This window comes from Myodes glareolus, chromosome 24, assembly GCF_982192425.1.
Source record: "Myodes glareolus chromosome 24, mMyoGla1.1, whole genome shotgun sequence".
Lineage (NCBI taxonomy): Eukaryota > Metazoa > Chordata > Mammalia > Rodentia > Cricetidae > Myodes > Myodes glareolus.
This window is the reverse complement of record NC_142049.1, coordinates 16,598,821-16,716,818: the sequence shown is the minus strand read 5'-3', so window position 1 is coordinate 16,716,818 and position 117,998 is coordinate 16,598,821. Positions and strand designations below refer to the sequence as shown.

The following is a 117,998-nucleotide window of genomic DNA, read 5'->3' as shown; positions in this document are numbered from 1 at the left end:
AGAAACAGAAGACAGAGAGGGCAAGACTCCCCTTCGGTCCAAGGCACTTAGCAAGCTGCTGTGACATGCTTTGTGGCATCCCTCTTCACACTCATGTGCCTCTAGTCATTGTGTTTGCTGAGTTAGTGTTCATAAAAAGTTCTGGTTTGCAACGGGAGCAGATTTGGCAGTAGGACACATGCTAAGTGTGCACAAGGGTAGTCAGACTCTCTTTGGACCACGAATGCCCAAAAACTGACACAGACTTCTTATTAAGTATGAACGCTTGGCCTTAGTTTAGGTTTGTTTCTAAGCAGCTAAATAACTTAAATTGACCCGTTTATATTAATCCACATTCTGTCGCTTGTTTTACCTCTTCAGTTCTGTACGCCTGACTTTCTCTGCATCTCACTGGCGAATCCCGCCTCTTTTCTTCCCAGAGTTCCTATCTCTGCCCGGATGTCCTGCCTATCCTCTCCTGCCTAGCTTCGGGCCCTTCAGCTCTTTATTAAACCAATCAGAAGGTGCCGTGGCAGAGACACATCTTCACAATGTACAAAAAGATTATCTCACAACACACAAGGCCCTGGGTTCCGTTCCCACCACACACACAAAGCACTAAATAGGGTGCTGTGTGCAGAGATTTCAAATCACCACATTTGGGTTTTTGTTTGTGTTTGTTGAGACCGTGTCTCATTATATAACCTTAGCTGGCCTGGAACTTGATCTATCGGCCTCTGCCCCCTGAGTGCTGGGCCATGTGCCACCATGCCTGGGCTATATTTGTTCTACAGCCCGCTACAGTTTATCCATATAGCCTAAGACAGCCTGCCTTTTCCCGATAGCCTTAATGCGAGCAGGAAGACCAGAAGAGGACTCCCCACCCCCACAGTGACTTTTATTGGGAATACAAGGTAAAGGGAGATCATGTGACACTTGGGTAGGGGGAGAAGATCGAAAAGAGCTCTGCGAGGTTGGAAAGATAGCTCAGTGGTTAAGAGCACTGGCCGCTCTTTCAGGGGACTCAGGTTCGATTTCCAGAACCTCACATCCATCTATGACCCTATTTTTACTGTATTCTGTGTTCTTTTCTAGTTCCCACAGGCATCAAGCATCACACATGGCACACAAACATGCAGGCTGAACACTCGTACACATAAAATACTAAAAAAGGAAGAACACAGGAAGAACACAGGTGCACAGGAAGTGTTGAGGAAGTGGCCAGAGACATGAAGAGGACAGCAAGCGCTGTCAAAGGCCTGGCAGAGGCTGGGGGCCTGCATCTGCAGCAGAAATGACTACAATTTACTTCCTTGTTTCAACAGGACTTGGAGGGCTTATAAGTATATACGTCATACACCAAAGATAGAGGATACAAACTAAACTGGGCGGTGGTGGCACACGCCTTTAGTCCCAGCACTCGGGAGGCAGGGGCAGGTGGATCTCTGTGAGTTCGAGGCCAGCCTGGTCTACAGAGCGAGTTCCAGGATAGGCTCCATAGCTACAGTCCTCTCCTGGGGCAGTCCTACCTGGGATTACGGGCATTTGCCACCACACCTGGCTTTTTGGGGGGTTTTGCTGTCGTTTTGAGACAAGGTTCTCATTCTGTGGCCCAAGAACTATGTCACTCAGGGGGCCTCAAATTTGTGGCAATCCTACTGCCTCTGCTTCTTGAATGCTGGGAGTATAAGTATGAGTCACCATACTTGGTGGATTTTCTTTCTTTTTTTTTTTTTTTTTAACTGAACTTTGATGAGATGCGAGGATCCTACCAAGGCCTCTTGAATGCTGAGCAAGCATTATGCTACTGTTGATCCCTGGCTTTTGTTGGATTAGTTTTGTTTTTCCCATGTGTAGAGCTTATTTCCTGTGAAATGGTATCTTACTCAATAACAGATGCTGCGGAGAAGTGGGTCTGGCCCCGGGCAGGCCTTAACCTGGCCCTGGTGCCAGGGTCACTGTTAGTCCCTGTGCTGACAGAATTTCCTGGTTCCTCTGGGCAAAATGAGTCAGGCTTACGCTGAGCTAGGACTGACCTCCACGATCATTCCCCTTAGTCTCTCTCGTGCGTATTCTCTAAAGAGGAGTTGGGATGTGTAGCAGGCCTTGCTGGACTGCCAGCCCCCAAACACAGAGACTTATTTTTAATTACGAATGCTCAGCCTTAGGTTAGGCTTGTTTATAGCTAGCTTTAAAAAAAAATAACCTAAGGGGCTGGAGAGATGGCTCAGTGGTTAAGAGTACTGACTGCTCTTCCAGAGGTCCCGGGTTCAATTCCCAGCACCCACATGGCAGCTCACAACTGTCTGAAGATCCAGTTGCAAGGGGATCTGACACCTTCACACCAATGCACATAAGATAAAGTTAAATAAACCATAAAAATAAAAATTAAAAAATAAATAAATTAACCCATTTCTATTCATCTGTGTGCTGCTCCAAGGCTTGTTTACCTCGTCTATGTATTGTTCTTCCTGCTTTCCTGCTTTCTCCATGTCTGTCTGTCTGGCCCCCAGCTGACTGGCCCCTGACTCTAGCTGGCCCCCCTTTCTCTCTGTCCACCAGACCCTCCTATGCCTCCTCTGCCTAGCTATTGGTCATCCAGCTTCTTATTAAGCCAATCAGATGCCTTAGCAGGCAAGGTAAAACAGCAACACATCTTTACATAGTTGAACAAAGGCAGCCCAAACAAAGGCAACACATCTTTACATAGTTAAATGCAGCCTGAACAAATGTAACACATCTTTAATTATTTATTTAATTTAATTATTTAGTTAAAAATATTCTGTTCCACAGAGGGGATGTACTCTGCCAGCTACTGCAGGAAGGCAGGCAGATGCGACAGTTAGTTACAGACTTGAAGACAAGCTACCACCCCTGACAGTGGTAACAGAAGCAAGGACCCTGTCTCATGATGTGTTTACTAACTGGGGTGTCATATGCTCCTGGGGTTGCTCCTGGGGTGAGCTGGAGAATGGCAGAGGGGGCACGGCAGTACCCACCTAGCTGTCAAGAGGATCACTCAGAGTTAAGAGCTGCCATCCTGCCACCTCGACCATGCCTCCTAGAGCCAAAACATGCCTACAATGTGTAAATTGTTGTAAGGAGGCACTGGTGGCTACTGGGTTTTCTCGGGTCACAGTCTGCCTGTATGGTCTCATTCTCCAGCTTCAGTGTATGATAGACATTCTCTTAAGCCCCTTTGAAACAGGGAAGTAAACAAAAAAATAAACAACAGAAAACAAACAAAAAGGGAAAAAATGTGCTGGTAGAAGCTACAGTCTAAAAGAATTGAACCAATGTCATTTTTTTGATTCTGCAATATCTTATATAATGTCATCATCGGAAGAATTTGTCGATGAGTTTTTAGGGTAAATTTGTTCTGTTTTTACAACCTCCTGGGAGTCTGTAATTATTTCAAAATAAAGTAGTTAACAGAAGGGCTGGGGATGTAGCTCAGTGGTGGAGGCTTGCCTAAAGTGCCCAAGATCCTCAGTACATAGATATACAGTAAAAAGAACAATGATATGTATAATTGTACTATATATATTTTATAGGAACACATAAGAATAAAAGCAGGGGCCCCGGGCGGTGGTGGTGGTGCACGCCTTTAATCCCAGCCCTTGGGAAACAGAGGCAGACAGATCTCTGTGAGTCCAAGGCCAGCCTGGTCTATGTGAATTCCAGGACAGCCAGGGCTGTTACAGAGAAACCCTGTCTCAAAAGAAAAAAAAAAAAGAGTAAAAGCATAGCCTGAGGTGACTGTGCACATCTGGTCTACACAGAGAGTCTGAGGCCAGTCAAAGCTATACAGTGAGATCCTTTCTCAAAAAGAAACAAAAAAGAAAGAGAATAAGAAAAGCATGCATGCATGCATTCTGGTTGGTTTTCTGTCTGTTTGACACAAGCTACAGTCCTCAGAGAGGAGGAACCCTCAACTGAGAAATAAGGCCTCCATAGACCAGGCTGTTGGCAAGCCTGTAGGGCATTTTCTTAATTAGTGATTGATTCGAGAGGGCCCAGCCCATTGTGGGTGGGGCCACCCCTGGGCTAGTGGTCCTGGGTTCCAGAAGAAAACAGACTGAGCAAGCCAGTGGAGAAAGCCAGTAAGCAGCCCTTTCCCAGGGCCTCTGCATCAGCTCCTGCCTCTAAGTTCTTGCCCTGGTTGAGTTCCTGTCCTGGTTTCTTCCTTCAATGGTGGACTAAGATGTGGAAGCATAAACCAAGTAAATCCTTTCCTCTCCAACTTGATTTTGGTTGTGGTGTTTTCATCATAGTGATAGTAACTAAACAAGACAGCTTATTAAACCCCTTAGAAAGGGAGCCTGTGGGGGAGGGGAGGAGGAAAGAGAATGAAAGATGAACACAGCTATCTAATCAAGGAGTGTTTGCAGTCAAACACTGATGGGGGTTACGGGCAGTGAACTGAAACGATATTAGCTCCAACCACCTCCTGCACCTGAGGTCCTGTAGTAGAAAGGCTGGGCATTGACAGGACGTTGGGGACGGATGGATCCATAACGGTAAAGACCTGGCCCTTGCTAAAGGAGCCTCTTCCAATGATGTGAAATAGTTTCCTTTTCCCCAACAAAAGGGAGGTCGGACGAGAAGCCGGAGAGACAACGACCGAGAGCAAAGAAGATGTGGAGGAAGGTTTAGGGCGCATTCTCTTGTGGATCCCTGCTTAATGAAGGAACCAAGAGGACCGACCACAAAGAAATCAGCTGAGTCCACAGGCCTGGAAGGGCCCAGGTCCTGGTGTTTTTCCAAGCAGCTGGTGCTCACTGGACACTCAGGAAACTGAAAGTACTGACTCTTTTGCATAGCCTCCAGGGCCGTGATGACCTTTCACGGACCTCTAATTTAGCTGTGCTTGCAGAATGCTTTCCGTAGGTAGGCTTCCCTTACCGGAATTGGTGATAACAGAAAGGGTGGGAAGATTTCCAAAGCTATTTCCCTAAGTGCACTCACTCCCTGAACTAGAAATACAGTATATTTTATTTTCCTGCTAAATTGCCCGCTCGTGAGGAGGAAGCAAAAGGAAATAATTGAAGAAGTGTCTAAAGGTTTAATGAGAAGGATGCCCATCTCAACTTGTTCCATAGTAGAGACTTGGTTAAAAATTTATGTCGCAGCCTTGTGGGGTCGATTGCACCTTTAACCTCTGGAGGCAGGGGGATCCCAAGGAGCTCCAGGCCAGCAGGACCTATGTAGCAGACCCTGTCTCAAAACAAACAAAAATGTGTGTGTGCATGCCTGCACGCGTGTGCTCAGTTGGTAGAGTTTTTGCCTATCAGGCATGAAGCCTTGTTTTCCCATGACTCAATTGTACCGATCTTCTGCCATTACTTATCCCAGGGATTAGATTGAGGGGGGGTTCAGAAATTCAAGGTCGTTTCCCATTTTCACCTCCAAAATTCAGACTAGGACCCCAGTCTCTGGGTGGTATTACTTTACACCGTCTTCAACTTCCCTGCCATAAACAGGTAATGCGTTTTGTTGATGAGTCAAAATAACCACTGTGTTCTTTTTCTGTTGGAGCTCTTTCTGAGAAGGCAGAGGGACCATGCACTTGGGACTCATCTAGCCCCGGAAGTGTTGGCCCTTGGCCTACTAGCGTCTCCAGCCTCCTAACCAGCCAGCTCTGGCCAGCTCAGCCACTTAGGTGCCCAGAACTGGTTGTTTCAGGAACCGCCCAGAAAGCTGCTGTCCGTTCGGGAAGACTGGGGAATCTGGTTGCGGGGGCTGGGGGAGGGACGGGCCAAGGTCAATTGATAACCGCTGTTTTTATTTAAACTCCTATCTCTCCCAACTCTGCGGGGTCGCAGGTTTACGGGTGGAGCCCTGAGAGGCGGCTTTGCACTCCTCTCTTTCCGTAGCCTCCACTGTAAACAATACTACCATTATTGAGGGTTGACCAAGTGCCAGGTGTGTGCTTCTCACCACGACGCTGAGGTTCCTGTTGGTTTCATGCCCACTTTGCAGGCGAATTCAGGCTCTGAGAGATTAAGACACTTGCCCTAGCTAACACAGCCAGTTAAGTGTTAGCGAATCTGGGTTCCAATTCTAGAGACAGGAGCAGATTCCTGCTAGGGAGACCGTCAGGGAGGCCGAGCACGCCAAGGTCAGAGAGGGTGCAACCCAGTGGACTTGGGTCTATTTATGTGGGCAGCACAGCCATGGTGGGGGGCCCTGGCCCAACGTGGGTAGCATCGTGCCCAGAACTGCTGGATCAGGCTAGGGGATCACCGAGCAGCGGCTGCGGAGCCAAGGAGGGCGCCTCCGGACAATTCCCGAAAACGCGAGCGGCAGGGTGGGGCGGGGCTTGGAGGCCGCCCAGCATTTCCGGGGACACCGTGCAGGACGCTGAGTGTTCACGGTACCCTCCGGGTCCCCGGGGACGGCGGCCGGACGGTCAGGCAGTGGGAGTGTGTCTGTGGAACTTCGGGGCCGCGCGGAAGTAGCCTTGTCGTGGGAGGTAACTCCTTCCAGGTAGGGGACCCGGAGAGATGGGAACCGAGGTCTGGGGGCGCGGGGGTGGGGGGTGACAGGACAAGCCCAGGCCGTCGTTGTCGCCCCCCACCTTCCTCCCGCCCCTCTCTCCCAAGAGGGCGCCACCTGCACGCTCTGATGGGCACCAGCCGGGGCCAGTGGGGGAGCCTGTTGCCATGGCAGCGCAGGAGGTCGGGCCCACGTTCCCATGGTCACCGGGGGCCTCTGCGCGAATCCTTTAACAGTGTCTTTTAACACCGCCCCCTACTCCTGGGCCGAGAGGAAAATCACTAGGAAAAAGGCCTTGGGCTCCTCCTCTGAACGTTTGTGGTTGTGACCTCTGAGTTAGGGCCTTTGTCATGGCTTCTTTCTTCTCTCTGAACAACAAGGTGGATTAAGGGCCAGCAGAGGGAGGAAGTTGGGGTCCTGGGAATGAGGCCTTGACCTCTCCTTAGCTGTTCTAGTCTCCACAAAGACTCAGGAGTCCTGGGTCACATCGGGAAGGTCATCAAACCTCTGTTCACAGTCCCTCACCTGTCCTGTGAAAATGTTATTTAAGAATCACAGGAAGGGCTGGTGAGAGGGCTTGGCAAGATAGGCGTTTGCTGCCAGATCTAAGGACCTGAGTTCTGTTTCCAGGACACAAACGGTAGAAAGCGAGCACATTGTCCTCTGACCTCCACCGCTGCAGCTTGGCTTATGCTGTGGCCATCACATAAGCAAACACACATTAAGTAAGTGGTGGCAAATTTAAAGAAAAAAAAAGAATTGGGGTTCATCGTTAGGGTCACCTGCAGTTAAAACTGGATGTCGTGGAACTGGAGGAGAGTTAGAAATCCCCCTTTCTTTTCCCTTCATTTTCACCGGGGAAGCTGGACCCAGAGATACTCAGTTGTCCCACAGGCAACTCAGTGGGTTGGTGGAAAGGTCAGGATTTGAACTCAGTCTCTTGATTCCTAGGCTGTGGCTGAGAGTGATTCCCCCCCCCCCCCCCCCGAAGTTCATAGAAATAGAAGTTGTATCTTTCTTGCACTTGAGGCCTTGAGCTCTTAATGACAGGTGACCTAAAGATGGACGGGGTGTGTGTGGCAGAATGACTTATAGGGTAAAGGGGCCTGCCCTCAAGCCTGATGATCTGAGGCTGACCCCGAGTCTCACGTGGTAGAAGGAGAGAATGACCTCCTGAAAGTGTCCTCTGACCTCTGCTTACATAATACACACGCTCCCTCCCTCCCTCCCTCCCGTATGTGTAAATAGATGTCTTTTAAGAAATGATAGCGATGGGGCCAGCGTAGCTTGGTGGTAGACCACAATGTTGAGCAGCCTGTGTGAGGCCCTAGATTTAATCTGCAGGACCCAAAGGATAGGATGGGGACAACAAACAAGGGCTGGGTATGGCGGTGCACACTTCTGCCAGCACTGGACAGGCGGAGGCAGGAAGATTGAGAGTTTGAGATTATCCTCAGACACAGAAGTTGGAGGCCAGCCTGGGATACGCGAGGTCCTGTCTCCAACCAAAAGCAAACAAACAAGTGGGAAAACCCGCAGAGTCCCAGAGTCCAAGACCTGTGCACCAGGAAGCCGCTCAGCTCTGCCTGGGGCCAGCCAAACCCTCCCATTTCCTGACATCTTCATGTCATCTGCAATGTTCCCATCATGGTTTTATTGTCTGTCTTATTACATACATTGTAAATCACTATATTCATTTTGGTATCATGTAAACCAGGCTGGCCTTGACCTCTCTACGGCACCAAAGATGGCCTTAAACGTCTGGCTCTCCGGCCTTCATTTCTTGAGTGCTAGATTACAGGCGTGTATACCATGACTTGTTTCATGCAGTCCCTGGAATCCAGCCTGGGCTTTGTGCAGGTGAAGCAAGCGTTTTACCAACTGAGCTACCCCCTCAGGCCCTGGGACCCTCAGTTCAATGTAGTATCTGACAGGAGCCAAACATTCAATCACCCTCCAGCACGGCATCTCTGGTGAAGCCAACAAAGCTGCGGAGAAGGGGAGCAAGAAAACCCTGGGCTGCCCTAAGGCAGGGAAACGGAGCCATGCCAGCCCCCTTTGGGGAGGTGCCTTTTCTTAGTCACATTCTTTGAAAAAGAAGAAGAGAAAAGCAGGTACAAAAGGCTCTGGGAAGAACCAGGATGAATCACTTGGAAATGATCTGAGACAGTCACTGAGAGCAGAAAGCTCATTTGTTCACTTAGTCTACGTTTACTGGGTGCCTGCTGGTTCCAAGCTCTGCCCCGGGGCTGGACATTTAAAACCCTGAGTTGGGCAGGTCTGCTGTCTGCACTCCAGGAGCTTGTGGAAGGGATGGGAACAGAGGGATGAGGTGTGTGAATGAGTGCTTTACTGCCGCCTAATGAGCGCCTTAATGGAGGTCTGAGCTCCGGGCAGAAGGAGCCCCAGGAGCAACTCCGGAAATCAGTTGAAAACAGCGGGATCTAGTCTGTGCTGCCTGGGAATCCTTCTGGAGTTCCGCTAAGCTGGCCCTGGCTCCTACTTTTGCCAAAGTCAAAGGGATGCGTGATTGAAAGTGTCTAAAGACATGGAGTCCAGGATGGGGAGACTCTGCAGAGAAGCATTTGACGAATCGTGACGAATTATGAAGTCCTTGCCTGCAGCAACTCTGTTCATTTCATCAGTCTGAGCCATGCTTAGAAGGCAGCCAGAGAATAAGAAACAGTGTTGGATGAATGAAAAACAAGGGGCAGGGAAGGAGCGATGGGAGAGGGAGGGAGGGACAAAAGACAGCTGCTTATATCGTCAGAAGTGGAGATGGCTTGCAAGTTGAGACAAAACCAGGCTGAAATTTTGTTCCTAGGTACAATGCCCACGTGAGTTCTGCAGCCCACAGATCCCTTGGCCCCAAGTCTTCACCTGGCACACGCGTAGCCCTAGCATGCCCCTGAACCTCTGCAGCTCACTATCCTTGTAGTGGGAATATGGTACAATAACTCTGCTTTCCCTCTACTGTGAGGATTAAAAATTAATAAATGTGAAAAGATCAGCATAATGTCTCACTTACAGCCAGTGCTAAGGGAAATATTACCCGTATAACTGTCAAGCTTGATTTAGGTGGGGAGAGTTTGCCAAATACTTCATGTGGAGGTTACATAGCTATTCCAAATGAAAGATGATTTTTTTTTTACCAGATAAAGGCTTATTTTGTAAGTTCCCTGTTTCTGCAGATGAAAACACTTTAAAGAAATGGTTATAGCTGGGTGTGGTGATACACACCTGTAATTCCAGCACTTACGAGGCTGAGGCTGGAGGGGTATGTTTGTGGTCTGTCTCGGTCCAGCTCAAAGTCAGTCTGGACTTTATAGTAAGACGCTGTCTCAAAACCAAGCCAGGCGGTGCTGGCATACTCCTGTAATCCCAGCAGAGGAAGATAGATCTCTGTGAGTTCGAGGCCAGCTTGGTCTACAAAGCAAGTTCCAGGACGACCAGAGCTATTTCACAGAGAAAGCCTGTCTTGAAACAAAACTGAACTAAACACAAACAAAAAACAAAAACTCAAATCAACAATAACAGAAGGAAAAAAAAAAAAGACAATGTTCTTCAACTTGCCCTAGAGTAGGGCATATGAGCACACGCTAGGCCGGTGTTCTAACAACTAAGCTGCATCTCCCCAGACATTGACAAGAATTTTTTGTTCCTTCGACTGTGCTCAAGCCCCAGAGATCTGGGGTGTCTCACTCACAGTCCATATCTGGCAATAAGAATCCCTGGGATTTTCTGATACTGCAAGGAGTCTATCTCATCCCATCTCTCTATGAATGTGTCACTGTACCATTTCTCTCACCCCACCCCACCCCCAACCCCTGCCCAGACAGGGTTTCTCTGTGTAACACAGGCTGCCCTGGAACTCACTCTAGACCAGGCTGGCCTCAAACACAAGAGATTCGCCTGCCTCTGTCTTCCAGGTGCTGGCATTAAAGGCATGCCCCACCACGACCCAGCCTGATACCATTTCTTTAGGATGGCAAATTTGCAGACTGCCATGGTAGAACATTCCTTGGAATGGCCACCTTGTCAAGACACTGTAGGAGTTGTAGATTGGTGGCAAAACTCATCTTCTATCTCCACTCTTGTCCCTGCTTTCTCTCTCGGTTCAGTATGACAGCCAAGAGCAAGACTGTGTGGGAGAAGTGTCAGCCAGGGTGATTTAAGATGAGAGAAACAGGAGCTAAACTGCTCCTCCTCTGGCCAGGCAGTCTCTGGGGTGGAAACTCGGTTCCCTGAGGATAGAAGTACAGCCTTCAAAAGGCTGTAGCTAGGGGTCTTGGGGCTCAGAGTCAATTTACAAGGGAAGGAACTTGATGGCAAATTGGGAGATAGGTTTTTAAGATCTTTTAAACCTAGCAGGGCCTTAGTGGTGTATGTCTTTAATCCCAGCACTTGGGAGGCAGAGGCAGGCGGATCTCTATGAGTTCGAGGCCAGCCTGGCCTACAGAGTGAGTTCCAGGGCAGCCTGTGCTACAAAGAGAAATCCTGTCTCCAAAAACTAAAACAAAAAGTTTAAATTTTTATTCTTTTGAGACATGGTCTTTCTAAATAGCCCTGGCTGGCCTTGAACTCAATCTGTGACTTAGGTTAGCCTTTGAACTTACAGTGATCCTCCTGTCTCAGCCTCTCAAGGATTACAAGTATGAGCCTGCACCTGGCCTCTTGACTTGAGATCTTGAGAAGAGAGCAAGGTTTCATAAGCTGGACTGGAAGCTGAGCCTCTACTACTTGGCCCTTAGCCTTCTGACCCCATTCTTGCCTGGCCCAGAATGCCTGCCTTCCACCTGTGAGTGGCGGGCACTGGACAATCACTACTTCAGGGTTCAGCTAGGCTAGGCCCCCTGACTGGACAGGCCTCTAGGCAGGGACAGTACAGGAGCTCAGGAGTGACACTGTCAATTTCATGTTTCACCCTGCCTGGGCAGGGACAGGCTGAGCCTTGCTGGTTGCACCACAGCCCTGTCAGGGCGGGGGGATCCCCTCCCAGGGAGTGGCCAGTTCAGGCCCTAACAGGCCCAGTGGAGGCGGTGCTATGTGGTGGGCTGCTTGCCACAGTAGGCACACCCTGGGCTTGGGGCTGGGCAGGCTGGTTCCTTCTGCCCAGGAGAGTTGCAGCCTCAGCATCGTGTTTGCAAGAGGCAGCGGAACCCAAGGGAGCACAGGGAAGGGGCTTCTAAGACGCCATGCTTTGTTGAGGCCATGGGGCAACCTTCAGATAGAGAAGCAATAATAGTCTGGGACATAGGGCATTCACTCCGTGCCAGGCTGCGGGTGGCTTTATGGGTGCTATCTCATCATGTTCCCTAATCATGTCATAAAGTACTGTAGTATTTCCACCACAGGAGAAGCAGCTCACAGCTAGAGAGACTGTGGTCCTCTTAAGGCCTGCACATAATGGGTCATGATGAATTCTACTCTACTTTATGCTCAACCGCTGAACTCCACCACTTAAAGGGGTGTGTGGGGGTGGGGAGCGCAGCTAGGGGCTGTAGAAGGAAGCTGGTCTGGGGAAGAAGTGAGGCTATTTGATTGCATTGGTTGCCAGACCCTGTTGGAAGCTGTCTGAGAGAGCTGAAGGCAGTGCTAGTGCCCACCCCGGGTGGATGCCCTCTGCACTAGAGGGTGCTGCCTGTTCCAGGGAAGTGCCCAGCTCCCAGGACCTGGCAGCCATTGGACAATTTAAAAGCACACACGGACTGGGTTAGCTGCTGTGACTTTCCTATCCAAATGTATCGCTGCTGCAGCTGAGTTGCTGCCGGGCCCCTGGGGAGGAGACACGGCCTCGTGCCTAACCAGGGCAGGGTGGGGAACCGCAGCTGCAGGTTGGCATAAGAGGAGAGCTTGGGGCTACGAGGGGATGGTGGCAAGGAGCCAGGTCCTGGGGAGCTGGGCCACAGCCAGTTCACGTCTGAGAGACCTTGCTAGGCAGCCTGCCAGTCAGCACCCAGGGGTGGGGGAAGGGGGAGGGAGGAGCCTGAATGCTGCCCAAGGAGGGGTGGGTGGGACCTTTGGGTTCAAGCTCCACTGAGCTTGGCAGGAGGGCCCTCCCCCGCATGAACGCAAACAAAGCTACAAGTTCGGAGTGGAACTGAGGGAGCACAGAGCCCTGCTCCCCTGGGTGGGAGTCAGAGGGGGCAGGCCTGGCAAGAGCCCTTTGGCATTATGTTTCATGCATACCCAAGGACATCTTCCTCCTGCACCTGGGCAGAGGCTGTACCAGAGGGCGAATGTTTGTGATAGGCTGACTTGAGGGGGCAGAGAAGCCAGGCCCCGGGCAGATGTGTGTGTTTGTTTTTTCTGTTTTCATCCTTCCTTCCCTTTTTTTCTTCTTGCTTCTCCTCGGTCTCTCCTATTGTTCTGTCAGTTTGTCCTTCTCCCATTTGATTCTCCAGTCATGGTCCATTTCCCTACTCTCCCCTCTCCTCTTCTCCCTGTGTTTGCAGGTATAAAATATAAGCGTCGAGCAGGGCATGGGGGCACACTCCCACTCCCAGCACTGGGAAGGGAGAGGCAGGAGATCGAGAGTGCAAGGCCAGTGTGGGCTACAGAGGAAGTCTTAGGCCACCCTGGGCTATGTATGTGAGCCGCTCTCTAAAAGCAAAGAGCTTAAATATAGCGAAATGCATAGATCCTAAGATCATAGAGCGCAGTACATTTTAACATGTGTACAAACTTGAAAATCCAACATCAGATCAAGATACTGAATCTGTCTGTCATCTCTGAGGTTTCTTCACCTGCCTAGGAGGCATGTGCCCACTGGACTCGGACATCCCTCAGCGCAAGGCAAGTCTGTCTGGGCAGCAGCTGCTGCTGCTTCTCCCACCTCCTTTCGGTTTTCGAGACAGGGTTTCGCTGTGTAGCCCTGGCTGCCCTGGAGCTCGCTCTGTAGACCAGGCTGGCTTCAAACTCAGAGATCCTCCTGCCTCTGCCCCCCAGTGCTGGGATCAAGGGCATGCACCACCACCTCCTGGCTTTTCTGGCTTTCTTTATAGTGTAGTCTTATGAACATTTGACTTCTCATCTTTGCATTGGTGAGTGTGTGTGTGGCATGGGGGCGGGGAGCAGACAGACAGACAGGATGGTAGGAAGAATGAAGGTGGACAGAGGGCCAGACTTAACAACTTGGGGATGACTTCATCTTGCAGGCTGGGGCACGGAGGAAGCATTGCTTTTTTTTTCTTGCTCTGTTTTTTGGTACTCTCTTTCCAAGCTGCACCCCCCCCCCCCGAGTTCTTTGTAAACACTGACGCCTGGCTAAAAAACACTTGCCTACATCCAAGTGTGGCAGAGAGGAGCAGGAGACATATCGTTGGCTTGGGAACCACTCTTTAGCCTACAGGAAGTTAATTCAAAGGCAGTTTTTCTCTGTCAGTCACCCTTCTGTTCCGGTCTGGGAGAGCACACTAACGGAAAACAGCGGAGCCCACCAGGAGCAAGGTACCACATACATGGATTGGAGGGTGCTTTCCCAGGCCAAGAGTTGGGGACCCTCATGGAGACAGCGCTGTGTGGTTCTTACTGGAGCGTCTTGCTAGGTGTGGGGGGAGGGGACAGAAGACTTCTGTCACTGTTCTCTAGGGGCTTGCTGCCCAGTTGGCATTAGACATACTTTCAAAGCATGTGAGCAGGAAATAATTAACAGCCATGAGAGGCCGCATCAGCCCCTGCCTCCTCAGGGATGAGTACAGCCATCAGACAAGCCCTTTGTTGCCAAGACACAAGAGCAGACCAATCCCCTACAGCTTTAGGAGCTACTGATGCCCGGATTTGGACTCTCAATAAATGCTAATTGAGGAGGTAGCCATCGATCAGACGCTGCTCTGGAGTTGGGTGGGAAGCAGAAGGAAATGCTGTAGCTAGCAAACATCGATTTTTGACAAGGGTTTGGTGTGCATGTATATGCATGTGCAAGGATCTGTAAGTTACTTCTCAGGAGCTTTCCACTTTTTTTTTTTTTTTTTTTTTTTTTTTTTTTTTTTTTGAGACAGGGTCTCTTACTTGGCCTGGAACTTGCCAAGTAAGTTAGGCTGGCCAACAGTGAGCTTCTGCCACAGCAGTGTTGGGATTACCAATGTATTTTTGCTCTCTCTCTCTCTCTCTCTCTCTCTCTCTCTCTCTGTTTTCACATAGTTCTGAGATCAAACTCAGGTCTTCATGCTTGCAGAAGTATTTTATTTATTTTTCTGTGCATTGGTGTTTTGCCTGAATGTATGTCAGTGTGAGGGTGTCAGAAGCCCTGGTACTTGAGTTACAGACAGTTGTGAGCTGTCTCACGTGCGTGCTGGGAACTGAACTCTGGGTCCTTTGGGAGAGCAGCTGGTGCTCCTAACCACAGAGCCATCTCTCCAGCCCTGCATGACAAGCATTTTAAGCATTTTATCTACTTAACTGTCTCCTCAGCCCTAGTCCAGGTTTTTAAAAAAAATTTTTATGTAATATTATTATGAATATGGTGAAAAATATGGGCAGAGCTATGTAGGGAGGAAGACATAGAGTCAATTGCTCAGTCTGCAAAGAACACTCAGGAGGCAGAGGCAGGTGGATCTCTGTGCATTTGAGGTCAGCCTGGTCTACAGGGCAAATTCCAGGGCAGGCTCCAAAACTACAGAGAAACCCGGACTAGAAAAACAAATAAGAATATTGGTCACTCAACTCTCGTGGAAGTTTCTTCTGGCATGCTGCTGGACACTGTTTTGACATGTCTTAATTTTTTTCCCCTAAATGAAGAACTAAAAGACTGGTACAAGACGTTCACACATATTTACATAGTTTGACCAAATTATGGCAGCTATGCTCATACCTACACACACACACACACACAGTGTGTGTGTGTTTTTGCACATGTGTGTTTGAAAGATAGTTTCTGACGTCATAGTGCATCATCTCTGAAAACAACAAATTGTATCTTCCAAACCTGGGACTTTATCATACCCAAGAAATACCATGCTCTTATGTAAGAAAACGAACATTAAAGTAGCTATTAAATAATATGTTTTCAACCTAGCACAGGACTTTAAAATTATTGTTAATATAAAATGCATATTCAAAGTGTCCTAGTTGCTCTAACACATTTTCCCCCTCTAAAATACAAGCAAGGTTCACATATCTTTTGTCTTTTAACTGTAAGCCTTCCCTATTTTAACTAGTTTTTTTTTTTTATCTTTTCACCTTCACAAGAATGACCTTTTTGATGAGCCCAAGCTAGTCAGTCTTTTATGTTCAATGTCTTTTATGCTGGATGTATCTGCTTTCCTCCTCATTGTTAGATGTGGGTTAAACCCCACTGGGTTGAGACTGTGACTCTCTCATGGCACTGGATGGGAGGGGCAATTACATCACATTCCTATGGCAGATGATGTTTGACCCCATGGCTAAGATGGTGACCACCACCTCTTTGGCAGAGACACATTTTCCTTTGGACTCTAAGACACCCATGGGACAGGTTCTCAGACATTGTTTCCTCACAGTCTTTACACCCAGCCATGATCTTTGCTCGATTTTGCTGATCTTCCATTTCTACGCTGCCCAGCCGGCACTTTTCCATAAAGAAGTTTCCTTCTCTTCCCTTCTCTTTCCCTTTCTCTCTGAGTCACACTCCGGACTAATGGGTTGTATTTTAATTTGATGCATCAGAAGCCATTACATGACCAAAGTGGTCATCAAACTGTCTCCCGTATCCTTTAGGCATAGCCTCATTACTTGTCGATTTCTTTCCTTTCAGACCAACATAATGTCCTCTCTGCCTTGTGCAGTCTCTTTCACCCTCCAAGGAGCCCGCTTTCCTTTCCCGGGGGAGTGGTGTGCAGAAACCAAGATCTGGAGGCAACGTCTGCACACCCATTATTTTTATCAGTGACTTGATTAAAGGTCTATGGAATACTTAGCCAAATTACAATGACTCAAAACTTGGAAGATGATATGAATATGAAATGGGATGATAGTAGAATCGATATTCAAAATGACCCGTGGGATGAAATTGGGGCCAGAACCAACAGATTTAAGAGTGATAAATTTGAAGTCGTGTGTTCAGCTGAAAAAGTTTATTACATAATTTCAGGTTTGGAGCACTCTTTACTAGGTAGGAACTGGTCCTGAGGATTGTTCCAGGTTGTTAGTTAATACGGGCGAGTAGCAGTCTGTGACTCCTGCCCCGTTCATTCACTCGGTCATTCCTTAAATCAATATTTATTGAAGGCCCGCCTACCATGCACGTACGTAGGCACTGTTCCAGGTGCTCGGGAGGTTTTGAGCCGAAGAAAGCTGTGCCTAACTTCTTTCATTTCATTTATTTACTTAAAGTATTCTTTTTTGGTTTTGTTTTGTCTTTTTTTTTTTTTTTTTTTTTTTGAGACAGAGCCTCATGTAGCACTCACTGGTTGGTGTCCAACTTGTTTTGTATCTGAGGTTGCCCTCGAATTCCTGGTCCTCCTGTTCCACCTGCCAAGTGCTAGACTTTAAGGCATGTACCACCATTTCCAGATGACTTTAAAAAATTATTTTTAAGATAGGCCTGTGGCCCATTCCTTTAAATCCTGCACTAGGGAGGCAGAGGCAGGTGCATCCCCATATTTTACAGAGTCTGTTCCAGGACAGCCAGGGCTACATAGAGAAACCCTGCCCCCCCCCCCCCAAAAATAGTTTTTACATGTATCTGTTTTGTGTGTCTTCAGTCACGCAGGTCAGAGGACACAGCTTGTGGATGTGCATCCTCTCCTTCTACCATGTGGATTCTGGGATCGAATTTAGGCCATCAAGTTTGGCAGCAAGTGTCTACCCACTGAACTACAGCCCCTGACCTTCATTTTTAAGGCCTCTGGCTACCATGTTGCGAAGAGATTGTAGGAGTAAGGGAAGAAGCAGTTGGAGGACCCTTTGTGTAGCCAGGAGAGCAAAAATACCCCAGGGTGGGATGTAGGGAAGCAGTAAGCTTCAGATTTTGGGTTTGCTAGTGGGTTTGGACATGAGGAGTAAGAGACAAGACATGAAACTATAAAAGGATCTCAGGGTGTGGCAATGGTACAGAAATTGTGAGACATTAAGAAGTCTGATTGTAAGAAAGGAGACCTGGGACCACCAAGCGTTTGTCTACCCTGGCTGCTCTCTATTTGTGGGAGGGGGTGGGGAAGCCTGGGAGGTGGGGATGGGAGGACAAAGATGTTGCTTTGAGATTGCTGATATTGTTAGCGGGTGCAGAGTAGTTATTCGACAACCCAATTCTGGGTGAAATGGTCTCATTGCCACAAGAACAATGGACACAGATTTTCAAGTTTTTAATTCTATCCATGCACCCAGAAAAAGCTGGAACGGGTTCCCCAAACCTTGCTCTCTCTGTTGATTTCCCTTCCCATCCCCCACCGCCTTATTTCCCTTTCTCCCTGTCCACTGAAGATTAACCAAATTGACCTCAGGTCTGGGTACCTGCTGGTGAATACCTCTGGTGTCTTACTCCATCCTTAGGGAATCCTCTTCTATGCTCAGCCACGTGCTGGTTGTGGGGGAAGGTCTAGTCTCCTTGGCTAGACCTTCATGCAGTCCATGAAATCCTATTATCCCACTTGAACTAATTCTGCGCCGCCCCGGGCTTCGTGTGGACAGAATTCTAAGCATGGACAACCCAGCAGAATATCTAGATTCTAGACCACGCATAGACCTCCTGCAGAAAAGAGACTGGAAAACCACCAGTCCCAGTGTATGCACAGATCCTGGAACAAGGGGGTGGGGATGGGTAGGCGGCGAGTGGGGCAGGGTCCCGGGAGCCGGAAAGAGGGCGGGTCTGAGTGGCCCCGAGAGACTTGCGCACCCCACATCTCCGAGCTTCGGGTTCCCAGGCTCTGCCCCTCCCCGTGTGTCCCAAGCCGGGTGAACCGATCCAGCCCCCCTCGTACTCCAGCGCCCAGGAAGGAGGAAGGGGGAAGAGCTGGGTGAGAACCAGCTAGGAGGCCGGCCTACCCTCTGACTTCCTGCTCCGCGCCCTCCTCCCTGCGGCGGGGCGCGGGACTCCCACTCGGCTGCACTCTAGGCAGAGGAGCCTGCGGTGAGGCCGCCCACATGACCGTCTTCTCTGCTGCCCCCCAGGTCCGGAGGCGAGGCGGAGGAAGGACTCTGGGGGACCGACCGGGGCGGGGCTGCAGTCCGCGACTCCAGTTAAGCAACCTGAGCCCTAGCCGAAGGACGCCGCTGGCTGCTGTGCTCCGAGTTCCGCGCGCCGCGATGGGCCGGGCGAGCTGCTCCGCCGCCCTGCTGCGCGCGCTGCTGGTGCTGCTGGTGCTGCCGCTGCTGCGGACGACACGGGCGCTTGGCCCCCGGATCAGTGTGCCGCTGGGTGAGTGCTGTGGGGCGCAGCCGAGGGAGGGGAGCGCGGGTGGCCACGACAAAGGAGCGGTTCAGTTCCAGTAAGACCCCTTCCCTTTTCAAAATGCTGTGGTCAAAGCGAGAGGGAAGGGAAGCTAGGGAGTCGAGAGCCCCTTTCTTCCATTTTCTGTGGACCTGGAGAGGGCCACTCTCTCTCACCGTTGCTGCTGCTGGTCTCCTAGGAGGGGGTACACTCAGCACTGTCTGGGGGCCTCAGGTGCTGGCCATCCTGCCTACTCATGTACTTGTCTTTGATGCTGATCAGAGCCAACCAGGGAGCCACCCACGACACGGGGCTGAGAGGACTGCTGCTGGCCGCTCTCTAAACTCAGGCAGAAGCCTGGTGCCTGGAGCGGGGCGGGTGGGTGCCAGGTCTTTTCTCCCTGCCATTTCTGATTGACCGACCTGGAGGGTACCCACACACACACACCTGGACTTGGAAACTTACATTCCGAAGACCCTGCAGGACCCTAACTAGAGGGACCTGAGAGTATTATTATCCTGGTTGACCGGATTCCTTTCCTGTCGCTTTTTATTAGTCTCTGACTGCCTGTGTTTTCACCCCTCCTCTCTCTGTCCCTGTCTCTGTCTCTCTTTCTCTCTCTCTTCCCCTTGGTCTGATTGTCCCTGACCCTTCTCCTGGGGCCCTCAAGTTTTGGAAATTTAGAGACTTGAGTCTTTTTTGTTTTGTTTTTGTTTTTTCGAGACTTTGAGACAGCGTTTCTCTGTGTAGCCCTGACTGTCCTGGAATTCACTCTGTAGACCAGGCTGGCCTCGAACTTGCAGAGATCCACCTGCCTCTGCCACCACCTTCTCCTGGCTGGACTTGGGTCTAAAGCCCATCAAGTAACCCCTATTGCCTGTACTCCAGTTTCCTCCTCTGCAAAGGTGGCTCAGGCGACCTTGCAAAGCCATCTTGGGAAATTAATGAAAGTTGGTGCATTGTGGGCATCAGGCACATAGGCGCCAACAGATACTGTTTGGTCAGACCCCTCTAACTTGCAAGCAGTCACGTGTGAGTTAGGACAGAATGTGCGTAAATTAGAGGTTACACACTAGAACTCCACCAGACTTCCTTCTCTTTATTGCATCCCCACCCCTGAAAGCATCCCATTTGCAAAAGTGTAGAACCAACTCTTCAATTATAAGGCCCCTAACAGGATCTGAATCTCTTATCGGAAACATTACTGGTGCTCCAAGTTCAAATTCTGCCTTGGCCATTTAGTTCCCATGTGACCTTGAGTAAACAGTTTCTCTGCCTTGATTTCCTCATCTGTAAAATAGGGATATTAGCACCTTGCTCAAGGCTCAACCCATTACTTGTTGCAAAGTCCTTAGGATAGGGCTTGGTACAGAAACCTCTCTGCCGGTGTTTGCTGTCATTCTTGTTATGCTAAACTTGGACCAGTCCTGCTTGGAGCTGGGCGGTTCTCCATGGGGTGGAGATGGTTCCAGAGTTTTAGTTCCACTGCAGCCCCTTGGGAGTTCTGTTCTTGGGGCGAGGAAGGACTGAAATCGGAATTTAGGATCGCTGCTCTGCTACTTTTAAATATTTAGTTTGTGTGGGAGTGTGCAGGCACACGCAACACATGTGGGAGGTCAGCAAGGTCAGAGGGTAGCTGGCAAAGTTCTCCTGCAGCCATGTGGATCTCAGCTGTTGAACTCAGGTCATCAGGCTTGGTGGAGAATGCCTTTTCCGGATGAACTGTCTTGCTATACCACTCTGACCCTTTTTTCCTTCTGAACTAGGCATGGGACCCGTCTTGCTTTAGTCAAGTTACCTCTGAGCCATGCCCGTTGCTGGTTCTGTCCTTCTGTGTCTCCCTAGACCAGCGGTTCTCAACCTTCCTAATACCGTGATGCTTTAGTACAGTTCCCTCCTGGTGACCCCAACCATAAAATGATTATCATTGCCTCATCACAACTGTAATTTTGCTACTGTTATCAATCATAAGATCTGCGTTTTCTGATGGTCTTAGGTGACCCCTGTGAAAGGGTCTTTCAACCCCCAAAGGGGTCAAGATCCACATATTGAGAACCATTGCCCTAGACCCTTAGACCCTCTCAGCTTTAGGAAAAAATGCAGGGCCTACAAGGTGGGGGTAATTGCCCTGGGAGAACTCTTTGGGCCACACCAAACAGAGCGGGTCTTATGTCTCAGGAAGTGGTGGGAAGACCTGAAAGAGGAAGAGGCCCTACTTCCTGGGAGAACATCAGCCCTTGGTTAACTCCACAGTTCCAGGACCTGGCCAGCTTCCATGATTTTTTGGGCTGCCACAGGTGGGCAAGGGATGTCTTGTGCACTGTACAGAGATTCAGCTGAGGGGTTGAAAGGGCCTGCAGACCAAGAACTGTGTTTTGTGGGCTAATTCTGTCAGGTTAGTGGGACCATTTCTAATCCTCATCACGACCTGCAGTGTTTCAGCAATGGCCAGCCTCCTGAACACTGGGTGTCTCTCCACATTTGACTGAGCTGCCATGCTACCACAGTGCTCCACCTTCCTGGGCCTCCACAGTACCCTTCGTCCCTGCTTCCACTCCCTCTTCTCCCATGTATAGGCAGGTTCTGTGGCTAGAGTCCCAAATGGGGAATGCCCTGGTGACCGAACAGGCTCACCCTTTGAGTCTGCCCTGAGACAGTTTCCTGTCTCATCCCTGGGGGCTCGTTAGATGTTCCTGGCAGTGTGCCCATTCTTGGCAGGCTCGTGGTGACCATGGGGTGCCTGGCCTGGAGCCCTTCAGCCTTCCGAGACAGACTTCCCAGGGATTGCACAGAATGGAGACCATACCCCTTTTGCCGCCACCTGAACTGAATTCACATCCAAGCCCTCCCACCCTCCAAGGACCTGAGGCTTAGGGATAGTGGGCTCTGTCTGTGATCAAAAAGTCCCTTGAAGTGGGAAGTCCAGTTCACTCTGCATCTAGGGTTTCTCATGAGACCTCTCATTCCTATTGACAGTTCTTGGGAGTCCTCAGGATGGAGGGGTCCTTGTGACCTCACCTGATGGTCAGTAGAGGGAAGGAAGACTGGGACATTTTGAGTGGGTGTGGGGGAGCATTCCTGCAGACTCCTGAAACCAGCTGGAAGCCTGTGAAACCTGCACTTCTAAGAAGAGCACAAAATTGGAGTTCTTTTGCCCTGCAAACTTCAGGGCCGTAATGTGGGGACAAGAGCAGGAATTAGGCCTTGCAGCCTGGCCCGTTTAAAAAAACAAAACAAAGCTGCTGCCACGGCCTACTGAAGTCAGGCAGAGTCCCTTTATTTGGGCAAAGCAAAAGGGCTATTAATGTCCCCCAGCCCCAGAAGCATCCCGCTAAAAAGCTCTGGAAACAGTGTATGAACCAGATTGGAATTAAATCTGTAGACCTGCAAAATGCAGTCAACAAAACCCCATTGAATGCAGAGAACAAGGCCCTTGGCACGAACCAGCTGCCCGTCCTCCGGCCTGGAGCAGGCATTCAGAGTCAAGGCTGCCTGAGTGGCCCCTGTGCTGGCCCCCTGCTTTGGTTGCCTCTTGTCTGCTTACTGACCTCCCTCCTTGATGTGACCTCAGCCCGGCATGAGACTCTGAAGCTCTGTCTGTTCCTGAGTCTTCAGAGGCAAGTAGTCGAGAGCCCTAAGGATGGGTGCTGAGAGCCGGGCTGGGAAAACTGGCTACTGCCCTTACCAAGGACACACCATAGGGCAAGCTACGGCCTTCTTAAGCCTGTATCTGTATCCACATGACAGGAAGAATAGCGGGGCCCATCTCCCAGACTCCGGAGAGGATTATTGAAATTATGTATGTAAAGTGCTTGGCACGGGTCCTGACACGCGCAGCCTGCCCAGTGGAAGGCAGCATGCTGCTTTGCTCAAACCTACTGGCCTCACTCCGGGAGGTGCCTGCTGAGCACCGGCAGTGTCCTGGACTCCGGGAGATGCCAGCACAGCTAAACCCTGCTCTGCCCTGGGGAGGAGCTGAAGCAAGGATCCCAGGGTTGGTGGGAGGTCATTCCCATGGGGACCCGCTTAGGTTTGCCCACTTTTGAAAAGTTCCTGGTTCTGTCCTTTTAAAATGTCTTCTGTGTCTCAAGACTCTTCTCTGCTTGAGACCGAATTTCCCCTCGTGATCCTCCCGGCCTGTCCTTCTGCGCTGTGGTCTGTGAAGGCCCATTCAGTTGGTGGTGTGTGTGCCCAGAACACTAGGCTTGCAGAGTGTAGGAGGAGCCCCTTGATGTTCTGTATAACACAGGCATCATCTGATGATGGGGCCTGTTTGAAAGGCTCTGAAAGGTCACGTAACCATTCCTACCTTCCTGTTAGCCCTTTCTTAGAGCCCATCTCCCCGTCCCATCTCCATGGCTGTTTAGGCTGGGTCAGGGCTCAGAAGCCTTAGGTTGAGCCCTCCCTGCTTCCCAGGAGAGAGAGGATCAACAGAACTAATCCTGTGATGTAGTTGGATTTTTTTTTTTTTTGGTCCACCAGCTCACAAATAATGACATGGAGACTTATTATTAATTATGAAAGCTCGGCCTCAGCTTAGGCATGTCCCACTCGCTCTCATAACTTAAATTAACCTATTTATTCTAGTCTACGTTCCGTCGCATAACTCATGCGGCTTTCTCTGCTTCTGACTGGTAACTCTGCCTTCTCCTTCCCAGAATTCTCTCTCTGCCTGGAAGTCCCGCCTATACCTCCTGCCAATAGGCCATTCAACTTTTTATTACACCAATCACAGCAATACATTTTTTGTACAGTGTACAAATATCCTACAACAAGTGGTCCAGGCTGCCCTCTCTCCAATCAGCATCCTAGAAAGCATTCTCTCTCTCTTTTTTTAAATATTTCTTATGGTTTATTTAACTTTTTATTTTATGTACATTGGTATGAAGGTGTCAGATCCCCTGGAACTGGGTCTTCAGACAGTTGTGAACTGCCATGTGGGTGCTGGGAATTGAACCTGGGTCCTCTGGAAGAGCAGTCAGTGCTCTTAACCGCTGAGCCATCTCTTCAGCCCCCAAAGCATTGTCTCTTAAGACTGCATTTTACAGCTGGGCAGTAGTGGTACCTTTAATCCCAGCACTCAGGAGGCAGAGGCAGGCGGATCTCCATCAGTTCGATTCCAGCCTGGTCTACAAGAGGTAGTTCCAGGACAGCTAGGACTGTTAAACAGAGAAACCCTGTCTCAAAAAACCAGGGAAAAAAAATTGCGTTATACAGCCACTTGTCTCCAATTATCCCTTGCTTCTGGCCTCCTGTCCTGGGAAGGTTTGTCTCATGGGGACAGAGTCTTGACAAGGGACCTCTCTTGCTGTTCTGAAGACCACACACCTCTCACTTGCTCATTTGCCCTCTAGGATCTCCCTGGTTCGTGCGTGCCACAGGGATACCTCCAGCCCTCCAGATCACGGCTGATGTTCCAGTCTTGGGAACCTAGAAGGATAGATAGGTAGTGAGGGGACGGGTGCAGCTGAGGATCACAGAGGGGAGCGATTGATCTACGTCAGGTTCTCCCTCCCAAATCTATGGTTCTGCCTCTTCTAGGGCCCATCTGGAAGTCTTTCCTTTAGCCTGGACGGCTAGCAGAGATGCTTTGGGGAGGGGCTTCTGGTAGGTGGAGAGAGAACCCTTATTTCTCATTCATTCCTCGTTCCTCCTTTCTCCTTTTTTTTTTCTTTTGGTTATTTTCAAGACAGGGTTTTTCTGTAGCTTTGAGGCCTGTCCTGGAACTAGCTCTTGTAGACCAGGCTGGCCTCGAACTCACAGAGATCTGCCTGCCTCTGCCTCCCAAGTGCTGGGATTAAAGGTGTGTGCCACCACCGCCAAGCCTAGGGAATTTTGTTTTTGTCCATTGCTAGAGTGGAACCCAGAAGGACAGGGCCTGATGGCTGCCAAGGAAACCCTCTGCCATTGCGCTACACGCCAGCCCTGGCCTCATCTTGCTCATCCTCTGTGAGAGGTACCTACTCACAGAAGAGGAGGAACACCGTCTGCACGCAGTGCCCACTGGGCTAGGCACCTGTGTTGTATTGTTTCACCCATTGTAGAAAAGAATGCTGAACTCCAGCGGAGCCACCTCATCCTGGCAGGGTCATGCCTCACTAAAGACAAGAGACTGTGCCTGAGTCAGTTTCTTCACTGACTCAGGAGCCTCATTCTTTCCTAGAGACCAGCTGCCTCTCGCTTCACCTGCCAGTCACACAAAAGTGGCCGAGTGGTCCAGCTCAGCCCTGTCGTAATTGATCAGCTCTAGTGAGGGCACTCACTCCTCAAAGAGCAAGGGAGCCAGCTGGGGCCCCTGAGGGCACTGTCAAACTAGATAGCAGTGGTCTTGACTGGGAAAACGGGTGCACATGTATCCGAGGTTTGCACACGAGGTAGGATGGTGGGCAAAGCCAGTCTGGGGTTATATTTGCCTTGGCTTCCAAATGACTTGGAAATTTTTAATTAGTAACTGATATTTAAAACTTAGGAAATGTTATATAAAAACCCAGATTTCCGGCTGAAGGGGAGTCTGGCAAGGCAGTGCCCGCTTTCCATTCAACAGTAAGCAACCGGGCCTCAGCAGCCACCTCCTCTTTCGAGGGCCCCCTGCCTCCAGATGGTTACACTCCTACCAATTCTGTCTCCCTTGCCTGGCACCAGGGTGCCAGATGTTGACCACAGAAAGGCTGTCTGGTGTGTGAGAAGGTGAGAGGAAGGGAGGGGAGGGCAGTAGGCAGGAAGGGGAGTGCTGTGTGCTTCACCCATCCTCTTAGTCCTCCTGTGGGCTCTCCACGAGGGAGGAGGGTGACCTGTCCCCAGGCAGTTCCACAGTGATTGGTGATGAAGTCAGGATGCCGGGGAACCTTAGGACTTCCTGACCATCCCCCACATCTCTGTGGCCCGTTTCCTATTTCCTGCAGCATTTTTAGCTGCCACATGTCTCTTTGTGGTCTTTGGGATGCTCTGACTGACCAAGCTGCCCCTGTGCTGGAGGGTCAGACACATCGGGGAGCGGGAGCCTTCGGTACCTCTCTGCTGTCAATCTAGGGCTTCTCTCTGGACAACAGCACCTCAAAACGAGGAACTCTGACCCGCGTTCAGTCAGCAAACATTTGTGACACACCTCCTTGGAGGTCACCTGATCGGGTGATATGTACATGGGGTAGCAGTGTGAAAAAGATTTGCTCTGGATCCTGAAAGTGCTCTTCTGTGTGGTGGGAGAAAACAGACCCAGACACCTCGTCATAAAACAGTGTCGCTTGAGCCTGTGACAGGTGTGACGAGCCTGGCAAACCCTTGTCTGGCTGGAGATTCAGGCAGGCTGTAGAAGGGCTGATAAATTCAGTTTAGTCAGAGGGAGAACTGTATCACAGAGCTGCCTGTGACCAGTGCACCCTTGAACTGCACCGGGCGTCGCTCACGACACGGGTCTTGGGCGATGTTCACCACCTCAGGCTTTGCGAGGTGGTGGTGACTGTTCTTGGAGAGCCTCCTGCTGGAGCGCAGGGCCCCTGGGAGGCTACAGTAACCTGGGGGGGGAGCGGTGGTGGAGTAGTGAGGCCGGGTGGGTCTGAGAGTACTGGAGGGGGCACTGGCAGAATTTGATGGTGCGTGGCATGTGCGCGTGGTTTGTGCCAGCAGAGGAGAGGCAGAGTGAACACAGTGAAGCTGGACGGTAGTGAGACAGCGGAGCTCAAGGCACGGAGTGAGAGGCCTGAGGGGGGCCCAGGAGGGTACCTTTGGAGTAAGTCATTGCTTGTGCTTGTGTGGGGCGCCAGAATCTGTATCACTGAAGTGGTCGGTGCAGACACATGACCCTTCACAGAGTGTACAGGAGAGAAAATCCTTGACAGGCCAGAGAGCAGTGCCGCCAGCACAGGCGAGTGTCTCCCCTCTTCCACATCCTCCACAGGTCAGTCCCACCCGTGGCCTCCTGGAGGGGCTGTGGGACTGAGTCTACATGGACCAGGATGTGTACGGAAGGCATGAATGACCCTTGCGAGTCTTTGGGGCCCAACACTTGAAAACAAGCGTGTGATGGGGTCTAGGGTACCAGTGAGATGCTTCCTGAACCATGAGGGATCTTCCACCAAGTGTTGAGCTGGATGAGGCCAGTTCCCTGGAAGAGGGAGTGGGAGGCGAAGGTGAAAGCGTGGGCCAGAGCTCTCGTAGGGAGTTTGCCCTTGTTTCGAGACAAAAAAGTGGCTTCTGAAAGGGACAGACTGTGTTTGAGGAAGCCAGAAGTCGAGGTTACTCATGCTCAGTGGCTCCTGTTTCTTCAGAACAAACTTAGAGGCATCTGTGGGGAAGAAGGTGGGCAGGAGGGAGAGGCCACAGGAGAGGGAGAGTTAGAGTGGCCAGCCACTGAGCAGGGGGGCACAGGAGCTGACCGTGGTCCTGGGTGACCCTTAGAGGGGGCAAGCAGAGGTCAGGCCCTGAAGGTGTTGACGAGGTACAGGTCCTGTGGCTTTGGCCAACAGGGGTTGGCCAGCTCACAAGAGGGACATTTGGGAGGGAAGCATTCTAGAGTAAACTCACCCCTCGAGCACAAATGTTTGCTCATGCTCTCTCTGGTGTATCATCATCATCATCATTATTATTATTATTATTATTATTATTATTATTACTGGTTTTGTTTTTGAATCAGGGTCTTGCTGTATAACTAAGACTTTCCTTGAACTTCCAGTAAGTTCTTCCTCGGTCTCCCAAATGCTATAAAAGCTTTATTTTTTGTGGGGCAAGAAGGTGGATTGAGTCAGTCTTGTGTAGGCCAGGCTGGGTCCAAACTTGCTTTAGTGCCGAGGATGACTTCGGACTTCTGAGCCTTTATACTTTTACCTCTCAAGTACTTGGATTACTGACCGCCATACCTAGCCAATAAATGGACTCTTGACCACTTCAGCCTAGGGCAGACTTTGGCACATTGTCCTCCAGTCTTCCACAGTGGGTCTGACTCTCTCGCGAACTCTGCCCTGGCCTTAGCCCGTTGATGTCGACCTTGGTCCCGAGCTTACATAGCCTGAGGACTAGGTGGCTGTTTCCTGCCTAGTAACTGGGTGGTGTGGAAGGAGGAAGTACATCCAGGCCAGTTTGCTGCTGACTCTAGCAAGTGGGTTCAAGGTTCTGGTGACTTGGCATGGTGTCCTTGAGAGGTAGCCACTCAGGAGGCCTTTCCCACCCCTGCAGAAGGCTGCTTCCTTGCTCTGACTCTACAGGGAGGCTGGTGTTTTCTGGTCACAGCCTGCTAGGACCTGTAGAGGGCTAAAAGTTAGAGCTAGGTCAGCATCTCCCTGTGGTGGCTCAGGAGCCACAGAGCAGAGAAAAGTGGGGTGCTACTCTGCGTCAGCCCTGCCCAGGGTGGGGCTAAGCCATATTCCTGTCTTAAACCAGAAAGCTCCAAGCCTCTGACTGAGTCACAGGGAAGGGGAGTCTTGGTGAGGCTAGGGACTGAGGAGTTCCCACATCACTTCCTGCTAGAATGAGGTGTGTGACCCTGAAGGTGGCAGCCCTGGAATAACCCCATCCTGTCTTTTTGAGGGATGGGGCACCCTTGGGGAGGATAGGCTTTTGGCAGCCACTGGCTCAAGTTGCCCAGAACCCATGGGGAAGTTCTGTCCTGACTGGGACAGCAACCATAGCCTCTAGTTAAGGGATAAATAAACCCCAGGCAGCGAGACAGGGAGGGTAAGTGGATCACACTCAAAGCCAGGAGACCGTGTGGGACATGTTTTTTGACACAAGAGGTACAACCACACACATAAACACACATACATGCGCGTGCGCGCGCGCACACACACGCACACACACACACACACACACACACACACACACACACACACACTTCCAGTCACCTCTGCACACAGAGTACCAGGAACTCACGCACAAGCCTGGACAGGCCCCAGAGTTCCGTGCACATAGACACACAGACACACAGACATGGGCAGGCTCAGGCAGAGCCTTCCACACAGACATCCACACAGCCACTCTGTCACTCTGGAGGTGGCACTAGACGGGTGGGAGTTGGGGCAGTCACAGCACTTATAACACATATCCCGTTTCTGAGCTGATGTGACCATGAGACCCTTGTGGGTCCCCGCTCAGGCTCAGGTGGAGTGGGCCGGCAGTGTAACCTCACAGGAGGGAGGCCACACCCCCTTGTCCTGCCCTCTGTGGCTTGTTGGGCTGGATTTTCCTGCAGGGCTTTTGGATTTTGTTTTTGAGCCACTCGAGTGTTGATCGTGTGCCAGGCACCATGCCAGCGCAGGGAAAACGTGTGCAAAGTTGTTTTGAGTAAAGCGCTCAGTAAGTGTGGGTTATTATGGACATTATTATTTACATACGTAATCTCGTTTCTTCTCATAACAACTCTGTGAGGCAGAGGGCAATTATTGTTCCCATTTTGCAGATAAGGAAAGTGGGGCTCGGAGAGGTTAAGTGGCTTGCCTTCTGAGCAGTAGAGGCTGGATTGGAACCTGGTCTCTGATGCCAGTATATGCTCTCAATCTGTCCAGTGGGCTAACCAGTGGGGAAGACCTAATGAAATCTGCCCGCAGGAGTGGAAGGATCACTGGCAGCCGGGTTCATCAGCACACCATGGCTCTTAAACTTGAGACACAGGGTGGAAGAGGGGAGAGAGGAGGGCAAGCATGGAGGGCGGTCCCCACGTGAGAAAGCAGGCTGTGCAGGCCCTGTGCTCGCTTCAGGGCTGGTGCCACCTCCCATCCCGTGGTCATTTTGTTCCGTGTGCTTCCAGCAGACATGAGGGGTCGTGGACCGCCGGCACCCAGGCTTCCCTCCAACCTGGCTTGCCTTTGTCTGAGGGACCCTGGGCAGCTTGCCATCCACCGGGCTAAAGTGGAGGGGGCGTTGAGCTGCCACCTGGAGCTTGTGCTTATCTCGGACTCTTGGCATTTCTGTGTCTGGACGGAATCCAAGGGTGGCTTCCCGCTTAGAGCTGTAGGTCCCACCCAGGTGGAAATGCCCTCCGGTGTAGGCAGATAAGCCTTGGCAAGCCAGAGGCAGCCCGTGCTTTCAGAAAACCTTGAGGGGTGCAAGAGATAAAGAAGGGGTGCAGGAACTGTGTGCCTTGATCTCGCTGAGTCGCGTGGGGCTCCTGTGAGCTGCGTTCTCCGTGTTGTCCGAGTTATACACATGAGAAACCACAGCGGAGTGAGCGGCTGTCGTCGGGAAGGGCCTGCTTGGTGCCCCTCAGAGTGTTGTCCTCCTCCCGAGTCACCTGGAGCTGGCCCGGTGGCTGTCTTGCAGAGCAACAGTTTCAGAATCTCTGGGGAAGGCCTAGAGTCCAGATGTTTCAGGGGTTGGGGGGTGGTGGAGCTTTCTCTCGCCTCCCAGTGTGAAGAGCTGAGGGTTGGGCGTCTTGGACGTAAGGAGTTAAGAGTTGGGAGAAGAGGCTCTTGGTAGTTTAAAGAGAGGGCACCTTTGGGTGACTGCCTCTGGTGCCAGTGGCAGAGTTAAGCTCTGACCTCAGGACCTTTCCTCGTGAATTATAGTGCAGCCCCGTGTCTAACTCTGGGTTACAGGAGGGTGCCAGCCACACATATTCCCCTCAAACTCCTAGTCCTCCCTGCCACCACCTTCCATTCCCGGGAGACCTCCTGGAGAGCAGCTATGGGCCCCTCCCTGTCCATCATCCTATTGACTGGAGATGGTAGCCATCCCACGTGTCCCAGCAGGCTTATTGGAAAACCCCGCCTGAGAGCTTCTTCAGCATCTCGTGCCATGGTGAAAGGCTTCTGTCAAAGGACTGGTGTGTCTTCCTGTTCTTGAGTAGTGAGAACCAAGTTACTTCATTTCCCTTTTCCCTGTGGCCACCAGGGGTCTTGGTGCTTAATGCGGAACCCACCCCTAAGAGCTGTGTGAAGACCGTGTGACCTGCTTATGTGACCTCTCTTCCCCTCCTAGCTTAGAGGTCTTCTTCAGCTCGGTTTTTCTCTGCTCCTGATTTTAATGCTTCTCTTTCGCCACTTTCTTGCATTGTGTTTCCTTACCTCTTTCTGGAACCAGGCTGAGGGTATGTAAAAACATTGGACATACAAACACACATGAAGTCATCTCCACGTTGCTTGGCTGGCATGCTGCCCCATGGCTTCCCGGCTCTGGGAGTCTTGTTTGTTTGCATGGTCTCGACCCACTGGTCAGCTGGGACATGCCTGAGGCTGCTCAGGGGCTGCTTTCTGCTTGTCTTTGTGTCCTGTCTTCAGCCGCTTAGAATTTTTTAAATAATTTCTCTCTGAACCCATTAGTCATTCAAAGCATAAACAGCACACTAATGGGTCAGTGGGCGTTGACTTGTTTCATTTTCTCCTCCTAAATTTGTATCTTTTACATTATACAGGTATAGGTTGCTTATTGTAAAGCCCCCAAATAATACATTTAAGGGGAAGAAATACCCGTGGTTCTTCTAGTAATTGCTTTATTCATTCTTCTGTCTGGATTTTTTTTCTCATTTAATATTTTTCCCACAAAGTGAAATAATCTGACCAGAGATATTTTATAACCTTCATTTTTTAGTAATAGATAACTAGTATCTCCTAATTATTACATCTTCTGCAACAATGAATCGGCCCTAAAATTTTCTCAGTGGTACTATATATTTTTATGTATGTATGTAAATGCGTGAGGACTGGCCAGACGGCTCAGGGTAATGGCGCTGCTGTTGCCAAGCTTGACAGTCTGAATTCAATCCCCAGGACTCACATGGTAGAAGAGAGAACCAGTTCCCAGAAATTGCCCTCTGACCTACACACGCATGCATGCGTGCACTCATACACACCCACACCCCTTCACTCCCCCTTTTAAATGTTAATTAAGCAAGAAAGACTTTGCTGTAAGAACCAACACTGTCCTGGCCTCTGCTCTGTGCCCTATTCACAGAGCCACCTCTACCTCTGGGTTGCAGAGAGTTCCCATGCTACCCATGGACACTGGTTTCCCTGGACACTGGCATGAAATGCTCACACCGCCGTCTCTTCCATCTCTAACCCCTTGGCTTGCTGCTGAGAAAATGAGGTTTCTGTCACCCTTGCCCTCCCTTCATGCCCGTCACCTTCCCACCTTTGCTGTTGCTTTTGCCACTTAAAGTAATACACTTGCCCCGGATGTTGTGGTGCACGCTTATCATCCCAGCACACAAGAGGCTGAGGCAGGAGGATCATGATTTTGTACTAGTCTGGGCTTTGTAACAGAGCTACCTCAAAAAGTCAAGCAAGCAAACTCCAATTGGGCTAAGGTTATACCACACGGTGGTGTAGGCTGAGTGTCACCCACAATCAAAATAGCAATACACTTTAACATCTTTTTATTATTTAAAGAATTTTTATGATTTATTTAACTTCATTTTATGTGGATTGGTATGAAAGAGTCAGATCCCCTGGAACTGGAGTTACAGACAGTTGAGCTACCATGTGGGTGCTGGGAATTGAACCCTGGTCCTCTGGAAGAACAGTCAGTGCTCTTAACCACTGAGCCATCTCTCCAGTCCCCTTAAGCATCTTTTTTAAATGTCTGATATAATCCTTGATTTTGTTCTGTCTGTACATACATGCATACGTGCTGTTAGGGATCAAACCCAGACCCTTATACATTAGACGAGCATGTGCCGAGCCACACCCCAAGCCCTAGCATGGCATTGTGACCCTCTTTGCTCCTAGGAGGGACAGCAGAGTCCCATCCACCCCCCACCCCCAGTCATGCAGTCTGTCGCACATTCATGTTTTCGAGCTCTGGACTGAGGACATTCATGCTCTGTCTAGTAACTAAGTCTCCATGGGTGCTGGGGGCTCTGGCTTGAGACAGAGGGGTTCAGTTGTATCCCTGCAGGGTCAGGGAGGGAGAGGGCTGCCCTTGCATTTCCTTTTCTTTGGCCAGATGCTGTCAGAGGGGGGTGTTAAATGTACCAGCTTTCTTCTCTGTTATAGTATTTTATTTTTATGTATGCTTGCACACTGCCATAGCATTCACAGGGGCGTCAGAGGACACCTTATGGGAGTTCCCTCCCTCCTACTACCCTCTGGGTCCCAGGTACTGAACTCAGGGGGTCAGGCTGGTGGCAAGTACCTTTACCCACTGAGCCACCTGCCTGTCCTTTCTTAGGTTCTATTATGTACTCACAACCCATGACTTTATATTATAATTTGCTTTGTAATTTGACCCTTCTCTCTCTTAAAATGGGGTCCCACTTAAGTAAACCCAGATTGGCCTCCAACTTCTAAATCTGCCTCATCCTCCCGTGTGCTGGGATTACAGGCATATACCATCATACCTAACTAGATTATGAATTTCTTTATTTTTTTAATTTATTTACAAAGTATACAGTGTTCTGCCTGCATGTGTGCCTGCTGCAGGCCAGAGGAGAGCACCAGATCTCATTACAGATAGCTGTGAGCCACCATGTGGTTCCTGGGAATTGAACTCAGGACCTCTGGAAGAGCAGCCAGTGTTCTTAACCTCTGAGCCATCTCTCCAGCCCCTAGATTATGAATTTCTTACACAACTTAGTTTGCTTATTTTCTCAAGTTTCTAATATATTGCTTTTTACCAGCTGTATAATATTCCACTGAATGGATTATCATAATTATTTTTGTCTGGTCCCCTATCCTTGGACTCTTTCTCGATGATATGAATGGAGCTATAATTAATGTTCTCCTCCATGTTTCTCAGTGCATTTCTTTCATACATTTGAGTGTGTCAGAAATGCCCTTTGTACCCAACCTATTGTCCCAGCTTCTTGCCAAGAAAACCTGAAAATCTGTCTTAGATTAAATTCGATCTTTCTTGAGATAAATGGAAAAGGCCATTCTCAGGCAATGCCCGTCTTCCTCTCCCTAGGCTCTGAAGAAAGGCCGATTCGGAAATTTGAAGCCGAGAACATCTCCAACTACACAGCCCTTCTGCTGAGCCAAGATGGCAAGACGTTGTACGTGGGGGCCCGAGAGGCCCTCTTTGCGCTTAACAGCAACCTTAGCTTCCTGCCCGGCGGAGAGTACCAAGAGGTGAGGGGGGCAGGTGGATGGAGAGGGGTGGCTGGGGAGCTCAGCCTGCAGATCAGAGGGTGCTTTGGGCAGGAGAGGAGCATGGCACTACAGACCTCCATGCCCTCACACCTTTTTCCCCTTCTTCTTCCTTAGCTGCTATGGCGAGCAGATGCTGACAGGAAGCAGCAGTGCAGCTTCAAGGGCAAGGACCTGAAGGTGAGCCTGAAGTCGGGGAGGGGTCGAGCAGAACTGAGCAGATATTCAGTTATGGGAAGTGCGTAGCATGGAGATAGCCAATCCCAATCCCATCCTTTGTGTGGTCTTGAACAAGTGGATTCATCTCGCTGAGCCTTACAGTTCCCACCTGTAAACTGGGGGTCCAGGGCCCCTGACACATAAGCAGTGCCAAATTACCCTTAGCACCAACAGGGACTGGGTGAGGTGGCAAGCATGTCTGTAAAAGGTTTCCAGTAAAGGAACAAGCCTGGCAGATTCTAGTTTGGTTTTGGCAAAGACATTAGGTGGGGTCCAGCCTAGTACAGGATTCTCCTGAAGGACATCTCGCCATCTTCCCAGAAGCCGCAGGTCCCAAATAGAGCAAGTGATAATCAAGACAGCCTTCAGGTCAAGTCCTGGCTGCCCCTACCCAATCATGCTTCATTCTGCAGTCAGTTAGCAAGTACTTGTTGGCAGCATGGAGATGGAACCCAGCGCCTCCCACACTAGACGAGTGTTCTGGCTGTGAGCTGAGCCTCGGCCCCTCTTCAGAACTTGTAGTGTTAGCTACTAGAGACATTATAAAGAAGTAAAACCATGCCTATAATCCCAGAATTTGGGCAGGAGGATTAGAAGTTCAAGGTCATCCTTGACTATATAGCAGATTGACAGACTGAACTCCAAGACACTATTTCAAAAAGCTAAAAACAAAGGAAGAACCAATGAAAAATCAGTTCGTTTACAAGGTGATCGTGAAAAAAAAAATGGCTGGAGAGATGGCTCAGCAGTAAGAACATGAGCTGCTCTTCCAGAGGCATCCACAATGACAGACAGCCCACAGCCTTCTGTAGCTCCAGGGGACCCAGCACCCTCTTCTGTCCTCCACAGCACCAGGCACAAAAGCGGTCCACACATAGATGTGGGCAAAACACTTGTACACATAAAAGGAAAATAAATAAATCTTTAAAAGAAAGCAGTTTACATGCTGAAAAGACATTTGAGCCTTTAAGATTTAGAGGAAGGTAAGGAGCTTGGCTGAAATACGCAGAGAGTGAGCAGGACTTTGGGTTCTGTCTGAGCAAATCTCTTTGGACACCAGTGGACATCAGGCTAAGCGAAGAAGTGGCATGCTTTGCCTTCGTTTGTGCTGCTTTACAGAACTGGGACTCAAGCCCAGGGTCTCATACAGTTTAGGCAAGTGCCCTACCACGGAGCTACATTCCTGACCCTCTGTTTTTGAAGCAGGTTCTCACTCTGTAGCCTAGACTGGTCTTGGAACCCAGGCTGGTCTTGAACTTGTGATTTTCCTGTCTTGCCTGTATTTTAAAAGCTTTGCATTGAGCTGGGCATGTTTGCACCTGCTTGTAATTCTCGTGAATTGTAAGGCAGAGGATTGCTAATTCCAGGCCAGCCTGGGCTACATGGTGAGACTCTGTCATAAATAAAAATAAGTAGGTCCCGTTATGTACAGGATAGAGTGTTGTATGATGTTTTACTTTTTGAGGGGCCCACTGTCTGGCTCCCAAATAAATCACACACAGAGGTTTGTTTATTCTTAGTCATGAATGCCCAGCCTTAGCTTGACTTGTTTCTTGCCAACTTTTCTTAAATTATCCCAACTACCTTTTGCCTCTGGGCTTTTAACTTTCTCTGTTTCTGTGTGCCTTCCTTTACTTCTTTCTCCATGGCTTGCTGTGTAACCGCTGACATTCTCCTCCCCTTGTTCTTCTGCGCCTCTTAATCCTCTTCTATTTATTCTCTCTGTCTGCCAGCCCCGCCCATCCTTGCTCCTGCCTCGCTATTGGTCGTTCAGCTCTTTATTAGGCAGGCAAAGGATCACAGCTGCACAGAGTTAAACAAATGCAACATAAACAAAAGCAACACACCTGAAAATACTCCCCAACTGTAGAGTGTTCTCTCTGGGGCTGGACGCAGGGAGGACCCTGGGGTTAAGCTATGACAGTGCTTCATCCAAGGTACGATCCATAAAGGGGGTGAGAAGTGGTCAGGTTCTGGAGTTTTGGCTCTTGAATGCTTACCATCCAGAAAGGTGTGAGGTTTGAGAAACACCAAGGCCAGGGCCTCCCTCTGGGAAGATGGAAAGAACCCAGGGAGTCTTGGGAGAGTCGATGTCACCGAGTTGGGAATTCCTGTTAGATACCTTATGGAGGTGGCATTTGTGCCAGGGGTTCAGGGCTAAGCAGTTCTTCCTGCTTTGCCTTCTGTTTCCTCGCGGGATTGGAGAAGAGTCTCAAGAGGGCCCAGATACTCCAAGGGGTGAGCCCCCACCCCAGGGTGCTGGTCACCAGAGAGGAGCATTTGCCTGTCTAGAAACTAACTCAGCTCCAGGATCTTCTGCAGTGCAGACCCTGCGAAAGCTCTGCCAGCCAGCCCGCAGCTGCTGGTTTCTCTGTTCTCTTTCTGTTCCTCTCAGATTCCCAGCAAAGGCCCTGCCCCTAGGCCTGGCCCTGGGACTGGGGAGGAGGCCTCTGCAGTGCCCCCTGGTGGCATATGTGGACCTGACGGTTTTTCTCCTTCCCCACAGCGAGACTGTCAAAACTACATCAAGATCCTTCTGCCACTCAACAGCAGCCACCTGCTCACCTGTGGCACGGCAGCCTTCAGCCCCCTGTGTGCCTACATTGTGAGTTCTGCTACCCTGGGGCTTGGCTGCAGCTGCCTGGGCACAACCTTTCTTTGCAGGGGGGGGGCGGGGAGGAAGGGGTGCCCTCCTCTAGCCCTGACTCCTGGTGAAAGAAGGCTCCTCAGGGCAGGCTTCTAGGCCGCAGTGGGCTCTTGAGACTCCCGAGCCCATCATTCTGGCTGCTGCCCAGCCCCCTACTATGTCTCCCTGCCGAGGCAGGGAGAGGTGCATGCAGCCACCTTGCCCAGAGATCCTGACTTCCGCTCTCTTCTGCCCTCCGGACTTTCCCTTGCTGTGCTTCACGCTCTCACGTCACCTCGCGCACCCTCAGCCTACGCCCTCCCTGTGTTCCTCCTCCTTGCCCTAGCATACGAGCAGAGAGTAGCATTAAGGCTGTGTTTTGGGACACAGGCCTTGGAGTCAGAAGTCCCTGGGTTTGCATTGTCTTGCTCTCCCTGACTCTAGGACTATTTTCCAAGCCTCGTCTCTTTTCTGCTTACTGGGGATTAGTGCCCGCTGCACACATGCCTTCACGTAGAGCGTGGGGTAAGGAGGACGTGTACTTTGGTACCTGCACAGGTCCCTGCTGTGCACTTCCCTGCTGTGCACTTCCTTGTTCCCTGCCTTGAACCACTTATCTACTCCCCCACAGAACATAGCGAGCTTCACGTTAGCACAAGATGAGGCCGGCAGTGTCCTCTTGGAGGATGGCAAGGGCCGTTGTCCCTTTGACCCCAACTTCAAATCCACGGCCCTTGTGGTTGGTAAGTGGTGGTGTAGGCTGGGTGCTTTTGGGGTTTATGGAGTTGGAAGATACACAGGGCAGGAGAACTGAGTCTGGGATGTGTCTAGGCTCTGGGCAGTGTGTGTCCCAGGGCTGAGCTGGTGTCTCCATGCTGTGCTGGTTCCCAGCAGGCGTTGAGTGACCCTGGGCTGCCCTCCCATTTAACTCTTCCAAGTTCCTGCTTCCGCCTAGGCAGGATGGATGGGGCTGTGGTCACTGTGGGCCCTGAGCAGGGCACAGGGGCCTGGGCCAAGGGAGCCATTCCCATGGGAACATTCTCTTGGCAGATGGTGAGCTGTACACTGGAACAGTCAGTAGCTTCCAGGGAAACGACCCAGCCATCTCCCGGAGCCAGAGTTCCCGCCCCACCAAGACTGAGAGCTCCCTCAACTGGTTACAAGGTGGAGTTCTGCCTCAGGCCCCCTGAGCAGTCAGCCCTTGGGAGGGGACATTGTCCCAAAAGTTCCTGGACTAACTGTGTACCCTTCTGGCCTCTGCAGACCCTGCCTTTGTGGCCTCAGCCTACGTTCCTGAGAGCCTGGGCAGCCCAATCGGTGATGACGATAAAATCTACTTCTTCTTCAGTGAGACTGGCCAAGAATTTGAGTTCTTTGAGAACACCATTGTGTCCCGAGTTGCTCGAGTCTGTAAGGTGTGTGGGGGTGGGGAGCGGGTTTGTCCACCTAAAGGACAACCCACATCTGTGTCCCCCGGGGAGCAACAGCTCACCCAGCTACCTGTCTCTTCTTCATCTTCCTCTTCATTTTTTTAGGCAGAGTCTCGCTATATAATTCTGAGTGTCTTGGAACTCAATATGTAGACCAGGGTAGCCTTGAACTTACAGAAATCCACCTCTCTCTGCCTCCCAAGTGCTGGGATTAAAGGAGAACATCACTGTGCCTGTCTGGCCTCCCTCCTTTTAATTGAGAAAATCTCACATTGAAGGTAGTGGTGACAGTGCACACCCAAAATCCTGGCACTTGGGGAGCTGAGAGGTCGGGAATTGCAAGGTTAAGGCCATCCTAGAACACATACCAAGATCCTATCTTAAAAACTTGGGGTTGTTTGTTTTGTTTTTCAAGACAGGGCTTCTTTGTGTAGCCCAAGCTGACCTGGAAATAGCACTGTAGACCAGGCTGGCCTCAAACTCACAGATCCACCTGCCTCTGCCTCCCGAGTGCTGGATTTAAAGGCGTGTGCCACCACTGCCCAGTTATTTATTTATTTGTTTATTTTGAGACAAGGTTTTTCTGTGTAGCCTTGGCTATCCTAGAACTTACTCTGTAGACTGTGCTGGCCTCAAAAAAAAAAAAAAAAAAAAAAAGGTGTGCGCCATCCTGCTTTAAAAACTTTCTTAATAGTAATAGTGCCTCTCTTAGAGAGGGGCTCATGTATCCCAGGCTGGCCTCAAACTCACTGTGTAGCTCAGGATGACCTTGAACTTCTGATCTTCTTGCTTGTGTTTCACACCTGGTTTACCTGTGTTGGGGCTCAGGTTGGGGATTATAAATATTAGGCTGGCACTCTACTAACTGAACTATGTCCCTTTGGAAAAGAAGTCTCTGGCTTTCTCTTGAAAACTGAAAATCCAGGTTTATGGTTCAAACTCTAGTCCTCACTTGTTAAACGGCAGTAATAACACCACTGCCATCAGAGCTGCCGCGTGGGTTAGGTTCTGCCGTGGAAAGCTGGCCAGTGACGGCACACGTCTTTAGTCCCAGCACTTGGGAGGCAGAGGCAGGCAGACCTCTGTGAGTTCGAGGCCAGCCTGGCAATGACCTGCCATCCCTACAAGAAAGGACCACTGTTAACATTAAAGCATTCTTTGCTGATTTGTTAAAGCCGATGTATTTGTATTAGCTTTGTTACAAAGCTGAGTTGTGCTATTTCAAGGTGCTTTAGGCTCCTTATTTGCTCAGTAATCCAATCATGGACTCCTTTCCCTATTGTTTATTTATTCATTTATGTGCTTATTGGGTTGAAGTCCTACTGCGCTCCCTGGCTGGCTGCAGCTCCTAGACTCGGGATCTGCCTGAGTAACTTGAAGCATGCCCAACGATGCTGGCATGCTGGATGGCATTGTGCCCCTGAACTGTCTTCTGTCCCTTCCCCTCGGTCTTTGTTTGCTCATCCTTCACTATAGGGAATGCACTTTTGTGATGGGAAACACACACATCTTCCTACGTTTTCCCAATTTTTAGTTGCATGTCTGTCTTGGCTTTTTTTCTTCATTCCTGTGTCTGTGTCAGCTGCTGCTGAGGAGGGCTGGCAAGGCAACACCATGCCTCCACCTGTGGCCCCGGTCTGTGACTAAGCCAGCGACCCCTCTTCTCCTCCCAGGGCGACGAGGGTGGAGAGCGGGTACTGCAGCAGCGCTGGACCTCCTTCCTCAAGGCTCAGCTCCTGTGCTCCCGGCCCGATGATGGCTTCCCCTTTAACGTGCTACAAGATGTCTTCACTCTGAGCCCCAGCCCCCAGGACTGGCACAAGACTCTTTTCTATGGGGTCTTCACCTCCCAGTGGTGAGTGAGATGCTAGGATTTAGCTGAAGACAGGAGGGTAAAGAATGGCTAGACCCCACTGACCCAGTCTTGAACCCCGATTCCCATCTCGGAATTAATTTGGCTGTTTCTTCGGCAGGCACAGAGGGACCACAGAGGGCTCTGCCATCTGTGTCTTCACCATGAATGATGTGCAGAAGGCCTTTGATGGCCTGTACAAGAAAGTGAACAGAGAGACACAGCAGTGGTATACTGAGACACACCCGGTGCCCACGCCCCGGCCTGGAGCGGTGGGTATCAATAGTTGACTTTGAACTCCTTATCCTCCTGCCTCCGCCTCCTAAGTACTAGGATTGCAAGGAGGATGTCACCATACCCAGCTTTGCGCGATATTGTACAATACTATTACTGTCCCTTTGCTCTGTCAATCAAGTCCTCCTTATCTAATTATCAAGTGACTAGATGACCAGATCATAGGTAACAGTCCTTTCTTACTTGCTTGGAACCTAGTAGACCAGCAGGGTATGAGTGCCAGCAGTTTGCCTGGGAGGTGATGCTGACAAGCAGCGTGAGAGAATGAACAGGTGCAGGTGGCAGGACCACTCTGGGCTGCTGAGTCTGGACCCTTCCCAGATACCACACGGAGTTGTGGAGCTATTCCATCTCAGACGCCGATGCCGATCGGGCTGGAGCTATTGTAGTGTACGCCATTAGTTGCCGGTCACTGGGCATGTTACCTTGTGCACAGAGAAACCCTTGCACAGGGAGAAACAGGACCCGGGCAGTTATGGGACTCAGCTGTGGCTGGCTGTACGGTGATATCAATCAGCCCTAGCTTGAGGATCGCAGGGTCAGACGCTATGCAAGACGAGGAGTCACACTTTTTGAGGCCTGTTTGCAAATTTGGTAAGGGGCAGTAGGCAAGGGGTTTTCTCACAGGTTCAATTTGTCTTTGGACCAGCACTGTGTTCTGGAGCTCAGTGGGTGGGACGGGGCTGGCCACACTGTCCCCTGTGGAGGCGTGCCTCCTCTCTGATTCCTGTTGCTCACGTCCTGCTTCTGCCTTCTTCAGTGCATCACCAACAGTGCCCGGGAACGGAAGATCAGCTCGTCCCTGCAACTCCCAGACCGAGTGCTGAACTTCCTCAAGGACCACTTCTTAATGGACGGGCAGGTCCGCAGCCGCTTACTGCTGCTGCAGCCACAAGCCCGTTACCAGCGTGTGGCTGTGCACCGAGTACCTGGCCTGCACAACACTTACGATGTCCTCTTTCTGGGCACTGGTGAGTTCTTGCAGCCAAGCAGGGTTGAGTGAAGGAGAGGAATCTGTGTGGTGGTTGGTGGATTCTGGGCAGTGGGCTCCTTCAGGGCCTGAACTCTGTCCGTGTTTCCAGGCGACGGCCGCCTGCACAAGGCGGTGACCCTGGGCTCCAGGGTGCACATCATTGAGGAGCTGCAGGTCTTCCCTCAAGGCCAGCCTGTGCAGAACCTGCTCTTGGACAGCCATGGGGTGAGTGGGCTATAGAGTGAGCGTGGCACCGAGCCAACTCTCCCTCCCCTGCCTAAGCCAGATGGAAAGTTAAGGAGCCCTGACTCATGGCCATCAACAGGACGTGGGCAGAACTTGTCAGATGTTCCCTGGGCTGGCTGTAGTGAGGGTCTGAGGCTAGTGTGGCTGAGTGCCGGGACCTCACTCTCCGTGTTTGGCTGTGTAGGGGCTGTTGTATGCTTCCTCCCATTCCGGCGTGGTGCAAGTGCCAGTAGCCAACTGCAGCCTGTACCCAAGCTGCGGAGACTGCCTTCTGGCCCGAGACCCCTACTGTGCCTGGAGCGGCTCTAGCTGCAGACCCGTCAGCCTCTACCAGCCTGATCTGGCCTCCAGGTGAGAGCTCCCAAAGTCCCTGAATGCTCATCGACTCTGAGCACCCCAATCTTCTCTGGGACCCCCTGCAAGGTCCCAATTCTATCCACATCTCCATGTGTTTATTTCTTAGTTTCCTACTTCCCTCAAAGTCAGTATGGGCCGGATAGGCAGTTTTTGCCTTAGCTGCCTGAAAAGGGGAACAGGGTTTGGTAGGAGATAAAACATCTAGTGTGGATTGCCGTGTGCACGGAGCCCGCTAAGGACTACAGTGACCTATTAAACCAGTAAAAAAATGTTAGAGTAACATTTGATTTGAAAAGTCTATTTAGAAAATAGGGATTTGGCTTAATGACACACACCTTTAATCCCAGCATTTGGGAGGCACAGGCAGGAAGATCTGTGAGTTCAAGGCCATCTTGGTCTACATAATGAGACCCTGTCTCAATTAAAAAAAAAGGATGAGGCAGTTGTGATGGGGGGCATGCCTATAATCCTAGTACCTGGTTTTATTGTTGTGTTTTTTGTTTTATTGAGACAGGGTCTCATGTAGCCTAGCCTGGCTTGGAACTCAGTATATAGTTGTGAAGGATCAATAGAAAATAGGGTGGCCGGAACATGGTGGTGCATGTCTATAACCCTAACACTCAGAAGGTAGAGACGAGAAATTCAAGGGCATTCTCTGCAACATAATGAGTTTTCAAGGCCGGAGAAATGGCTCAGCGGTTAAGAGCACTGGGTGCTGTTGTGGAAGACCCAGGTTCCATTTCCAGCACCCATGTCAGGCAGTTCACAGCCAGCTCCCTGTAAGTTCATCTCCAGGGTTGGCATCCAACCGTCTGGTCTCTGGTATGCACACACCTGGCACATGTAGATACACATCCATGAAGGTGATAAATCTTTCTTTTCTTATTGAGAGAGCCGGGATGCGCACAAGGCTGAGCTGCGTCGTGCCTCCGCTGGCGGGATTTTAACACACTGCCCTCGTGTCTGTCTACAAATGTGTAAAACAAACAGTCTAATTGTTTTAATAAACATAGGCTGTCTCATCTCTAGCGTTCTTTTGTTTACAGGAAAAGGGACACAAATTAATGCATGCCTGGAGCATGGAAGCGTCACATTCCCTGTTAGTTTATTCTTGTTTCACAGAGGGTGCCAAATCTGGGGTCTGTTTTAAACTAGTTCAGGAGCTTCAGTATGGGGGATGGCGGTGCCTGCTCTTCCATCAGTTCCATTAGGAGGCAGGTAGAGGCGGAAGTCTGCAGTTCAGAGTCTCTCGTGATTACATAACAAGTTTGAGGCTAGCCTAGACTACATAAGACCCTGTTTCAGCCAGGTGCTATGGCACACGCACTCGGGAGGCAGAGGCAGGCGGATCTCTGAGTTTTGAGGCCAGTCTGGTCTACACATTGAGTTTCAGGACAGCCAGGGCTATATAGAGACACATTGCCTCAAAAGAAGCTCTGTTTCAACTTCCCTATCCTGCCCCAAAAAAAAACAAAAAACAAAAACAACCCAGCTCTTTAAGGAGCTGATAGCCTGGAAGAACATACCCAGAATTCTGTCTTGGCTGCATAGCAGATTGTGGGGAGCTTCTGTAGTGTTGTTGTTGTTTTTCCTTTACGCTTGGTTGAGTTTTTTTCTTTTCCTTTGAGATGGTCTTAGTATAGCTCTGGCTGACCTAGAACTCACTATGTAGACCAGGCTGACCTCAAGCTCACAGATCTGTCTGTCTCTCCTTCCCCAAATGCTGGGATTAAAGATGTGTGCCACACTGCCTGGCTGAGTTTCCTAAGTTCTTAGTGCATGAAAACCCATCTTTCTTTTCGCACGTATAATCTCAACACTAGAGAAAGTAAAGTAGGAGGGTTGGGAGTTGGAGGCTAGTCTGGGCTAGCCTGGGCTACATTGGGGTTTTTTTTTTTGTTTGTTTGTTTGTTTGTTTGTTTTTGCTTTTTAAAGAAAAGAATAAAAGGAAAGTTTTGGGTTTTTTAGACAAAGTCTTGCACTGGGGCTGGGCTATCCTCCTGCCTCAGCCTCTTGGGTTTTTAATGGGGGTGATGTATTTGACACAGGATCTCACCTAGACTGGTCTCCAATTCACTAGTCAAAGGTGATTTTGGATTTCTGTGTCTCCTGTGTCCACCTCCCATGTGTTAGGCACATTATGCTTTTATAGTGGAAGGGGATTGGGACTTTTATTTGTAATAATATGTAGACAGGGGACTGAGAAGATAGCTCAGTCAGTGAAGTACTTGCTTCAAATGCATGAGAACCTGAGTTGACTCCCAGAATACACATGAAATGCCAGGCATGGTGGTAGCAAGAGAGAGAGACAGGCAGATCCCTGGGGCTCACTGAACACCCAATGGATCCTAGTTGGTGAAGTCCAGGCCAATAAGGTGGATGACGTTCCTAAGGATGGTACCAAGGTTGTCTCCAACCTCCACATAAACGTGCACACACATAATTACAAATGGAGATGCCCAGTCAAGCATGGTGGTGAAGACTGCTCAGGGAAGTCTGTTCCCTGCTGCTTTGGACCTGGTGGTCCAGGTCTAGAGGGGGAGGGAACACTGGCCCATGGGGTTCTACCCAAGATTTTCTCATCCCCAGGCCATGGATCCAGGACATTGAGGGAGCCAATGCCAAGGATCTCTGCAATGCTTCCTCAGCCAGGGCCCGGATTTTGGTGCCACCAGGTAAGATGCCCTGGAAAAGGTGGGTCATATTTGCTTGGAAGATGACTCCAGGTATTTATAGATATAGGTTTTTCTTCTAGTCTTACAAAAAGGGGTTCAGGTGGTGAGTTTCGCTCAGTTCCAAGAATCACCCAAGTTAACATCTATCTTAGGGTTTTATTGCTGTGAAGAGGCACACTGATCACAGCAACTCTTAGAAAACATTAAGGATGTTAAAAAATTAAGGAAAACATTTCATTGGGACTGGCTTAGAATTCGGAGATGTAGCCCATTATTGTCATGGCAGGAGACAGACATGGTGCTGGAGAGGTAGCTAAGAGTTCTGCGTCTGGATCGGTGGGCCTGGCTTGGGCTTCTGAAACCTCACAGCCCACCCCCCAGTGACACACTTCCTCCAACAAGGCCACATCCCAATAGTGCCATTGCCTTTGAGTCTACGTACGGGGCCATTTTCATTCAAACCTCTGCACCATTATAGTACCAGAGCACAGCCAGGAGGATGGGACTAAGCCTGGGGTTACTCTAGCCACCGGCTCCTTCTACCCCTGTCTGTTCTGCCCACAGGCAAGCCCTGTAAACAAGTCCAGATCCAGCCGAACACAGTGAACACCCTGGCATGCCCACTCCTCTCCAACCTGGCCACTCGGCTCTGGTTATACAACGGGAACCCTGTCAATGCCTCTGCCTCTTGTCGTGTGTTGCCCACTGGCGACCTGCTCTTGGTGGGCAGCCAGCAGAGGTTGGGGATGTTCCAGTGTTGGTCAGTAGAAGAAGGATTCCGGCAGCTGGTGGCCAGCTACTGCCCAGAGGTAATGGACGATGGAGTGATGGACGAAAGGGACCAGCGTGATGGCGTCCCGGTCATTATCAACACGTCACGAGTGAGCGCGCCCGCTGGCGGCAGGGCCAGCTGGGGTGCAGATAAGTCATACTGGAATGAGTTCCTGGTGATGTGCGTCCTGTTTGGGTCTGCTGTGGTGCTTGTAGTTTTGTTCTTTCTCTACCGAAATCGGGATGGCATGAAGCTTTTCCTGAAGCAGGGCGAATGTGCCACTGTGTCCCCCAAGACTCGCCCTATAGTGCTCCCACCTGAGACCCGACCACTCAATGGTGTGGGCCCTCCTAGCACCCCGCTTGACCACCGAGGCTATCAGGCCCTGTCGGATAGCTCCCCCGGGCCCCGAGTCTTCACTGAGTCTGAGAAGAGGCCACTGAGTATCCAGGACAGCTTTGTGGAGGTGTCGCCCATGTGTCCCCGGCCCCGAGTTCGACTGGGCTCTGAGATCCGAGACTCTGTGGTATGAGAGCTGACTTGAAATGTGGCCACCCTGGCCTCGGGCTGTGAATGTTCAGTGGAGGTCAGCTAGACCTCTGCTTCTCACAGAACACAACCATGGTACCCTGCCTGGGAGGCAGCTGGTATCACAGCCCTGACAGCCCAGCCAGCTGGTTCCAGTGCCTGGCCGAAGATGGATCTGCCTCCAGGGGCCAGAGGGCCTTGTCCGGTGGCAGAACTCTGTTACTTAAACTGAGCCCTTTGTTTTAAAAGACAACCACAAATGTGAAGCCAGAGCAAGAGGAAGAAGACAGAGACGAGGAGGAAAACGACACAACCACCCCAGCCTGCCTGGAGTCTTGGACACTTAGCCAGAGTGGCTGTATGAGATGGAGTTGGGACTCCCTCCCTGACTGGCCTGTCCAACCTTCCGCCTTACTCTGCAGCCTTGGGCTGCCCTTTCTCAGTGCAGAGCAGGGGCCCTGATCCAGCTCCAGCCAACCAAGGACGCATCAGTGGCTGCTGACACCCTACCGCCTCAGGGACCCGAGGGCTAGGCTGGCTCTGCAGCCCTCCTCACCGGACCTGGGCCCAGTCCCAGTTCCTGGACTTACCAGGCCTGTATCAGGCTGTGGCCTCAAGAGAACAAGGGAGTGACCCCAGGGGAGCTGACGAGAGAAGACTGTTGCCTGCTGCCTTTTCCCCAGAGAACCATGACCCCGCCCACCTCGCCAGCCCTGTCTTCCAGTTCCGCCACAGGGACTGTTGAACTCTTATCTTCTCCCACTCCTAGGTCACCCTGCCCTGCCTGTCACAAGGGATACTGCCCATCACAAGGACCCTGAATTTACATGGGTTTTATATTTTTTTAATAAGATGCACTTTACTTTCTTTTTTAAATAAAATCTTGAAGAATTCTAGTTAATTGTGGCCCCGACTCTGGAAGGACTTTGCTTTGTGTGTGTGTGTGTAGACCAGAGGCTGTCCTTAGGTGTCGCCCTTAGGAACTGCACTCCGTTCTTCACACAGGTCTCATTAGCTTGGAGTTCACCATTAGAATAGAGTGGCTGGCCCGCGAGCCCCAAGGGTCCTCATGCTTCTGAGGCAGACACTTGACCAAGTGAGCAATCTCCCCAGCCTGGCTCTGCTTTGCAAAGTTTCGTCTTTCCAGGGTCCCAAGCCTTTTTCTCAAGGCTGCCTGCTGTCACCTGGCACAGGGTGACTCCCTTTTGTCCACATACAGTTCAGGGCACAAGGAAGGCCTATTTTTTTTTTTTTTTTTTTACTCTGGAGTGTTTAAAATGGACTTTTCTTTGGCATGCCAAAGTTCTCACACGAGTGTGTCCAAAGTACGGACATGGTCAGCAGCAGCTCCTACGAGCCCAGTCCGTTGAGTGTCATACAAGGAAGTCAAACGTTTCTAACCCTTTATTACCGATTAGTAAAAACAGTGATGACAACAGCAATGAGAATGGGGAGTGGGCCCTCCCCTGCCAGGGGCCCGACGCTGCAGTGCCCTCTCCAGGCTGGGCCGGCACCGGCCCTGACACACAGGCGTGACCTTGGCCACCTCTCAGCAGTGGAAAGGTCTTGGACAGGATGCTGGTGCTCAGAAGCCATCACAGGACGATCTTAAAGGAGCTGCAGGAGGAAGGAGTGAGTTGGGTTTGGTGCTGGGGATCAAACCCAGGGTCCGACACAGGGCTAAACATATAAACTCTACCACTGAGCTATACCCTAGCCCGTGTTTGGTTCTCTGGTAGAAGATAGTATAGACCTTACTGATCATACCCACTTCTCTCCCATGACTAAACAAGCTCTAGCTGGCCTGGAATTCCCTGTGTACACCAAGCTGGCCTCAAATATGCAGTAGTTCTGCCTTGGCCGCCTGTGTGCTGGGATTATAGACCTGCACTGCCACAGTTTAAGATTCTTGTTTGAGGGGCTGGAGATGTAGCTCAGTAGACTGACTGCTTGCCTAAAATGTTTGAAACTCTGGGTTCAGTCCTTGGCACCACAGAAATGAGGCATCCCAGCACTCAGGAGGAAGAGGAAGGAAGACCAGAAGTTCAGCGTCTAGGTTACGTGTGGAGGTACGCAACTTTAATACTAGCACGAGGAAGGCAGAGGCAGGTGGACTTTAAGATCAGCCTGAGCCACATGAGACCCTGTCTCAAAAAAAAAAAAAAAACTGGAGTGGGCTAGGTCCCTAGTGTGTCCCCTCTGGAAGACCATCCTAAAACATCCCTGTCATACTATCCCAGAGTGAATGGGTACTCAGAACGCAGGGGAGCTCCTGTCACACCTGGCAAAGTCTGGTGAACGGGAAATGACATGCTGGAACTCCGAGAGATTGATGGTCCCATCCCTGTCAATGTCCGACTCTTCCAGGATCTGGAGAGGGGAGGGCTTTAGGCTTCAGCCCCAACCCTTTCCACCCGACACCCCCAGGCCCAGGCCCAGTCAGCTCACATTATCGATGAGCTGCTTCATCTCAGAAGGTTTGAGCCGCGTGTCCTCGCCATCTCCTGTGAGGCAGTTCACAAGCCGACTCAGGTCCTCTCTATCCAGGGTTCCGTCGTCATCAAAGTCTAGGCGGCAGACACAGCAGTAAGGACATGCGCAAGGCGTGTTCTGCTGGCACACACCTGGCCCCCACTTCCTGTGTGGGAAGGAACGGGGTCCTGCCTCCGGTGCTTACCAAAGATGCGGAAGGCATAGTGGGACTTGATGTCTGGGGTTGCTGTGTCACTGAAGACACTCAGGAGGTCTAGGAAGTCCTCGAAGCTCAGGCTGTCTCTGGTCGGGGACGTGGAGAAGACCATGCAGATTCGCTCCTTGAAGGGGTTGGCCTGGGTAAGAAAGCCTTCCATGAATGTCCCAGGGCACTGCCTGGGTGACATACTCAGCCAACTCAGCCGGAAACTTGAGGGAGGGTCGGATAAACTCAGGCTGATCCTCCTGTCTCTACCTCCCAAGTGCTGGATTTCAGGCGTGTGCCACCTTGACTGATTCCCTTCTGGGAACTTGAGGAAGCTGCTGACAGTGGTGTCACTACCTGGTGTTCAGGCTCAAACCTCTGAAGGTCTGACATGGAGGGCTCAGGAGGGACCACTAAGCCAGCCAGGAAAGGGGCAGAGATGTTCCCTGGGAGTCTAACTGAGGTATATCACGGCTGGAGTCGGCAGGAAAAGGAAAGCAAGGCAAAGCAACAAGACAAGCCGCTTATAACTGTAAGTGCACATGTGAGCACATGCCACCATACATGTGTGGAAGTCAAAGGATAACTTTCTATAGTCAATTCTCTTCTACCAAATGTTCCAGAGGTCAGACTTAGGCCCTCAGGCTTACAAGGCAAGTGTTTTTAGCCTCTAAGCTCCTTGGACCAAGTACCCTCCAGCTGGACCACGTTGGTCATTTTGAAATATACTTAATTGAATAATTATTTTGTTACAGAGCCAGGCTCTTTGCATAGAAATTTCATAACAGACAAGTGTTATAGTGCATGCTTTTAATCAAGCACTAAGGAGGCAAAGTCAGGTGAATCTCTTAGGAGTTCAAGGATAGCCTGGTTTACATAGCGAGTTCCACCCAGGCTAGCTAGGACTCCACCAGTGAGACCCTGTCTCAAAATAACAATAACAACAACAGCAACAACCCAATTATAATTATTATTATTCACAGCAAGCTGGGCATGGTGATGCTTGCCTTTAATCCCAGTGCTCAGAAGGCAGGTAAAGGAGGGTTGAAGCAAGTTCAAGGCCAGCCAAGGCTACATAGTAAAACCCCCTATCAGAAAAAAGAAGTGGTGGGTTAGTCCAGTCAGTAAAGTGCTTGTCATGTAAACATAAAGACCTGCATTCAATCCCCAAAACTTCTGTTCTTAAAAAGAGGGAAGTGGGCTGGAGAGATGACTCAGCAGTTAAAAGCCTGTGCTGCTCTTGCAGAGGACCCTAATTCAGTTCCTAGCACCCATGATGGGCAGCTCACGCCCTCTGTACTCTGTGGGGCACTGGCACTTACGTGTGTACATAGCCACATACACAAACAATTACATGTTATCATCAAAATTAACCCAGGGTGTAGTGGCAGGTGCTCCCAACCAATCAGAAAGGCAAGAAGAGTTAAGTAATGTAGCAGACAGGATGGATGAAGTGGGGAGAGGGTAAAGTGGACAGAGGACTGAACCTTGAGCTCTGGAAGGCTGAGAATCTGCTCGAATGATACTCGGACGTGCAGTGACTCCTCCACGCTCCGATGCTCCGGGGGAAGCAACTCACAAAACCGCCTGTGGGCTCTGGCAGAGAGAGGGGAACTTACTAGTGCCTTCAGGCAGCCCGACTCCCTGTGTTTCCTATACTCCCATTCTGCATTTTGAATGCCGCAGAAACCGGGTGTATTAGTAAGTCACATAACCGGGACTTTCAGTCACTGGATAACCTTCAGCCAGAGAGAAGTCAGTCACAAAGTAGCAGAGGCCTGGAGTCCCTTCTTAGGGTGGGTATTAATGGAGGAGAGGCATGGGTGTCTGCGGACACTGGATCAGGCGCTCTCTGTATAGTCTAGAGATATCCGTGCCGTTCCCTTCGGCTGTCAGGCTACAGAATCAGTCGTCCCACAGATATGGGAACGCCCCAGGAATCTCATGTGAGGAGGATGAAGCCTGGTGTCAGCCAAGGAGGAACTGTCTACGGGGATGGGATAACAGAGTTCCAGTGACTTGTCACCTTTCATAAGAGAATGGAGCGGAGGCTGACGGAAAGGCCACATCCTGACCAGACTGCTTAGTGTCACACACCTTATGCCCTAATTTAAATACAAGCCTCACCTCAGCTAGACATGAAGGTTTACTCGGAGGGAGGGGGTTATCACTGGACCTCTGTGTTCCTTTTCCCAGTGTGGGTACATTAGATACATTTCATTCCTGTGCTTTTCAACATTATCCCTTTAAGGTAGTCCACCCAGCCTAGCTGGTTAGAGCTCCTGGAGAACAAGGTCCTGGACCCTAACAATGGCAGTAACGATTTCAAAGATTCCTAAAGAACGGAGAGGTTAGGGAAGGAGCTATAAGTGACCCTAAACAACGGGAAGAAAAGAGCAAAAACAGGATGTCACTTTCATTCCAGGGACCCCCTTCTCTCACCTACCACCTCTTTCCCAGTGGAATTTCATTGAGGAGACCAGGAACCTCCCTAGGTCAAGCGTCCCGGCCATTAAAGCACTTACAATGTGCTTTATAATCAAGTAACCAGAAACCTCTGAACCTGTTTCCTTGTTCTGTAAGCTCCTCCTGAAGATTTAAGCTATGTGGGACTCACTCAGTGGCTCTTGGGCTCAGTAAACGTTAACGGTTACTGTATTAAACAGGTAAAGTTGGGAGAAGGGTGAGCCAGGCTCCTCAAGGCTTCTTGCTTTTGCCAGAGGGCAAAGTCCGCACAGAGCCACAGCTGTTCCAGAAGATAACAGGAAGCTCAGCAGTGAGGAGGCCAGCGGGGCTCAAACAGCCCACCTTTTCCTGGATACACAGAGTGTATGCGTGGTGCAAAGCTGAGATCCGGGCGCGGGCAAGACTTGCACTCTGGGCCTCCGGTTCTATATCCGCTGAACTTGATATCTGTGAAACCCGGCCCCACCCTCGGAGGAGAGGTGTCCAGTCCGTCCCCCGCTAGGAAAGCACCCCCAGAGCCCCCCTCCCTTGGTAATCCCACGGTGGAGGGCAGGGATTGGGCCAGCACTCACAGAAGGATCTCCTGCTTGGTCAGGAACGTCAGGTCCTGAAAGGCAAATCCAGACAAGGGTCAGCAAGCCGCCGGCAAGCCACGGCTGCTCCGCCGCCGGCTCCCGAACCCTACTCCCCGGCGCGGGCCCGCACGCGAGCTCCGCGAGAACTGATGCCCCGCGCACCTGGTACTCGGCCAGCAGCTCCTTGGACAAGCGACTGCCCGAGCCTCCCATCGCCGCGGTGCGCGCACAGCTTCACCAACTCTCCCCGGGACTCCGGCAACTTTCTCACTTCCGTCCTCGGGGCCGCGTCCCCGCCCCGCCCCGTCCCGTCCCCACAGCAACCGCTGCTCGGCCTCCGCCCCCGGGCCCGCCCCTGCGTCCAGTGCCCTGGCACTCTCCGCACGGCTCAGCTGCTCCGCTCCCGGCTCCCCGCGGGCCCAGGAGAGCTGGAGGCAGGGCCCGGGGGAGGAGCCGGACGCGCCGGGGCGGAGCCCAGGCCTCATGGCACCGCCTCCTGGTGGGCGGGGCAGAGCGCGCCGTGCGCACGTGGTGCAGACTGCGCTTGCGTCGGGGCCACTACGTCCCTCGTTGCGTTCCTCCGGATGCTTCTCTGTGCAGAGCGTGGAGATGCGTCCGCCTCGCCTAAAGCAGGTGTTGGAGACCTCTGTCCTGGGTGGAGCGGGTAACCTCTCCGGAGGCCCTCTGCCGAGAGGGACAACTCCAGACTGTCTTACTGGATACGAGCCGCAGCCCCCGCCACCTTGCCGACACTTCGAGAAGTAGCTTACCACCCTGCTGCCTCTTGAAGCTGTTTGATTGTGCAGTTATCGCCCATTCGTGGAACAGTTGACAAGGTAGGCTTCTATTTTACAGAATAGATTCAGTTTCAGTGATGCTTCTGGACTCGGGCTTTTAGAGATCGGTCCTGGCCACAGATCCCTACTGCCTTTATCGTCATAGCTATCCGGCTTCCTTTGACCCCTTCCGCAAAGTTCAAGCTTACTGCTGTAGGAACCAAGATTGGTCTGTTTGCTCCCTTCTCTTAACCGCCAGGACATTCAAACAATTACCAGATGCACGTACGAATGAACAAGCTTACACTGCGTGGAAAAGTGAGGATTCCTAGCTGCCGGGAAGAGAAGGGAAAGGTGGATTCTGTGACAGTTAATGTTGGTGGTCAATTGATTGGATCTAGAATCAAGGAGAAGGCAAAACTGCTGGGCACTCCTGTGAGATTTCCTTGGTCAGATTATTTGAAGTGGGACTGTGCACAGTGCCTTTGGGTGGTAGCCCGTACAAAAGGGAAATGGAAGAAGGAAACTGCTTTTGGCCTGTTTGCCTTCGCTTGCTAATAAGTTCGTCTATCCGGTTACTACCACGACGGAGTTCATTTGCTGACATTAGAACCAGCCTCTTCCAGCTTCCAACCCAGACTAAAGACCCACAGCTCTCCAGGAACCTTCCAGGCCTTCAGCACCGGATTGGGATTGCTGAGACACTCATCCTTGTGGACTGAGCAACTACCATTGTTATCCTGCCCAGACTGTATCCAGTAAAGCCCCGTTTAATATATATTCATCAGTTCTGTTCCTCTAGATCAGTGGGTCTCAGCCTTCCTAATGCTTTAACCCTTGAACACAGTTCCTCGTGTTATAGCCCTCAACTATAAAATTATTTTTGTTGCTACTTCATAACTAATTTTGCTAGTTATGAATCGTAATGGAAATATCTGGGTTTTCCAGTGGTCTTAAGGGACCCCTGTGAAAGGGTCATTTGAGACCCACAGATTGAGAACCACTGCTCTAGAGTAACCTAATACACATTCATCCCCCACCCCAGAAACTATGGTATATAAGCAAAAGACCAATAAAGTTTTTCCCAAACAAAGCTTTATGAGACAAAAAATTAATCTCCCAAAATACCTTTGAGTTCATTTTGAGTTGACCATTCACTACTGGGCTTGGGGCGTGCTCTTGAGTACGGTTTGTATCCCCAATGAGACAACATTGTACAGGTTCATTCTTGATCATACCCACTCATAATTTCTGAGCTTTATTAAGCCTGAGCATATATACCTTAGTTTAAAGTTATTAGAGAAGTTAGACCAGGTGGCACAGATCTGTAAGCTCAGCTACTTAGGAGTCTTGAAGCAGAACGTCCGCGTCAAGTTGACAATAAATAAATACCCCACAGACTTTCCTCCCGGCCAATCTGATGGAGGCATTTCCTCAGCTGAGATTTTGTCTTCCCAGATATGCCGAGGTCTGTGTCAAATCGACAATAAATAAATAAATAAAGCCAGCACAAGCTATAACTCAGTCTAACATGTTTGAGCCCTAGCTTTGATTCCCCCAGTACCACAAAAATAAATAAAAAGGAAAGAAGGAAGCGTTACTTTTTGGTAAGAGAGGAGAGAAGGAAAACAGACTCAGGAATAAACAACAATAGTAATAGTCTTTTATTCATACCATAAACCTGCAAGAGATGGGGTCTCTAGTCTAAGAATCCAGTGTCTGGGTGCTTATGGGGCAGAAAAAGTTGGGCTGGGGGTTGGTTGGAAGGCATCCTCTTTGGGCCTGCAGTTGGCCATTGCCATTGCCAGGAGTAACAAACGAGTCAGGGTGTCGGGTGATCCTAAGTATCTCTCATGGCAGCCATCACTGGGTGCCACAGGGCAAAGACGATAAGAACCTAGAAAAACGACTTTACCCCAGTGCGCACTCGGGAGGCAGAGACAGGCGGATCTCAGCTGTGAGTTCAAGGCCAGGGACAGGCTCCAAAAGCTACAGAGAAACCCTGTCTCAAAAAACCAAAAAAAAAAAAAAAAAAAAAAAAAAAGAAAGAAAGAAAGAAAAGAAAGAAAGAAAGAAAAACGACTTTAGTTCTAGAAACCAAATTACTTTAGTTTTGAAATTCGTTAGTGCACAGCCAAAGTGGTGATGGTTTACAAGAAGGCGTGGTCAGGGCTGACAGTTTTAATTAAGCCTTAGTCCTGGCCCTCTGTAGCCAGACTTCCTCCTCGTGGCTCCCCGTGTTTCAGCCACTGTGCACTCTCCGCTCCTCTTCCGCCCTACAGTAGGTGTCCCTGTGCAAGTCTCCCAGGATCTACATTCAGAGTATCTAGTACTCTCCCAGACATCATGTCTCACATTTGCAATATAGGTTAACTCTAGTTAAGGCTGGCTAAGTCTTTCTCCTCTGCAAACCTCATAGGGAGCTCTGAGACCTATGATCACCTGGACCCGATCAGTAAATGTCTGCCGTGTTTTCCCTGCGCTGCATAGTAAGGTCTTCATCTGCATATACCTGTTACCACTACCTCAATGTGTGATTTCCTTCCACTGTGTACAAACACTTCATGAAAAACAGGCCACGTGATGGCAATGCCAAAAGCAGTCATTTTTCTATGAGGACAGGCCCTTTGTTTTGGTTGTTGATAAGATAGGTTCATGTAATTTATACTGACCTGGAACTGGCAAGGTAACTATAGCTATCCTTATTTTTCTTTTAATTTTCATAGTTTTATCTTAGGTGTGTCTGTGAGTGTATGCACATGTGTCTACACTCACTGCAGGTGCCATGGAGGCCAGAGGATGTTGGTTCTCTTGGAGCTTGAGCTACAGGTAGTTGCAAGGCGTTTGAGCTAGGATTGGAGCGCCAGTCCTTGTGATTGAAGGACAGGCACTCTTTTCTTTTCCTTTTTTAAAGATTCATTCATTTTTATGTGCATTGGAGTTTTGCTTGCATGTCTATGAGGGTGCGAGATTCCCTGGAGTTACGGACAGTTGTGAGCAGTAGGTGCTGGGAATAGAACCCACAAGGTCTCCTGGAAGAGCCAACTCCCTAGCCCCAGTAACAAACACTCTTAATTACAGACAGAGCTGTCTCCAGCCCTTAGCCTTGAATTTTTTATTCTCCTCCTTCCATCTCTGAAGTTCTGGATTTGCCACAGGACAATGTGTACCATTGTGCTCGACTTCTGATTAACTTTTTTAAATTAAAATTATATGTGAATGGGTGTTTTACCTGCATGTACATCTGTGCATCACGTTTGTGCTTGAAGCCCTCAGAGGCCAAAGAGTGTGTCAGATCTCCATGTGGGTGCTGGGAATTGAACCTCTGGAAGAGCAGCAAGTGCTCTGTAAAGTGGAGTCTTTGTGTCCCATCTGCCCGATCCCAGATAAACACATAGTGACTTAATCTATTAATAGATGTGCAGCCAATAGGTCAGGCTTATTACTAGCTAACTCTTACACTTAACCTATATTTCTTATCTGTACTTTGTCATGTGGCATATAACTTGTTACCTCATTTTCTATACATCCTGCTTCTCCAGCGGCTGACTGGCGTCCACCCAACTCCACCCTTCTTCTGTCCAGCATCTTCAGTTTGGCTTTCCTGCCTAGCCTTATTCTGACTTATAGTCAAATCAGCTTTTTATTAATCAATGAGAGTAATCCATATTCACGGCATACAGAAAGATTATCCCACGGCATGATCTTAACCATTGAGCCACCTCTCCAGCCCCCTCAGAGTATTTTAATTCGCATTTCCCTGATGGCTAAAAATATTGAACACTTTTTAAAACATTGGCCATTTGTTGCCAGGCAATGGTGACGCACACCTTTAATCCCAGCATTTGGGAGGCAGAGGCAGGCAGATCTCTGTGAGTTTGAGGCCAGCCTGATCTATAAGAGCTAGTTCCAGATCAGGCACCAAAGCTAAAGAGAAACCTTGTCTCAAAAAAAAAAAAAAAAATATATCGGCCATTTGTATTTTAATTTAGAAAATCTAAAACTAAACTCTGTGCTTATTAAACCTAGGTAGACTTCTGTGCATCATTTTGTTTGTGTCTGTTCTTCTGGTTTGCCAGTGTGAGTGTCTGGACCAGCAAAGATAAGGGAAACCAAACTTAGACTGAAGCTGATCTATCTCTGCCTCCCCACCCCCTTACCTTCCCCTCTCTCTTATGTGTGAGGAACCTGCCTGACTCCATTTTAAAGGCAAGAGCCCTTGTGCTGTATTTTTAAAAATAAGTTCCTATTTACTGTGAAAATTGAGTAGCTCTGTTTCCTGGAACCTGACCTTCCCCAACCTGCGACCTTGATTTGGTTTTTATGAGTACTCTGAACCTCCCTGACCCCTCCTAATCACATGGTGGGTGGTCACATGGTGTTTTTTAAAGTTTTGTGTGTGTGTGTGTGTATGTGTGTGTTTCCTTATTGCCCCATTGTCTCCCTTCTGAAAAACGACTTGTGATTTTACTCCTTAGAAAGGGGCCCAAGAGATGGAATCAGGGCTACTCTCTTTAACCTGACTTAGGAGGCAGTAGCTGGCCAGCTCTTGGGTGCACCCCAATAAAAATAAGCTTGCTTCAAATCCAGTTCAAATTGTGGTAGTGGTCTTATTCTTACTATTGGAATTAACACTGCAGATTCTCTCTGTGTAGGCCGTTTTGGACGTAGAGTTGGTCCTGACCACCTTACAAATACTGGGGTCACAGGTCACCCACTCCTGACTCAGTCTAATTTTTGTTTTTGAGAAAGGATCTCGTGTAGCTCAGGCTAGCCTCGGATTCAATGTGTAGTCAATGCTGAACTTCTGTCTTCACCTCCCAAGTGCTGGGGTCACAGTCAAGTGTTACCACACCCAGATGATTCAGTCCTGGGGATCAAACCCAAGGCTAGGCAAGTAGTTTACCAGCTGAGCTATGTTGTGGGATGTTTATACACTATATGAAAAAGTATTGCTGGGATTGGTGTAATAAAAAGCTGAACAGCCAATAGCTAGGCAGGAGGTATAGGCGGGACTTCCAGGCAAAGAGAGAACTCTGGGAAGTAGAAGGTGGAGTCACCAACCAGACAGGGAGGAAGCAACATGAGCAGTTCGGAGAGATGAAGTAACAAGCCACCTGACAGAATGTGGATTAAAATAAGTGGGTTAATTTAAGTTATAAGAGCTAGTGGGGCAAGCCTAACCTAAGGTCAAGCTTTCATAATTAACATCTCCAAGTTATTTGTGAGCTGGTGGCCCAAAGAATGTAGGAATGTAGCTACATCCCTGGCCCTCAAAAAATACACTATATGTGTATTTTATTACACATGTGGAGACCATAGGACAACCTGTGTGTTAGTCTCCACCTTTATCTCAGGCAGGAGCACTGGAATTACAGCCAGGTAGCACGCCCAACTTTACTTGGCTTCTGGGGATTCAAACTCAGTTCTTCACATTTGCAAGGCAAGTGCTTTACCCACTAAACCAACAAGCAGTTCTCAACCTTCCTAATGCTGCAAGCCCTTTAATACAGTTCCTAGTGTTGTGCTGACCCCCAACCAAAAATTTTATTTCATTGCAACGTCATAACTAATTTTGCTATTGTTATGTAATCGTAATATAAATATATGACATGCAGGATATCTGATATATGACCCCGAAAGAGGTCGCAACCACATAGATGTGGTAAATATGTAGTGTGTATGTGTGTGTGTATACACACCTTCATGAATGTGGAGGCCCTAAGATGCCAAGTGTCTTCCTCGATTGATCTCTATTGAAAAATGTTTTGCTGAGTGGTGGCACATACCTTTAATCTCAGCACTTGAGAGGCAGAAGCAGGTGGATCTCTGTGAGTTCGAGGCCAGCCTGGTCTACAAGAGCTAGTTCCAGGACAGGCCCCAAAGTACTACAGAGAAACCCTGTCTCAAAAAACAAAACAAAACAAAAAAGAAAGAAAAAGAAGAGAAGAATGTTTTTAGTTTTATACTTTACTTACAGGTTTGTGCATGGATGCACGTGCTGCAGTGCACACGTGAAGCCAGGAGAACTTTCAGGAGTCTGTTCTCTGTCTCTGTGCAGGTTCAGGGTGTGGAACTAAAGTCACTGAACTTGGCAACAAGCACCTTTACACAACGAGCCTTCTTGCCAGTTTCTCCACCTTTATTTATCTTAAAGATTTATTTATTATATATACAATGTTCTGTCTGCATGGATGCCTGCAGACCAGAATAGGGCGCCAGATCTCATTACGGATGGTTGTGAACCACCATGTAGTTGCTGGGAATTGAATTCAGTACCTCTGGAAGAGCAGTCCCTGCTCTTAACTGCTGAGCCATCTCTCCAGTCCCCCGTCTTTATTGTTTTGAGAGTTCCTTTTCCCTCTGTGTTTAAATTTATTTTGATTGATTGGCTGATTTTGAGACAGGGTCTCTCTATGTTGCCATGCTATACAGGCTTGTCTCTGAACTCACAGAGATCCTTCTGCCTCTGCATCCTAAGTGCTGAGAATAGAGTGTTTGCCATCATCTCCAGTTCCAAAAACAAAAACAACCAAACAGTGAACACAACTGCTTCTGCTTCTCGAGTACTGAGATTAAAGGAATGTGCCACCATACCTAACTCAAAGTATATTTTATATTATATTTTTTTAAATTATTTATTTATTATGTATATGGTGTTCTGTCTACATATGTGCCTACAGACCAGAAGAGGGCACCGGATCTCATTATAGATGGTTGTTAGCCATCATGTGGTTGCTGGGAATTGAACTCAGGACCTCTGGAGGAACAGCCAGTGCTCTTAACCTCAGAGCCATCTCTCCAGCCCTTTATATTATATTTTTATTACACACACACATATTTTATTTTCAAGACGGGTTCTCTGTGTGTCTCTGGCTCCTCTGGAACTCACTTTGTAGACGAGGCTGTCCTTGAAATCAAAGATCTACCTGCCTGCTGCTGGGTGCACCACTATGCCTGGCTATATTTTTAATTCAGGTTTTATTTGATTTTTCAGGATTTTAAAAACAGTCCAAATAGGGGTCTGGTTCATTTCAGTTCCTTTGCTTCCAAGCTTCTGCTTCTCTACCTTCTGCTTGTCTGTGCTGACCAGGGTGAAATCCTGCAGCATTGAACCTTGAATTTCACGTTATCCCTGTTCACGAGCTGACTGGCTTGGCATCCTTTCGCCTATGCATGGCAAATCCTTGACTTCATCAATTTTCTCAGTTTTACAATTAGAGTAAAAACATGATTCAAAAATAAGCTCTGGCCGGGCTGTAGTGGTGATCCCAGTACTCAGGAGGCAGAGGCAGAGGCAGAAGGATCTATCTGCCAATTTGAGGACAGCCAGAGAAACTCTACACAGAGAAACCCTGTCTCAAAAAAAAAAAAATATATATATATATAAAATAAATATAAAACAATAAATAATAATAACCTCTCAGCTGGGCTGTGGTGGTGCAGCCTTTTTTGTTGCTGTTAAAAAAAAATCAAAAGCAGCCGGGCAGTGGTGCCACACACCTTTAATCCCAGCACTCGGGAGGCAGAGGCAGGCGCATCTCTGTGGGTTCGAGGCCAGCCTGGGCTACAAGAGCTAGTTCCAGGACAGGCGCCAACGCCACAGAGAAACCCTGTCTCAAAAATCCAAACCAAAACAAACAAACAAACAAACAAACAAAAAAAAAACAAGCAACCAAAAAAAACACTCTGGAAGGTCTGTCTCTGTATTCATGTATGTTTCATCTCTGATTGTTTCAGGTAGCTTCATGGCTGCACGACAGGATTCACAGGAAACTTCCTATCTGCTCCCTCCGAACCCTGAGGACTGGGACGAGCAAGGCATCCCTGACTTTGTCTATGGACAGAAAGACCTCGTCGGGGAGGGAATCCAATGGCCGGGGAATGCAAGCCTCACCCTGGACACACTGCCTCGGTCCCGCTTTGACTCTGCCCTCTGTTCTGCGTGGAGGCAGCGAGTGGAGCTGGGCCTCTTTCGATACCGCCTAGAAGATCTGCAGACACAAATCCTCCCTGGTTCCGTGGGCTTTGTAGCTCAGCTGAATATAGAGCGAGGAGTACAGAGGAGGCCACCCCAAAATATCCAAAGCGTGAGGCAGGAGTTTGACCCCAAACAGTTTAACTTCAATAAAATCCGACCTGGAGAAGTCCTTTTCCGTTTGCAACAACGGGAGCCTGATGGCCCAAAGCAAGAGGACATCCTTGTGCTGATCAATGTCAGCCCCCTGGAGTGGGGCCACGTGCTGCTGGTGCCTGAGCCTGCTCTTGGGCTCCCCCAACGCCTGCTGCCTGGGATACTGCGGGCTGGGCTTGAAGCTGTGCTGCTGAGTTTGCACCCAGGCTTCCGGGTCGGCTTCAACAGCCTGGGAGGTTTGGCCTCTGTGAACCATCTCCACCTGCATGGGTACTACCTGGCCCACCCACTGCCTGTGGAGGGCGCCCCAAGCATACCTCTAGACCCAAAGGGCTATATCCATCTGCTGCAGACCCTCCCAGCCCCTGGCTTCCTCTTTTACACTAGTGGGCCAGGGCCTGAGATGGAAGCCTTAATTCGCAGGGTATGCCGGGCCACTGACTATCTGAGTAACCGTGAGATTGCACATAATTTATTTGTGACCCGGGGCGCTCCACCCGGGCCGGCATCGTCTTCCGCAGGCCTCACTGGGCTCCGAGTCATTCTGTGGGCCCGGAAGTCCAGCTTTGGAATCAAGGAAAGCGGGGCTTTCAATGTTGCACTCTGTGAGCTAGCTGGCCACCTACCTGTTAAGACATCCCAGGACTTCGGCAGCTTGACAGAGGCAGCTGCGGTGGCCCTCATTCAGGACTGTCTGCTGCCCCAAGCTCAGGCGGATGAGGTGCAGGCAGCGCTGGTGGCCCTGATGGCCCAGGGAGAGCTGTGATTCTTCAGGAGTTTTTTTCTTTCTTGATTCGAGGCCCTTTCCAAAGGCTGCTTAATCACTGGTATTTGGACATCTCTTGCATGACGGCCTTCCCACTGCTCAGCTCAAGGACTGAGTATGAAGACAACATTGAGTGAATGTAGCCCAGCGAAGGTTCCAGCGGCTTCTCCCCTCCCTTAGACAAGCCCCAGGGGTAACAGGTCTACCGTTAAGGGCCAGGCAGATCACTCCGTGGGGGAAGATCAGAATCCAACCTCCAGAGCCCATATGGTCCAGGTTGCCCTCTGACTTCCACACACACATCCATACATGTACACACACATAAAAGTAAATGTATCTCAAATAAATAAAAATACATGTGCCAGGTGGTGGTGGTACACACCTTCAATCCCAGCCTAGGGTGGGGGCGGGGGCAGCAGAGGCAGGGAGATCTCTGTCAATTTCAGGATCGCCTGACCTACAGATCAAGTTCAGGACAGTCCAGGCTACACAAAGAAACCCTTTTTCAGGTGGAAGGTGTGTAATTAAATCAGGATGTGTGAGAGTTTCACATTCCAGGCTGCTATCTGGGCTTTGTCTTGTGGTGAGAATCACTGGCCTCTGTTCTGGTGGGTTATGGATGCACCCAGCTACCGTTTCCTTATCTGACCTTTGTTCTTGCCCTTTCTCCACCACTGACTAACTTTTTTTTTTCTTAATAAATGGAGTCTGCTCTCTGAAAATCCATCCTAAATTTTCTTCTAGCCCCCATTAACAGGTGACTAGTGAGCTCAAAGGCAGCCTAGATTACATACCAATTCTACCTTAAATTTTTTTTAATGCTGGTCATAGGCCAGAAAGAGAGCTCAGGGGTAAAGGTACTTGGCATCAAGTACAAGGACAGGAGTTTAATCCCTAGGATACACTTCGTTCAAGGAGAACCAACACCTGCAATCTCTGACTTCCCACATGGGCACTGAACAAACCTAACAAGTTTTCTGTTTGGGTTTTTTGTTGTTTTGCTTTTACTTTTGTTTTTGTTTTATTTCGAGACACGGTTTCTCTGTGTAACAGTCCTGGCTGTCCTGGAACTCGCTTTGTAGACCAGGCTGACCTCGAACTCACTGAGATCCACCTGCCTCTGCCTCTCAAGTGCTGAGATTAAAGGCAGGCACCACCACCGCCGGCTCTGTTTGTTTTGAGACAGGGTCTCACTTATGTAGCTTTGACTGGCCACCAATTCACAGAGAATTCACAGAGATCTAACTGCCTCTGCCCCTGCATGCTGGGACGAAAGTGTAGCCTGGCTTAATTTTTTTTTAATATTTATTTATTATGTATACAATATTCTGTCTGTGTGTTATATCTGCACGCCAGAAGAGGGCACCAGACCTCATTACAGATGGTTGTGAGCCACCATGTGGTTGCCAGGAATTTAACTCAGGACCTTTGGAAGAGCAGGCAATGCTCTTAACCACTGAGCCATCTCTCCAGCCCCCTGGCTTAATTTTTTTTAAAGAAGTGCTGGTCCTTGTACTGCTTCCACTTAGCAGGTGAAGAAATGGTTGTTGACACAGTCAACTTTCTTAGGTCAAGCAGCTATTAGCAGAGTCAAGGCCGAAGCACAAAGCACAGGCCTTGACTTGAGAGGCCAGGACTTAACGCTGGTACAATGTAGAGTTGAGTTGGTCTATCTAGTTAGCAGCTTCCATGAGGGTAGTGCTGTCTTGAAAAGTTGACGGCCCTCCTGGGATCTTTCAACAACTAAGTCCCTGAACCCTACCTGTGATTGAGTCAGTCTGGGAAGTTTTTTAAAGCTGAGTTAGGTGTGATGGCACACACCTGTAATCCTAGCATTTGGGAGGCTAGGGCAGGAAACTGCCAGAAAGTCCAGGCCAGCTTGAGGTACAAGCATGACCCCTGTTTAAAAAAAAACAAAGGGGATGGAGAGATGGCTCAGAGATTGAGTGGTGGCTGAGCCAGGCTCAGGAAGCAGCTCTCTGGGACTTGGAAGGTATCCAGGGCTACATGAGGAGATCCCGTCTACAAAACAAAAAACACCCATCCCGGCAAGGTGGCATAATGCCTTTAATCACATCACTGAGGAGGCAGAGTATTTATGAGTTTGAGGTCATCTTGGTTTACATAGTGAGTTCCAGGTTTGCCAGGGCAACATAGGAAAACCCTGTCTCAACAAAACAAAACCATCCACAAATATTAGGACCAACTTCTTTGAGATCCCAACATAGACTGAAAACCCAAAGCTCTCCAAGAATCCTTGAGGCCTCCAGGGCCAGGAGGAGACTACTGAGACGTGCTGTCTTGCAGACTGAACAACAGCTGGATTCTTGGGTTCTCCCAAGTGAGACAACCTCCTATACATATAGAGAGAATATATATAAACAAAGCTGTGTTCCTGTAGAGAACCCTGACTAATATCCTTGCACAAGACTTGAACAAGATCAAATCAAGCCAACCAACATTCCAATGGGGTAAGTCTTTGAAGACACAGTTTTCTTCTCAGGAAATCTAATTTTTGTTTGATTGTCTGTTTTTTTGAGACAGGATTTGTCTACATAGCCCTGGCTGTCCTGGAACTTAACATGTAGACCAAGCTAGGCTTGAACTCTTCATGAGATCTGCCTGCCTCTCCCTCTGAATGCTGGGATTAAATGTAGGTGCTACAAAACCTGGCCTTTTTTTAGGAATTCTAGCTCACACCTAGAACTCACTCTGTAGCTCAGGATGACCTTGAACTTTTGAATCTCCTGCCACCACCTCCCACACACTGGGATCACAAGTGAAAGCCAACATGTCTTTTTTTTTTTTAAACCTTAACCATATGCATGTTATTAGTCCCAAGGGCCTCTTCCATCCTTGTCAAGGAGAGTGCTAACTTTCTCTCCTTTCATACAACACAACCACGTCTGTTTTATGGGAGGCTTTGTGCATGTTAGGGCATCAGTCTATCCAGCTGATCTACATCCCAACCCCAAGTCTTCACTTTAAAATTACATTTATTAATTTACTTTGTGTCTGTGTCTGTCTGTCTAGATCAGCGGGTAAGTTTTGGGAAGTCAGTTTTCTCCTATTCTGAGGACTCTCTAACTCAGGTCATCAACCTTAAATTCCTTAACCTGCTGAGCCATCTTGAAGCCCTGTGCTGTGGGATAACCCCTCTGTATGCTGTGAATATATATATTTTTTTTTAATTTTTTTTATATTTATTTATTTATTATGTATACAATATTCTGTCTGTGTGTATGCCTGAAGGCCAGAAGAGGGCACCAGACCCCATTACAGATGGTTGTGAGCCACCATGTGGTTGCTGGGAATTGAACTCAGGACCTTTGGAAGAGCAGGCAATGCTCTTAACCTCTGAGCCATCTCTCCAGCCCCCTGTGAATATATTTTATTACCATTTGTTAATAAAGAAACTGTTTTTGGCCTATAGCAAGGCAGGATATAGCCAGATGAGAAATCCAAGCAGAGATACAGGGAGAAGAAGGAGAGAGTCAGGCAGATGCCAGCCAGCCACTGGAGCAACAAGATGTACTAGAGAACAGGTAATGCCATGAAACCACGTGACAAAATATAGATTAATAGAAACGGGTTAATTTAAGTTGTAAGAGCTAGTTAGTAATAAGTCTGAGCAATAGGCCAAAGGGTTTCTAATTAAGTATTAAGCCTCTGAATGATTATCTTAAAAGTGACTGTGGAACCGGGTAGGACAGAACAGCCTCCGTTTACACCTCTACCCTTACTTTTTATGCAAATTCCTTGACTTGAATTATGAAGTTATTACTAGATTACATCACTTTTCAGAGTCAGTTACAATCATCTTGAGAAGTACAGAAAAAACCTTGACAAGGGTACATCAATGCCTAAATACATACTTTTCATTCTCTTGTTATAGGTATATAATTTAAAAGATTGTACACTGAGCATATGTACCTTAGAGAATTACATCTAAGTTATGAACTCTCAAAAATGTCATATTCAACATCTTGAATTTTTAAAAATATTTATTTATTATATGTATTCATAATTCTGTCTGCATGTATGCCTACAGGCCAGAAGAGGGCACCAGACCTCATTACAGATGTTTGTGAGCCATCATGTGGTTGCTGGGAATTGAACTCAGGACCTTTGGAAGAGCAGGCAATGCTCTTAACCACTGAGTCATCTCTCCAGCCCCAACATCTTAAATTTAAGGAAGGGTTTGATGATACAAGTTTCAAAATAAATATGTATTTACCTATTTATGACAAAATATTTGTTTAAATTTTAGATCTCAGGGTAATTTTTCCTGCACTTATAATGCTTGCTTATTTACTTACTTGAAACCCTTTTAAGGAGGAACAAGATCAGCAGATTTTTTAAATATAATATCCTTTTTGGGAGTTTCTTATTTGTTTGTTTTTCCAAGATAGGGTTTCTCTGTCTAACAGCTCTGGCTGTTCTGGAACTCACTCTGTGGACCAGGCTGTTCTCAAACTCAAAGATCTGCCTGTCTCTGCCTTCTAAGTGCTGGGATTAAAGGTGCTTGCCACCACTGCCTGGCTAGAATAATACTTTTTTAATCACATAGAATACTGATTTTTAAGAATAAAAGAATGAGAGTCTAGAGGTGGCTCAGGGCTGGAAAGATGGCCCAGCAGTTAAGAGCACTCGTGTCTCTTGTAGAGAACCAGCGTTGGTTCCAAGCACAACTATCAACCATATGTAACGCCATTTCTAGAGGACTGACAACCTCTTCTGGCCTCTAAGGGCATTGCATACATGTGATACACATATATAAATGTGTGCAAAACCCCCATACAAATAAGTAAATTTTTAAAAGAATGAAAGAGGGGGCTGGAGAAATGGATCAGTGGTTAAGAACACTGGCTGCTCTTCCAGAGGACCTTGATACAACTCCCAGCACCCACATGGCAGCTCACAACCATCTATAATTTCAGTTACAGCGGATTCACCACCCTTTCCTGACCTCCCACAGATATACACTCAAGCACATGGACACACACATAAAATAATTTCTTAATAAGAAATGCTGGAGGCTGGGTGGTGGTGGCGCATGCCTTTAATCCCAGCACTCGGGAGGCAGAGACAGGTGGATCTCTGTGAGTTCGAGGCCAGCCTGGACTACAAGAGCTAGTTCAGGACAGGCTCCAAAGCTACAGAGAAACCCTGTCTCAAAAAAAAAAAAAAAAAAAAAAAAACGAAAAAGAAAAAGAAAAAGAAATGCTGGAGAAACGACTCACTAGTTAGGAGCACTTGTTGCACTTCCAGAGGACCCAGGCTCGTTTCCCATCACCCACGCGGTAGCTCACAACCATGTGTAACTCCAGTCTTAAGGGATCTGATGCCTTTTTCTGACTTGCACAGGCACCAGGCAAGAATGCGGTCCATATCCATACATGCAAGCAAAAGTCTCCATTACCACACAACCAATTACTTTGGCAAATTTTCAGTAAGAAGAAAATACTCATATTCATGTAACATCTGGAATGTTTGTCTTTTTTTTTTTTTTAACAAAACACGTTCTCTAGATTTTGCCACACAAAATAATCCAGCCAGGTGGTGATGGCACATGCCTCCCAGCACTTGGGAAGCAGAGGCCGGTGGATCTCTGTGAGTTCGAAGCCAGCCTGGTTTAGAGCGAGTTCCAAGACAGTCAAGACTGGTTCACAGAGAAACCTTATCTCAAAAAAGCACCAAAACCAAACAAATAATCTGAATGACACATTGGGTTGGGATAGGTGGAGGAGGCTAGTGGAAGTCAAAGTGGGGGAATATCGGGTATAGAAAGGCGATAACAACAGAGCAATTGGATGAGGTAACTACTATTTCCTCGTCGTTCAAGTAAAAACTTGTTTATGGTGGTGGGCTCCATGCCAAGGCGCGGGTGTGGAGGTCGAGGACAACTTAGTGTTGCCCTGGTTCTCTTCTCCCACCATGTGGGTTCCAGGGGTCGAACTCAAGTCCGCTGGCCTGTCAGCAAACACTTTAACCCGCTGAACCACCTCTCTGGCCCCATTCTGTAATTCGTTAATGGAACTGTTTCAGTTAACCGGAGTGAAAACTTTGGAAGACTCGTTTCCTAATTGCTTGATGTCTCTATCAAGGGCGGGGACTTTTTTCACAGCACTTTTTTTTTTTTAAGATTTATTTATTGTGTATACATTGTTCTGCCTGCATACCAGGAGAGGGCAACAGATCTCATTACAGATGGTTGTGAGCCACCATGTGGTTGCTGGGAATTGAACTCAGGACCTCTGGAAGAACAGCCAGTGCTCTTAACCTCTGAGCCACCTCTCCATCCCCATAGCACCATTTCTAAAATGCAGAAGAAGCATAAGCAGCTATTTGTCCCAAATACAGACTTGTTTGCCTTGACCATCTGATTCCAGGAAAGGTGGGTGGAGAAGGCGCCCATCGGCGCCAGTGCAGGAGGACTACAAGTCCTATAATGCATTGGAAGAATCCCTCTTGGTTGATCAGGGGCTCCTTCGCACTCTGACCTCCAGCTGCACTCTGACATCCAGCTGCAAAAGCAGACAACCCGGGGCCAAGATGGCTTCGACTGGCACCAGAGTGGGTGTGGTTCCCGGGAAGGCCACGCCCCCAGAACGCTACTCCAATAGGGTCCGCCTTCGTGTCCATAGCGACGGCGGCGGCGGCGGCCGTCGGCTTGCTTAAGGAGGCGCCGCCGCCGCCAGGATCTCGGAGCTAGGAGTTAACCCCGAGGGGGAGCAGGCTCCCCCTCGCGACGGCGGGGACAGACAGTCCTGTGGAACGAAGAGACGGTCCCCGACGTCCAGCAACGCCCAGGAAGAGCCGCAGCGGGCGAGGGTCGGCCATGAGCGACCAGCTGAGTCCAGCCCTGGGCTGCTAGGGGCAGCTCCAGCAGCCCCTGAGCTCTCCTCGAAACCTCGGGTGGGCAGTGTCTGCCGTGGGTTTCCTTTCCTCTATCAGAGCTCAAAGGGTCTCAGCCATTAGATGCCCGACCCTGACGTGTTCACATAGGGAAACTGAATCCTGGCTCAGAGAAAGGGCCGGCCCGAGAACCTTTGATCATCAGGGATATTTTAAAGCAAAGAGTCCTCCAGTTCTGTCAGACACCTCTTTTCCTATTCAGGAAACAAAACAGCCGCGGTCGTAGCTTCTGCCTGATCCCTTCTGCATGCACTGCAGCGTGTCCTATGGCCCAGGGTAGACCTGGATGATGGGGTCTTTTAGTTCAGGGCTTACATCCTACCAACATCCCGTGCTCCCCACAGCCCTGTACTTGGAAACAACCTAATCTACATTGGTCTGAAAGAGCAACATTTTCTTCTAACTCCATAAAGGGTCTCTGGGTGAATTCCTGCAAAACTTCCTGGGCCGGGAAGGAGGTCTGATAAACATTTCATTCCCATGCCTTTCCCCTTAGAATCTAAGAGGATGGAGCCCAGTACCTGTAAGAACAGTGAATCTGAGGAAGACTATGTTGAGGAAGAAGAGTCTGAGGAAGAGTGTGTTAGAGAGGAAGCTACCACCCCTAACTCTTCCCAGCAGGCACTTGCAGAAGCTGACTATAAAGAGTTTGAGAATGGGGTTACCTTATCTGTTGTAGCCAAGAAAATTCCAAAGAAAATTTTAAGTGCAACAGACACAGATGATTTGGAAGTTGGGAGGAGAAAGAGGAAGCGAAAACGAAGGTAACTTTCCCCCAGATACCTAACAGGTCCGGCTCTAGAGAGTCACCCCTTGGCCACCATTTGGTAGGGGAGAATGATGGGATATAAGCTATTCACATTAGCCTTTGGGAGACAGGAGGAGAACCAGGTTGTGATGCACATCCATCATGAATCCCAGCAATAGGAAGGCTGAGACAAAAGAATTACTGTTCATTCCAGGCCAATTTGGGACCCTGATTAAAAAACGATATAGCAATGGGCTGAAGTAATGGTTACATGGGGAAGAGAGCCTAGTGTGCATCACCGGAGGCCTGAGTTTGAATTCCCAATGCTCATCAAAAAAGGGGGGAAAAAAAGCTGGTCATGGTGGTATATGCCTTTGATCCCAGCACTCAGGGGCAGGCTATCTCTGAGTTCCAGGCCAGCCTGGTCTACAGAGCAAATTCCAGGACAGCCAGGGCTACACAGAAAAACCCCCTCTTGAAACGAAAGACTGGAACAGTATTAATCTTTGCTGCAACAGAAAAAAAAAATCAGAACCATCTGGGTCTGTCCAGCTTGGCGATTTGGCATGTTGGTTTGGTATTTAAGATGCTGCTAGAGAAAATGAATTTATATTATAAATTCGTTAGCTGTTTCTTCACCTGAGCTCCCGGCAGCCTGGAGCCTCCCCTGCCCTCCTGCTCTGTCTGATTTCTGTTCTCCCTTCATTTCAGATCCCTGGCCATCAACCTGACCAACTGCAAGTATGAGAGTGGTAAGTGCTGGTCCCATCTTTCACAGCTGTGTGTGCAAGAGGGGTTGTTCTTATTCCTGGGACAGCCACAGTCATTCTCCCAGCCCCTGGCTCCCTGGTGACCTACTACCTACACCGAGGTTCCTGGGTGTCCCCAGGCTTAGCTCCTAGCAGCTGAGATGTCACTATAGCAGCTTGTCACACTGGTAGGGAAGGTATCTCCACAGTTAGCAGGCAAAACCAAACACACACACACACACACACACACACACACACACACACACACACACACAAGCCAGGCACTTGAGGGTCAGAGGCTGGCAGATCTCTGAGTTCTAGGCCAATCTGACCTACAGAGCAAGTGACAGACAAGGCTACATAGTGAAACCCTGCCGTCCCCCAAATAAAAACTAAAAAATAAAATAAAAAGATTGCTAAGAATATAGCTCATTGGTAGAATACCTGTCTAGCATGCATGAAGCCTTGGGTTTGATCCTCAACACCCTATTAAACTGGTCCTGGTAGCTTATGCTTATAATCCCAGCATTTGGAAGATAGAGTCATATGGATCAGAAGTTCAAGGTTACATAGGTTCCTTGGTTACATAGCCAGCAAAAAAACAAAATGAAAAATATCTGACGAAATGTCGCCATTGTTCTACCCTTCAAATAAGGAGCATAAAGAAAAGTTAAAGCTACTTTTGGGACTGGAGAGAAAGCTCTAATACATGCGCTTGTCCATACGGCTGGCAACGTTAGTTCAGTCTCTGGGGACCCACATGGCAGAAGGAGACTCCTGCTAATCATCTTCTGACCTCCACATGCATGACCTGACACACATGTGCCCACACACATACATGTGATTAAAAACAATAAAAATCTTTTTCTGTTGTTGTTTTGTTTTGTTTTCAAGACAGGGTTTCTCTGAGTATCCCTGACTGACCTGGAACTTGCTTTGTAGACCAGGCTGGCCTCGAATTCCCAGAGATCCGCCTGCCTCTGCCTCCCAAGTGCTGGAATTAAAAGCTGTGCACTACCACCATCCAGCTACCAGCAGCTTTTGAAAGGTTGAAAACATAGCTCAATGGTAAAGGACTTGTCTACCATGCAAAAAGTCCTAGGTTTTCCAGGCAGTGGTGACGCACGCCTCGGGAGGCAGAGGCAGGTGGATCTTTTTGAGTTCGGGACCAGCATGGTCTATAGAGTGAGTTCCAGGACAGGCTCTAAAGTTACAAAGAAACCTCATCTCAAAAAACAAACAAACAAAAAAAGCAAACAAACAAAACAAAAAAGGTCCTAGGTTTAATCTCCAACACCACAAAAATGAAAACCGCATTTTTCCCTTGAGAGGCTCTCAGGGGGCTTAACAATCAAAAGTAATAACCCAGGTAGGTCAGGGTTTTCATCTCTCCTCTTCTGACATCTGTACAAAGAGCCACTCAGAGTCTTAGGTGCCAGTGTGCTCCATCCAACCTAGGGTCAGCTGTATATCCATCCACACAGTCCTGACCCAGAGCAGCAGAGGTCTGTCTCTTGTTTTCTCTGCTAGCCTCGTGAACTTGAGATTGCAGCCTGGTAACTAAGATGCTGGGGTAAGAACCATATGCCTTTACAATCTGCTCTTTGGTCCGGTCTGTTCCTTCTTCAGCCCAGCTAGAGTTCCAGGGCTCATGGCTGGTACCTAGGCTGGCAGCATTGATCTCCCTGTCTCTACAGTGCGCCGGGCAGCCCAAATGTGTGGCCTGAAGGAAGTGGGGGAGGATGAAGAGTGGACTGTGTACTGGACAGACTGCTCTGTCTCACTGGAACGAGTCATGGACATGAAGAGGTTTCAGGTACCAATGTCCCGGCCCCGCATCCGAAAGGAGCATTCCCACCCTGGCACTGGGAGACTGTCTCTTCCCATTGCTGCACCTTACTTATACAGACAGGGAGGCCACCCCCAGGTCTTTGGCTCCAATAAAATTATTCTTCTCTTGGCTCTCTGGAGCTTCTGTTACCCGAAGTAGGCGGTGGGTGGGCCCATCCCTGTCATATTATTTGCTCTGACTGGTAGCATCTGGCGAGGCTGCCTGCCTCATCGAGAGCAGGTGTGCCCATCCTGGGGCGAGACCTGGAAAGCTGGTTCAGGGCTAAGAGCAGAAGTCTAGGGATGAACCTCAGTGCTCTGTGGTATGCAGAAGGCACTGAGTTTGATTTCCAGGATCTAAAAAGAAAAGGTGGGGAGGAGGATAATGATTAAGTCAGACGGATGGTTTCGTCTCTAAGCAGCTTAGAGTCACACATCTACCAAGAGAGCATGGAAGAGCCACGCATGGGTGATAGGTAGCATGGAAGAGCCAAGTGTGGTGATAGGCACCAGTGGTCCCAGCCCTTGGGAGGTGGAAACAAGGTTCAAGGAGCAACTCGAGGCCAGCCTAAGTACAACCCAGTCTTAAAAGAAAAAAAAGAAAAAGAAAAGAAACACACACACACACACTCCCGACAGAGAAGGGGGCCAGGAGATAGAGACAGCCAGCAACTGTACGCATGGGGCTGGGCATGGTATGGTGGCACAGGACTATCTGTAATCTCAGTAGTCAGCAGCTGAGTCAAGAGGATGAGGTATTTGAGGCCATACATCTTGGGTTATATATCAAGACCCTGGCTCAGCAACAACAACAAGACGGGTTTCATCATGTCTGGTGAAGCCGTGTGCAGCTTAATGACGAGGACACACTTGCAAGGAACGGGTTGGGAGGCGATTTCATCGTGGGAACATTGTAAGTGCAGTCGACAGATGTCCGCCCAGTCGCTAGATGATGGGGTTCTCTAGGAACACCGTTGGGTCTCTAGTCTGTCTTTATCTGAAATGTGGTTATGCGGCACATGACTCATTAAAAAGGTTCTGTGGGCTTCTTTAAGGGACTCCAGAAGGGGGGCCCAGGACACTGAAACTTATCCCAACCTAGTCTTAAGGGAAGAAGCTAGAAGAGAGGACCTGCAGGTTTTGGAGAAGCCGCAACTGCAGGAGCAACTGTCAGATGAGGATTACGGATTAACAGTAATAACCTTCACACAGGACTCCTATGTATCGGTCAGATACTGCGAGGCGTTTTTATATTGCTTCTTCACTAAACCCTCAACATCCCTGAGTGGCAGATAGCAGTTTGTTAAGAAGAGAACAGGAAGGCTTAGAACACAGAGTCGGCATAGCTAGTGACAGAGGACGCCAGCTGAATGTGCTCACCGGTCTTTCGCTTCCGCCTTCCGTCCCAGAACAGCTTAGGGCCCAGCAGACACCCCATCCGTGCTGTGTGGTCTCCGGGTGCTGTGGCATGCATTCCCTATCGTCTTCTTAGTTCCTTTTCTCCTTGGTGTTTTCAAGTCTTCAAGTAAATGTTTCCTTATTTCTTTGTGCTATCACGTATCATTCTTCTTCTATTAAAAAGTCAGTGTGTGTATGTGCGTATGTGTGCGTGTTTTTGGAGATTGAACCTAGGACCTCATGCCCACTACTCAAAGGCCCCATCATGGAGTCTTACCTCCAGACAGGACTGAGCAAGGTGACTGGAGGGCACAAAGATCCTGGCTAGTCCACCCGTTTCCAGCTGTTCTTCCTTTCTCAGCCTTGGTGTACTGGGGAGAGACAATGGCGTGACTTCCTGCCTGCCTTAATGGAAGCTTCCTGTTTCACCCTTGCTGACTAAATACAGTGCTCCCCTCCAATGGAACTTATTCCTTTCCTTCCCAATCTTTCTATGGCTTCATGGGATGTCCAGGTCCTAGGAGCTGCCACGCAGGGGCAGTATAACCCACTGACTCTGTTTCAGAAAATCAACCACTTCCCTGGCATGACGGAGATCTGCCGCAAAGATCTGCTGGCTCGGAACCTCAACCGCATGCAGAAGCTCTACCCAACTGAGTACAACATCTTCCCGCGAACCTGGTGTCTCCCTGCAGAGTGAGTGAGCCGAGACCCTGGGGGCAGGATGAGGAGTCCCTCTCTGTGGTCTTGTGACCCAGATGTGTTTAAGAGGGTTGGAACTGGACCAAGACAGATTCAGCTGACTGGGAGTGGTGGCGCATGCCTTTAATCCCAGTGCTCGGGAGAGAGAGGCAGGTGGATTTCAGGAAGTTTGAGTCGAGCCAAACTTAGCCAGTACAGGCTAGCCAGGGCTACAAAGAGAGACTGTCTCAAAAAAAAAGAAAGTTTCAGTTCACCAAAGCAAAAGTGGGTCCAAGGCTAAGGGCTCCAAGAAGAGCCTGGAAATAGAGAACAAGAAGATGGCCATGGGGGTCCCAGGACAGACAGGATGCACAGAAACCCTTTGACTGGCCTCTCTCTGCATGTAGCTATGGGGACTTCCAGGCCTACGGTCGTCAGCGGAAAACCCGCACTTATATCTGCAAGCCAGATAGCGGCTGTCAGGGCCGTGGCATCTTTATCACCAGAACCCCCAAGGAAATCAAGCCAGGAGAGCATATGATCTGCCAGCAGTACATCACCAAGGTGAAGGCCACCTCGGAACCCCCCAGGCCTTTCCCCGCACTTGCATGCCTTATCCCTTGTACATCAGGGCAGAAGTCAAGCATAGGCTCCTGCCCTCTCTGCTGTCCTTGTCATCTTACAGACTAGAGCCATTGTTCAGAGCTAGCCAGCCTGGATCTGACTCACAGCTTCCCCAATTCCCAGACATAGGATCTTGAGCAGTTTTCTGGCCCTTTCCTTGGTGCTGTTTCCTCACTGTTACTTTATCTGATTATTGTGAGGACTCAGTGTGTTATGTGTTGGAAGCACCTGTAATAGCCATATATTGCATGTGATAAGCACTTCAGAAGTTCATTAGTATTCCCTCTGGGTTTGCACGCTCTTAGCCCTTCCTCATTGATGGCTTCAAGTTTGACATGCGAATCTATGTTCTGATCACTTCCTGTGACCCTCTCCGGATCTTCATGTATGAGGAAGGCCTGGCCCGTTTCGCCACCATGCCGTATGTGGAACCTAGCCATAACAACCTGGTGAGGAGGCAGGGTGGTACCCTATTCTCTTCTGTTGCCATGAGTGCTTTGGTTCTAGGGACAAGCATGGTAGAAAGGTTTGTCATTGTCAGCCAAGACCAAGGAAGGAAGCCAGTGAGAGCCATAGCACCTGGGGGAGCCCTTGTTGGGTGGTGACTGAGGAAAGGTTCTTTTTTGTTTGTTTGCTTTTTGTTTTCTGTTTTTGTTTTCCAAGGCAGAGCTTCTCTGTGTAGTTTTAGAGCCTGTCCTGGAACTCACTCTGTAGACCAGGCTGGCCTCGAACTCACAGAGATCCACTTGCCTCTGCCTCCCAGTGCTGTGATTAAGGGCGTGCGCCACCCCCACCCCCCCCCCCCCGGCCGAAAGGTTCTTTCTGAAGTTATCTAGCACAGCCTCTTTCCCAGGATCATACAGGACAGTCCCTGGTAAAGAGGGCCAGGAGATGAGCAAACTTGGGGCAGAGCAGTAGGTAATAAGAAGCACCAAAGGGCCGGAGAGGCCACACAGAGGCAGTCTGAGCCGATCCAGGGCCATTCACTTCACAGGAGGATGTCTGCATGCACCTGACCAACTACGCCATCAATAAACACAATGAGAACTTTGTCCGAGACGATGCTGTGGGCAGTAAGAGGTATCCTCTATTCTGTTTTCCCTTGCTTCCTCTGCCATTAGTCCCACAGTGTCAGGAGCCCATGAAACCCGGCTCTTGGGAAGCTGATTTCTTAGGAGTCTCTGCTTTTTAAGTCCCTAGTCCTGTGTCTGAGCTCTAAGCACAGACTCAACAACCTACAGCCCTGATAACTAATCCTCGCCCCCAGCTGCTAGCAGCCCTTTGAAGCCCAGGGTCCTAGACATGGAATTGGGGTTAACGCCAGGGAGCCTCCTGCCTGCCTGCAGCCAGGCCCTGCTGGCATGGAACTTGGTCTTCCTCTGAGCACTGGGCCTCATAGGAAGCTGTCGACACTCAATGCCTGGCTGCGAGAGCACAGCTATGACCCCCGAGAGCTGTGGGGGGACATCGAGGACATCATCATCAAAACCATCATCTCAGCCCACTCTGTTCTTCGCCACAACTACCGAACCTGTTTCCCCCAATATCTGTGTGGAGGTACATGTGCCTGCTTTGAGATCCTGGGTTTTGACATCTTACTGGACCACAAGCTCAAGCCCTGGCTTCTTGAGGTAAGAGTTCTCTCCTCGACTTGCCAAAGCCAAAGTCCGAGGCCTCGCCCTGGAAGGAGTGCACTGACATGGTAGAATGGGGAGGATGGGGAGGCAGAAGTCTCAGGGTGGGCAAGAACCAGAAAGCATGACTTCTACCATTTGCTGAGACAAACACTGGTGGCCTCTGACCTTGACAACAGTAATTCAGACTGGACATGGTGGTACATGCCTATAATCACGGGACTTGAGAAGTAGAGGAAGGAGGAGGATGATTTCAGAATGAGTCTCAGCTACAGAGTGAATCTGAGGCTAGCCTGGATTCAGTGAAATCCAGTCTCAAAACCCAAGGGGAAAAAAAAGCAAGCAAACAAACACAGCAATCCATAGTCAGGATTTCCCAGTGCTGGTTAAGTGAGTCTTGCCCTTCAGGACCCTGTGTCTGGAGTCCAGTTGTCTGGTTGTCTCTTCCTAGCCTGTAGAAGGGTCAGACCACTCCTCAGTTGTTGGCTCAGGCCACAGGAGAGAGCTGTCTCCCCAGGCCCCCAGTTAGACCTGCGAGAGACCACCACCTACTCAAGTGGTCTGGGAAAGGGGCAACAAGGTTTCCTCTCGGCAGGTCAACCACTCCCCAAGCTTCACCACAGACTCCCGCCTGGACCGAGAGGTGAAAGATGCACTTCTCTGTGATGCTATGAACCTTGTCAACCTCCGGGGCTGCGACAAGAAGAAGGTGATTGAAGAAGACAAGCGACGAGTCAAGGAGCGGCTTTTCCTATGTCACCAACAGCCACGAGAAGCCAGGTGTGCCCGGTACCTGATAGATATTTGTTTATTCCAGACAGGTCTCTGCCTGGCCTGGAACTAGATATGCAGACCAGGTTGGTTTCAAACTCCCAGTTGCTGGGGTTCAAGGTGTGCGGCACTGTGTCCACTTTATTTTTAAGTTAATATAATACGTGTTTATTTTTTGTGTGTGTTTTGTACTGTGCCACGCCAGACCTGTGGTCAGAGGACAACATGTGGTAGTTGGTTCTTTCCTTCCACATGTTGGGTTATGGGAATTGAACTGAGGTCCTTAGGCTTCTCATTAGTGATTACCCATTGAGCCACCTCGCAGGTCCTGGTAGGCATTTAGTTTCTTTATTATTACTTTCTTGAGAGAGGGAGAAGTCCATAAGGAGCTGATTAGCTTTTAAAAACTTTTTTTTGCATAGATAATACACTACATATTGTAGAGACATATTTTAAAAAATACATGGAGTGGTCTTTTTCATGCCCCTTTCCTGCAGCAAATGGTTTTCAGCTGACCCATGCTACTATTGTATTGTTCATACTTGTACAAGCATTTAAAAGTCTATTGTGGGGCTGGAGAGATGGCTCAGCGGTTAAGAAGCTCTCTGACTGCCATTCCAAAGGACCTGAGTTCAACTCCCAGCACCCAGATGGTAGATTGAAAGCATCTGTAACTCCAGTCCTAAAGGCTCTGACCCCCTCCTCTGTGGGCACTGCACATACACAGTGCACAGTCATAGAGGCAGGTAAAACATCTATATACGTAAAAGTAAATATTAAAAAAAGTCTAAATGTGTTTATATAAAATATTTCCTCCTTGTCTACCCAGAGTGTTAAATAAGTCACACTCTGTAGCTTTCTTCACTAGGCTTGTAAGGAACTGTATGTAGTGTGATTAGCTGGTTGGGACTGTTTAGTTCTGTTCCTTTTTTTTTTTTTTTTTTTTTTTTGGTTTTTAAAGACAGGGTTTTTCTGTAGTTTTGGAGCCTGTCCTGGAACCAGCTCTTGTAGACCAGACTGGCCTCGAACTCACAGAGAACCACCTGCCTCTGCCTCCGGAGTGGTGGGATTAAAGGCGTGCGCCACAACCGCCAGGCCTGTTACTTATTTTTTTTGACACATGTTCTTGCTATATACAAAATAGCCCAGGTAGCCCAGGTAGGCCTTGAACTAATGATGCACCATAACTCAAAGATGTTTGGTTTTGTACTTTTTTGTTTTTACTATTTTTATTTATTCTTCAGAGTTTCATACATGCATACAATATATTTTGATCAAATCCATCCCCCCCACTGCAACCCCTTAACTCCTCCCAGGTTTACCCTCCGAACTTCTTTTTTTTAATAACCCACTGAGTCTGATTTGTGCTGTCTGTGTCTTCACCTCTAGCATGCTCTTTCCATGCCCTCCTCCACGATGTCACCGAACCTTGTGGGAGAACTGGTTTGTTTTCTCTCAAGCTCATCTAGAAACCAATTCCTGAGAATCCCTGTGATAATGACACAGGAAACAGCCCAGTTGTTTACTAGGTTGAGTTATTCTTTGTCACCCACCATCTTCATATAAAATAGGTTACAAACATGACAACTGGTTGCTAATACCGAAATTATATTTTTGTGCACGAGACATAAAATTGAATTGAATTAATCTGGAGAATACCATTGTTTTTCTCTGTGTTTGCATTTTGATGTACAGAGGCAAAGTGTATTTGATTCCTTGAAATAGCCTTAGGGCCTGGCACATAGCAGGTGCTCAAATGTTTGTGTGGTGAATGGGGGTGAGGGATAATTGTGAGCACCCCAAATAATCCCAAAAGATTGGGGGGCACATCTGAATGGATCATATCTTTAGTGGGGAAAATGTGTGGCAAATACTGTACTAAAGAAACAAAAGAATCCTGGTGTCATGGTACAGGACACTTCCAGCACTTAGGAGGGAGAATCAGGAGGGTTATAAGATCAAGGCTGGCTTGAGCCACTTAACAAGATCTTGGCTCAAGCAAATGAACCAAAAAAAATGTTAAAAACACAAGTTTTTTTCTTTTTCACAGTTTAGGAATGAAGTGTGTGCCTCCCGATATAAGCATGAGGCCGGCTAGCTGGCCTTGATCTCACTAAGGAGCTGAGGCTGGATTTGAACTCTAGCTCCTCCTGCGTCCGCCTTCCCAGTGTTAGGATTATAAACCTGCAGCACATCTAGTTTAATCTTTTTTATTTTTTTTTACATCTTCTGCGACAAATGGGTATTACTCTTACAATTAGGAACCCGAAAGACTGTGGTAACTAGATTGTTTGCTTATGAATAGATCACTCTGTGCTTAGGATGAGAATCAGAATCCTGGAAACCAGACCTAATTTGATGATTACGTACATGGTGGGGCTGGCCATGAGCTTAGATGCTTCCCTACACAGCCCTTCTCTGACTTCCCTGAGCTTGGTTCCCATAGGCGAGAACAGATTGTGTCATCCCAGGCTGCCATGCAGGACCAGGAACGATATGAAGACTCCCACCTAGGGGGCTACCGGCGGATCTACCCTGGGCCTGACTCAGAGAAATACGCACCCTTCTTCAAGCACAATGGCTCTCTCTTCCAGGAGACTGCTGCCTCCAAGGCCAGAGAGGAGTGTGCCAGGTACCTTGGCTGCATTTTCCTTTGTACAGGGGGTTAGGGGCAAATCCTGAAGTTGAACTGCTCTCCAGTCAGGGAAGAGGAAGCCACAGACTTGAGAAAGGAGAAATAGAGCAAAAAAACTCTAACAGGCTCTCTCTGTGTCCAGGCACATACATGCATGCCTTCACTTGAATGTATGATGTGTGTGTATGCACGTATATGCATGTAGAGGCCAGAGGACAACCTTGGATGTTGTCCCTAGCTGTTCATTATCTTGTTGGTGTATCTTTACATATGCCAAGATCACATTTACTTATTATTGGATGGATGGATGGATGGATGGATGGATGGATGGACGGACATGTGTACATGTACGTGTGTATGTATACCATGGTGCACGTGTGGAAGTGAAGTGAACTTTCAGGGGTCAGTTGTCTCCTTCGAGCATGTGGGTTCCAGTACCATAACTCAGGTGCTCAGGTTTGGTGGTAAGCACCTTTGCCAACCAGCCGAGCCATCCTGCCAGTCCCACTTTGCTTTTATTCTTTATTATTATTATTATTATCTTGTTTTTTTTGTTTTTTGTTTTTTTTTTCTCATGAGACAGGCTTTCTCTGTGTAGCTCTGGAGCCTATTCTGGCACTTGCTCTGTAGACCAGGCAGGCCATGAACTTGCATAGATCTGCCTGCCTCTGCCTCCTGAGTGCTGGAATTAAAGGTATGTGCCACCACCACCTGACATAAGTTTTGTATTTGTGAAACTGGGTCTCGATATATAGTTTTGATTGACCTGCAACTTGCTGTATAGATGAGGCTGGCCCCAAACGCATAGAGTTCTGCCTGCCTGCGCTTCCCTAATACTGGAACTAAAAGGGTGTACCACCATGTCTGGCCCACTTTAGTTTTTGAGTCTCTCATTGGCCTGAAACTCACCAATTAGGCTAGGCTAACTGACCAGCAAAAATCCCAGGGACCTGCCTACTTTTGCCTATGCAGTGCCGATTAATGTGTGCTACCACACCTAACTTTTTTTTTCTAGACAAGGTTTCTCTGTGTAGCCTTGGCTGTCCTGGAACTCACTCTGTAGACCAGGCTGGCCTTGAACTCACAGAGGTCTACCCTCTCTGCCTCCAGAGTGCTGCGAGGATAAAAGGCGTACACCACTACCACCACTTCCCAGCCCTGAATGTTTTTGTTTGTTTGTTTTTTGTTTGTTTGTTTGTTTTTAACGCACGTTAGGAGGCCTAAATTCAGGTCAAGGACTTGACTGCCTGAGCTGTCACCCCACACCACCAACAGATTCTTAATGAGTCTTTCCTTTAGTGCGCTTCCTGGACTCTCTCTCATCAGTTCCAACAACACCTTTTCCTTGTATTAGCCCATCCTGCTTTCCTTCCCGCACCCCCTTCTCCCCACACCATCTCTCTCCAGTGTCTGAAACTGCTGTGTCTTGCCAGGCAGCAACTGGAAGAGATTCGTCTAAAGCAGGAACAGCAGGAGAACCCAGGCACCAAAAAGCGAAAGGAAAACAAGGACCAGAACCAGGGTGAATCAGCTGGGGAGAAGAGCCGATCCAGAACGGGAACACGGAGCCTTATCACCAACTTGGCTTATAGGAACCGGAACCGGGAGAAAGAGGTGTCAGGGGCTGTGGCTCTTCTCTTTTAACACGAAACTCAATTGGGACCGCTAGAGAAGGGACTCCCCGCTGTCCTCTCCTCTCCTTGCTGAGAGAGATGAGTCGCTAACTAGTAGATTGAATCTAACCTTTTGGAACAGAAGGTGAAAGGATGGACAGCTAAGGGAACCTTCCAGTAGGGTCTGGGGAGGGAAAGAGGTAGAGCGGGGCAGAGGCCCTGCAGCCGTCCTTGCTGACGGTGTGAGCCTCATCTTGGATATCCTGTGTCTCGTAGCTGATCCCAGCACACCTGGACACCATGCAGCCTCAGGACATAGTGGAAGAGGAAGAACTCGAGCGGATGAAGCTCCTGTTACAAAGAGAGAATCTTATCCGAAGCCTGGGTATTGTAGAGCAGCTCACCCGCATGCTGTACCCCAGCCACCGGGGCCACAGAAAGCTTCATGAGTATCGGGTGAGGGTCCCTGCGAAGCCTCTCACAAAGCCAGGGAACAAGGGCTGTGACACCAACACGTGGTGGTGGTTACACCAAAGGAGGTTTATGTGATGGTATCTGTCACTGGAGCCTGGGAGAGGGTCTGTTGGTCCCATGACAGCTGTTCCCAGGCTCCCTTGGGTTTGGTATTGCCACCCAGCAAAGTGCAGCTCCCAACTTTCTCAATGGCAAAAAGATGTGCTCTCTCTATCCCTATTTCATAGTAACCCGCAACTTCTGACTGATAAATAAGAAGACCACCACATGCCCAGTGGTTTCTATGTAATTGCCCTAGCACTGCCAATGCCCTGGCTCTAATGGGAGCTAAGTAAACAGTCTTGGGCCAACAAAACAGCTGCCGTTTTCACTATTCCCTGGGCTAGTAACAAACCTGTTGGCCCCTCTGTTTTTGTTGAACCCCAAAAGAACAACTAGTTAAACAGTGGCTGTGGCCTAGAAGAGATTGTTCTGTTTTTTAGTTACGTATTTCTTCCAACATTCTACCAAGCCTCGCAAGAAATATGGTAAGGGGCTGCTCTTCTCCTCTAGCCTAGATTTCTCCAGGACGGACTGGGCAGTCAGGAACTGCAACCTGTGAATTTGGTTCCATTGGTGTTCCTGAGAGGGGCTGCCACAGAACAGGTCCCTCCTCATTTCCTGCAACCACTTCGGCCCCATGAATTGATCCCCAGAATCTTAGGGCCACTGTCAAGCATGAATCCCGCAATTGCACAGCATTCTCGGTACCATCTGCAGCCCAAGAGCGTCAACTGGATAAGAGATCCAGCAACCATTGTGCCCTGTTCATTGTCAATGAAGAAATCTGGGAAGCAGTATTTTTCCAGCTCTAGAGTCAGGCTCACTAGCCGTAAGTATACAAAACTAGCTTTGGTCACTTTGACTGGTGTAAATTCCCAGTAGCAAATATTATAGCTGGGATGCTCCCAAGACAAAAAGTGGCACGCCCGGTAGTGTAGAAATGGGGGAAGGCAGTGGACCCACCTATCTACTTCCTTCTATTTAGTGACCCTGGTGATAGACATGGCAGAAACAGCCCCAGTCTTCAACAGAGGTTGACAGGGAAATGGACACGTAAACAGACTAATTAAAACACAGTGTGGTAAAGATGCTGGAGGGAAGCATGGGATACCATTCTTCTGTGTAATTGGACCACAGTTGGGAAAGAGGTGAGAACATCTCTTCCATGAGTACTCCAACTTAGTGGGGAATCCATGTTTCTACCGCAGAAGGCCAAGCCAGCAGAAGGCTAGAAGCCATAAACCGAGCCCTGTCAGGATCAGTGCCACCCACTTTAACCCCAAAGCAGGGCTATCTTCTCCAGCCTGAAAGACAGCAAAGTGACTCATGGACCGAATGCTGCACCTTGCCCTCCATGGTAAACTCTGAACACAGAGGAGCCAAGGCTGGGGATCTCACCCTTTGCCCTGCCTCTGCGCCAGTGCTGCAGCATTCCAGCCCACTCCTCAACATCACCCAACACAGGTAAAAGAAGGGACGCCCAGCATGCAACCAAAAAAGCAAATGGCCTGCAATCACATTGCTCATTGAAAGACTGCCACCAAGTTCCAGTTTGAAAAGCTCTGGCCAGGACCTTTGTTGGCAAAAGGCAAAACCCAAAGACACCAAGGATTCTTCAACATTCTAAGATTCTTTGGGGAATCGGTAAAGACTAAAAGACGAAGCGCTAAGGCCAGCATGAAGGCATCTCTCTGCTCATCAAGCCTTAGGCTGGGTTTCTCGCTAAGCAGTGGGTCTGAACGCTGGGGTTGGAGGTCACTGGGCAACAAGGAGTTCCTTTCCCGGTGGAGTCAAATGCCCAAGGTACGGTGTAGTCACCATCAGAAGATTGCTGAGGGTCCGCCCTTCCTGCCACAGTGGCAGAATCAGGCAGGCCTGGGCAGCCTGTGCCAGAGGGGCGGCTCTGGGCAATGAACTCGTCTTTTTATTAAAGTTTATGTCGTTTTCCAGGCGCGTCCTGTACCTCCTTTCGATCCTCGCGTCTGGGGCAAGCTCTTCTCACAGTTACAGTAGGGAAGCCCAGCGTGGTGGCTCAGGCCTGTAATCCTAGTTACTTGGGAAGCTGAGGCAAGAAGAAGCTGAACTCAAGGCTAGGATAATTCAGTCTCAAAATGTTTGGTTTTCTTTTAAATGGCTAGGGAGACCATTTGCCTAGCATGTACGAGGACCTGCTTGGCACCCCAGCACCACAAAAACAAAATAAGAAAAAGGTGGGCAACTGGGCAGTACAAGGGAAACCTCCGCCTTCTGGTAAACTGAAGGGTCAGGATCCCGCCCTACTTCCGGTTCTCCATTCTGCTTCCGGTCTTTCCCGCTCGCTTCCGGTCGCGAGCTGTAGAGGACTGTCTTGGGTCGCGATGGCGCTTACCCGGAGCTTCTGGTTCGGCGGTCGTGTCCGCACTGCTGTCGCTCGTTGTGGGTTCGCGACCCAGGGCGTGGCGGGACCGGGCCCGCTCAGCCGCGAGCCGGACCCCGATTCCGACTGGGAGCCGGAGGAGCGGGCGCTCCAGGAAGTGGAGAGGTACCAGCTCCTTGGAGGGCCCTCAGCCTGAAGCTAGGCCTCCCGCCCCTCAGTTCCGGGCGTCCAGCGACCGCGTCCGCAAAGGCTCTAGTTTCTTCTCACCCGTTGTTGAGGGCGCAGGGTGGGACCATCGCTAGTGGCGTGTTTCATCATCTGCTCAGAGAGCTCTGCATGCTTATGGTCAGGTGTTAGATTTCTGGGGCGGTGTACAGAGAGTTGCTTTAACCTGGCAGACATGACCGGGCTGCCTTTGTGGGCAAACAAGGGAGCTGGGCTCTCCGTGCTGTAGTCCGAGGCTCTTTAAACACCCATCTTGCTTCGACGCATGGCTTCTGCCGTTGGTTCTTTCCCCCAGCACCCTGAAACGACAGAAAAATGCCATACGATTCCAGAAAATTCGAAGGCAAATGGAGGCTCCCGGTGCTCCACCCAGAACACTGACGTGGGAAGCCATAGAGCAGATCCGGTAAGATTCTGTTTTCAAAATGAGGTTTACTTCTTGAGAATTTTAATTGTGTTGCCTTTTCAGCAGAAGATGCCCGTCTGGATTGTTTTGGTTTTTGTGATGCTGGGCTCAACATAGGACCTCACTTACGGTCCGCCAAAAGCTCTACCTCCAAACTACATCTCCAGCTCGGGGTTAGTGCGCTGCCAGTATGGACAGTTGATTGGTGGCTTTGGGTTTTTGTTTTGTAACAAAGTTAGTATTTGTAGAGGCCCGAACGCCTAACATCCGATTAGAACGCGATGTCCTCCTGAGATCTTGCAGAGGAAGTTGCCGCGATTATGTGTGTTGTCTTTGGAAGAGAACTGTGACTTAGAAGTATTGGAAGGAAACTTTCTTCTTGACAGTCTCATACAGCCCAGGCTGGCCTCTAGCACCCTGTAGCCGAGGATGGTCCTGAGGGCTGTGTGTGGGAGGGAGAGTGCAGGTATGTGCCAGCTAGCTTGCAGTTTTTTCTTTTTTTTATGGGGGGGAGACGGGACACAGGGCTACTCTGTAGACTGGGGTAGCCCGGAATCTGGAATTCTTGGCAATCCACCTGCCTCTGGCAAGTGCTCGGATTATAGGATTACACTGTGTGTGAGCCACCACTATTGCTTGAAGGGGGTCTTAAAAGAATTTTTCCTTTTTTATTTTTTTTTCTTTCTAACTATTAAGGTTTCTTTTAGGAGTTGGGGCGATAGCTCAGTCGGTAGCTTGCCTGGCAAGTGTGGGGACCTGAATTTGGTTCCCCGTTATGCCTGCTGTTGTAATTGTAATTCCAGCAGTGGAGAAATGGGAAGCAGAGACAAGGAAAATCCCTGGAGCTGCACCTCCACGGTGAAGGTGCAGGCCAGTGAGGCCCTGTCTCAAAAGAATAGAAGGCATCAGAGGACCAACATTAGATATTGCCCTCTGACCTCCATGCACCAAGACACATACATGCACCCTCTGCAGATGAACACACACACAATATTTTTTTAGGTCCTATTTTAGCTAGATTTGGCCAGCATACAGCTGTAATGCCACTATGGAGGAGGCGTGGGACAGAGGCGGGTGGGTCTCTCTGAAAGCCCCAGTGACCTACATTCTTGAGTTTGAGGGCAGCCAGGACTATAGTGAGATTTGTCTCAAAGCAAACATTTTGAGAAAGGCTCATTTACCCCAGGCTGATCTGGAATGTGCTCCATGGCTGAGATAACTTCCTTTCTGACTCTCTTGAGTGCTGGGATGACGTTTGTACCACATCTGTTATATGAAGTGCGCAGGATTGGATCTGGGGCCTCATGCATGCTAACCAAACCGCTATGAACTGAACTACATCTTAAAATCCCTCTTTTTTGCTTTTTCTAAGGTTTTTGTCTTTTCATCTTGTTTGGTTTTGCTTTGCTTTTTGAGACAGTCTTCACTATGTAGTTCAGGCTGGCTTGAAACTCTTGAACTTTGCCCCCCCCGTCTTCAATCCTGGGATTGCAGATGGGTAGTTATCCTTCCCTCTGCTCCATCTGTAACATGGTGCATATTGAGAATTATTTGCTCTATTTGTTTGTGTTTTGTTGTTTTGCTTTTCCCCTAGGACAGTGTTTCTCTGTGTAGCCCTTGCTGTCCTGGGAACTCAGTTTATAGACTAGACTGGCCTTGAACTCACAGAGATCCACCTGCCTCTGCCTCCCGAGTGCTGGGATTAAAGGCATGCGCCACCACCATCCAGCAAGTTTTCATTTCTTAAATCACAAACTGCATACTATAAATTCTGTTCCAATCTTTTCTTTTTACACTCACTGTGTACTTTTGCTTTTTCCATTTCAGTATTGAGCTCCTGGGCAGGAGTGGAGCTTAGAGCATTTATCTAGTAGGCATGAGGCCCTGGGGTCAGTCCTAAGAACCACAACCTTCCCTTCCTGACCTGGGAAAAAAGTGCTACTTAAGTCTTTAGTAGGTGCACAGTGAGCCACAGTTTATCATACCTGTCTTCTGTTAAATGTGTTTAAATTCTTTCCCTTACAAAGCATTCTCCAAGCTGGGGAGGAGATGAGGAGTGGGGTGGTGGCGGTTCTCTGTGAGTTCAAGGACAGCCTGGGCTACACAAAGAAACCCTATCTCCAAACTAAAATAGATAGATAGATAGATAGATAGATAGATAGATAGATAGATAGGTAGGTAGAAAGAAATTAAAGATAAAAAGCTCTCCAGTAAACTGCTTTGTATGTATAGTATGCAGCATATCTACTAGAAATAAGATATTTGCATTATAATAAATAGTAATAAGTAGCCCTATGTTGACTATATACCCTTTTCCATTTGTATGAGAAAGACTCTAATTAACAAAGAGAATACTGTAGAGCTGGGTAAAGACTTTGTACCATCTCCTGGATACCCAGGAAACTGTACTATTCCTCATCCCCAAGGTTCTGGGAATCCTCTTCAGAGTCTCAAACATGCTGGGTAAGTACTCTGCCACAGAGGAATAGTCCTCTACACTTTATTGTCTCAGGTTTTTTTTCCTTTGGAGCTAGGTCTGACTATGTAGCCCTGACTGACCCCAAGTTCATAGAGGTTTGCTTGCCTCTGCCTCTGGAGTGTTGGGAATTAAAGATATGTGCCACTATTCCTGACTTTTCTACCACTTGGGAAATAGCTTTTAACCAACCTTCCAGTTTCCTCCCTATCAGGTCCTTTCCTGTAGTCAATAAATGTCCTTTAGCTTCAACGGAAAAACGGGTCATGAAGTAAAACCTGCCAGCTTCCTGTTCTTGTTCTTTACCGCCCATTATCTTGCATATGACAGTAAGCTGTCAGCTGAACTATTTCCTGATACAGTTAATGGTTCTCATGTTTCTTGCTCTACAAGCATTATCTTTGCTTTCTCCTTTGTTTTTTTCCTGCTTACTCCTTACCTTTTAGATCATCTCTATGTTGGACTTCTCAGGCATGCCTGAGTCAGACTGCAGGTGATAGAATTGCCTGTCCCCAGTCTCCCTGTGGGTGCACTAACTGCATCTTTCACTGTGGTGCTTTGTTATTTTGTGGTATCTACCACCAACCTCTTAAGATCTTGGAAGTGAAGGTCAGTTCCATTATCAGGACCTATCAGTAGACAGTAGTCGGTAGCTATTGATTGACGTGAACTGTCCTGATTGAGTGTCCTGATTAAAAAGTATTGCTGTTTGCACACAGGTACAGAATTAATTGGTACAGTCTAAGGGCTGCATTCAGTCTTCCCCAAACTCTCTTTTACTTATTTGTCACTAGCATTATCACTTTTAACTCTTCTCATAGGAGACTTACTCGCAATTTGAAAAACTGTTTTTCCATAGGTATTTACATAAGGAATTTGCAGAGTCCTGGTCGGTTCCCAGGTTGGCAGAAGGCTTTGATGTCAGCACCGATGTTATCAGAAGGGTTTTAAAAAGTAAGTTTGTTCCCACTTTGAAGCAGAAACTGAAGCAGGATCAGAAGGTCTTTATAAAAGCTGGTTTCGCCCCGGCTTCTGGAGATGCGGTGAAGTCACTCAGTGCAGGGCATTCTGTTTCTGGCCTGCTGCCACCAGGGGATGAAGTTTTGTCTAAAAATCAGACTCACAGCACACCAGGTGCACAGATGAGCCAGAAAGAAAGGACTAAAAGAAAAAGCTTGGTGTCTACCACTGCAGCCATGGGTCATCAGAGAAAGCGGGAGAAGCATACCACCAGCGATTCGGAAGCCATCAGAAGAGCTGATGGTGACAGAGTGCCAAGTGTTGAGAAACTGGGAGAGTTGAAGGCTGGGGAGCCACAAGATCAGAACTTCACCAGCAAAGTCGTACAGAGGGGACGTGAGTTCTTTGACAGCAATGGGAACTTCCTCTACAGAATTTGAGTCTGGGCCCGACTTTCGGAGATGCCTTGACACAGCTGGGCAAGTGGATTTGTAGTTGCCAGCATTCCTGCTGATTTGGAAGAAAAATGGAGGCTAGGATGTGGGTGGAGGAACTACTTGGCTAGAGTCAGATTTCTGGAATAAGCCCGATTGGACCCTGTGGATCTAAATACTCATTCATCCTTACTGCTTGGTCTCTCTGTTGAGAACGAGTATTACATGTCATGAATGTCATTGTCGCTCTGTTGGGAGGAAATGGAAAGCTTGCCTCCTGACCTCATTTCCTTCTTGATCACTGGACACTAACTGTTCTTGAACAGTTTAATCAGTTGGTTTTCTTATGTGCGAAATAAAGTAAAGCGTAGCAGTTCATTGCTTGGTACTCTGTGGATTGGCATTTTCTTGTAAACTTTGGAGTGGTGAACTAGAAAAGGTGGAAGGGAAAAGTATTCTTTCATTAAATTTTGGTAGATGGCACGAGAAGAATCCCACCCAACAAAAGGCTTCTGTGCATAGCACTCCCCTCAGTGATAAATTATATTTTGAAGTTTTGAAATTAGATTTTGTATGTGTGGCACAGTGCACATACAAATGTCATGAGACAACTTGTAGCAGTGTTTTCTCTTTCTACCATGCCTGTCCTGGAAATCCAGCTTAGGATGACAGCAAGTGCTTGTACCTGCTGAGCTGTGCCACGAGCTCTCACGGCAACCAAAACTTGGATATTTTGAATTGCTGGGGTTCTGAAAACCATTTAGGAATGGGAACAAACAGAGCAGCTTTGAAACAAAGATTAAAGTCTTAGAGTCCCTAACACATTTTCCCGAACTATGCTAAATTAAACTGTATTTGATAGCCCAGTCAATGCCAGGCTTTTCCTAAAGATGGGAGTGTAATAGGAACTCAGCCCCTGAACAAATGAACAGACCCTACGATGCCTGCTGATAAATGGTAGTTCTGGGACTTAGACCCAAGCCTCCTTTAAAGTCCTAGCAATACAGCACTATGTGGTGTAATTTCTGGTTGTTTTAGGAGTTAACACTAAAAATTCTAGTAGGAAATGAGAACATCAGCAACAAGAATCCAGCAACACGTTTCCTCTGTGCCTCATTCTAACACCGGGTCAGCTAAAATTGGTACTTATAAGTGATGTTGTCACTTAAAACGTGGCCATCCCAACGTGACATTACTATTTATTAGAGTCTAGCTATCTGAAATGTTGATAAAAGTAGTTACAACACTGACTGCTGTCTTCCTTGTTTTTGAAATAGCTTCTTACTAGCCCAGGCTGGCCTGATACAGCAATTCTTTTTCCCCAGCCTTGGAAGTGCTGGGACTACAGGCTTCCAATGTCATTTCCCTAGCGGCTTCCCAGTCACCCAGGCTAAAGCAGGTGTTCTGTGTCACCCCGGAATGTAATTAGGCTCTCTGGCAGCAGGGAGGAAGAGTTCCTGAGAACAAAACCACGAACTTCTGTTCAGCATATTTATTGGTGGCTGAACACAAAGGTTGTGTTTGGGATACAAGTTCCTCATGTCAAAAGCCCCTTTGATTTATCCTACATGTTATCTGAAGAAAACTATCACACCCTTGCAACCTTCAGTCACATTGTGTACTGTTGCAGTAACAATAGAAGACCTCCGGGTGTGCCTGAATAGTCTTGTGACCAAAGATGCAATGGATGAATAAGCCCTTCAGAAAAATAGCTATAAATCATAGAAAATAATCCCTGTTCTTTACATGATTTCTTCAAGGTCCAGGTACCTTCAACATTAATCATGAAACCTAGATATAGCGAGAAACAACTATTACGTTTTATGTTTACTCTAGATACAGTGACTACAAGACTCCCCTCCCCCCACACAACTGTCTTTATGTTCTGTGACCCTGCCCTTATTTTCTGCAGTTCGAGAAATTAATGCTATCACCTTTCCTCATTTTGAATGATGACCCACGAAGGCAAGAGACCTATGCATTCTTCACTGTATTCCCAACTACTACCAGATTGGCTAAGCTCCTAACTACTGCTGTATTGGTTAAGTGAGGAGATGGCTGAAGGACTTCCTAACAATCAGTGAATCTTTTATGGCTCTAAGCACCACCTTTTAGGTTTGCCAGTCAAGGGACATAAACTTCCAAAATTATCTTTCCTGCTGTGTCCTGTTGTCTCAAGGAAACAGCCTAGGCTAGGAGACTGGACTGTGGGGTTGAATACAGTTTCAGTCCTGTATCCACCGGGCTGTGGTTATAGGACTTCATGGGTCCCTGTCTTGGGGCCACCCTCTTCGATGACACAATGAAGACCACCACACGGGATGAGGTAGACCTGCACTTAGGAGCTCAGTCGCCATGGGTGGTGGAAGAAGAAACATTTCAGGTTTCACTTGAGCTGGAAAGGAAGCAGCTCCAGAGGAGTGGGAGCCTCGAGAGCTTGGGTTGGCAGACCACAGCAGGATGGATACGGCTGCACCACAGAGTCACACTTCGCTGCTTTACGAAGCAAGGGGCAGGAAGGCATCTCAGGGCACTTCTGTCCCTCAGTGCAGCAGACATCAACCTAGAGAGGATGCAGTGAGGTCAGGCAGAGGTCAACATAAATGAACTGAAGCACTGTATGAGCTCAGGCCTTTTTTTAAATACTTATTTTTTAAAACTATTTAAATTCATTTATTTTAATGGTGCTGGAGAATGAACTACCCAGTCTGTTTTATAAGCGGCTTTCCCAGTTGGTTTGTTTTCCAAACAGGACTCATATCAAGTAACAGTACATTTTGTTGTTATGTTCTTGAAGTCTTTTAACCCTTTCTGGGGAATAAGATAACCAATTCAAATGACTAGGGGAAAAAAGAAACTTATTTCTTTATGCAGAAAGGGATGCCAGCATAGAGAACAGGCAAAAGTAGCTGGAATGCTTATTTGGTGCAAGAAGGTAGTTTTTAAACTAAGCATAAGAAATTCCTGTCCTCTATTCCCCATAGGCAATTTGGGGTTAACAGTCTAGCATAGCCCTCTTTTCGGATTCATCCTATTGGTTTAGAAGGCAAACCTTTTAGTAAGTAGCTTGAGGCTTGAGACTGCTCTCCTTTTTGCAGCTGACTGTAACTTTCTATTTATTTAGAGATAAGGTCTCGGGCTGGAGAGAGATGGCTCAGAGGTTAAGAGCATTGTCTGCTCTTCCAAAGGTCCTGAATTCAATTCCCACAACCACATGGTGGCTCACAACCATCTGTAATGAGGTTTGGTGCCCTCTTCTGGCCTGCAGGCATACATACAGATAGAATATTGTATACATAATAAATAAATAAATATTTTAAAAAAAGAGAGAGATAAGGTCTCTGTAGCACCAGCTGTACTGCAACTATGTAGACGAGGCTGGTCTTGAACTAGCATAAGACCCTGCCTCTGCCTCTCAGTACTGGGGTTAAAACCATGGGCCACCATGCCTGGCCTTCATAATATATTTCTTAAACCTTAAACCTTTTATTCCAGAATAGTCCCACCTTGTGCTTCTTTCCCCTTCGCCATTGATTTTGAGAAGTTCTGCCATTGTCCCAGATGAGCCCCTGCTCTGAGGGAGTCAGGGTTTGGGAGGTGGGAGGAGTCCAGAGGTTGAGGTTGAGTCCTTGCTAGCTCTCCAGTTTATATTTTGAGGTAGGGTCTTTTGCTGAACCAAAAAACTAGGCAATTAGCTTAGGCTAGCTAGACAGCTTGCCTGAGGGATCCCCAGCTCTGACTCTGGAGTGCCGAGGTTACTAAGGGGATGCCATGACCACTTAGCATTTTTTTTTAATTTTAATTTTTTTTATTAAAAATTTCCACCACTTCCCTCCCTTCTCCCCACCCTCCCTCCCCCTCCTTCTCCAGGCCAAAGAGCAGTCAGGGTTCCCTACCCTATGGGAAGTCCAAGGTCCTCCCTACTCCCCCCCCCCAGGTCCAGGAAGGTGAGCATCCAAACAGACAAGGCTCCCACAAAGCCCGTCCATGCACCACTTAGCATTTTTGTGGGTGTTGGGGATTCAAACTCTAGTCATCACCCTTTATCCACTGAGCTGTTCCTGTCTTACCTCTTCTCCCTCCTTTCCTTCTCTGAGACAGAGTCTCACATTGCCCAGAATAGCGTTGAACTGATCCTATCTCCACCCAAGGGCTGGGATTTACAGACACCCGTCAAGATGCCAGACTGCCTGTTTTTGTTTTGTTTTTTTGTTTAAAGACATTATCCATTTCCCATACTTTCCTATTTATGTATTTTCTCAGTCAATTCCTATCTGCAACAGCATGGTTGGAGACCTATAAACAGGTGGAGTGTTTGTCCGGTCCGCCAGATCCCAAATAATCAGATAAAAAGCTTATATTAATTACAGAATGTTTGGTCTATAGCTCAGGCTTATTAACTAGCTCTTACAACTTAAATTAACCCATTTTTAAAATTAATCTACATTTTCCCACGTGGCTTCTTGTTCTCTAGTACATATTGCTTCCCCGCCAGCTGACTCAAATCCCTGGTCTCCGCCCTTCTCTCTGTATTTTCAGTTTGTCTTTCCCACCTGGCCTTATTCCGCCTTGCTATAGGCCAAAACAGCTTCTTTACTAACAAAATGAGAGGAATACATCTTCACAACGTGGAGGATTATCCCAAAGCAGAGACCTTGTCTCAAAAACAAAACCTTTACACAAGTAAGTACCTCCATACAGAGGTACTTATGTTTTGCCTCTTTATTCATTTGTACTATGACTGTGCCACAAGCTTATTTATTTTTCCCATAATGGCCATTAACAAATTAAAACTCCGATATCCAAAGGTTACAGCCGGCAAACCTTAACTTTCATAGTCCAACATATTCATTCCTTTTCACAGTGCTCAAACTCACATATACCTTCTACCACCAGGAAGCCAAGGACTGCACTGTCAGAGGCTAGATTGACAGCTGAGACTCCAGCAGTCCGTACTCTGCAGATTAGGTTTCGCCCACTTTTCGAAATTTAAAATACAGGAAGAGTTTAATCTCTACTTCAACGAACTACAGACTAGTCTGTTGTATTGTTAAAATGTATTCCTTCCTGGGATCTGGGGTTTGACGACGAATAAGCAATTAACAAGGCGTAATAATCTCTTTATCCAAGAAAAAACTCTGGTCACGAATGGGGTTGGAAAGCTCCTAAGCGGTCAAGAGCGTTCCCAGCACTCGCGTCTGGCAACTCAGAGCGGCAGCTTCAGGAAGTATGGAATGCTCGTCTAGTTTTTGCAGGCACCCGCACACACATGGCATACATTCACGCAGGCACGCACGCACGCACACACATAAATAAAAGTATACCCATAAAAAAACCTAACTCGTCGCCTCCTGTTTTGAAATGTCCCTTTCCGGACGCCGTCCTCTCCCAGTGCTCTAAGCGCCGATCGGGAGAACCGGACTTCCGGGGGTCTAGGAAGCCGCTTTTCTCTGGCTTGGAGGCGGGGTTCTCCCGGCGCGCTCGAGCAGTTGGGAATCCTGCTGACAGGCGGAGTGTGCTTGGGCGGGGCCCGTGGCTGCAGGTCTCCCAGGAAGAGTCCCCTGACGGCTGGCCCGGAGCTGGTCATTCATCCCTCTAGTACGGCCCAGGAGCGAGGGCCCTTTGGGGGTCCTGGGTCCCCGAGCCCAGGCGTGCAGCTTATCAACCCGCGCTAACCCCGGGCTGCCGCCGGCCCCTTCAGAACAGAGGCCATCCTGCTCTCATACGGTGGCCCCGGTGACCGCTCCCATGGCTTTCCCCCATCGACTGGACGCCCCCGAGCTTCCTGACTTCTCTATGCTCAAGAGGCTGGCTCGAGACCAGCTCATCTATCTGCTGGAGCAGGTCAGTGCCGGTCACGCCTGGCTTCTTTCCTGCGTCAACAGTGTGGCCCTCAATGTGACTTCTTCCTCGCTGTGTCCCTTGGTAATTTCCTTCGAGCTTCCTCGGCAGATCCAGAATGGGATATTCGACAGGAAAACCCAAAGAGTAGTCGGTAGATAAATAAGTGGAAATTGTCAGCATCCGTGCAGGAGGAAGACTCCCTTGTGCCAGGCGTCACTGGAGATGGAAGTAGAGTCGAAATACCTTTGCCACTAGTTACATTCCAGTAGGTGCCCTATGAAACAATGGTGCCTAGGGTATCGGGTGGTAAGTCGATGCTAGGCTTCCCGAGGAGTTGAGAATAAAAAGCCGGCAGCTGGGCTGATCTAGGGGTTTCCTGAGATCTGGAGTTTGAAGAATAAACATACTTCCTTTTGAGTAGGAGGAGCGTGTTCCATTCAGACTATCGGGCTGCTAGAGACAAAGCTGAGAAAGCAGGGAAGAGAGCGGTCAGAAGTCACATTGTAGGGGCTGGGAATATGGTGCCTGTTAAACAGTTGCCTGTGCACAGTCCTAGGTTTTACCCACTGCACCCCATCTAAAAGAAAGCTGCACAGCCGGACAGGCCTGGTTATGCACGCCTTTAGTTCCAGTATGTTCATTCATTCCAGGGCCGAGGGATGCAGATCTCCGAAGGTACCATGGTCTACAGGGTGAGATCCAGGAAAGGCAGGGCTATGCAGAGAAAACTGCCTCGAAAAGCAAACAAGCGAACAAAATTACACCCAAAGGGTGAAGACCCGCACACGTTTGCAGCAGGCAGCAATACCTGCTGTTTGCAATAGTGCTTGTAAAGGGGAGCAAGTGGACAATAAGGCCAGTTAGGAGAGCCCTGATTAAACTCAAGTAACAAAAGCCCACAAAGAAGTCGGTGGCAGTAGATGTGAGAGGAAATGGTGGGGTTTTGTTTTTCGGCTTTGATCCTTTGGGTCTGACTGTGTATTCCAGGCTGTCCTCCAGCAGCCCCTCTGACCCAGCCTATCAAGCACTGGCCTTACAGGAATTTGCCGGCACATGTGACTTGTGATAAATTTATAAATTACAGGGGAAGAAAATTCAAAGCTGTTGATTAGTTGTAAATGTTGAGGGAGGAGCAAAATGTACATGCCCCTTTAATCTGCGTTACTAGGAAACGAGACTTATTGTCTGCAATCTTCATTGGCTTGGAGGGGTCTCAGGTTTAGGAATTGACTCTGTTCTGCGCTATAGACCCAACACTGAGTACCTGGCTTAGAGACAGCCACAGAGCATGTGCTTAATGAATGTTTTATGTCAACACTAAACAAAAATGAAAGGCACACACATACAAGTATATGTGTAGACACAAAGATGCACACACATGTACATAAGGGTACACACACACTTACATGCACACACATCTAGAGGAACAGCTAGGTGGAGGAAGTAGATTGCTTTAGAGCTTAAGTGAGGTCTAGTAGTGATGGGCTGTGGATGGGTCTCAGTGTATAGCTGTCCTCCTTTGGAACCCTGGGCTCAATCATAACCCTGGAGAGGGGGAGAGAGAGAGAAAGGTGAGAGAGAGAGAGAGGAAGGAAAGGAGCAGCTGACTAGTGGGCTGGGGTGAAACTTGGAATACAGGCGAACCTTGGGATCCAGGACCATACGTTATTTCTCCTTTGTGTGTCCCATAATGCTGGCACAGAGATTTGCACATAAGTGTGTCTCAACCTGTATGTGAAGAAGAGAAGAGATAAGTGCTGGAGAGTAGGTGAGACCAGGAATAAAAATTAGTGGAATATTTTGAGGAAGAGGCACCATGGGTAACTCAAGGTCACAGGGAATCTCTGGGCAATAATTCCCTCTGTGTACTAATTTCTGGTGTGTGTGTGTGTGTGTGTGTGTGTGTGATGTATGACTGTGTGTTTGCATGTGTATGGGCACAGACACATGTGTCCACGTGTGGAGCTGTTGACATTGGTAGTCTTTCTGAGTCACTGCTCACCTAATTCATTGAGGCAAATTTTCTTAGTTGAACCTAGAACTTGCTGATGCAGGCTGGTCTAGCTAGGCGGGTTTCTCTAGAGATCTGTTCTCTGTAGTGAGGGGCTGCGGGCAGGCCTGCTTTTCGTCCTGCCCAGCTCCCGCATGGCTAGCTTAGTCCCAGAAATAACAACACACAAATTGTATTCATTTAAATACTGCCTAGCCCATTATCTCTACAGAGTTAGTTACTGGCTAACTCTCACATCTTGATTAACCCATTTCTAATAATCTGTATCACACCACGAGGTGTGGCTTACCGGGAAAGATTCAGCATGTCTGACCTGGTGGCTGGCTCCATGGCTTCTGCCTCACAGCCCTCTTCCCAGCATTCTGTTCTGTTTACTCCGCCTACCTAATTTTCTGTCCTATCAAAGGGCCAAGGCAGTCTCTTTATTGACCAATGAAAATAACACAATAGACAGATAACCCTCCTCCATCATTTCCCCTTTTTCCGTTTAAACAAAAAAGAAAGACTTTCATTTTAACATAGTAAAATTACACATAACAAAACAGTTATCAAGCAAGAATTACAGTCACAATATTTATAACTATATCTTTATCATAATGATGGAAAACTATAACTATGACTATCCATTCTTCAACTCCATCAAAGACTCCATAAGGATATATTACCTAAGTAAACAAGAAGTAAGCAACTTCCAAAACTCTAGAAATGACAGAGACATCTCGCTGCCTGGACAGTCACCCAAAGTTCCTCTGTATCGTTAGGGCATTCATCTTCAGCCTTCAGGCCCATAGTATCCAGAGACATTTCCATGAAGCAGGAAATTTCAAAGGCAGTTCAGTCACTATCTGTTATATCCTGGAGAATGTCTCGCAGACTCTTTCATGAATCAAGAACCCCGAAAGATCATCTCACCTTTAGGCAAGTTCAGCAGTCCTCTCTCTGTGGGTTCTCTGTGTCCAGTTTATACAACAGTCCAGGCAAGAACAGTTTCTTGCCCAAATGGCTAACCAACTCCAAAAGGAGCCTCTTCGATGCCCTTCTTCCTCTTGAAGTAGATTGGTGCTGCCAGGAGCAGACGTGTCTCATTGTCATGAAAAGTCCTAAGTTATTAAAACATTAAATGCCATGTTCTGTAGTCTTTGAAAGATATGAAAAATGCATATCTGAAATATATCTATGCACCTCTAGAAAACCAAACTAACATTACTACAAGCTTGACTATTATCGATAATTATCCATTAACAACCTATATTTTCTAATTATACATTACATTTTTAAAATGAACTACACAATCACAATACATCAATCAAGATCAGAAATATATCTACATATAACAAAATTGACCTTAAAATCCATAACAAAGCAAATTATTCATATCTATACCATATCCCCCTTTAAATGTAAAAGAACATTTATAAACAATATCTGGGAATATGGACGTAGTTGTTTCTCTCCAAACTTCTTCCTGCTGAATAGGGGCGCTGTTAATCAGGTCTTTCATGGTAAAACCTGTCTGCCAGATTCATCTCAGTTGGCAGTTGAGTGAAGCAATTTCTTGAGGGTGTTCACAGCAACCTTTCAGGAGGACGTGGTCTATCATACCATATTGGGATAGAAGCAATCCACAGGGTCTCGTCCTCTGTGAAAACAAAAGAAGGACCTCCTTTCCAAAGCATCATATTCTTAGACCCAAATTCTGAAGTCAAGGTATTTTCAACATATCTATCTTGGATTAGTTCAGCAGCATTTATACACAAAAGTCTTTTAGAAGCTGTTGCACCTTCCTCAGCATTCAAACAATTCAAAGAGAGCATAATAACACACATTATCAAGATTGTCTGTGTATTTTCCATCTTTATGCAGCTTTATTTTTAACCTCTATTTCTTTTATTTTTACTTTTACTTTTTGACACAGGTTCTCTGTATATCTTTGTCCTGGAATAACTCTGTAGACCAGGCTGTCCTTGAACTCACAGAGATCTGTCTGTCTCTGCCTCCCCAGTGCTGGGATTAAAGGCGTGTGCTACCACACCTTGAACTCAGAGATCCTTCTGACCTTCTGCGTCAAGTGTGGCATTTTTGTAACTAAAAGAAAAATGCCACTCGAATATTTAACAGTTAGTTAAAGGTTTTGCAGGGATACAAGGTGGGCTTTTGTTGAGTTTGTCTTTGTTAGGAAATGAGACGCTGTTAAGAGGCAGAGTAGAAGAGGTTGTGGGGAAGAGAGGCAGTGACCAAAGTCACAATTTAGTGACAAGGAGCCAGGCTGAGAAAGTGAGATAGTTTTTATATGTGAAGAAGTGTCAGTGGTGAATAGAGACAGTAGCTAAGGTGCTCAGCTGGATGTCTAATGCCCTTTCAACTCACTAGGTTTTCGTTAAGTGAGTGCCTAGACAAAGTCCCAGCTGAAGGGAGCTCCTGTGACCTCTGAGTGATCAATCATACTTTCTCTCCTTCAGCTTCCTGGAAAGAAGGACTTGTTCATTGAGGCAGATCTCATGAGCCCTTTGGATCGAATTGCTAATGTCTCCATCTTGAAGGTACCAGCCCTTTTCTTGGGGAAATTCCTGCCCTCTTTTCCTCTTTAAGTATTTCTTCTGTTGATGAGCCTAACCAGTTCCTGAAGGTCATGCCCTTGACAGGAAGTCAGCTCACCTGGCCAGGTCAGCAGGGGACAGATGACGATGCTTGGGTTTAGTTTTGCATTTGGTTTTTCCATTGACCGTGAGGAAGAATGGGATGGTTCTCAGTGGAGCAGATTGACTTCTGGGATTAAACATTCCTGTGTTGCCTGTCTTTGTGTCGTGCTTGGCCTTTTCCAATTCTTCTTTTCATTCTCTTGTTGGATCCTCTCTGTAGCAACATGAAGTGGACAAGCTGTACAAGGTGGAGAACAAGCCTGTCCTCAGCTCCAGTGAACAGTGAGTGTCTGCGAGGTTCCCAGGGGTGTACTTGCCCTGCTTTGTCCTTGCCTGAGATATGCAACCACAGGGCCTGTGATGTGGCTCAGTTCCCTGCATGTTGGCAATACCCTGTGCAGATTGCGAGTCTTCCTTTCTGCAGTTTCTCCCACTCTGTCCTCTTCCTCTCCCCTCCATGTTAATATCTACAACTAGAACTATTCCTCGTCCAGAAATTGTTAGTCTGCTGTAACACCTCCAGGGGTAGCTGGAAGATGGCTCAGCTTCGGGAAGCGGGTAAAGCACATGCTTGCTGTGCAGGGTCAGGGATCTGAGTTCAATCCCTGGGGCCCACGGAAGGGTAGGAGGAGGTAATCTACTGTGCAGAGTTGTCCTCTGACTGCTCCTGAGTCCCTGCACTCACACATGCACAACAGTGGTAAACATAAATAAATAAGTAAATAAATAGCCTCTAGGGCCAGTGAGATGGCTTAGTACGTACAGATACCTGTACAGACAACCTGAGTTTCACCCACATGGTGGAAGAAGAGAACAATTCTCACAAGTTGTCTTCTGACTTCCACACAAGCTGTGGCACATGCGTACACACACACACACACACACACACACACACTCACATACAGTTTTGACCATTGGATCACCAGCTATTTAAGAACAGGCACTCCTGGGTCTACCATGGAGCCAATAAGGCACTCATATCATTACACTGTACCCGTTGTAATGAGAAATGGCTTCTGCGGGTGGCACATGGTTAGCTCAGAGATCTGTAGGCCTGGTCAAAGAAGGGCAAATGATTAAAGACTTGTTTTCATTTTAATTTCTTCTTAGATTCTATCACCATCTTCATGGTTTCTTCTAACTTTCCCATTTCTTTCCCATCCATAGATTGTGCTTCTTGGTCAGACCCCGCATCAAGAATATGCGCTACATTGCCAGTAAGTGAGCCATGGTTCTACTCTGTGGAGCTAAGAGCAGGGGAAAGGTGGGCAAGTTAGAACGGCCTTGGCCATAGGACCCTTCAGTAAGAAAAGACCTGGGGGACATAGTGGTGCCCATTTATTATCTCTGCACCTGAGAGACCAAGGTAGAAAGAACCCAAGTTGAGGCTAGCCTGTGCTCCAAAAGAAGATCTTGGCGGGGAAGGGCAGGAAGGGGGTATCAGGAAGGGCAGGAAGTTCTGCTTCCTTGTTTTCCTCTCTAACAGATGGCTCATGGCTTGCTGGGCTGCACTTCTTCTCTTTGTAGATCTTGTCAATGCTGACAAACTGGCGGGTCGAATTAGAAAATATAAAGTCATCTTAACTCCTCAGAAGGTGAGTGTGGCTCCTAGAACAGGGGGGCTGTGAGAGTGAACCGGGAGGATTACTTGTTGGGGAGATATGAGCAAATATCTACTCACCCCAGACAGGAAACTGAGGACAGACCAAAGTCCACCTTGGTGACCCAATGAGTTTTATTGGGGTTATTTGCAGGGATGGGAGGAATTACTTACAGGAACAGAAATGACTCAAAGACAGGTGCATATTTACCAAAGCTCATCCCTAGTATGAGTGACAGTCACAAAAGCAAAAAACCTGGAGTGTACTACAGCCTGCAGGCAGCTCAGCGTGTTGGAAAGTGTTGATTTCAAGTGGCTCAGTTGGTCTGTTTTTTCCAAGAAGCTGGGCTTGTCTAAGACTGACTCAAGGTAGTCTTTATTGCATATATACTCTTGGGAGGGAGGGGCTTAGGGAATCTGGTCAGTTTCAGGGACTTCCTCAAGCTGTTTTGTTGTTTACTTGATGTTTTAAAGAGCTTCCATGGAGGCCTGAGTTTCAATGTCAGTGGAAATTATTATGCAACAGGACTGGGATAAGTAGTCAGTGGCATGCTGTCTTCTCCTTACGTATCTGTGATTACTAAATGAAAGGTCTGTCATCAAACTGTCCCCAAAGAAAGCATTGTGGAAGTGGGAGTTTTAAGAAGTGACATCTGGCCAGGTGGTGGTGGTGTCTGCCTTTAATTCCAGTACTGGGAGGCAGAGGCTGCTGAATCTCTGTGAGTTCAAGGCCAGTCTGATCTACAGAGTGAGTTCCAGGACAGTCAGAGCTACACAGAGAGACCTTCGCTTGAACACAACAACCAAAAGAGAAGTGACATCCATATAACTTCCTTTGTAATCTCTCTCTTTATGGGAGTGGGGGCAGGGATGGTGTAGGGTGCTAGGGGATCTAATCAAGGTCTTGGGTAATGTTAGGCAATCACTCCACCACTCAACTATACCCCAGTCCTAAGTAGTTTGAATAGCTTGCTATGTTTGGAAAAGCTCCTGTTGTGTGTCCCTGCCAACACACACTCCTGTATAGTAGTGGTGCAGGCGCTGGTTGTGTGTCCCTGCCAACACAGGTTCCTGTATAGTAGTGGTGCAGGCGCTGGTTGTGTGTCCTGCCAACACAGGCTCCTGTATAGTAGTGGTGCAGGCGCTGGTTGTGTGTCCTGCCAACACACACTCCTGTATAGTAGTGGTGCAGGCGCTGGTTGTGGGTCCTGCCAACACAGGTTCCTGTATAGTAGTGGTGCAGGCGCTGGTTGTGGGTCCCTGCCAACACAGGCTCCTGTATAGTAGTGGTGCAGGCGCTGGTTGTGTGTCCCTGCCAACACACGCTCCTGTATAGTAGTGGTGCAGGCGCTGGTTGTGTGTCCTGCCAACACAGGCTCCTGTATAGTAGTGGTGCAGGCGCTGGCTGTGTGTCCCTGCCAACACAGGCTCCTGTATAGTAGTGGTGCAGGCGCTGGTTGTGTGTCCTGCCAACACAGGCTCCTGTATAGTAGTGGTGCAGGCGCTGGCTGTGTGTCCCTGCCAACACAGGCTCCTGTATAGTAGTGGTGCAGGCGCTGGTTTTCTGCTGCTATCCTGTTCCTTCTCAGTGTTTTCTCCCTGGTCTGTTCTCTGGACCGTTTTTGTTTTGGTTTTCCCTGGACTCTTGTCCTTTACCCTCTTCACGTAATACACACACACAGACACACATACTTTTTTAAAAAGACAGCTGTAATTCAGGTTAGTCTTGAACTTGCTATGTAGCTGATGACTTTGGGATCCTGATCCTTCTCCCTCTTCCAAGTCTGGCATGCTGGGATTACAGGTGTGCATTACTATCCCTGACTCCTCTCTATTTTTTTTCTTGGATAAAGCTTGACATTTTGGGGGATAGAATCTTACTGTATAGCCTAGGCTTACCTTGAATTTGATTCCTGCCCAAAATGCTTACGTCATCATGTCCACCTCAAATAAACCATTTGTTTGTTTGTTTTTTTGTTTATTTATTTTGATGTTTCGAGACAGGGCTTTGCTTTAGTTTTAGAGCCTGGCCTGGAACTAGCTCTTGTAGACCAGGCTGGCCTCGAACTCACAGAGATCTACCTGCCAAACAAACCATTTAAATACAGTATATATGTCATTGACTCCAGGGCCAGATCTCAACATCTCAGTGTGTCCAGAGGCCTTCCTACTCCACCCCCTCTCTCCTCTGTGATTCCTGGAACACTTGCATGCCATTCTTCCTAGTTGTTCCAGCCTCGCTCTTCCCTCAAGGACTGCTAAATGCCTACTCCATAAGGTTTCCGGTTTCTAAGGGAGATGAAAAAGCATTATACATAAGTAAAGCTGATGAAAGAGAAATAAAATTTGGGGCTGGATGGGTCTAGTGGTCCGTATTTTTAAGATTTATTTCTTTTAAAGAAAGATTTATTTATTATATATACAGTGTTCTGCCTGCATGTATGCCTGCCTACCAGAAGAGGGCACCAGATCTTATTATAGATGATTGCTAGCCACCATGTGATTGCTGGGAATTGAACTCAGGACCTCTGAGCCATCTCTCCTGCTCTTTAGCGGTCCATTCTAAGTTGATAAGTTTGTGGAGTCTGTGATTAATGTCCTCACCATTGACTGTCTCGGGTTATTTCTATTACTATCATGAACCACTTAAGATTGTAATGGCTCTGTAGGCTTAGGGCTGAAGGGGCGTGTCTGGTGATAGCTGTCTTGCCAGCAGAGTCCTATGGTGAAGCAGCCCATTATGTGTGGACAGACAGAGCACATGGGTGTACCCTGATCTCTGCCTCCTTCTGTAGAGTCACTAGTATTCAGTCATGGAGCCTGCACGCTATGACCTTCCTTAATCCTAGTGAAGTCTAAAGACTTTCCTCTGGACACCATGATTAGATCAATTTTATACTTTCTTAATATCTCACAGAGGAGATTAATTTAACAATGGGCGCTCAGAGAATGTACTCATACCGTATTCAAACATGGCGCCTACTGTAGAGGCACTCCAGAGAAATAGAAAGAACAGGGCCAAGGGTGTATCTTGCTGAGTGTTTCCTAGCTTGTGTGAGGCCCCAGTTGTTTTTAAAAATTATTTAGTGTGTGTGTGTGTGTGTGTGTGTGTGTGTGTGTGTGTGTGTGTCCCACTCATGCCCATGGGGATAGCAGGTGCCATAGTACTTGAGTAGAGATCAGAGGCCAACTTTGGGGAGACAGTTCTCTCCTTCCACTGTGGGCCCAGGGTTCAGACTCAGTTGTTAATCTTGCTGAGCCATCTCACTGGCCCTATTTGTTTTTGAGACAGAATGTCACTAATTAGCCTAGGATATCTTAGAACTTACTATTCAGCACAAGCTGCCTGGAACTCCCAGTCTTCCTACCCCAACCTCCTGAGTGCTGGATCACAGGTGTGTGCCCCCACTCTCCTGAGTGCTGAATCACAGGTGTGTGTCCCCACTCTCCAGGAGTGCTGGATCACAGGTGTGTGCCCCCACTCTCCTGAGTGCTGGATCACAGGTGTGTGTCCCCACTCTCCATGAGTGCTGGATCACAGGTGTGTGTCCCCCACTCTCCTAAGTGCTGGATCACAGGTGTGTGCCCCCACTCTCCATGAGTGCTGGATCACAGGTGTGTGTCCCCACTCTCCTGAGTGCTGGATCACAGGTGTGTACCCCCACTCTCCATGAGTGCTGGATCACAGGTGTGTGCCCCCACTCTCCATGAGTGCTGAATCACAGGTGTGTGCCCCCACTCTCCACTGAGCCTGGTCTGATTCCCAGTATGCTATTCAGATTTTCATCCTTGCGACAGGCAAGCCTGCAAGGAAGCTTAAGGAAAGATTTATTTTGGCTCTGGATTTTTAGAGTTTTCATTCATAGATTAACTAGCTCTATAGGTTTTGTTTGTTTGTTTGAGGCAGGGTTTCTCTGTGTATCCTGGCTGGCCTGGAACTTGCCCTGTAGACCAGGCTGGCCTCGAATGCAGAGATTCGCCTGCCTGTGCCTCTGGAGTGCTGGGGTTTAAGGCGTACCCTTTAATCACATGAGCTCTGTTTCTGTTGTTTTAAATCTGTTTACTTCATGGCATCTAGAAAACAGAGAGATCGGAAGTGAACAGGGTCCCGCAGTCCACTTCAAGAACATATCCCTAGCCTCCTGCTTCCTCTAGCTAGGCCCCACCCTCTACAGTTGCACCAGTCTGTTAGCCTGTTTAAATTTTGAATCCATTGCTGGATTAAGTCCTTAATTAGGTCAGATCTAGGTTAGGTCAGATCAAGATCTAGCCTCCTCTGGGAGCCCCTCACAGACACACCAAGCAGAGTGCTTTACCAATCTTTGGATGCCTCTCAATCCTGTCAGGTTGACAATCAATATTACCATCACATCTAGCATCAGAAAAGGGGGGGGGGGGGGACAGAATAAAGTTGTTACTAATCACATTTCCTCATCGGCTAATTGACTTTTCTCTTTCAGTTTTATGCATGTGAGATGGTGCTTGAGGAAGAGGGAATCTATGGAGGTGAGAGGAACTGAATGTGAGTGAAGGCAGAGAGAACACACGAAGAAAGAAATAACTCTTGTTTTCACTTCCCAGCCCCTTCTCTGGGTCTTACTCCCGTTGCTCTAGTGAGAAGTTCCTGGGAATGAGACTGGGAATAGGACCCAGATGAGAACAGCATGGGAGGCTGGGGCTAGAGGAGAGAATGCCCAGCTGCTGCTCCTAAGATTGCCACCAGACACAGGTGGCCCCGGACTCCCTAGCATGGCCTGCTATGTCTCCCGCGGTCTGACTCCCCCCTCTGCCTTCAGCCTCATGTGCGGCTCCTTAACTTGTTACCTTCTAATCACCGGGGCTTTGCGCTTGCTTTGCCTCTTGCTTAGATTGTGCTCTTCCCTGAGAATTTTTCCCTCCCAGTCTTCCTCAGTTTCTAAGCTCTACTGTTGCTTCTTTGGGGAGGTATTTCCTTCTGTAGATCAGGTATTACTGGTGGGTCTGGGCAGGGTATTTCCACGTTTTCTTGGCCTCTTAGCCAAAGGATTGAAAATAAGGGCTGACATTTATAGTGAGAGTACTCAAGGTCGCCTGGCTAGTGAGCTCTCTTTCTCTCTCTGAGACAGGGTCTCTGTATGGTCCTAGCTCTCCTAGAACCCACTGTGTATACCATGGCCTCAGATTCACAGAGATGATCCTACCCCTGCCTCCCAAGTGCCGGGATTAAAGGTGTGCACCCCTGCACCTGGCCTGTCATGTCTTTTTATGGGGTCTAAGGAAGGAAGGACTGGTAACAGAGAGTTGTAGTTTGGGTGATTCTTCATTTTGATTGATACATTAAGTCATATATTTATCTGTTCTGATGCCCATACCTCTTCCCATAATTTGTCTAATTTTAGTCTTATACATTCCTAATTACACACAAGCATAAGACGGCAAAGAGGAGAGTTTTTCTAAGAGGTCACTCGAGTGTGCAGTTCAGGCCAAATCAGCCCTCTATAAAGCCCGTCTTTGTACCTGGTACAAATAAAACTGTCTAAATTTGATTGTTACTAGGGGTGGAGAAACCTCTAATATTGTTCAGAGATGGTAGTGGGTATAATCCAGTGCAGGTGAAAGTTGGAGGGGGTTGTGAGGTTGCTATGTTCTGAGGGTCCGTTGTTTGGAGAGGAGTGTGTGTGAATAGGACATGCAAGCTAAGGAACTAAACGACAGCGTGCATTATCATAAGGGCCAGGGAAGCCATAGATAAGCACAACCAAGTAGAGTCTCAGGCTAACCCTCCTATGCTACCTGCTCTACAGGCAGTCCTTGAGCTGGTAATCTTGCCCCACTTTCCTGTGTAGCTTGTCTTATGAGCCTGTGACACCAGACTTGGCTTTATTTATTATTTGAAGTACAGGGTATTGTATAAAGGACTTTGCATATGCTAGACAAGTGCTCTACCTCTACCACTCTACCACTGAGCTATATTGTGGCTCCTTTTTTACTTTTTATTTATTTTTTGGCGACAAGTGTCTCTCTGTATCACTAGCTGGCCTTGAACTTAGATCTACCTGCCTCTGCCTCCCAAGCACTGGGATTAAGGGTGTGCTCCATCACAGCTGGTCTCTTTTACTTTCTTATATTGAGTCAAAGTTTCACTGAGTACTTATGCTGCCTTTACCCTTAGTTGTGGTTAGTCCCTGGAATATTTGTGCTCATAGTTTTCCCGATTTGTTTTGTAATGGGACTGGAACCCAGGGGCTCATCTGTGTGAAGCATGTGAGGACTACAACTGTAATAAATATTGTATCATAATTTGCGTGCTGCATTTGTCCATTCCACAGGATTGGGAGGGAGCCCATTTTGTTCACTGTCTCCCCAGTGTTTATTTATTTTTTATTTTTTTTAAATATTTATTTTATTGTGTATACAATATTCTTTCTGTGTGTATGCCTGAAGGCCAGAAGAGGGCACCAGACCTCATTACAGATGGTTGTGAGCCACCATGTGGTTGCTGGGAATTGAACTCAGGACCTTTGGAAGAGCAGGCAATGCTTTTAACCACTGAGCCATCTCTCCAGCCCCCTCCCCAGTGTTTAATATTGTCCTCCATGTAGGTGCATTTCAGTATTAGCTGCTGATCGTAAATACAGATGTGTGTTTTCTTAACACTTGTGCTTGGCCCCCTAGTGTAAACCACCACTTGCAACATTGCACTGTGAGCTGCTGTGTACATGTCTCCTTCTATGCTAGCGCTAGACACTCCTTAAAAGCAGACTGTCTCTTATTCTGAGTCTCCAGGACTAACTGTAATAATTGACATATAGCAGGCACTCAAATATTGGTTGCATGACTGTAGCATAGCAGACCTTCGTTTAGCATGGAACCAAGTACCGTCTGCCTAAAAGCCCATGTCCTCTGTCCCACAGATGTGAGCTGTGACGAGTGGGCCTTCTCTCTGCTGCCTCTGGATGTGGATCTGCTGAGCATGGAGCTGCCGGAATTTTTCAGGGATTACTTTCTGGTAAGGCAGGGCTCTGGAATCTTGGTATTGAGGTTTATGGGGTCCAGTGGACTAGAAATATTGACACCTTTTCCAACCCATATAACTTGTCTTGCGTGATTTCACAGTTGAAGGCTGCAGGTTGTCCTGGATAGAACGTCTGTCAGGACTTTGTTAGCTATTGCTGTGGTCAGACACCTGAGAAAGCCTCTTACGGGAAGAAGGATTTGTTGCTTTCACTTGTGATGTCAGGGGTTTCAGTCGATGGTGTCTGAGAGGGCACAGCAGAACAACTCATGATGGCCAGAGAGAGAGAGAGAGAGAGAGAGAGAGAGAGAGAGAGAGAGAGAGAGAGAACCTGCACTAGCAGCCATTCTCCTTCTGTTCCCCTTATCCTGCCTGGGGCCTTACTTGGTCATGGATGGTCTGTTTCCCCTCAGCCGGTCTTACCTTGAAGTCAGTCCTCTCTGGAGACACCCTCACAGGTACAGCCAGGGTTAGCTTTACTGTGGAGATGCCCTCACAGGTACAGCCAGGGTTAGCTTTACTGTGGAGATGCCCTCACAGGTACAGCCAGGGTTAGCTTTACTGTGGAGACACCCTCACAGGTATACCCAGATGGTAGCGTTACTGTAGAGACGCCCTCACAGGTACCCTCACAGCCAGGGTCACCTTTACTACTCTCCTTGTGCTTTCCACTCCATCAGGTTGACTGTCAGGGTTAACTCTCACAGGGGTCCATAACATGAATTTCTCAGGCATTCCCTAGACACTGCCATCCCACTCCAGGGGATCGAGGGCTAGCCATTTTCCACTGTATCAGATGAGTTGACATGGGAGTGACATGGGTCTTTGTGGCCCACGTGGCCGCTGCAGGAAGGTGATCAGCGTTGGATCAACACTGTGGCTCAGGCCTTGCACCTTCTCAGTACGCTGTATGGACCCTTCCCTAACTGCTATGGCATTGGCAGATGTGCCAAGGTAAGAGTGCGAGCACAGCTCTGGTCCTTAAAGCCTGTTTTCTGTTTCCTTCACCCAGCAAAACTCACCCTGGATATCTGTGGTGTAGGAATCTTCATTCTTCTAGGTCACATTCCTAAACCTCTCTCTTTGGGGTAGGGGTGTGGGAGGATAGAAGCAAATGGGAGAACAGGTTCGTATTCCTCACAGTTAACTTCCTCCTTGGGGACATGACAGAGTATGGAGGAGACTGGCCTCTGTAAGTATGGGGCTTCTAGAGACTGGGATACAAAACTGAGGTTGTCTTGGTCTGGTAGATGTCATATGATCTGTGGAGGAAACTGGAGGAGGAGGAGGACAGTGAAACCAAAGGTCGAAGACCAGAAATTTCCTCCTAGACAGAGGTAAGTGTTGCCCAGCACTCTCCCGTCTCTGGAATCCATGTGCTGGCACGGTTGGGTCCTAAACTTCAGGCTGTGAATCTCCCTATCGGTTGTGAACATGGCACCTGTGAGAAGTCCTCGAGCTGCTGTTGAGCAAACTGAATAGAAAGCTGGGTCTTGGTTTCAGACATGGACTTTGTGACAGCACTTTGCTCCCAAGTGGTTTACGAGGGCTTGGTGGATGACACCTTCCGAATCAAGTGCGGTGAGTGCTGTGATCCTCTGCATCTTGACAAAGGGGATGACCCCAGCCTCTGGTGACTCCCATAGTAGGGCAGTACTTGTAGGGGAGACGGGGACAATAGAGAGGTCAGCGATGAGTAGGAGAAGGCCTCAGTAGAGTTCCTAATAGCTGTCCCCTCTGCCCTCACAGGGAGTGTCGACTTTGGCCCAGAAGTCACATCTTCTGACAAGAGCCTGAAGGTGCTACTCAATGCTGAGGACAAGGTGAGGGTTCAGGTATAATGGTACTTACCCAGGACCACTGCTGCACAAGGCTGGGGTCCAAATCCCTGGGAGGTTTCCCCCATCAATTAGGATCAGACCCAAACCAGGCATTACAGGTGGCTCCCACCTGTAATTCTCTTTTGGAAGATGAAACAAGAGTTCAAGGCCAGCCTCAGCTACATAAGACTCTGTCTCAAAGTGCAGAAATAAATAAAAAGCCAGTAGATCCAGACCACAGCAGATGGATCTGATACCCAGTTTCTAACACCAGCTCGACTCTGGTCATACTTTGGTTAATGCAGCACTTGCTGTGTTGTTATTGTGCTCACGAGGCAGGCTGAAGCCTGGTGCAGTTCTCACATTGTAAATGGTTCCTGTCTTGTTCTTGTTATTGTACTCACGAGGCAGGCTGAAGCCTGGTGCAGTTCTCACATTGTAAGTGGTTCCTGTCTTGTTCTCTCAAGGTGTTCAATGAGATCCGTAATGAGCACTTCTCCAATGTCTTTGGCTTCTTGAGCCAGAAGGCCCGGAACTTGCAGGCCCAGTATGATGTAAGGCCCCAAGCCCTGCTCCTCTGTTGGCCTCCTGTGTCTGTCCCTGGATGGGTAGCAGCTGAGGGAGAATGGAGGTTTCTTGGGGTGCTGACCTATGGTGACATCTCCACAGCGCCGGAGAGGCATGGACATAAAGCAGATGAAGAACTTCGTGTCCCAAGAGCTCAAGGGACTAAAACAGGAGCATCGCCTGCTGAGTCTCCGTAGGTGCTAGCCTGGGGGTAAGGGAAGGTGATGTGTGTCCTCCAGGGGGATGCTGCTGAAGGCCATTACCTTCCTCCAAGATACCTGTGCTCTTGGCAGGTAGTCTCATTTGGTTTCAAATAGGAAAAAGTGCTTATGGATTTTCCTTTATGAAGTTTTTGTTCTGGCAGTCAAAGATTATCCTTCTAGAAGCAGCAAAGTCGGTTTTCCTCCTTCCTACAGACATTGGGGCCTGTGAATCAATCATGAAGAAGAAGACCAAGCAGGACTTCCAGGAGCTAATCAAGACTGAGCATGGTAACTGCAGGAGCCTCACCAGGTTCTTCTCCTGCTCCTACCCCTCTGACTCCCAGCCCCCCAAAAAGATGCTTTCTAGCTCTCTCCAGCTGCCAGTGCTGGCTGTGTAGACTACTGGGGTCCCCTAGCCCTCCCAAGGATGGAGAAAGATGAGACAGACAGGTCTTAGCCAGCTGATCCCCAGTGATGGGCTGTTTCTGACCTCTCACAGCACTGCTGGAGGGCTTCAACATCCGAGAGAGTACCAACTACATTGAAGAACACATAGACCGTCAGGTGAGCGTGTGTGCTGGGAGGCCGCGGGTGGGCTTAGAGGTGGGGTGGCCTAAACAGAAGAAAGAGAAGAACACGCATCCTGGAACATCCATCCTCCTGACCCTTCCTTCCTGTCCAGGTGTCACCTATAGAAAGCCTTCGCCTCATGTGCCTTCTGTCCATCACTGAGAACGGTGAGCCCCAAAGGTCAAAGCCAAGAGTGCCAGATTGAGAAACGTCTCTCAGAAACAGAAGAACTGATTTTGTTTGGGTGGATCATCAGCAGGTCATAGGGGAACTTAATGTTCAGCTCTAAACTAGACCACCTTCAGTCCTCTCCATGAGGCCCGTCATAGGCTTGCAGCTCTAAACTAGACCACCTTCAGTCCGCTCCATGATGCCCGTCATAGGCTTGCAGTGGCATTTCCCTCCTCAGTCCATTTCACCTGGCTTTAGTAAGGCTTCCTGGTAAGACTTACTCTAGGACCAGGAAAAGTGACTTTTTAAAAAATAAAATAAAATAAGTACTTCCATAAAGCCCCAATTCTGCAGCTTTTCACAGCAACACGTTTGTACTGCTGACCCTTTCAGTGGTCAGTGAGCCATGCTGCTCTCTACCTGGAGACACATTCTGCCTCTAGGTCCCCTTCCTTGTGATTGGAAGCCCAGCTTCTTAGCCTCTGCAGAGAAAAGCATTCGAAACCTTTGGAATTTACTCGTTGTTTCTCGGTAGCTGTAACTCAGTTCTGATACCTGTCGCTTAGCCAGAATGCAAGGAAGTCCTGCCTTCCTCCTGTCACAGCTTTCAGATTCCTCCATGGGAGTGGCGATGATAATTGTTCAGTATGCCTTCCTCAGCTCCTGTGGCCAGAGCTCTTCCTTAGACCAGGACACTGGGCTTCACTTTTACTAAGCAAATTAAATTAAGCAGTCCATTTGGAATCAGCTACGTCCTAAGCAAGGGTATCACAGTCCTGCTTCTTGGTTATGATGTTGTTTGATTGGTTTGGGTGTCCGCTCCTGGGGTCCTCAGCCGGCCTTTTTTTTTTTTTTTTTCTAACATAGCTGCCTATTTTTACATACTCCTAGGTTTGATCCCCAAGGATTACAGATCCCTGAAAACACAGTATCTGCAGGTAAGGCTGGGAGGATATAATTTTCCTTTCCATCTAAAATTGTATTTAATACTGAAAAGTTATAGTTCACACCTTTGATCCCAGCACTCGAGAGGCAGAGGCAGGAGGATCTCTGCATTCAAGGCCAGCCTGGTCTACAGAGTGATTTCCTGGATAGCCAGGACTACACAGAGTGAACATGTCTCGAAAAACAAAACAAAATATTTTCTGCTACTTTTTCTGCCTCTTTGTTATTGCTGCATGCATGAGCCCACGAGCTCTATGGCTACACAGAGTGAGCTTAGGCTCTACAGAGTACAGCTGTGGACTCCTCCCTCCCCTGTGTCACTAACAGTGCTGGCTGGTTGTGAGCACTCCGTAAATAACTGGCTTCAAATTTCCTTTAGAGCTATGGCCCTGAGCACCTGCTAACTTTTTCCAATCTTCGTCGCGCTGGGCTTCTAACAGAGCAGGCTCCGGGGGACACCCTCACAGCCGTAGAGAATAAAGTGAGCAAGCTAGTGACTGACAAGGCTGCCGGTGAGTCTCTATCGCCCCACTCTGGGAACTGCTCCTTTTCTCCAAGAGGTGGAGCTCTCGAGTTAGAGAGGACTGGGAGGGTTGATTTCATTGTAGTTGCTACATATACTGTATACTGACTTAGCTAGGCTTCTATTGCTGTGAAGAGACACCATGACTACAGCAACTCTTATAAAGGAAAACATTTAATTGGAGTGGCTTACATACAGTTTCAGAGGTTCAGCCCATTATCATCATGGCAGGGAGCATGGCAGCATACAGGCAGACATGGTACTAGAGTTGAGAGTGCTACTTCTTGCAGACAACAGGAAGTCGACTGAGATGCTTGGTATCCTGAGCATAGGAAACCCCAGAGCCCACCCCCACAGTGACACACTTCCTCTAACAAGGTCATACCCACTCCAACAAAGCTACACCTCCTAATAGTGCCACTCCCTATGAACTTATGGGCACCAATTACATTCAAACCATCACACATACTTAGCATGTGCTGACTTGACATGAGTTCTCTCTTAATCCTCCACGAGGAAGGTGGGTTTTTCCTTGTTTTTCTTATAAAGAAATTGAAGCTTAGGGAAATTGACCTGTTCACAGTCCCTCGGTACATTAGGCTGATTTTATTCTGAAGTAGTTGCCTGCCCTAGAAATGAAGGTCCTCGTGTATACTACATTGAGTGGGCAGCTGGTGCTCTGTAGAAGAGAAGCAGTAGAGGAGGAGAGGTCACTGAATGCCCTGGTCAGTTCCAGGGAACTGTAGGGAGCGAGTTCAGTGGCAGAAAAGATGGCGTTGTGAATCTGTAGACGTTAGATAGAACCCAGCACAGATTTCTTCCCCAGGAAAGATCACGGACGCCTTCAGTTCTCTGGCCAAGAGGAGCAACTTTCGTGCCATCAGCAAAAAGCTGAATTTGGTATGTGGAGTAAGACTGGATGGGAAACATTTCTTGTTTGTTTCTTGATAGTATACTTTGAGTCCATATTAGCCTGTATGTCATTTGTATTTCGTTCTTGTGTGTGTGTGTGTGTCTGTGTGTGTGTGTGTGTGTGTATAAGTGTGTGGTGTATGTGTATGTGCATGCATTCATGTGTATGAGTGGATATATGTGTGCTGTAGTGCACATGTAGAGGTCAGAGGAAGCCTCAGGTGTCAGTCCTCATCTTCCGCCTCATTTGAGATGAAGTCTTGGCTGTTTTTTCTCTGTGTAGGACTGTTTAGGTTGCCCACTAGCTTTGGGGATTCTGTCTATTTCCCAATTCCCCATAGGGCACTGGGGTCAAATGCACTTGTGCTGTGGGGCCAGCTTTTACATGGGTTCTGGGGAACTGAACTTAGATCCTCGTGCTTTTGTAGCAAGTGATTTTGTCCACCGAGTCATCTCCTAATTATATGTCCTTACCTCTAAAAATACTTTTATTTGCCGGGCGGTGGTGCCTTTAATCCCAGCACTCGAGAGGCAGAGGCCGGCGGATCTCTGAGTTTGAGGCCAGCCTGGTCTACAGAGTGAGTTTCAGGACAGCCAGTGTTATTACACAGAGAAACCCTGTCTCGAAAAAACAAACAAAATTACATGTGTTGAGTGTTTTTTGTCATATGTTAGCCCAGTGCATGTGGCGACCAGAAAAAAGTGTTAAATTCCCTCGAACTGCAGTTGTGGGTTGCCCTGTAGGTGCTGGGAATTGAACCCAGGTCCTCTGCAAGAGCAGTAAGTGCCCTCAACTGCTAAGCCAATGGTATTTTTATGAAGGTCCTTGGGTAACTTTACATTAAGCACGAGCTTAATTTCATAATGAGACAAAGCGTAAAGAAGCACTGTCTAATAAACATGTAAAGCACCTGGCAGTGCTAGAGAACACTGAGAAGGCTGGGCTCCTGCTCTCTGAAGGGACTAGAGGGAGGAACTGGAAAAGAGCCCTCCACCCAGCGCCTTCACAGGGAACAGAGGGACCCCTAAAGAGGAAGCAGGTATTTAATGCAATGGTTGTCTTGTCAGGCCTTTGCTGGTTCCCTCTAGTTAAAATGTGAACTTGGGGTGTGCTACTTTTTTTGTTTGTTTTGTTTGGGTTTTTCAAGACAGGGTTTCTCTGTGTAATAGCCCTGGCTGTCCTTGAACTAGCTTTGTGGATCAGGCTGGCCTCGAACTCACAGGAACTCACAGAGATCCACCTGCCTCTGCCTCCCGAGCACTGGGATTAAAGGCTCGCATCACCATTGCCTGGCCAGTGTGCTATTTTTGTCATACCTTTAGAAGGTCAGAGTGCTGAGCTGTGGCCTGCCTAATGTCGTACTTTGCTCCGTAGATCCCACGTGTAGATGGGGAGTATGACCTGAAAGTGCCCCGAGACATGGCCTATGTCTTCAGTGGTGCCTACGTGCCTCTGAGCTGCCGAATCATTGAGCAGGTGAGAAAGAATCACTTCTGCTTCCATTCCTATGTCATTCTTTATGCCTCCTCTTGTCCTTGGCTGATCCCAACGTTCACTTCCCAAGTTACTAGCAAGAAACCTGAGTCTTGCTGCCATCCTTTCCTTTTCCTAAACTTGTCTCTCAGAGACGTGACTGGTGTGTATACCTTCCTAGGTGCTGGAGCGGCGGAGCTGGCAGGGCCTGGATGAGGTGGTGCGGCTGCTAAACTGCACCGAGTTTGCCTTCACAGGTATGTGGCAGTTAGTGCTGCAGGGGTTGAAGGGGGGTAGGCTGGACACCGCGCTGGTGCTCGGGACCGCGCCCCGCGTGTGAATGAAGACAGATGGGAGTCTGCTCTGACCTTCACAGACATGGCCAAGGAAGACAAGGCTTCCAGTGAGTCCTTGCGCCTCATCTTGGTGGTGTTCTTGGGGGGCTGCACATTCTCGGAGATATCAGCCCTGCGGTTCCTGGGCAGAGAGAAAGGTAAGAGCAGGGCTGCATGGGTCCTGGGGGACACAGTCCCTACACAGGAAGGCTTTCCTCCTGGCTGTGTACCACTTGCATAGCCTTCCCTTGGCCTGCTGTAGCAGGGGGCAGGGCAGCTCAGACCCGTCAGGCGTGGACAGTATAGTGCCCAAGGGACTTACTGATATAGAGTCTTACCCTGTTGCCCAGGCATGTCCAGATGTTTCTGTGCCTGTAAACCTACGTTCTGATCCTGGGGCACTGTGGAACTTGTGGACTTGCTCTGTTGGGACCTAAGGTCTGCGTTTAGTCACTTCTGCTGCTTGTCTTGACTCTTAGGGTACAGATTCATCTTTCTGACAACAGCCGTTACAAACAGTGCTCGCCTCATGGAAGCCATGAGTGAGATGAAAGCCTGAAGTTTTCCTGGCCAGTGTCAAAGTCAGTCCTGATTGTGGACCCCAATGGGATGCTGGTGTTTGATGTCCACCTGCTAGAAAAATCCCCCAGTTAGACTGCTCAGAGCTGGGGACTTTGGAACTAATTTCGGGCTTTGGAGAATATGTCCTAAGAAAGAATTCCTGTCCTGTCCCCCAGGATATTCTTTTGTTCATGAAGTCTAACCCATGCTGCTAAGGGATGAGGAGAGGTAAACTTTGCTAAATCCTGTTTGAATATTATTGTAAATAAAGCCTCTGTTCTCAAGCAAAGCGTCTTTGTAGTCCCAGATACTCCCTTCTTTACATGGTTGGCTGTCCTGAGGGCTTCGCATGCTTTATCACCTGGACTCTGGGCCCCCTTCAGTTCTTCCTAGTAACAGTCAACCAGCTTGCTCTGCACCAGAGTTTCCTCAAGTGTAAATGGAGGAGGTGGACTCTGGTCAGCAAATAAATACCTTTCCATTTCTAAGATTCTGTGGTTCATTATGCTTTTTTGAAAACAAATTTATTATTGCTCTAACTTAAAAGGACACTCTTTGTTTTGGGTTTTGTTACTTTTTTGAGACATGGTCACTTGCTAGCCTAAACTGATATAAACCAGGCTGTACTTAAACTTGCAGTGATCTTCCTGCCTCCCAAGTATTCTGATTACAGGTTTGTATTGCTGTGCCTAGTAAATCAAATGTTTTTGTTTTCTGAAAGTAAGAAAAGTATCTTTCTGATGCACCAGCATGGTGGCTTTCTATAATCCCCAGCACTTGAGAGACTGAGGCATGAGGATCACTCAAATTCAAAATCATCTTGGGCTTTGTAGTGAGTTTCACCTGGGCTACAGAATAAGACCTTGTCTCAGAAAAACAAAAAAAGACTTTGTAGCACTCAGTACTGCTCAAACAACAAACCAGAATCACCAACAATAAAACACGGCTCTAGGCTGGGCAGTGGCTTGCTCTTTTAATCCCAGCTGTTGGAAGCAAAAGCAGGCAGGTCTCTGATTTCCAAGCCAACCTGGTCTACAAAAGTGAGTTCCAGGACATCTAGGGCTGTTACACAGAGAAACCCTGTATTGAAAACAAAGCAAACAAAAAATATTGGTTCTAGAGGTGAAACAAGTTTTTGTTTGTTTGCCTATCTTACTCTGGCAGCCTCTTAGCTCACAGAGCTCCACTTGCCTCTGCCCTCTGTGTTCGTAGATCACAGCCCGCGCAGCACCTTGCCTAGTCCTGGTGTGGTTTTCTTTTAAAGAAGGAAGCAAATGATGGCCAGGGAGATGGTGCTTGACAACCTGATGGAGCTCTTAGAGCAGTGGTTCTCAACCTTCTAAGGCTGCGACCCTTTTACAGCTTCTCAGGCTCGACTGACCCCAGGCATAACATTATTTTGTTGCAGCTGGGTGGTAGCACACGCCTTTTATTCAGTTAGTAGGAGGCAGAGGCAGACGGATCTCTGAGTTTGTGGACAGCTAGGACTGTTAACCCTGTCTCGAAAAATCAAAGAAAAATATTTCGTTGTTAATTGATAACTGTAATTTGGCTACTGTTATGCAAGATATCTGATATTTGACCCCTGGGAAAGGGTCATAGACTCACCTAGTGGAAGCAAAGAACTGAATCCTGTGAGTTGCCCTCTAGTCTCCATATACCCCCATAAACACAAATAAATTCTATAAATGTAAATATTTATTATAAAAGAGAAAAGGCAACAATGAGACTTAATAGATGGTACAGTTGTCCAATGTAGAAAAACAGACAATTTCAGTTATAATTCAGTGTAAAACAATGCCAATTTTGGACCTATAGACAGAGAAGGTGGTTTAAAATTGCATTGCCAGGGCTGGAGAGATGGCTCAGTGGTTAAGAGCATTGCCTGCTCTTCCAAAGGTCCTGAGTTCAATTCCCAGCAACCGCATGATGGCTCACAACCATCTGTAATGGGGTCTGGTGCCCTCTTCTGGTCTGCAGGCATACACATAGACAGAATATTGTATACATAATAAATAAATAAATATTTTAAAAAAATAAAATAAAATTGCATTGCCATTTGCCCTTGCTGTGGCTAACAAGGATACTCCAAGGAAAGCTCGGTGCAGACCACAGGTTCATAAACAACCTTTTTTTGGCGCGTTTAGCAGTTACACTTCTACAAATCATTTCAAAAGAAGTAGCAGAACAGAAATCCATCTCGCTTTACTTACAAATTGTAATCTGAGAAGCAAAATGCTTCAGAGATACTGCCACACCAGGCTATTAGGTCAATCACTGCAACACGTGACACAGGTGCAGGTACAGTAGGGAGTAAGGATGGGGGGATGGGGGCGGGAGAAAAGGACCTCAAGTATTTCCATGTCAGGTTCCAACTGTGAAGCTTCCCTAATTTTTTCATGTAGCCCAGACTGGTTCACCATCCTGCCTCGGCCTCCTAAGTTCTGGAAAAGTTACTCAAGTCTTCTCAAGTTTCTTCTGCTGTATAATGATGATCATTATTAACAGGTTTGTCTTAATGATTAAATGTGATAAACTTGTGTACAACGGTACCAAGCCCAAGAGCTTGGTTTGCTCTTCTGCAAGCGTTCTGCTAATCCCCGCTCCTCTTGGGACACTGGAAAGCAGCGAGCTGTTGAGCAGTTCTGGCAGTGT

The 117,998-nt window shown here is 48.4% G+C and overlaps 6 protein-coding genes, 1 long non-coding RNA gene and 1 pseudogene across 10 annotated transcripts; 5 read left to right on the top strand and 3 right to left on the bottom strand.

Annotated features, from left to right (window-relative positions):
- Positions 1–6,309: 6,309 nt before the first annotated feature.
- Sema4b (semaphorin 4B) lies at positions 6,310–46,702 on the top strand. 2 transcript variants are annotated; one of them, XM_087901375.1, is made up of 15 exons: positions 6,310–6,468; positions 18,565–18,811; positions 33,653–33,816; positions 33,952–34,014; positions 36,560–36,658; positions 37,311–37,422; positions 37,730–37,843; positions 37,943–38,094; positions 39,783–39,964; positions 40,083–40,233; positions 41,016–41,226; positions 41,338–41,453; positions 41,659–41,825; positions 44,421–44,506; positions 45,071–46,702. In XM_087901375.1, the coding sequence occupies exons 2-15, from the start codon at positions 18,700–18,702 to the stop codon at positions 45,808–45,810; spliced, it is 2,469 nt and encodes an 822-aa protein (XP_087757501.1). In that variant the 5' UTR covers positions 6,310–6,468; positions 18,565–18,699; the 3' UTR covers positions 45,811–46,702. The 2 variants fall into 2 exon arrangements, with proteins under 2 accessions (XP_087757501.1, XP_087757500.1); XM_087901374.1 differs by lacking the exon at positions 6,310–6,468 and having other exon boundaries at positions 18,478–18,811.
- Positions 46,703–47,195: 493 nt separating this feature from the next.
- Positions 47,196–51,843, bottom strand: Cib1 (calcium and integrin binding 1). Its single transcript, XM_048434908.3, has 7 exons — positions 51,687–51,843; positions 51,522–51,556; positions 49,971–50,079; positions 48,484–48,634; positions 48,255–48,373; positions 48,088–48,176; positions 47,196–47,423 (listed from the first exon to the last, which is right to left on the bottom strand). Exons 1-7 carry the CDS (start codon positions 51,735–51,737, stop codon positions 47,402–47,404), a joined length of 576 nt encoding a protein of 191 aa, XP_048290865.1. The 5' UTR covers positions 51,738–51,843; the 3' UTR covers positions 47,196–47,401.
- A 208-nt stretch (positions 51,844–52,051) lies between these two features.
- Gdpgp1 (GDP-D-glucose phosphorylase 1) lies at positions 52,052–61,922 on the top strand. The gene is made up of 2 exons (XM_048434907.3): positions 52,052–52,360; positions 60,041–61,922. The coding sequence occupies exon 2, from the start codon at positions 60,049–60,051 to the stop codon at positions 61,198–61,200; it is 1,152 nt and encodes a 383-aa protein (XP_048290864.2). The 5' UTR covers positions 52,052–52,360; positions 60,041–60,048; the 3' UTR covers positions 61,201–61,922.
- Positions 61,923–62,060: 138 nt separating this feature from the next.
- Positions 62,061–83,264, top strand: Ttll13 (tubulin tyrosine ligase like 13). 3 transcript variants are annotated; one of them, XM_048434910.3, is made up of 15 exons: positions 67,880–68,118; positions 68,615–68,882; positions 69,578–69,618; positions 71,313–71,431; positions 73,409–73,539; positions 73,932–74,088; positions 74,454–74,597; positions 75,143–75,228; positions 75,548–75,779; positions 76,378–76,562; positions 79,000–79,185; positions 80,622–80,802; positions 81,078–81,257; positions 81,828–82,146; positions 82,526–83,264. In XM_048434910.3, exons 2-15 carry the CDS (start codon positions 68,626–68,628, stop codon positions 82,783–82,785), a joined length of 2,478 nt encoding a protein of 825 aa, XP_048290867.1. In that variant the 5' UTR covers positions 67,880–68,118; positions 68,615–68,625; the 3' UTR covers positions 82,786–83,264. The 3 variants fall into 3 exon arrangements, with proteins under 3 accessions (XP_048290870.1, XP_048290867.1, XP_085538707.1); XM_085682581.2 differs by having other exon boundaries at positions 82,303–82,667; XM_048434913.3 differs by lacking the exons at positions 67,880–68,118; positions 68,615–68,882 and adding an exon at positions 62,061–63,671.
- LOC125400855 (U6atac minor spliceosomal RNA) lies at positions 63,983–64,098 on the bottom strand (annotated as a pseudogene).
- Positions 83,265–83,628: 364 nt separating the features above from the next.
- On the top strand, positions 83,629–88,552 carry Ngrn (neugrin, neurite outgrowth associated). Its single transcript, XM_048434916.3, has 3 exons — positions 83,629–83,838; positions 84,194–84,304; positions 87,640–88,552. The coding sequence occupies exons 1-3, from the start codon at positions 83,675–83,677 to the stop codon at positions 88,178–88,180; spliced, it is 816 nt and encodes a 271-aa protein (XP_048290873.1). The 5' UTR covers positions 83,629–83,674; the 3' UTR covers positions 88,181–88,552.
- A 1,099-nt stretch (positions 88,553–89,651) lies between these two features.
- On the bottom strand, positions 89,652–93,642 carry LOC125400766 (uncharacterized). The gene is made up of 2 exons (XR_015736361.1): positions 93,516–93,642; positions 89,652–90,737 (listed from the first exon to the last, which is right to left on the bottom strand). It is a non-coding gene; the product is annotated as an uncharacterized LOC125400766 (long non-coding RNA).
- Positions 93,643–93,922: 280 nt separating this feature from the next.
- On the top strand, positions 93,923–115,833 carry Vps33b (VPS33B late endosome and lysosome associated). Its single transcript, XM_048434914.3, is given in 24 exon segments — positions 93,923–94,099; positions 98,489–98,569; positions 98,889–98,950; positions 99,836–99,885; positions 100,196–100,263; positions 104,729–104,774; positions 107,162–107,256; positions 108,112–108,216; positions 108,513–108,579; positions 108,582–108,599; positions 108,766–108,843; positions 109,012–109,085; positions 109,550–109,636; positions 109,752–109,842; positions 110,066–110,140; positions 110,352–110,416; positions 110,535–110,589; positions 111,485–111,531; positions 111,918–112,050; positions 112,888–112,961; positions 114,349–114,450; positions 114,629–114,704; positions 114,824–114,940; positions 115,262–115,833. Coding segments are annotated over 24 exon segments (1,923 nt in total). The 3' UTR covers positions 115,342–115,833.
- Positions 115,834–117,998: the final 2,165 nt, after the last annotated feature.

Coding starts and splice junctions, on each gene's coding strand:
- Sema4b (XM_087901374.1), top strand. CDS start 18,538: ATGACCGTCTTCTCTGCTGCCCCCCAGGTCCGGAGGCGAGGCGGAGGA. Junction 33,817..33,951: donor CCGGCGGAGAGTACCAAGAG/GTGAGGGGGGCA, acceptor CTTCTTCCTTAG/CTGCTATGGCGAGCAGATGC. Junction 37,844..37,942: donor CTCCCTCAACTGGTTACAAG/GTGGAGTTCTGC, acceptor TGGCCTCTGCAG/ACCCTGCCTTTGTGGCCTCA.
- Cib1 (XM_048434908.3), bottom strand. CDS start 51,737: ATGGGAGGCTCGGGCAGTCGCTTGTCCAAGGAGCTGCTGGCCGAGTAC. Junction 51,557..51,686: donor AGCTGCTGGCCGAGTACCAG/GTGCGCGGGGCA, acceptor TTTGCCTTTCAG/GACCTGACGTTCCTGACCAA. Junction 48,177..48,254: donor TGAAGCAGCTCATCGATAAT/GTGAGCTGACTG, acceptor TCCCCTCTCCAG/ATCCTGGAAGAGTCGGACAT.
- Gdpgp1 (XM_048434907.3), top strand. CDS start 60,049: ATGGCTGCACGACAGGATTCACAGGAAACTTCCTATCTGCTCCCTCCG.
- Ttll13 (XM_048434910.3), top strand. CDS start 68,626: ATGGAGCCCAGTACCTGTAAGAACAGTGAATCTGAGGAAGACTATGTT. Junction 74,089..74,453: donor GCCAGCAGTACATCACCAAG/GTGAAGGCCACC, acceptor GCACGCTCTTAG/CCCTTCCTCATTGATGGCTT. Junction 81,258..81,827: donor GAAAGCTTCATGAGTATCGG/GTGAGGGTCCCT, acceptor CTTCTCCTCTAG/CCTAGATTTCTCCAGGACGG.
- Ngrn (XM_048434916.3), top strand. CDS start 83,675: ATGGCGCTTACCCGGAGCTTCTGGTTCGGCGGTCGTGTCCGCACTGCT. Junction 83,839..84,193: donor GCGCTCCAGGAAGTGGAGAG/GTACCAGCTCCT, acceptor TCTTTCCCCCAG/CACCCTGAAACGACAGAAAA. Junction 84,305..87,639: donor GAAGCCATAGAGCAGATCCG/GTAAGATTCTGT, acceptor GTTTTTCCATAG/GTATTTACATAAGGAATTTG.